Genomic DNA, 121,896 nt, shown 5'->3' on the forward strand with positions numbered 1-121,896 from the left:
TAAATTGGATAAGGCATTGGCTCAATGGAAGAAACCAGAGAGTGGTAGTGGAGGATTGCTTCTCTGAGTGGAGGCCTGTGACGAGTAGTGTGCCACAGGGATCAGTGCTAGGTCCATTGTTATTTGTCATCTATATCAATGATCTGGATGATATTGTGCTAAATTGGATCAGCAAATTTGCTGATGATACAAAGAGTGGAGGTGTAGTAGAGAGTGAGGAAGGTTTTCAAAGTTTGCAGAGGGATTTGGACCAGCTGGAAAAATGGACTGAAAAATGGCAGATGGAGTTTAATACAGACAAATGTGAGGTATTGCACTTTGGAAGAACAAACCAAGATAGAACATACAAGGTAAATGGTAGGGCACTGAGGAGGGCAGTAGAACAGAGGGATCTGGGAATACAGATACAAAATTCCCTAAAAGTGGAGTCACAGGTAGATAGGGTTGTAAAGAGAGCTTTTGGTACATTGGCCTTTATAAATCAAAGTACTGAGTGTAAGAGTTGGAATGTTATGGTGAGGTTGTATAAGGCATTGGTGAGGCCGAATTTGGAGTATTGTGTGCAGTTTTGGTCACCAAATTACAGGAAGGAAATTAATAAGATTGAAAGAGTGCAGAGAAGGTTTACAAGGATGTTGTCAGGACTTGAGAAACTGAGTTACAGAGAAAGGTTGAATAGATTAGGACTTTATTCCCTGGAGCGTAGAAGAATGAGGGGAGATTTGATAGAGGTATATAAAATTGTGATGGGTATTGATAGAGTGAATGCAAGCAGGCTTTTTCACTGAGGCAAGGGGAGAAAAAAACCAGAGGACATGGGTTAAGGGTGAGGGGGGAAAAGTTTAACGGGAACATTGGGGGGGGTGCTTCTTCACACAGAGAGTAGTGGGAGTGTGAAATGAGCTGCCAGGTGAAGTGGTAAATGCAGGCTCACTTTTAACATTTAAGAAAAACTTGGACAGGTACATGAATGAGAGGTGTATGGAGGGATATGATCCAGGTGCAGGTCAGTGGGACTAGGCAGAAAAACAGTTCAGCACAGCCAAGAAGGGCCAAAAGAGCCAGAAGGTCTGTCTGTGTGTTGTAATGTTCTATGGTTCTTTTAGAATCACACTTGTAATCACATTACCCTATATTCATGTAAATTAAATTAAATCATAATATTGAAATGTAATGATTTTATTATACAGAAAAAGAATCTAAACTCACTACCAAGATCAAAGCTGTTTGGTAAAGAAAGAAAAAAGGAAAAAAAATCCTTATCATAAAGTGAAATGTGTTATTAGCCACCATCTGTACTTTAACAGCAAGTCAAAGGTTTTGAAAATAGTTCAAAACTGATCCCCACAATGTTTGAAAGTCTTGGCTAGGTTCAGAAATTGAACAACGGATCTTCTCTAAATTTAAGCATGACGTAACATCATGTAACCATTGAGCGTGAGTAGGCAGAACAACATCCTTCCATTTAAACAAGATCGCCCTCCTAGCGATAAGAGAAGTAAATGCCAAAATGTGCAAATTAGGTGTCTCCAAAATAATATCTTTTCCTCCAACAATACCGAACAGGGCCGTCAAAGGGTTAGGCTTAAAATTTACCTTAAAAAGTACCGAGAAAGTTTGGAATACTTCCTTCCAATATCTTCCAAGACTCGGACATGTCCAAAATATGTGAATTAATGAAGTTTCTCCATTGTTACATCTATCACAAAAGCGAGATATATCGGAATAAAAATGAGATACCTTATCCTTAGTCATATGAACCCTATGGACCACTTTAAATCGTAAGAGGGAGTGGTGGGCACATAACGAAGAAGTGTTAACCAATTTAAAAATTTCATTCCAAGTTTCCTCAGGAACTGAAATCTGTAAATCTTGTTCCCAGAGATTCTTAATTTTGTTTAAAGGAGCATTTCTCATTCCCAACAACATACCATAAATATTGGATATTGAACCATTAAGAAAGGGTTTCAAATTAGAAATTATGTGCAGGTCGTGCATACAGCCTGGTACAGCTGTTCCGATTCTTACTTTCTTCTTCTTATTTTTTAATTTACGTTATTTTTTGTATTTTTTTCCTCACGGTAACATGTCGAAGCTGCACCCTCTCTGACATGCTGGTAGAGAGAGTTTTATTTGGGTTTTCTTTAGCACTGGAAATGGTTACATCCCAACACGCAGGACAGAAGGAAGGTCACATTGTGTATTCCACGGAACAGCAAATACCGGCCGGTTTAGCGAACAGAGCGGTGGACAACCCTGCTGAAATCCGAAGGAAAACACATGGGGGGGATCACAAAGCCGAGGAAAGAGGACCGGGTCGAGATAACAGAGACTTTTGGAGAAGAGGAGTTTGGTGGGTAATACCGTTCTGGCTGACCAGAAGTGTACTGAGAGCGGTAAGCGTAAAGGAGTTGAGTGCTTACTGATCTGGTTAACAACGGATGGTGCAATCCGGGGCATATTACGATCGAGGAACGTGTTTACAGACTGGATATTGAACTTTTTACTGTTGGACTTCGGTCACATTCCACCGTGATACAACACTTGGTGGCACGGGAGGTCGTTCCTGCCTGTGGCCATCGAACGTGCAGCTCCTCCTTTAGAGGGTCAGACACCCTGGCCAATAGTCTGGTCCCGGACTTATTTCTGCCTGGCATAATTTGCATTTTGTTGTTTGATGGTTGGGGGGTTTTGTATTGCTATATTTATGCTCTATTCTTGGTTGGTGCGGCTGTAACAAAACCAAATTTCCCTCGGGATTAATAAAGTATATCTATCTATCTAATAAGTCCTTACCGGGACTATTAGGAAATGTATATAATTCAGAATGCAGAAAGTCTCTAATTTGTAGATGTCAGAAAAAGTGGGTTTTTGGTAAGCTATATTTAGCTGAGAATTGCTCAAACGAAAGGAGACTTCCTCGAACAAACAAATCCTGAAAGCATTTAATACCCAATCTATCCCATTCTGTCCTGACAAAGGGTCTCGGCCTGAAACGTTGACTGCACCTCTTCCTAGAGATGCTGCCTGGCCTGCTGCATTCACCAGCAACTTTTATGTGTGTTGTCATTCTTTAAAAACTGGATCGGTCATAGAGGGTTTAAAAAAATAATTAGAAAAAATAGGACTTGAAAGAGAAAATCCCATTAAACCAAATTATTTTCTAAATTGTACCCAGATCCTTGAAGTATGTTTAACTACCAAATTATCAGTTAATTTACTTAAGGATAAAGGAAGTGAGGATCCAAGAAGAGAAATGATAGAAAATTCATTAACAGAGTTAGCTTCTAAAGAAACCCATATTAGACAGTCCTCACAGTTAATATACTGTAATATGACCAAAACGTAAGATTTTGTGTATTGACTGCCCAATAATAAAACCTAAAATTTCGTAAAGCTAAACCTCCATTCTTTTTAGCTTTTTAAAGATGTACTTTATTTAGTCGAGAATGTTTATTTTTCCATATATAAGAAGATATAATAGAATCAAGAGAGTCAAATAAGGATTTAGGAATAAAAACGGGTAAGGCCTGAAAAAGGTATATAAGTTTAGGTAAAATATTCATCTTAACAGAGTTAATTCGGCCAATCAATGATAATGAAAGGGGTGACCACTTTGATAGTGCCCTTTCTACATAATTCAGAAGGTTAGGAAAATTTTCATTAAGTAGGTGTTTATAATTCTAAGTAATTGTTACACCCAAATAGGTAAATTGATTTCTTACAATTTTAAAAGGAAGGTTAGTATTAATTGATAGCAAACTATTCAAAGAAAAAAGTTCACTCTTATGTAAATTCAGTTTATATCCTGAAAACTGGCTAAAGCAAGAGAGTAAAGAAAGCACAGGAGGTAACCAAGTCTCAACATTAGAAATAAAAAGCAATAGGTCATCAGCAAAAGCAAAACTTCATGGACAGTACCTGTCCTTAAAATACCAATAATATCATTAGATTCTCGAAAAGCAATGGCTAAGGGTGCTAAGGACAGATCAAAGAGCAAAGGGCTCAAGGGACAACCTTGTCTGATTCCATGTTGAAGTTTAAAAGGTTTGGAATTCTGAAAATTAGTAAGAACCCGAGCAGAGGGAGATAAATAAAGTAATTTAAGCCATTGAATAAAATCGGACCCAAAATTAAATTTTTCTAAGGTTTTAAATAAATAATTCCATTCAACCAAATCGAAAGCCTTCTCAGCGTCTAAAGATATTCCGATATCTCCTTAGAAGGAGAATAAATAACATTTAATAAGCGAAGAATATTAAAGTGGGAATATCGATTTTTAATAAATCTAGTCTGATCAACAGAAATGATAGATGGTAAAATATTTTCAATCCTATGGGCCAAAACTTTGGATAGAATTTTAGTATCAACATTAAGTAAGGAAATTGGTCTGTATGAAGAGCATTCAGTTGGATTCTTATTCTTTTAAGGATAAGCGAAAAAGAAGCTTCATAGAAAGATTGTGGCAACCTACCCAACTTAAAGGAATCTGAAACAAACTGAACATAAATGAGGTATAAGCAGTAAGAAAAACGCCTTATAAGATTCTGCAGAAAATCCATCAGGACCCGGAGCCTTCTCTGACTGCAATGAACATACATCCTCGGCAATTTCCTCATAAGAAACAGGTTGATCCAACTGCTTACGGTTATCAATGGAAAGTATAGGAATGTTTAATTGGTCTAAAAATTATTCATGATAGTATTATCTTTGGGGGGGGGTCGGAAGTATAAAGTTTAGAATAGAATTCTCTAAAGATATCATTTATTTCTGAATGGTCAGTTGTCCTATCACCATTAGCTTTACAAATTTCTTTAATTTGCCATTAGCTATAAAGGTTTTTAATTGGTTAGCCAGTAATTTACCTGTTTTGTCTCCATGAATATAAAATTGACTTCTATCTTTTAGGAGTTGAGTTTCAATTGGATAAGTTAAAAGAAGATCCTATTTAGTTTGAATTTCAACACCCCTTTTATATAAAGCAGCAACTGGAGCTATAGTTTTTGGTCTAATTGTTTCAACTGATTAGCTAACTCAATTCTCTCTTTATTAGCTTTTTTCTTGACACTTGCAGTATATGAAATAATTTGTCCTCTAATATAGGCCTTAAAAGCATCCCATATAATAAGACTAGAAGTCTCTTCCGGTGTATTCTCTTCAAAAAAAAAGAATAATTTGTCTCTCCAGAAACTTTAAAAAATCCTTATCAGATAGCAAAGTTAGATTAAAGCACCAAGATTTGTTTGTTTGAGGAAGAGCAGAGAGATTTAAAGATAAAAGCACAGGGGCATGATCTGAGACAGCAATCTCTTTATATTCACAGGATCAAACTAATGGAATCATTTGGCTATCAATAAAAATAATCAATCCTGGAAAACATATGGTGGACATGAGAAAAAAACGAGTACTCCCTGTCCAGTGGATGTAAGAAATGCCATACATCAACAATACCACATTTCATTAGAAAAGATTGAATAAACAAAGCTGATTCATTAAGTGTCGCTGGTTTAAAAGATGACCGATCTAAGGCTGGACATAACCAGCAATTAAAGTCTCCTCCCATCACCAATGAGTAAAGGTTCAATTCTGGCAAAAACGAAAAAAAAAACGCTCGAAGATTCCTGGGTCACCTGTATTTGGGGCTTACTGATTAGCAAATACCATTAATTTATTATCTAATTTTCCTGACACTATGACAAAACGCCCATTAATAAATCTAGTCTGATCAACAGAAATGATAGATGGTAAAATATTTTCAATCCTATGGGCCAAAACTTTGGATAGAATTTTAGTATCTTTACTAAAAGATACTACTTTATGTTGGACAAAGGGAACTTTATTATCTATAAAGAATGAAACACCCCTAGACTTAGCCTGAAAAGAGGAATAGAAATAAACCTCCAACTACTGAAAAGGCGTAAATTGTCACAATTACGTACGTGAGTTTCTTGCAGAAAAATAATTGGAACCTTAAGTTTTTTTAATATATGCAAAAATCTTATTCCATTTCACAGGGTGATTTAAAACTTTCACGTTAAGACTAAGTGAGTTAATAGTTCCATTTTTAGAACGATTTAATAGAAAGGTTAAAGTAATAACCATATAACAATGACAGCATGGAAACAGCCCATCTCGGTCCTTCTAGTCCATGTCAAACTCTTACTCTCACCTAGTCCCACTGACCTGCACTCAGCCTGTAACCCTCCATTCCTTTCCTGTCCATATAGCTATCCAATTTAACTTTAAATGACAACATTGAACCTGCCTCAACCACTTCTGCTGGAAGCTCGTTCCACACAGCTACCACTCTCTGAGTAAAGAAGTTCCCCCTCATGTTACCCCTAAACTTTTACCCTTTAACTCTCAACTGATGTCCTCTTGTTTGAATCTCCCCCACTCTCAATGGAACCACTGGAATGTATATTTGAACCAAACAATAAATCTTGAAATGTGGTAACCAAGCAACAGATTTGCCTAAAAATCCAAAAGAGCTTCCAGAAAAAATATCCATCCCCCCACCCTCCTCCCAAAGTCAGAAAGCCGGCCAAAAGAAAGCCAACAGCTAAACCTAATGATGTCACCCTCCCAAAAAAAACCTACTGGTTTAGCTCCTAATTAGTTTCAAGGTTAACTGCATTTCAACCTAGACAAAACAGCAGACAAAGAAAAAAAACTTAACCCTCACAACAAGAACACATATTAGATTATGAAGACACGTAGTCCCCTTTTATTTTCATTTAGTAATGCATGCATTAAGAAATGATACATTATTTCCTCCGGTGTGATATCACAAAACACAGGACAAACCAAGACTGAAAAAACTGACAAAACCACATAATTATACATATAGTTACAAACAGTGTAACAATACCATAACTTGATGAAGAAAGTCCGTGAGCACAGTAAAGTTCAAAGTTTCTCAAATGTCCCACATCTCACGCAGGCAGGAGAAGGAAGGAAGAAAAACTCTCCCTGCCATGCCGACCACAACCCGACTCTGAGTCATCCGAAAACTTCAAGCTCTGATCAGCTCTCCGAACACCGAGTACTGAGCAGCATCTCTGCCGAACGATTCGACCTCCTTCTTGGTCACCAAAAGCAGGCAAGGCCGGGGATTTTGAGGCCTACCCTCTGAAAGATTCCCAACCACACAGTAATGACAGCAGCGGATGAGCATTTCAGAAATTTCTCCAGACGTTCCTCTGTGCTTTCACGTCCATTCTCCATCAAATCAGAATTGTCCACGGCCTCTATTTAACAGATACAACATCATTTTTCAACGGAGAGCTGCGCACGCGCAGCGCGCTGCCATCTTCATAATATAGATTAATTATTACAGTTTCAAAATGATAAAATGAAAAATACCCAAACTAAGCCTTATTGACAGAAAAAAACTCAAGAAAAATAAGCATAATATAAAATAATTAAAAAACTATCAAAATTCAAAACCAGAGGACATGGGTTAAGGGTGAGGGGGGAAAAGTTTAAAGGGAACATTAGAGAGGGCTTCTTCACACAGAGAGTGGTGGGAGTATGGAATGAGCTGCCAGACGAGGTGGTAAATGTGGGTTCTTTTTTAACATTTAAGAATAAATTGGACAGATACATGGATGGGAGGTGTATGGAGGGATATGGTCCGTGTGCAGGTCAGTGGGACTAGGCAGAAAATGGTTCAGCACAGCCAAGAAGGGCCAAAAGGCCTGTTTCTGTGCTGTAGTTTCTATAGTTTCTATGGTTTCTATATGAACACACAAGATATTAACTCGTTAAAATCTTGTTCTCTAAGTAAAGCATTTAAAGTTTCAAAAGCAGAGTTAGCTACAAAGGTTTACCAAAAGTAAAAGAAGCAATTATTCATGTAGAAAGATACCAAACAGTTAATCTTCTGATTTTAAGAATTTCTGAGCTTCTTCACTCGAATGGAACCATCCATTAGAGCCATCCTTCAGTATAATTCTGAACCGAGCAGGATAACAAAGACAAGGTTTGAAACCTTTGTTATAAAGTTCCGACATAACCTTTTTGAACTTAGCACACTCATTCATAACCTCGGGTGAAAAATCCTCAACGATCCTTCTGACCATTGTAATCAAACATTCCTCTTTGATGGGATTCATGAATTAAATGATCCTTTGTTTGAAATTCATGAAAACAGATTATTACTGATCTGGGTCTCGCTCCTGGAACTGGTCTAGGCACGGGCAATCTATGAGCTCCATCAATCATAGTTAAAGACTTTAAAGTTTTAGGAAATAATTGTGCCAAAAAGCTTGCAAAGAATTCCATAGGCTTATCACCTTCCGTTGACTCTTCAAGGCCCAAAATTCATAGGTTATTTCTTCTGCTTCTATTCTCTAAATTGATCATCTTCTGTCTTAATTTTTCATTAATCTTGGATTGTTTTTCACAAAGCTTTTGCAGGTCATCAATTCTCGCATCCAAAATTGTCAGAGTTGCTTCATTCTCTTCTATTCGTTTATCATGTTCAATTAAGGTTTTTTCGACAGAATCCAATTTTGTATCTTTTTTTAAATTTCAGAGCTGAGTTGCTGGAACTCCTCGGAAGATTCTTTTCCGTGTTTTTGAAGCAATTCCATAATAGATTCCAAAGTTGTGGGCGGCTCTTCTTCTTTTTTAGTACTTTTGGCACCCCTTGTAGCCATAGTAAGACAATATCACATTTAAAAGTAAGGTTGAAAGCAGTAAAGTAAGTAAAATAGGAGCAACGGTAAAAAGCTGCTAATCCATCGACGACCAGTAGGAATCTCCCATACCAAACATCTGAATGGGGAAGAAATGTGTTCTAAGTGACTTTGACTGTGGAAAAATTATTAGTGCCAGATGACGTGGTTTGAGTACCTCGGAAACTGCTGATCTCCTGGGATTTTCACACACAACAGTCTCTAGAGAGATGCAGAAAACAAAAAAAAAACGTCCAGTGAGTGGCAGTTCTGTGGGTGAACACACCCTGTTAATGAGAGGTCAGAGGAGAACAGACAGACTGGTTCAAGCAGACAGGAAGGTGACGGTAACTCAAGTAACCACATGTTACAACCGTGGTTTGCAGAAGAGCATCTCTGAACACACAATACATCAAACCTTGAAGTGGATGAACTACAGCAGCGGAAGACCACAAGTATACCCTCAGTGGCCATTTTAGCAGGTGCAGGAGGTAGCTAATAGAGCAGCGGCTGAGTGTATACAACATCAGTGCGAGCTTTCACTGGATGACTAAACCATTGCATAGGACACTTAAGGCCGACCATATTGATATGGGTCTGAAGTCACATGGGAACCAGCTTGGGTAAGAGCAACATTAGGAGCCAATTGGGGTTTACAACAATTTAGTAGTTTCATGATCACCACTGCTGATACCGCCTTTCAATTCCAGACTTATTTAATTAATGGAACTTAAATTCCCCAACTACTGAAGTGTGAATTGAATTGATATCTCAGTGTCAATTATCTAGCTCCATGAACTACTGGTACAGCAATTCCCAGTATGCTGCCTTCCTCATGGTCGGTAATGTCCAGAATCCTATCCCTTGCTCTTCATTTTGAAGTCTGCTGATGAATCAGAATTAGGTTTATTATCACTGACATAGTTTATGAAATTTGTTATTTTGTGGCAGCAGTGCAGTCTTAAATGTCCTTAATGAATCAGCCTCCATCACTAGCCCCAGCAGTGTGTTCCAGTCACTTATCACTCTCTGTGTTAAAAAAAACTTACCTCGACATCTCCCCTAAACTTTCCTCCATTCCTTTTAAAAGATTAGCTTTATTTCTCACACATACATCAAAACATACAGTGATATTCATTGTTTGAGTCAAGTTAATCACCAAGGATCGTGCTGGGCAGCCTGCAAGGGTCACCATGCTTCCAGAAGCAACATGGCATGCCACAGTTTACCAACTGTAACTGTTCATCTTTGGAATGTGGAAGGAAACCAGGGCACCCAGGGGAAACCTACGCGGTCACAGGGAAACGTAGAAATTCCTCACAGACAGCAGTGGGAATCAAACCCCGATTAGCGATAGTTGGTGCCAACCACTACGCTACAGCGCTGCCCTGAACGTCCTTCACTCCCGGAGTTTGTACATTCTCCCCGTGACTGTGTGGATTTCCTCCAGGTGCTCCAGTTTCTACCCACAATACAAAGATGTACCGGTTAATTAGTTATTGTAAATTGTCCTGTGATTAAATTGGAGGTTGCTGGGCGGTGTGGTTAGAAGGGCTGGAAGTGCCTATTCCTCACTGTAACTCAATAAATAAATAAATGATCTTATATCATATTTCCTTGGTTTATATTTCCATGTCAATAAAATTAAGTTTCTAGGTGCCTTCATTCATTCTACTGTCTATAACTTGAAGTCACCTAAAATCCTACTGCCCATTTCCTCATACATGTCAAGCATTGGTGCCCCATTTCCACACCACTGTTGATCTACATCAGCCCCTGATCAAGCAATCCCTCAGTTTAAAAATTCTCATCCCAGTTTCCTGCATGGATGCAAGTTTTGGATCTGGAGGGGCTGACTGTAAGAAGAATCAGGATAACAGTAGGGGCTTTAATGTAAGACAATTTCCTGCATCTGATCACCACCTCAAAGCCAGAAGGTGCTGGGCAGAGACACTGCTCAGGTACAAGGCTAGGTTGACAGTCCAGTGCAGTGTCAAAGAGGAATCATTAAACAGGGAACCTGCCTGCACCAGTGGATGCAACAGATTCTGTGGAAGACAGGGACAGAACTAATCTCAAACTGATGCATTAATTCTGCTTCTCTTTCCTCAGATGTTAGCTGAGCTGCATTTTGTTTCCATTTCAGATTTTCAGCATCTGCGACTGCTTTGATTTGCGGCTAGTCAAGCTGACATCTCGTAGCTGTAGTAACTCGGGTTCAATCCTGACCTCGGAGTCCCGATGAGGGGTCTCCGCCCGGAACGTCAACAGTTTATCTCCCTTCATTGATGCTGCCTGGCCTGAATTCCTCCAGCTTCTTGTCTGTTTCGCTCAAGTTTCCCAGCATCTGCAGAACCTCTCCTGGACTTTGCACGTTCTCCCTTTGTCTGCCTGGGTTTCCTCCAGGTACTCCAACTTCTTCTCACGTCCCAAAGACATGCAGGTTTATTACAATTTGTTTTGACATGTAGGTGACTGGTAGAATCTGGTGGGATGGGGGGGTAGAAGGTGGGGTTGATGGAAAATGGGGCAGGTGTAGCATTACAGCAAATAGGTGTCAGATGGTGTAGCGGTCAGAGACAGTTGACCAAAGTACTTGTTTCTCTCTCCTTCCTATCCATCTGGCCCCCATCATTATGCCTCTTTCCCCTCTCCCACCTTCTCCCTGCCCATCCCCTCACTGGTTCTCCTCCTTACTTTCCTCCCTTTATTCCATGCCCCACACTATAGTACCAGTGAGGATGATAAGGAACATCTCCAAAATCTCAAGACAGTGTTAAAAAGCTTAGAAAATTATGGAGTCAGAGCACAATGCAACAAGTGTGAATTCTTTAATCCAAGCATCACTTGCTGTGGTCACATGATTGATGCACAAGGATTACACGAGTGTGTTGAGGAAATTCAAAGCACTGTTGGCCCCAAGGACAAAGGACGTGTCACAGTTATGGTCCTTTTTAGGATTTGTCAACTACTTTACAGATTCCTGCCAAACCTGGCTACTGTGCTTCACCCTTTGAACTCACTTCTACGGATTGGGAAGGAATGATAGTGGACAAAGCAGTGTTAGGTGGCTTTCCAGAAGGTAAAGAAAGACACTGACGTCAGACACTGTACTCACACATTATGATCCACAGCATCCAGTGAAGCTTGACAGAGGGGCCTTGAGTCTGGTTTGAGGTGTAAAATGTTTCAACCAGTACTTGTATAGGAGAAAGTTTACCCTCGTTACTGATCATCAACCACTAGTGTCCATTTTCAATCCACGGGAGGGTGTTCCACTAACAGCAGCTGTGTGAAGCAGAGATGGGCTCTGTTTCTTGGAGGATGCAATAACAAAATTGAATCCAAGAGGATGACTAATTATGGAAATGCTGATGGATTATCCCTTTTGTGCTTGGAAAAGGAAGTACAGTACTGTACACATTTACTAAAAAAGACACTCCTCTTGATGTACTCTCCCAAATGCAAACCGGAAGTCTCCCTATTACGGCAGAGATGATCCAAAGGGAAACCAGAAAAAAATCCAAACTGCTTTAAGTCTATATAGACATACAAAATGGTTCGAATATGCAGCAGAATTCCCACTTTCCCCATTTTTATCAGCATTAGCATGAACTTGCCCTTGACGGGGGTCACCTTATGGTGGATTGAGAGTTGTTGTACCATCCAAGCTGAGAGCTAGTGTTGGAGGAGCTATATGCCAGTCACCTAGGTGTGGTTAAAATGAAAGCGTTGGCTTGAAGCTTTGTTTGGTGGCCTGGCTTAGATCAGCAGATCGAGCAGCTTGCCATGTACCATCTGGGATGCTAATATCCACAAGATGCCAAGAGCAGTGTCTGTCCATCCCTGGGAATGGCCTGCATTGCCCTGGCAGAGAATTCATGTGGATTTTGCCAGACCATTCATGGGCACAGATTTCTTGGTAGTAGTGGATGTAGCTGCGATGTGGCCAGAAGTGTTCCCCATAGCCTCCACTGCAGCTTTGCACACTGTCAATCTATTGAGAAGCCTCTTTCAAGGACTGGTGTTCCAGAACACTTAGTTTGTGACAATGGACCACAGTCTGGCGTGGGTGGGGGGACAGTTTCAGTCATTCCTAAAAATGAATGGAGTATGACATATTACATCTGCACTGCACCACCCAGCTACAAATGACTTGGCAGAGAGGTGTGCCCAGAGTCTAAAGAACACACTGCAAGCAATGTCAGCAGAACACGCTACACTGACACTGAATCTGAAGCTCGGCAATTTCCTCTTTGCAGGTCGTAACGCAGCACAATTCACAACCAACAACTCACCAACTATGCTGTTCCTGGATTGTCCCCTGTGCTCACGCTTGGATCTCCTCAAACCCAATCTGAGGAGGATGCAAGACAAACGGCTGAGACAAATTGAAGGCTCCTCAAACAAGTGGGTTCGATGTTTAACTCCTGGACAAACAGTCCTGGCGAGGGACTACAGAGGTCATCAAAAGTGGGTGCTTGGAAAGATTAAGGACGGAACTGGACAACTCTCCTACACAGTGGAGACTGAGTCTGGTATCATCTGGAGATATCGTATCGATCAGTCGAGGAGAGCAGAGTCAATGGAAAGAGAAGAAAGTTGGCTATCGCTATCAGAACCACTTCCTGCAGTCTCAGAGTCATCTCCTACAACCGCCACGGAGGAGGCCCCAGAACCTGAGATTGCTTCACAGCCACAAGTCTCACCGGCCAAGCAGAGTGACCTCTCTTGTCAGGAAAGAAGTTATCCCACAAGAGTAAGGAGTCCTCCACAGCAATTAAATCTTTAAGCCTGAATGGGACAATTTAAAATTTACTATGCTGTAGATGTCTACATAGTTGTTGTATTATATATTATGTATAAAGTGGAGAAGCATTCTATATTGAGTTGGAATTTACAGCTAAGCAGAGAGGAATGTTGTGTATTTAATATTTCAATAATATTTGCATAATCTTGTATAAATATTGTTTGATTAAGCATTCTTGTTCAGTTAAATTAGCAGTTATATTTAAAAATACATAATTACATATATCATCATGCTGCCACGTGATATGTGTACGCCTTGCTTAAAGTAAATTTGAAGTTAAACCTGCATTTCCAGACTAACATGTTTTCTTTGAATTAGTTTAAAGTTTTGAAGTTACAAAACCTAACAGTTGTCGTAGGTTACAATGGGATAGGATATAGAGCTGGGCTGAGAAGTGGCAATATGGAGTTCAACCCAGAAAAGTGTGAAGTGATTCACTATTGAAGGTCAAACTTGCAGACAAAATACAGGGTTAATGGCAGGATTCTTAGCGGTGTGGAGGAACAGAGGGATCTTGGGGTCCACGCCCAAAGTTGCTGCACAGGTGATGAGGTGGTTAAGAAGGTATATGGTGTGTTGGCTTTCATTAGCTGGGGGACTGAGTTCAAGAGCTGCGAGGTAATGTTGCAGCTCTATTAAACTCTGGGTGGACCATACCTGGAGTATTGTGTCCAGTTCTGGAATCCTTATTATAGGAAGGATACGGAAGCTTTAGAGAGGGTGGAGAGGAGATATTAGAGAACATGTCTTATGAGGAAAGGATGAATGAGCTAGGGCTATTCCCTTTGGAGCGAAGGAGGATATGAGGTAACGATAGAAGTGTATAAAATGATAGGAGGCATAAATCAAATGGATAACCAGAGACTTCTCTCTCAGCACAGAGAGTAGAGGGTGTGTGGAACACCCTGCCGGGAGTGGTGGTAGAGGCAGATACAGTAGGGACATTTAAGGCACATAGATGATAAAAAAAAATGGAGGGCTATGTAGGAGGAAAGTGTTAGAATGATGCAGCGGTAGATTATAAGTTTGGCACAACATTATGGGCTGAAGGGTCTGTACTATGCCACACTGTTCGATCCTCTAAGTTCTACTGACAACAGCTCCCATTCCTTTCTCTCGTGTACTCACCGCTCCTAAAAATATCCATACATGCACCAGCAACATCAGAATCAGAATCTGAATCAGGTTTATTCTCACTGACATGTGTATGTCATGGAATTTGTTGTTTTGCGGAGCGATATATAGACAAAACGTATTTATAGACAGATATATGTACATAAATAGATAGATAGCACTCATGGGTTCATGATCCATTCAGAAATCTAATGACAGATGGGAAGAAGCATTAGCTGTTCACAAAACATTGAGGTCCAAGCTCTAGTATTACCTGGACAATGAAGTTCCTCTTGAATTCTTTATTGGATTTGGTAAACTATATTTTACCTACAGCCCCAAGGCCAGGACTCCATTGCAAGTGGGAACAAGTCGAATTATTTGACTCTCTATTATGCGCGTTGTGGAGAATGAAACTTATCTAGTGCGCGTGGCATGGTTATGATATTTGAAAGGCTCTGCTTTTAGCTTTGTGTATCCGAGATAATAGGATCTTGAACATTCGCCTGTAGTTCTGAATGCCCATTACTGCCAGGTGTCACGTAATAGTTTTCTTGATAATGTTAGTCAGTGCAAGCACTTGTACTTGTACAGTGCTTGTCTTCTTCTGAGAATGTATTTCTGAACGTGATTACTTTAACAAAGTGTAAAGGGGAGACGGAGTTCATATTATTTCTTACTAAGCACATTGTAACGACATCACAGCCACTAATCCTTTACTAGAAGGGGCCAGTACGTACGCCGACTGTTGGCCCCAGAATGAAACCCAACCCAAAATAATACATGGTCCCTGATACACACATGACAAAGTCATAAACCCACTGGGAATCTGGAGTATTTATCATAAATAATAAAAGGATGTTATTTAAGATATCTAATGTAATTCTTTAGAGCATAGGGGACTGAATGGTGATCTTAAGGAGGTGTTGAAGGACATGGGGCACAGATAGCATGAATGCACTCAGTCTTTTTTCCCAGGGATGGGGAATCAAAAACCAGAGAAGGGGAGAGGGGAAAGAGTTAATAGGAACTTGAGGTACAACTGTGGTATCTATGTGGAATGAAGGAATAAAGAAAGGTTAGTTTTACTTGCCATAGGTACATACTGTATAGTCAAATGTATCGTTTGCGCCAAATCAAATCAATGAGGATTGTGTGGGCAACCCGGAAGTGTCACCACTCTACAAGCATCAACATGGCATGCCTACAACTCATTAACCCTTTGAATGTGAGAAAAATCCAATGCATATCATGAAACTTACTGTTCTGTGGCAACAGTACAGTGCAAGATATAAAAATTACTATAAGTTAGAAAAGCATATAGAGTACAAGTAGAAATAATGGGGTAGTGTTCATGGATTCGTGGACTGTTCGGAAATCTGAGGGTGGAGGGAAAGAAGCTGGCCCTAAAACATTGAGTGTGGGTCTTCAGGCTCCTGTATCTCCTCCCTGATGGTAGGAATGAAAAGAGGGGACGCCCCAAATGGTGGGGATCCTTCATGATGGATGCCACCCTCTTGAGGCATTGCCTTTTGAAGATGTCCTTGATGGTGGCATTGCAGCTGTAGCCATTTCATCTTCTGCAATTTATGATCTTGAATCCGTCTGTTAATTGACTCTTACACACCTGTGGTTCCATAGAGGTGATCAAGTACTGACTTCATATTGAGTGAAGCCTCTTTCAGAAATCACTGCTCTCAGATCCGGCACCATGTTGTCGGAATTTGTTCCTCCAATTATATGCTGTTGGCTTTGGGAAGGTGGGAGTGTGGTAGGACGGCAATTTTATCACCGTGTGTATAATCTAGAGGGCTTCCTAAGGTTCCAGAATTGTAAACTCAATTCCCGGTAAGCTTAGGCAGCTGGACAGTCTCACTTCAATTCATTAAATTCTACCATAAAATAGTATAGAATCAGAATCAGAATCAGGTTTATTATCACCGGCATGTGACATGAAATTTGTTAACTTAGCAGCAGCAGTTCAATGCAATACGTAATCTAGCAGAGAAAAAATAATAAATAAAATAAAAATAATAATAAATAAACAAGTAAATCAATTATGTATATTGAATAGATTTTTTTTTAAATATACAAAAACAGAAATACTGTATATTTAAAAGAAGTGAGGTAGTGTCCAAAGATTCAAAGTCCATTTAGGAATCAGATGGCAGAGGGGAAGAAGCTGTTCCTGAATCACTGAGTGTGTGCCTTCAGGCTTCTGTACCTCCTACCTGATGGTAACAGTGAGAAAAGGGCATGCCCTGGGTGCTGGAGGTCCTTAATAATGGATGCTGCCTTTCTGAGACACCACTTCTTGCAGTCGTCCTGGGTACTCTGTAGGCTAGTACTCAAGATGGAGCTGACTAGATTTACAACCCTCTGCAGCTTCTTTGGGTCCTGTGCAGTAGCCCCTCCATACCAGACAGTGATGCAGCCTGTCAGAATGCTCTCCACGGTACCACTATAGAAGTTTTTGAGTGTGGCACAAAACCACAGACAGTGATTTTTGAAAGAGCAAAAGGAAAAATACACCTGACTCAGTATTTCATAAGAACATAATAATAGCAATGTTAGGCCACTTAATTGTGCCCCACCGTCTATTATTGTTGTCCATTATGACATGGGTGCCAGGAAGGTTGGTTGTGGTGGTCATTGAGGTAATGGGTTAATGACAGAAGCTATTGAGAGAGAAAATTAACAAAACAATGAATTGAGGTCAGTAACACAAAGTAACATAACTATTCTGAAATGTAGGGTAATCGGAAATGCTCAGCAGGTTAGGGCCCCAGCTGCAACTCCTCTTCCTAGGCTTCCCTAGCCTTCAATTCCCCAATCGATCAAAAGTGTATCTACCTCTTCTTTAAGTAGCTTCAGTGATAAAGCCTCCACAAGCCTCTGGGGTAAACAGTTCCAGAAATTCACTGTTCACTGTGAGAAGTTCCTATGCCTGCCAATTTTAAATATTCCTAACTATTAATCTTATAACATCATCCCATCATTCAAGGTTTTTTCATCAGTGGAAACATCTCAGCATCTACTCTGCCATCTTCTCCGAGGATTGTCACCTTGTCATGGTGGAGAGGCTTGTGAGTTCCTGAGATGCTGAGAGTGATATCGTCTGGAGTTTGGCTTCTAGTAGGGTCACCAATGGTGGGATGTTCAAGGGGGAGGTTCCAGTCAAAGGGCAATCTAACCAAGATATCAACAGTGGTGCTGGCATAAGATAATAGCACATCACAACGTCAGTGAAGGCGGAGGAAGGCTGCAGCGTTGAAGAATCCCCAGTCGTCTTGCATTCCATGCTATGATCTGCCAAGGACCATGTGGTGGATGCCCATGCATTGGCCTCTCCACATTAAACAAAGTCCTGCACAGGCAATCTCCATTAAGGGAACCCACCACAGCTCTGTCATACCCCTCAGAATCTTAAATGCTTCAATAAGATCATCTCTCCAGCTTCTAACCTTGAAACACTCTGTAGATTTAACTTCTTAAGTCTTCTTTTAATAAAAGGAACTATCTGGCCCTGTAAGTTCCAGCTGAGAACCAACATAAACTTGAGGAACAGCAACTGCTTTGGGCAAGTTTGCAGCCTTAATATCAAATTATACAACTTCAACTGCTGGGCATGGCCAACTGCCCTGCATTTCACAACATATATGTTGCTTTCTGTTACTGATCTCATTTCATTTTTCTTGTTAATTTTCCTCCTGAATAACTTCTGCCATTAACCTATTGGCTGAATGACCACCACAACCTATCTCCTTGATTCAGGATTCAAGATTGTTTGTCATTTCCAGTACACATGTGTAAAGGAGATTGAAATAACTGTCTCTCTGGATTTGATGCAGCACAAATAAAACACATTAAGATGAAGAACACAATAAAAGATACAGGAGTGTCTGTACATAAGGTGACTTTTACAGGAAATGATAAAGCAGTGGTGGTAGGAGGTATAGTGGGTGGAGGTGTTGATCAGCCTTACTACTTGGTGAAAGTAACTGTTTGAGTCTGGTGGTCATGACGTGTGGAACAAAAAGGGTGAGGTAGGGTCATCCATGATGTTGCTAGCCTTTTGCAGCACATTTCTATAAATATATTTGGAGCCTGTCCACCTAAACCAGGAGCGAGGTTTGATCCATCTAAGCATTGAGCCAATTTGGAAAGATCGGGTACAGCCGAGATATGGTGGCGGTTCCAGGCCCAGAACATATCCATGCAACAGGGCTCAGGTCCTAGTGCGGGGAACGACCCGGTGTTTGGGCAATTTAAACATCGGACAGGTGGATTGAAAAGGCTGAATATCGGGACTGGAGTCGAGGGTCAGGCCATTTCTGACCCGCTATCCACTGCATTGAGGCTGAGGTTGCGGCCAGCTCCAGAGTTTGTGTCTGTGAGCTCCACCGTGTGAACTGACTCCATGAGGTTGCGGCCAGCTCCAGAGTTTGTGTCTGTGAGCTCCACCGTGTGAACTGACTCCAGACTCTGTGTCTGCGAGCTCCACCGTGTGAACTGACTCCAGACTCTGTGTCTGCGAGCTCCATCGTGTGATGAACGGAGGCTAAGGCTGTGGCCCAGTTCCGGGCGTCGTGTCTTTGGACTCACTTTCATTCTGAATGCTGTTGCTTGCTTTTTTTTTATTGCATGATTTGTATTTTTTTCTCTCTCTCTGCATATTGGGTGTTAGCTGGTTTTTTTTAATGGGTTCTTTTGGGTTTCTTGTTTTGTTGCTGCCTGCGAGGAGATGAATGCCACATACTTTGATAATAAATGTACTTTCGACTTTGATATGTCCTTGATGGCAGGTAGATTGGGTCTCACCCTATCTTAGGTTTCCTGCTGTCCCGTTCACCCCTCCCCAACTTAAAACTAACTTCTTGTTTTTTTTCTCTCTCTCAGCTTATAACAGTCTTCGATCAGAAATGTTAATTTTGTTTCTTTCTCCACAGATGCTGCCTGAGTTGCTGAGCGTTCCTTGCCTTGTCTGTTTTAATTTCAGATATACAGCATCTGCCCATTTTTTATTTTCATCTTCAGCTCTGACTGTTTAGAACACTAATCTAAATCCATCATATGTTTTCCAGGTGACAATACATTCTGATAGATTTGTAGACCAGTCTGTTTAAATCTGAACCGTTGTTACAAGTGCACAGAACCATGTTTTCAGACAGAGCTTGAAGCCCTCCAGTGGACTAAGAAGGAAGTGCAGACAACGCATGCATGGAAAATGTCAAAAATAAGCTTGTCAAGTTCCTGAGGTAATTATATAGATCACAATAGGCTACGTAACCTGCTCTGGCGTTCACTTAGATCATGACTGATATTTACCTCAGTGTCCACATTTTGCATTAACCCCACATTCCTCAGCTCCCCCACTATCTTGTCCTATCCTCATTGCTTAGTTTGAAATGTCTCTCAGAGTCATTTTCATGCAGTTTAATGCCATGTTCTCTTGACATTGATTTTACATTATCACTATCCAACAGGGACATACAATTGCAAGAGAAACATCCAGGAGCAAAGCCCAAGTCTATCTGAGCCTAACACTATAATATCTACACTACTGTCTACACAGCCTCCAGTGATTACAAAATTTGGTATACAAGGTTCAAGTTCAATTACACTGGATAACTAAGATATTGCTTCCTGAATATTTTTGGGTGTATCGTATGGATTTTGTGCCACTGATCATGAAAATTACCATGAAATTTCTCTATTGCAATCCATTGTTTTAAAATCACCCATATTTGTTATTTCAATTCATAATTCAAGTCAGAATAACTGAAGCCAAGATTGAGGAAAGCATTCTTGTTGGTCCACAAATAAAACAGATTTGAAGAACTTCTAGTGGGACTGGAGAAAATTGCATGGAGGCATTCAAGGATGTGGTTGAAATTTTTCTCAACAAACTACATGCAACTGGTTGACAACATGCTTCAAGTATACAACATGTCACAAAAGATTTATTTTCTGCATTCCCATTTAGCCTTCTTCTCTGCAAATCTTGGTGCTGACAGGGATGAGCATGGTGAAAGGTTTTACCAGGACACTGCAGTCATGGAGAAATGGTATCAGGGCAATTGGGATCCATCAATGCTGCCTGATTATTGTTGGACACTTAAGCAAGAAGCCTCAGACACTGAGTACAAATGAAAATCATCAATAAAACATTTTTAGCTTAGTCAAACTTTTCCAAAGCAACAGCACCTTTATGCAATTAAACACATTTTATTCAATAAAACTCAATTTCTTGTTTCTCCAAATTACTATATGATATAAGTAATCTGAAATTATATTGGTGTTCAGCTTCAAGCAGTCTATCATAAATAAAAAAAAATCTCAGGAAGCAATACTTTCAAAAAATTTGTTGTCCAGTGTCATCATTCAACCATACATGAATTTCCATGAATACAGCCAAATGAAACAGCGTTCCTCTGGGGCCAAACTGCAAACCACAATATCAACAGTCATGCACGGTACAAGGCACATATAGTGTTTATAAGATAGCAGTAAAAAAGTCACACTAAAAAGTCCCTGAGTGATACATCCTGTAAGTTGATGGTACAATGGTGTTATCAACAAGAATAAGCAGTTCTTAGCAGTACGCAGACGAACATACACACACACTCTCGCGCAATTCAGCTTGCCATTCCATCAATTGAACACTGGAGGGCAGTACTGACTGGAGGGAACAATCACCAGCATAGCATGGACACCACGCTACACCGCCTCCAGTGTCTCCTCTCCTGCAACAGGCAAGACTGCAGCTTGAAGCCTTGTCCTCGCTACAACCAGGGCTATGCAGCTTTCCCGCCATCTGTCTCACCAATAAACAAGGGAAATGGACTTGCAGCACTTTACATTATCAATGTCCAACAGGGTCATGCAATCACAAGAGAAACATACAAGACAATCACTCAGAGTTAGACTGCACACCACCTTCGCACACTGACTCCGAAACCTTCTTATAGCAGGCAGTAGCACGCTCTGCACCAAGTCCAGCTCCTCCACCAACAAGCAGCTCACTGATGGGGTAGACCTGCAGAATAAGAAGTTCTTAATATCCTGCATTATTCTGTGGTCGTAAAAAAGACATTTTTAAAAAAACATCACCTTTGGTTGGCCTCCAAGAGGTCACTACGTCTGATGCACCCCACCATTTTACCGGAAGACTCATCAAGCTGAGTTTTGAGCTGAATCAACAATTTCCTTCCTCCCGTAGATGCTGCTTGACCTGCTGAGTTCCTCCAATTTGATTGAAGTTCGTCTAATTCTTCTGAATTGACTACATAAGACCAGTGGGCTTCTTGTTGGCTTCTTCGCATTTCATTGAAATCTATTGTACATTTAAAGGCCTATATAGAGTGGATGTGGAGAGGATGTATCCTATCAGTTGGGGAGTCTAAGACCAGAGGGCACAGCTTCAGAATCAAGGGAGGTCCATTTAGAACGGAGAAGAGGAGTAATTTCTTTAGCCAGTGTGGTGAATCTGTGGAATTCGTTGCCATATATGCCACTGGGTATATTTAAAGCCGAGGTTGACAGGTACTGTACTTGATTAGTAGGTGTATCAAAGGTACAGGGGAAAGATAGGAGAATGGCATTGAGGTTAATTAATCAGCCATGATGGAATGGTAGAGCGGACTCTATGGGTCGTAAGGTCCAATTCTGCTCACATGTCTTATGGTCTTATGGACTATGTCAGTTTATCAACTTTCAAGAACAGATGTTCATCACCTAATTCCTCCTTTGACTCTCCAGAATCTTCACTGACTCTCCCAGAATTATTATCAGTGCTTCATAAACTTATCCACTAGTTGCTCTTTAAAATCTGGGCTAAATACCTTTTATCCCTGAATTTGCTGTTTTAAGTCCATTCAGTTTACCTCAGACATACATGTCATTTCAAACCAATGGATTGGTCTTATATTTTGGAATGGCAAGTGGTTCAAGTGATTCTTTGTGAATCTTTGAAGAAACAAGCAAGCACTCAGAATATTTATTATCGGTAGCGTAGCAGTTTGTGCAACTGCTTTACGGTGCCTGTGATCACTGATCAGGGGTTGATACCTGCTGTTGTCTGTAAGAAGTTTGTATGTTCTCCCCGTGACTGTATAGATTTCCTCCAGGTGTTCTGGTTTCCTCCAACACTGCAAAGGCATACGGTTAGAGTTAGGGTTAGTCAGCTGTGGACATGTTATGTTGGCATGGGAAGTATGGTGACACTTGTGGGCTGTCCCCAGCAGATTTGATTTGCAAACAGTGCATTTCAATGTATGTTTTGATGCACACGTGACAAATAAAACTGATCTTTTAAATCTTTATTTTCTGTCCATCAAGTTATTTGCTTAATTTAGGATTATCGCTTCTCCATCACACCTTCTACTAATGTAGTAACAGAAGAAAATCTTTTGGGCAGATTTATCACCCTTTTGTGCATAATGTTATGTCAACCTTGTGAGTCTTGTCTCCCTGCAGGACTGGCAGAGGTCATATATCATTTCTATTTTACTCATAATGTGACTGTTAGTCTATTTCTGGTCAGACTTGTTTGGTCTCAGTTCTTTGCATCTGCTCTATTTCCTGTATTATTCTTAAAAGACATTCCATTTGCCTTTTACTCAAATACTGAGCAACATTCTCTTGCGGTCCATTTGTCTCAAATCCACTACTGCTCAAACGCTGCACTTGCCTGTAGTGCACAGAGCTGGCCTCGTGCCATAATTTGAGCTCGGCTCATTAACGTCTTATTAAACAGCTCTTGGCACACAGCACACCAGGGTCAGCTCATTAATGTTGTAGCACAGAACTGCTGGTACACAGCACACCAGGGTCAGGGCTGCCGGATGACCTTTTGTTACAGTAGTAGGGAAGAAATGATTGGAGCAACTTTCCTACCTTTTTCACAGCTGTGGCTACCGTTCATTGGCATCTCCACTGTGGCCAACAGAGAGCATTTGCCTCATATAATGGCTTGTTAAATCTGGATTCTACTACATTTTAAACACCTCAGGAGCAAAATTCAACTCAGCCTGTTAGTGCTAAACATATGCATGAGTATTGGCTGCTTGCTGTAGCTATATCCCTGTGTTCAGTGCCGGTGACAGAAATGAATCTAATGTGCAGAGCTAAGAACTGATACTCATGCACATTTAGTGCTAGCAACCAAAGATAAACTTCTCCCTGCTTGCCAACAACACAAGTTCTTGCACACTGCATGCAGACAAGGTCACATAATCGCTGGGGGGTGGGATTCGGGCAACGTCATTCTGAGCTTGTTGTTTCAACTTTCAACTGGTAAGCCCTCCAACTGGCACTAATGTGCACTACAGATCATCTGAATTTTGTTCTCAGGAGCTATCAGATCAAGAATGATCCCATGAACGAAAGGCTTTATCTTTGAGGACTGGTTAATGTCTCTGGGTCTATACTCAGTGATGTTCAGAAAGATGAGGGGATGGATCTCCAGATACTGAAAGGCCTGGATAAGCTGAACGTGAGGAAGATGTTTCCATTATAAGGAAAGTCTAGAATCCATGAGCACCACCGCAAAATAAAGGGTTTAAAATGGAGTTGAGAAGGAATTTCTTCATCTAGGGGGTGGTGAATCTGTAGAAGTTGTTGCCACAGAGGGCTGTAGAGACCAAGTCGTAGGGTGTATTTAAGGCAGAGATGGACAGGTTCTTGATTAGTAAGGGCGTCAAAGGTTACAGGGAGAATGAGGTTGGAAGGGAAAACAGCCCTGATTGAATGCTGGAGCAAATTGATGGGTCAAATGACCTAATTCTTTTCCTCTGTCTTATAATTGAAATCATTTTGTAAGCCGAGGGTAGGTGGGACTTCTATTAAAAATCATGGGCTTCATTTTTCCCCCATTCTTTCTTTAAATGCAGTAAACTGACCAACTCCAGTTATACCTGAAAATCTGGAGATTGTGTTAAATATGAGTCCTGTTTATACTTAAGTGAACAACTTACATCTGAAACAGGGCAAGTTACTTGAATCCTGACATGCCCTGCTGAAACCAAAAGCAGTCGAGGGGAATTAGATCCATTTGCACACACTTGGTTAAAATTTTCAGCATTTTTCCCAGATCCTTGTCTGGACACTGTAAACTGAGCACTTTTGTAAGGTCAAACTTTTGACTAGAGAAAGTTTGAGACAAAAAATTGCATCGCCTTGATTTTGTGGTGTCTTTTCTTAAATAAGTACAACAGAAAAAGTTGTGAGGTTTTATTTTTAGGACAATAGGGCAAACCCCTCTTTACTGAGGTTACAAAGATCTGCAATCAAATGAACCAGCAAGAATTCAATATATTAATAAGCAGAAGGCACAGTCATACCAAATGAATAATAAAAACCGGAAGTAGAAGCTATATAGTAACACAAACTCCCTCTTGCAGCATTTGAGTATTGATATATAACACAGTAAATTTGCTGTTTACACTATCTTATCTTTAACTATGTGCATCACAGAATGCCACCGAAGTAACAGTTTTACCTAAAATATCCCAGAAATAATGAAACTTTTAATTTGCCTGCACAAGAACAAATCACATGTCCAAGTGATCAACTTTTGGCAAAACAGAAGCATTTTGGTAAACAAAGTAGAGGAGAAAAAGGAACTAAATTAACAGCCATGGTATAGCAAAAGATATAGTGAAACAACAACTTTACAATAATGCAAATAGAAGGTGATGGTAAATCATGAGCAACAGCAGGTTCTCTATTCTGAAATATAAAGCTTATTTTTAAAACATAAACCATGTGTGTATGCATTTCTGTGTGCAACGTTTTAACTTTACTAGTACTAAAGTTGATCTGGCAGCATTCAATGGGTTGAAAGAAACTGATTCATTGCATTGTGCACAATATTGAGCAGGTGTTGCCCTGTGTGAGCTGTAGACTTTTTGCTGAGGATATTAAACTCTAGCCCCATTTAACTATTTAAACAGATTTAAATGATCCCATAGCACTATTTGCAGAGAAGTAGGTGCCACTATGCTTAATCGTTACTGTCAGAAAAGAGCTTTCCTGTGATTTCTTGAATTACTGTTTGTGGGACCCTGTGCATAAGTTAGCTGTTGTGTTGGAACACTTTGAAGAGAAATTGCTTCATTGTAAATAATTTTCTGACCATTTAAGAAGAAAGACATTCTTCTATTTTTTTTCTCTGTATCTTGGTACCCTCTATTCTGACAGCATGTTCATTGAACAGGTTCAGAAAGGTGACCTACTACCATCTTTTTGTGGCAAATCAGAGTGTCCAACCATGATGAAAATACCCACATTCCAAGCAAGATTTCTTAATGTATTTTCCTTCTATTGCACTTGTATACAATAGTACACATAAATTCTGCACTAGGTATTCATTCCAACTTTGCCAGTTGGAATTTCTACTTGCTTTGCTCTTCAGATGCAGTCATTTCAAACACAATAGGACCATTTACAGTGTGATTAAAAATAAAGCAATAAGCAAAAGGATTACAGCATAAACAGACAGGAAATCACCACACATCATTACTTAAAGATGATCTACTTTATCAACGCCCTTCAATTTACTTAAGATTCATTTACTTGTCGTTAGAATATTTTTAGGGAGACTTCTCTTTCACTTGTGGGAGCTCCAACCACATCTCGATTGGCCTCGACTGCTGAGACCTGCACAAGATCATATTTTGACAAGAAATTAAATTATGGCTTTCACAAAGCATTTCTCCTGAAATCCTACTGGTTTAAACTTGAACCATTGTCACTAGTTTCAGACTCATCTTAGATTTATGCTTCCTGACTTAGTGCTTCCTGGGGCATCTTAGTAAGTGGGTGTATGTTAAACATATATCTTAATCTTAACTGAGCCTGTGAATTTTATGTTGAGGTGCGGCCTGCCTTTGAAGTGGAGCAGAATGGGACTCGAGTGAAACTTGGCACCTACTCAGAACTTGGAAACAATTTTGCATGTTACCTGCAACACCCTGTGTACAAAATCTGTTCTGCACAGATGCTACTGCTGACATGGGAATGCGCAACAATAAATTGTACTTACAACAGCATTCTTAAGCAAGTGAAATGCCCTCAGGCATTTCATATTGGCTATCAAAAGCATCTGGTATCGAGCCACCAAAGGAGAATTTGAACACTTTATCAAACCTGTGGATTCTGTTTCTCAGAAAAAAATGGTGAGGTGGATGGGAAGAGAAATTGAGGGAAGGAATTTCAGGGCTTAGCATCCGGTTAAGGTACGACATACACGAATGCAGTTATAGAAATCATGAAGGTTGGAAGAGGATCCAGAAAAGTTCAGGGAAAGAGATGCCTTTGCTTTAACTTCTTTTTCTCTTGTTAACAATTTTAAATCCACTTCATCCTAATTTGTGTTTCACCATGTAGGGAAATATCTCTTTGATATACAGCATAAGAAATGTATTTCAAAGATGTAGTAATTCTTGGACTTATCTCAATGGAGATCTTCTTAATAAAGTGTTGGAAAGAAAACCTGCGATAGGCAAGGCCCCATGCGTGCCACCGTGTCAAAGTCACCTTGAAATCCTGGTGCCATTAATGTGAAGCATGTTGTAAAATAGTAACTTGGATGGATGTTTCAAGCTCAAATGCCATCACACCAAATATCATTTAATAAACCTAATACAACTTGTGTCTTAGTGCCAGAAAGACATTTAGTTAAGATTGTAAAACCCACAAAGGGAGACCACCATATCTGGTCTATACACGACTCCAGCTCCAAACAATATAGTCATTGCCTAATTTAATCTCTCAGTCATGTTCCAGAAAATAGGCATTCTCACTTTTTTCCCCCAAGAAACAAGGAATGGTCAATTATTGTATTTAGAGAATGGAACTGAATGAATAAAGAGTAGAACCTAAATAAAGAAAGAAAGTACACTCATTCTTGAGCTAAATAGCAAAACCTGGCCACTGAAAATAAGGCCATTTTTACCCAAGATAGCTTTGAAACATTCTGATTCAATCAAGGTGCACTGGTTTACCAACAAATTTAAATTCTGCCCAACCCCAAAACAGAAATCTTGATTTTTGTTCCAAGTGCTGAGTTTTTCAAGTTGAGAATTTTGGGTATGAGAAGACTTTGGAAGAAGTTGCTCGGACCTTTCCTATTATAGGCACTGATTACGAAATTATTTGAAGCATAGAAACATAGAAAACCTACAGCACAATACAGGCCCTTCAGCCCACAATGCTGTGCCAAACATATACTTACTTTAGAAATTACTTAGGGTTACCCATAGCCCTCTATTTTTCTAAGCTCCATGTACCTATCCAGGAGTCTCTTAAAAGGCGTTATCGTATCCTAGGGTCATCGATCAACTGCTTAAGAAAACATTCCATCTTCGTCTTCTCTGAGGACTAAGGAATGGGCAGCAATTGTCAACTACTTCCAGAGAAATGAAGCAGAAATGAATGAATGGAATAAAAATGGAAGTGGGAAAGAATGATGAGGTTAGTATTGTTAGGGCATTTAAGGGTAGATAACAAATACTAATTTCACCAGCAACAAATCTTCAGACATGAGTGTGGTTTGTAGATTGAATTTAAAATGCAGGCCCTGAACAATTGCTTTCCTGGAGCTGTGGACTGGAGTTGATTGCAAACCAAGCAATGCTGATTAACATTCATTTTTGGAGTCTGGGGTGTGGGTGCGAAGAAGGAGCTATGTGAAAACTATATGTAATTCAAAGGAAGCATTGTAGATACACTGTAACTATAGAATTGTCCTGCTCTTACCTTTGATGTTTAGCATATAAAAATGTCATGTAACATTGGGTCAGGAGGCCTCTTCTTCCAAAAGGGTCTCAATATGATGCCTACTGCTTGTTTTTGTTGAATAAAACACTTCTGTAGCCAGTTGCTTCAGCGTCTCTCCTGTGACTTTGTTCACGTTACAAGTATCAAAGGCTAATTCAAAGAGATTCAAAAATGACAAAAATATGCCATTGCTTCCTACTATAGAGGCCTCCCATGTAAAAGACTACATGTTTTCAATGACTGCGTAGTGGCATCTACTAAGCAGGTATAAAGTGTCTCAATAAGTATTATTATAATCTTTGAAGTTAGTACTTCTGTTGTTACTGGTGTTGACCAGCAGAAGGGCACAAATATGGTAGACATCTGAAGAGTAAAAGTAGGCCTGCAGTCTGCAGATGAGACAACCACAGCCTGGTTGTTTCACACTTGCAGAAATAATACCCATCATTGGTGTGATTTCAGCGTGCCACAGTGCTGACATTGCTGAGGAACTTGCCTGGGCTGGGGTTGGAAATGAGCTGCAGGACAGGCCGTCTCCCGGGTTATAGTTGCCCATAATATTATTACATTCCAAAGTCCAACATATTTAGTACATATGTTCATTCCTATGAATGGCAGAATTTTCTCTCTCTCTCTCTCTCCCACACACACACGCACACACTTCCTCCTCTTGGTACTTGTTCTCTCTTATCAGTCTTAAGTGTTTTTGATGCCATTCATTCCAATTCTGTGGAGGTATGGTTAACATATCAAGTGATCTTTATGTATTTCTTGACTTACCACCCAGGTCATGCCTTGTTCTCACTGTTACCATCAGGAAGGAGGTACAGAAGCCTGGAGGCACACACTCAAAAGTGATTCAGGAACAGCTTTTTCCCCTCTGCAATCTGATTTCTAAATGGACATTGAACCCAGGAACACTACCTCACTATTTTTTAATTTCTATTTTTGCACTACTTATTTAATTTAACTACTTAATATATACTCTTACCGTAATTCACATTTTTTCTATTATTATGCATTGCATTGTATTGCTGCTGCAAACACAACAAATTTCACAACATATGCGAGTGATATTAAACCTGATTCTGATTATGTATAAAATGGACTAACGAATGTCTGTGAAAGCGGAACCCATTCATTACCCGGGGCAACCTATATCCCTTGCAGGTTCAATTGGTGTTTCCAATAATACAACATAAATCTAGTTTTCTTATTCTATTTGGTGCACAAGCCTTAGCCAATGATTACACTGAAATATTAAGTAGTCCCTGCATTGCCTGCAGCAATACTAGATGCCAAGGATGAATAAACATTGCGTCTCTAGGTCACTGTGGCTCAAATAAACAGAATTAAATTTAATTATGTTACCTATTATTAGGAAATCTGATAAACAAGGTCTGCCAGTGTGACTTCAAAAGAAAATACTACTCCAAAATCAATGGAATAAATATTGTCATAATTTGACAAGAAGTATATACAACAAAATCTTTACTTCTAAACCAGTTAGTTTTCATCAGGACAATAATAACATAGTATTTGCCACACTGACATTTCCTAGCCAAACAATCCAAAGGACGACAGAAGGGAGACAGTATTTATTCTTGCCAAAAGAACAAATATGAATGCCTGCTTTAAGTATCTATGAATATTGAGTTTGGGAACCTCAGGTTCCACACCAGCAGGTTTTACCCTTCAACCATCAGGCTTCTAAACCAGTGTAGATAACGTCACTCACCACAACACTGAACTGATTCTACAACCTATGGACTTATTTTCAAGAACTCTACAACTCATGTTCTCTTTATTATTTATTTGCTTATTTTTTTATCATCATCATTATTATTTGTTTTTTTTTTGTATTTGCACATTCGTTGTTTGTCAGTCTTTGGGTGCAGTTTTTCATTGATTCTATTGTATTTCTGTGTTCTGTGAATGCCTGCAGAGAAGTGAGTCTCAGCGCAGCATATACTGACATATATGTAGTTTGATAAGACATTTACCTTGAACTTTGAACTTTGCAGAGCCTCTAATGGTGGCCAACAAAATGTACAGGTAGACATTTTGCAGTAAAATACAGCAGGAGGCTAGTTAGACTGTTACTATCTGCCTGGTTATCAGAGAACGTCTGTCACATTGAGAGAAAGCTGCAATGGCACAGAAAAATATTTGCAATTTTAATTGTGCAAACTCCTTTAGGATGCAGTTGCCGTGTCACTGCCAAAGCTTGCAATTAAAACTGGTATGAACTGGCAAAAGAACTGATTCCATTCTGAAAGTAAAATCTAATAACATTAAGATTTCAGCTAATAAAATAATGAAACAAGTAGGGCAGAAAGATTAAAAGATGTGTTGGGTCCCTAGGCAGGATCATTAATGGATTACATATGGCTAATCATTTGATTAACCCAAGACATATACAGTGGTCTACAGTAAGAGGGATAAACTCTAACAGTCCAATCATACAAGACTTTGTTAAAAATTATTTTTTTAACAGTTTGTCTTTCATTAGACAGCTTTAAAGACAATTAAAAGAATGCACAAAGGCCTTTTAAAAACATGTGCTAACCAGTATGTTATCAGAGAATATTAAACACTTAGTTATGAAATTCTGCAGCACGTCACAATATTGAAAGACCTGATGCTGCAATCTTGGCTTAGTATTCGAATATCCATATGTAACTGAGAGAACAGCTGCTTTCAGTTCTGCACCTGTGAATGGGAAATGAATGACACATGCCTGATGGGTACTGTAGAGAGCAACACTTTCTATTGAAATTGGTTTTTGGGTTTTCTGGAGTATCACTCATTAAGTTGCATATATATGATCTTCTGAACTGTCCTTTAAGAGTTAAACAGATGTATAAAGTTACAGCAGAAACATTTTTGTGATGTACTTCCAAACTATTCATTAATTCAATCAGATCATGGATTTACGTATATAGGTTACATACTTTTCCTTTTCCCAAAAGTTTTGCCTGTGATCCTTTCATGAAGGCAGTGATAAGCACTCTCCCTCCTCGTATCTTAATCCCTCTTAGAAGTGAGTATCCCTTATAGGGTTTAAGATCCTGGTGTTAAAAGTTGGTTGAATATGAAGAAATGAACAAACTTGCATTTGTATAGCACCTTCCATAACTTAGGTTATCCCGGAGAACTTCAGATTCTCTGAATAATTTTTAAGTATAGTTACCGTTACATTGTAGAAAATGTGGTGGAAGATGGCATGGTCTCATGATCTGCAATGCAATCGTTTAATGACGTACTGTACATATACCATCCAAAGTCCCGACGACATCTCCAGACTGCAAAATTATGCTGAGGTCTTCCGTGTAAATTGAGAGGCAGACAAACAGCACATCCAAAAAATGGCACTTCTGACAGAATGGCACACCCTCAGCTCTACCTCCGAACTGTGCTAAAATTCACGCTGTAGGACCTGATCCCACATCATGGTGCATCAGAAACAAAATAGAGGACAGAGCCAACATATAAATGCGAGAAATTAATCTATTTACATCTGATTCCCTCTCACCACCATCTCAATCCCAGTGAACAAACAGCTGCCAACAATTAAAAACCTGACTGAATTTTCTATGTAAACATGCTTGGATGGTTTGAACGTTTTAGTGTTCAGCAACTGGAATTTGCTCAGGAAATGGAAGATTGATCTGTGCTAAGAAAAAGAAATTATTTAACCTAATTTCATGTTGTCAGTTACAGGAGGTTTCTTTCCACATAGCACCAATATGGAAAAAATATACTTTCTTAAATCTGCTTATTGAACCACGTTCTCTTCTACCCTTAATACCACATCATGTCATCTCATCAATCGAACAACTTGGAAGAATGTCTATATATGTAATGGAGGGAAAACAAGGAACTATCCATTTGCCCATATGGTTTTCTGAGTTACCTCCAAATCCCATCATGTTGAAACTTGTCTAAATCCAAGCAATACCAAATCTCAGTCCAATCCATAACCCGCCCTTAAAAACAAGGCCTCAGATGTTAAAATAGCATTCAAATCTCTCCAGAACATTTTTTCTCTTTATCCTTGGAACATCCATCAACCTCGCCCTTCCACCCACTGCGCAGCCCCTGTCCTTCTCACCTCTATAACAAATCCTCACTCTATGGAAGCCCTCTGCCAATCCATACCATCATCCTGCTATAATTCATGTTTCCGTTGTTTAACCACACATCTTTACTTGACTAACACGTACAAAGTACTGGAGGACCTCAGCAGGTCAGGCAGCGCTTACAGAGGGGGATAAACAGTCATCATTTCGGGCTGAGACCCTTCTTCAGGACTTTACCCGACTTCCTGCAATGCTTCAAGTGCCTTCCAGGGATGGGAGTGCTGTGTAAGTGCAAATTATTTTTTTCTCCAAGGAGAAAAAGGAATATTATGAAATGAAAAACTACTGCAAAGTGGCTTGCTTGAACCTTAACCAAGACACGTGATTACAAGATTAGAATGGAAATTCTATGACCTGGTGTTACCAGCTGGAGGTACCAGATCACAGAAACAATCCTTAAATGTCACTCCACTATTTTTAGATAGCATAACAAAAACCCCAACAAAAACAGAAAAAAACACTCATGCTCTGTGTTACAGTAAAGTTATATTAATTAATAGGAAAAATAACTATTCTGGTGGAATTCTCTGGTGGATATCAGATATCACCCACTGCACCTTAGAACTAATGCTTCACTTTTGTTGACCGCTTCTTCTTCAACTCTTCCTTGTGTCGTTGCTTCCTTCTCTTCCCTCCTTCTCTTTGGCCTGTGAAACACAACATCATTTCATTAATCTGTCTGTCAAAGACTTTAAAATTATATTACATAGTAGTGCAGTTTACCAGAAAAAGGGCGGCAGACATTCAGAAGTCTCTTCTGCAACTGGGTCACTTGTTAATTTTAAATCAGAGGCCGGTTGTCTTATGTTAAGTGTTATGGGAAACGAAGTTAGGTCACTGATCACCTAAGGTATGACTGAAAAACAGGACAGGCTCGAGCTGCAAAATGGCCTTACTCACGTAACTACAACTACTACGCAACTTGGCCAAATTGTAAGTGACCAATAGAAATGATAAGTTACATAGAGCATTTTGTTCCTTGTTCTTAACCTAAAACCTGAATATATTTTATTTGTGTAGACATTAACAGCCGTTTAACCCAAGGTGGGGAAAAACTCAGGCAACATCAGTGGTGACAAGAACAGAATTACCAGTTCAGGTTATCTTTTCATCAGAATTCAGAAAAGCTAGAGATTTTAAAACACAGTGGATTCCAGTTAATTGGGACACACCAGGATCAGTACATTTTGAACCAATTAAATGGTTGCCCCAATTATCCGAAGTTTCATAGAAATAGTTAAAAAGGTATAAAAAAGACAAACAACCATTTAACTGGGTACCAAATTACAAATACAAAACAAATTAGACTACCACTAATACCACTACAATACTATAAAACTGGGTAGTAGTTCATAATGGCTATTGATGGAGGAATTCAGCGAGTGTTCTTCTGATGGACTGTAAAGGCAAAAATCAGATCAGACACCTAGTGCAGAAAATGAACTGCCTTCATACAATTCTTTCGATGATTGCATCCTCCAAATCTTCATTTTTGTTGCAATATTCAAGATGATTGTAATAATCTTCAAATTCTTTGCAGTTCCAAACTTGCTGAAGTAATGAAATTGTTTACTTTTCACTCCCAGCCATCTCTGATATCTCCAAGCCTCAATGTTTGAAACCGCAGTGCGCAAAACAGTTCTGAATTTGTCTTACTTTGTCTTTATTTGAATTTCCGCCAACTATCAGTGAGAAAAATCGCTGCTTTTTGAGCAGAAACACACGCTACTGACACTATTTAAAAACTGTGGCTCTAAGCACAATGTGCTGTCTAACAGCCCACAAGTGCACGCCACTGAAACTGTTGAACAACTATAACCTGTCCCAATTAAGCAACATAGTGTCCCAAATAAACAAAGGGAATCCCGGCTATTTTCTCAATTAGCTTTTGTTCTGTAGGAGTTGTCCCAAGTAAGCAGCCGCCCTGACTAACTGATGGCCCAATTAACGGGAATCTACTGTACCTTTAAACTGCAGTGAAAATAGGAAGGTTACACAGAACAAAGGGGAAGGTGCATGAGAGCAGAAACCAGGAGAAATGTAATAACATAGGAAGTGAGGGCGCCAGCTGAATTGGCTAGCAAGTAACAAACTGCATTTCTGAGGAAAGTATAAGCAGGATAAAACTGAACTTATCAGAGGACTGCGGTGGGGGGTGGTGGTGGAGGAGGGAGGTGGTAGGAATGGCGGGGAGAGAGAAAAATAGAGATAACAAACCTGAATTAGATAAACAACAGGAATTCTTCAGAAGCTGGAAATTCAAGAAACACACATCAAAGTTGCTGGTGAACGCAGCAGGCCAGGCAGCATCTCTAGGAAGAGGTACAGTCGACGTTTCAGGCCGAGACCCTTCGTCAGGACTAGTCAGGCAGCATCTCTTCCTAGAGATGCTGTCTGGCCTGCTGCGTTCACCAGCGACTTTGATGTGTGTTGCCTGAATTAGATAAAAACTGGACTGAGTTATAAAAATATAAAACCATAAGAATTAAGCCATTCAGCCCAAGGAGACTGTTCCGCCATTTGATCGTGTGTGATGTATTTTGCCTCCCAACCTCATTTCCTCACATGATTTACACAGATTCACCACCCTCTCGCTAAAGAAATTCATCCCCATCTCTGTTCTAAGGGAACATCCTTGTATTCTGAGGCTGTGCGCACTGGTCCTAGACTATCCCACTATAGGAAACTTCCACTCCATGTCGATCTTATGGTGCATCTTTAGAGCTGAACAATTTGAAGCCAGCCTCTACAGTTGTAGAGAGATGGGTTTACAGCTCAAAGACTGGGACTGCCTAATCCTAGTGCAATATCCAGAAGTAAGCTTGACATTGTTCTACAGTACACAGTTAAATTAGCCACATGAAATAGGCATTCAAGGGTATATTCAAACACACATGTGCATGCACTCTTCTCCAAAGGACCCTCCGATGTTTTGTTTTCCTTAGCTAAAGAAAACCTCTGGCCTTCTCTTATTTCACAGATTCACTGGTCCTGTGGGACAACGATAAATTTTAGAATCACAGATTGCATGGGTTTGAATTTCCCACTGAAGCAGGAAGCTAATTTGAAAACTGCAAAGAAAATTGTAAATTTAGAAGTAATCCTCAATCATGATATAAAAATCACCTTTTAATCAGCTTTTTACCTCAATTCTCGGAGCACAGCAAACCTACTTACCAACAGATCTTCCAAAGAGTATCACTTCACATCTTTCCCAATTCAACACCATCTGCCACTAGTCTGCTCAGATTTGCATCCTGTCTATATCCCGCTGTAACCTGCAACAACTTCTACTATCCACAACATCTCCAACTTTTGTATCATCTGCAAACCTACTAACCCACCTTTAGACTTCCTCATTATATAAACAAATCACCAAGAATAGGATTCCTGCAGAACACCACTAGTCACTGACTTCCAGAGAGAATACGTTCCACATGGTCAGCATATCCATCCAACTTCCTTATAGTCAGCATTATGATGACTTTAGAATGGAAACAAGAACCAGGAAAACTACAATTCCAAAGCACAATTAAATAGAATCTTAGGAGAGATTGGCCAAAGGCTCGGCCTAAGAGTCCGGGTCGGATTCGGAAGCCTCAGATCTCGGGGCTCTGGAGATGGGCGGATCGAGGGTCGATGTCACAGCAGGAGACCCGTGTGTTGGGTTATCTACAACTGCGTGGTTGGAGACCCGAGATCTTTGCGATCTTCAGGCACAGAGCTCGAAAAAAGCAACGTAACAGACTTTTAACATCGTAAGCCAGCCAGTTGCTTGTTATGTCTCCCTGTTTGCTGGGAAAATGGAGACACCTCTTCCTCCCTTATCAGGGAGAGAGAGAACCTGTGGTATGTCGAATACCGGGTGAAACGCAAAGTCTTTGGGGTAACTGCAAGTCTGTGTCTTTGCTGTTGCTTTGCTCACACTTGAGTGCTGGGTGGCGGGTGCCGTTCCATTTTTTTTGCCAGTTGGGGGAGGAGGGATTGTTGCTTGCTGCTGCTTATGCATGGGAGGGAGGGGAGCTGGGGGGTGCTTTGGGGTTCTAACATTTAACTGTCGTTCATTCTCTGGGGCACTCCTCTGTTTTTGTGGATGGTTGTGAAGACAAAGCATTTCAGGCTGTACATTGTATACATTTCTCTGACATTAAATTGCACCTTTGAACCTTCGGTATCATTTTTCAGAAATGTGATCATAAATCAAATAAAAATTGTAGAACATAGCACAAAAGACCATTTTCTTTGAACATCTATGCTAACTTTTACATTTCAAAGGCACTTCAGAATCTATACTACAGATTTCTCCAAGCCTAGTGTATTTCTTTCCACACCAGCACTTACCACACCACATTTAGATATTTAAAGGGAAGAGTCTCTTTACTCAGAGTTCAGAAATAATAATCTTTTGAGCTTATATTAGTACTGTTTCTAGAACTGATGGTCTTGTTTGATAATGAGTGCTCTGAGCTTACCAGAAAGAGCAAGGTCAGAACTAAGCTGGCAGAGAAGATGGATAGTGAACAACTGTGGTTGAGTTTGTCTTGAGCACTGCTCTTCCATTTTGGATACAGCCCAATGCTTTTCTCTCTCATCTCTTATCTTGTGTCCTACCTGCTATGTTGGAACTGTCCACTTCACTGGTGGCCATTGTTGCTGAGCCGACATCATCATCGTCTACAATATGATACTGGTAGTCATGTTTTGAGTAGGACATGGAATGCTGGCGTGAAGAGTTGGTGTGAGACAAATGACTCGGTAAGGCCTGCTGTCCTCGCTTTCTGAGCTCCAATGCTAAGGCATGTTGATCTTCAACTCCTAAAAGAGAACGCACAGCACAAATTCATCAATGCAATTTCACCAATGTAGAATTCTCAAGCACTTTCTGAAACAAAAAGTCACATTGCATTTCTCATTTGACTTTACACCTGAGTCAAAATGTTAAGGCACGCATTTGATTCAAAGATGACTATAAAATCGAGGTTGATAGTTCAGTGCAATACCATGGCAGGAGCAAAGTTTCAGATGAGAAATTAAATTTAAGTGGCTTTCTCATGTGGACCCAAAAGGTCCTGTGGCATTATTCCAGGAAGAGAAATTCTTGCAGGGTCCTGCAATATTTATTTCACAACCAACATCACAAATAATGAAATCTTTTGGATATTATCTCATTGGATCTTGCTGTATACAAACTGAATATTACATTTTCCACAGTACAACGAAATTCATAGATTATCATTGACTGCAAAGTTTATTTGAAATATCCTGGTATCATTAAAGGAGGTACATACTGTAATGTCTCCTTGATATTGGTGCTGCATTTGTTTGATATAATTTCCAGCCTGGTCAGCACAGTGCATTAAATCTTCCATCAATTGCTTATTTTATAATTCAGTTTAAAGAGGAGACAGACACTGTACTAATTCCACTTTGTATTTCCACAATGAGTGCAATATACTGCATATATTAATCAAAGTTCACAGTAAGTTTATGTATGTCACAATATACTACTCTGAGATTCATTTTCTTACAGGCATTCACAACAGACCCCAGTAGAACGAGGGAGAACAGAGGGAGAGGGAGAAGCTTAAGTCCCATATATCAGTATCGCAATGGAATAAAGGGAACTACAAAGGCATGAGAGAGGAGCTTGCCCAGGTGCATTGGAGATGATGGCAGAGCAGAAGCAGCTGATGTCTCTGGGAATAGTTCACAAGGCGCAGGATAGATATGACCCACAGAGGAAAAAGTTCTCAAATAGCAGGGGTAGGAAACTATGGCTGTCAAGGGAAGTCAAGGACTCCAAAAAAGCTAAGGAAAGGGCATATAAGGTAGCAAAAGGTGAGTGAGAAGTTGAATGATTGGGAAGTTTTCAAAATCCAACAAAAGACAACTAAAAAAGCTACATGAAGGGAAAAGATGAAACATGAGGATAAACTAGCCAATAATGTAAAGCAGAATACGAAAAGTTTTTCAGTTACATAAAGAATAAAAGGGAGGTGAGAGTTAATATTGGACCATTGGAAAATGATGCTGATGAGGCATTAATGAGGGACAAAGAAATGGCAGATGAACTTAATGGGTACTTTGCATCAGTTTTCACTGTGGAAGACGCTAGCAGTGTGCCAGAGATCCATGAGTGTCAGGGAACAGGAGTCAGCGCCATTGCTACTACAAAGGAAAAAGTGTTCGGCAAACTGAAAGGTCTTAAGATGGATAGATCATCTGGACCACATGGACTACATCCCAGAGTCCTGAGAGAGATTGCTGAAGAAATAACAGATGCACTGGTCATAATCTTTCAAGAATCACTTGATTCTGGAATAGTCCCAGAGGACTGGAAGAGTCACTCCACTCTTTAAGAAAGGAGGAAGGCAAAAGAAAGGAAATTGCAGGGCAGTTAGCCTAACCTCAATGGTTGGGAAAGTGTTGGACTCTATTATTAAAAATGAGGTACTTGGAGACTAATAATACAATAAGTCAAAGACATCATGGTTTCTGTAAAGGGAAATTTTGCCTGACAAATCTGTTGGAGTTCTTCAAGGAAGTAACAAGCAGGGTGGACAAAGGAAAGGCAGTGGATGTCATTTACTTGGATTTTCAGAAGACATTTGATAAGGTATCACAGATGAGGCTGCTTAACAAGATAAAATCCTATGGCGTTACAGGAAAGATACTGGCATGGATAGAGGAATGGCTGACAGGAAGGAGGCAGTGAGTGGAAATAAAGGGGGCCTTTTCTGGTTGGCTGCCAATGACTAATGGTTTTCCTCAGGAGTCAGTATTGGGACCGCTGCTTTTCACATTGTTTGTCAATGATTTGGATAATGGAATTGATGGCTTTGTGGCAAAGTTTGTGGATGATATGAAGCTAGGTGTAGGGGTAGGTAGTGTTGAGGAAGTAATGTGATTGCAGCAGGACTTAGACAAGTTGGAAGAATGGGCAAAAAAAGTGGCAGATGGAGTACAGTGCTGGGAAATGTATGATAATGCAATTTGGTAAAAGGAACCATAGTGTGGACTATTATCTAAATGGGGAGAAGGTTCAAACATCAGAGGTGCAGAGGGACTTAGGAGTCCTCGTGTGAGACTCTCAGAAGGTTAATAACATAGACTGAGTCTGTGGTAAAGAAGGCAAATGCAATGTTGGCATTTATTTCAAGGGGAATGGAACATGAAAGCAAGGAGATAATGCTGAGGCTTTATAAGGCACTAGTCAAACCACACTTGGGAGTATTGTCAACAGTTGTAGGCCCCATATCTTTGAAAGTATGTGTTGTCATTGGAGAGAGTCCAGAGGAGGTTCACGAGGATGATTCTGGGAATGAAGCGGTAACATATGAGGAGCATTTGCCAGCTTTGGGCCTGTATTGCTGGAATTTAGAAGGATCTCATTGAAACCTACTGAATGTTGAAAGGACTAGATAAGGTGGATATGGAGAGGATGTTTCCTATGATGGGGGTATCCAGAACTGGAGGGCACAGCCTCAAAACTGAGGTGTGATCTTTTAGAACAAAGGTAAGGAGGAATTTTTTTAGCCAGTGAGTGCTGAATCTGTGGGATGCTCTGCCACAGACTGCAGTGGAGGCCAAGTCTGTGGGTATATTTAAAGCGGAAGCTGATAGTTTCCTGATTGGTCAGGGCATCAAAGGCAGGTGTATGGGATTGAGTGGGATCCAGGATCAGCCATGATGGAATGGTGGAGCAGACTCGATGGGCCAAATGGCCTAATTCTGCTCCAATATCTTATGGTCTAACAACTAAACACAAAGACGAACAGCTAATGTGCAAAGACAAACTGCAAATACAGTCAGATACGAGGAAATCTGCAGATGCTGGAAGTTCAAGCAACACACACAAAAAGTGCTGGTGAACGCAGCGGGCCAGGCAGTATCTATAGGAAGAGGTACAGTCGACATTTCGGGCCAAGACCCTTCGTCAGGACTAACTGAAAGAAGAGATAGTACAGTCGGATAGACAAGTAGATAACTACATAAACAGACAAATAAAGAAGTAAAATGACATGAGTTGTGGAGTGCTTGAAAGTGAGTCCACGGGTTGTGGAATCAGTTCAGTTTATATCACTAATTGTCCTGATATACTTTCTGAACTTCATTTTAATTATTGAGGAACGTGAAGCATAGCCATAAGTTAATGTACATTCAGCAAAATAAACAAATAAATAAATAAATACACACACTACCTAAGACTTACTCTTTGTATTTTTCGGAAATCATAGGTGCTACTTGATATTAATCAAACGGAAATCTTAAATGATTTGGATCTTAGAATCACAAGCACAATGGCTAAAGTCACAGATAGTAGAAAACTAAAAAATGTGATAACTTTCTGTTCTCACTTCTCCTCCCCTTTTCTCTGTATCAAATACTAGAAGGTGAGACTGGCAAGGTTTAAAGGGGACGTGGGGCATTTATTTTTGGTAAAACAGAGTTGTGGATGTCTCGAGCACCCTGATGGGGATGGCAGTGGAACAAATACAAAAGTGGCATTGAAGAGGTTTTTTGATAGGCACGAAGTTCAAAGTACATTTGCTATCAAAGTACGTATACATTATACAACCTTGAGATCCGTCTCCTTGTAGGCTGCCACAAAACAAAGAAACCCAAGAGAACCCATTAAAAAAAGACCATCAAACACCTAATGCGCTGAAACCATGAAGTAAGCAAAAAGCAAGCAAGTAGCTTTCAGAACTGAAGTTCACAAAAGAAGGCAGAGGGTCATGGTGGAGGGAGTACATTCAGATTGGAGGGTTGTTACTAGTGGTGTCCCACAAGGATTGGTTCTGGGACCTCTACTTTTTGTGATTTTTATTAACGACCTGGACGTGGGGGTAGAAGGGTGGGTTGGCAAGTTTGCAGATGACACAAAGGTTGGTGGTGTTGTAGATAGTGTAGAGGATTGTCAAAGATTGCAGAGAGACATTGATAGGATGCAGAAGTGGGCTGAGAAGTGGCAGATGGAGTTCAACCCGGAGAAGTGTGAGGTGGTACACTTTGGAAGGACAAACTCCAAGGCAGAGTACAAAGTAAATGGCAGGATACTTGGTAGTGTGGAGGAGCAGAGGGATCTGGGGGTACATGTCCACAGATCCCTGAAAGTTGCCTCACAGGTAGATAGAGTAGCTAAGAAAGCTTATGGGGGTTAGCTTTCATAAGTCGAAGGATATTGTTTAAGAGTCGCGAAGTAATGATGCAGTTCTATAAAACTCTGGTTAGGCCACACTTGGAGTACTGTGTCCAGCTCTAGTTGCCTCACTATAAGAAGGATGTGGAAGCATTGGAAAGGGTACAGAGGAGATTTACCAGGATGCTGCCTGGTTTAGAGGGTATGGATTATGATCAGAAATTAAGGGAGCTAGGGCTTTATGCTTTGGAGAGAAGGAGGATGAGACATGATAGAAGTATACAAGATATTGAGAGGAATAGATAGAGTGGATAGCTAGCGCCTCTTCCCCAGGGCACCACTGCTCAGTACAGGAGGACATAGCTTTAAGGTAAGGGGTGGGAAGTTTAAGGGGGATATTAGAGGAAGGTTTTTTACTCAGAGAGTGGTGGGTGCATGGAATGCACTGCCTGAGTCAGTGGTGGAGGCAGATACACCTAGTAAAATTTAAGAGACTACTAGACAGGGGTATGGAGGAATTTAAGGTGGGAGGTTATATGGGAGGCAGGGTTTGATGGTCAGCACAACATTGTGGGCCGAAGGGCCTGTACTGTGCTGTACCATTCTATGTTCTATGCTCTATGTTCTAACGTCCACAGACACAAAGCCACAGACCTTCAGTTCTGCGCTGAGCTGAGTAAACGTCATAGAGCAGCCAGCTAAACCAGCTATTCCTCGCCTCGGCCCCTGACATCCTGACCTTTTCAATCTGACCTAGCATTAACTCACTGTCCAAACATTGTGCTCTGTCACTTCGGTAAGCTCTGAGGCCTGGTCTCCACCACCTCAATCTGGCCTGCGCCCAATCTTTCCAATTTGGCCCCGTGGCTTAAATCAATCAAACCTTGGGTCTTTCCCATTGCCTCACCTCGCCACGGTCCTGCCACATCGAATCACCTCCAAGTCCAAAGGGAGGTTACAGGCTATTGTTTGCAGTAATTATTTAACAGAAAAAGTATGATTAATAAAGCATTTAGTTGTTTTCTTTGTTTCACTGGCCACCTGCAAATAGTTGCTGAGATTCAGCAGCGTAATCTTAAACCATTAGTTTTTATACAGGCAATGGAGAGTTATGGATCATGTGCAGGTAGAAGGGATCACTTTGATTTGTCACCATGCTTGGCACAGACATTGGGTGCTGTGCTTTTCTATGTTTTATCTCACAACTTGTTTTAGCCAATCAGTTGTGATGCAAATTCATTGACCTATTTCATATTGGCCCAATGAGTATTTTCAGGATGCTCTGTTTTATTACATGAGATCATGCCTTGCCTTGTACAGTATGTAACCTTGAATAACATTGCCCATGGAAAATCTATCAATAGCAGTTTTGAAAGTTGCAGTCTCAGGCTTAGCTTTTTTTTCTAGGAAAGAGTTCCAGAACTGGGCACAAAAATCCTCACAAAAACAGGACTAATATTTCAGATTATATCTCTGGTGACCTGAACAAAGGCCACTGACCTGAATGTCAGCTGTTTCTCTGTCCCCAGATAGTGCCCGGCTTGCAGAGCATTCCAATATATTTTTGTTTTTCTTTTACATAATATTTCCAACTTTACTGATAACACAAAACTGAGTGAGAATGTGAGTCAGAGTCAAATGGGAAAAGTTGTAGGAGAAATAAATTGTACTTGGGAATAATGCAGGTAGGTGGCAGAAGAAATTCAATGAAGAGAAATTAAACACGATGCACATAGGGATGAAAAATCCAGGTATATGTAAGATGCAAGCAAATGCACACAGAGGATGAAAAATCTGGAAAGTTTGATTGCTTTTGGGAAATTAAAGTGAGAAGATAAAATAATGAAACCGGTTTATTTTGTCAGAGCTAAAAAAAGGTAGCTGTACTTGAAACTAAGAAATTAAAAATTATTTCAATGAGCAAGTGTTATATTTATAAAACACTCTAAGACCAGGGCATAGAAACCAATTATGCTAATTCATTTAAATGTAAATTAGACAGCACTTTTCAAAAGGATTTATTCTTGGATCCAGCTTATGATGTATCATGCTTGCGAGGTACAAATTATTTTGGACTCAAGATCCAAAAGGTTATGCACTTGGAGTTTTTCTTGTTTTGTGCATGTGTCTGTTGTAAACTAATTGATAAAACTTGATTCCTTTCAAAAATCAATATAGTCAATGTTATTTCTACCTGTATGATTGACTCCTCCATCACCTCTAAAACCCACTCTTCTCACGCCACTAGGCAATACCTGTCCTTTAACCTCCTCCCCTCTGACCACTAATTCACTAAGGCAAACCAATTCACTTGCACGCCTGTCAAAGTAGTGTACTGTGTCCATTGCTCAGAATGAGTATCCTCTACTTTGGAGAAAGCAATTATAGATTGGGTGACCATTTTGAAGAACACCTTCATTCTGACTGCAGGAGAACCCAGAGATCATAGCTACCTATCTCACTAATTCTGTAACCTACTCCTCCTCCAAACTTCTCAGTCTTTAGCTGGTTATACTGTTCCAGTGAAACCCAACATTGGCTCCAACACAAGCAATGCATCTTATGGCTTGGCAAACAACAGCCCACGTGACAATAATAAAGTCAGCAAATTCAGATAACTTGCCTTCTCAGTTAGTATCATATTTGGCCAGTTCTTTTTCAGGTTATCAATCAACAGTATTAACGCTCTTTATCTCCGCACAGTTATTTCCTAACCTGTTGACTATGTGCGGCATTTTCTGTATGTTTCTGATTTTGAGTAGCTACACTGCTTGATTTCTCCTGTACATCTTTTTAACTCAGCACTTACTTTCTTTCTCTTCCTTTGTTTTCATTTGTTTCCTTTGATTACATCTCCACCAAGCAGTTCAACTGCATGTAACAAGGCATCACCACGTGTACAATTAATTCTCTCTTGGTCTCTACTCTATATTTTTCCGCTGCATCAGATCCACAGTAACAATCATTTTGTTCTTCTTGACACTTGCGTACTGAATAATGACGATAAACAATCTTGAACCTTGAAACTATAACAGTCATTCCTTCTGTCAAAGAATTGCCCCATCTTTGAAGTCCTTAGCTATCAACAACCTAGACCTCAAAAATTTCCTTCCCAATGACTCCCTATCCTTTTTTATATTGTTTTGCTCATCTAGTCCAGAATCTCTGTGTGTGGTTTATCCTTACCCATGAAGGAGCTACATAAACATTATTTGGTACATGGTAGTGTTTTTCTAGAATGTCTGCTTCCTTTATGTACACTGTTTGTTAGACAACTATCACTAGACACTTGCTAGATTCTAGCAACTAGTTACAAGAAGAAAATGCACAGCAAATAAAAACTGGTTTTTTGATGGAAGATCTATGTATTTATTAATTTAGCAGTAACAGCATGGAGTAGGCCCTTCTGGCCTTTCGAGCCCTACTGCCTCAGCAACCCCTGACAACGCTAATTAACCTTAACCTAATCTTGGGGCAATTTAGATTATGGGGTCACTCAGTCCTCGTTTATTGTCATTTAGAAATGCATGCATTAAAAAATGATACAATGTTCCTCCAGTATGATATCACAGAAACACATGACAGACGAAGACTAAAACTGACAAAAACCACATAATTATAACATATAGTTACAACAGTGCAAAGCAATACCGTAATTTGATAAAAGCAGACCATGGGCACAGTAAAAAAAAAGTCTCAAGGACCCGATAGCCCCAACATCTCACGCAGATGGTAGAAGGGAGAAACTCTCCCTGCCATGAGCTTCCGGCGCCGCAAACTTGCCGATGCAGCACCCTGGAAGCACCCGACCACAGTCCGACTCTGAGTCCGTCCGAAAACTTCGAGCCTCTGACTAGCCCTCCGACACCAAGCACCGAGCACCATCTCTGCCGAGCGCTTCGACCCCGCCCCGGCTGCCGAGCAACAAGCAAAGCCGAGGATTCGGGGCCTTCCCCTCTGGAGATTTTGGATCACACAGTAGCGGCGGCAGCGAAACAGGCATTTCAGAAGTTTCACCAGAGGCTCCTCCGTGCTCTCACATCTGCCTCCATCAAATCAGAATTGTGCACGGCATCCTACTTGACAGATGACAGATATTCATCACTGGAGAGGCCGTGCGCGCTGCGTCGCGCCGCCATCCTCTCCTCCTCCTCAATGATCAATTAACCTACCTAGTACAGTCTTTGGACTGTGGGAGGAAACTGGAGCACCCAGAAAAAGCTCTTGCATTCCACGGCGAGGACACACAGAGACATCTTACAGACAGTGCCAGAATTGAATTCTGAACTCCGACACCCCAAGCTGTAATAGCGTCACACAACTGTGGCGCCCACATGACAATTTACAGAATGAAATTCACACCATCCCTCGCCTCTATTGCAACATTTTTCTTTCACTTATTACTGATGCGAAAATCTTCTTGACGGAAATATAGTTCTGCTGCATGGACTTTTTAGGACTTCACATTATTAACAGAAGTAATACCACTGAAGAACTAAATCAGTGGGCTAATTAGATTATTAAAAGTAATCTATGTGGTTTCCTAATACATCGAGCAGGTAAGGTGAACAATATACATCACAGAACATAGAACAGTTCAGCACAGTACAGCCTTTTGGCCCATAATGTTGTGCAGAACTTTTGACCTACTCTAAGTTAAATCTAATCCTTCTCTCCCCTATGACTCTCTATTTTTCTTTCATCCATGTGCCTATTTAAGAGTGCCCCAAATGCCTGTATATATATGATCAGGAAGGTTCAATCCTTGTACCTGGATAACTGATCAGTTCAGAACACTATTATCAGCCATGATAAACAAAGAAAATAAAGGCTGCAATGCTTGCAGCAAGTCAGACAGCTTCTGTGAGAAATAAAAATGAGTTAACATTTCATGTCAATGACCCTACATCAAAACAAACTATTATTGACCTCAGGTTGGAAACAAAGGATTACCAGTAGCTCATTTTGTTACTTAAATCAATGCCGTCTTTCACTTAGATTGTGGCTCGCCTAGTATTTAAAATTATTTATCCACCTACTTTAACTCTGTAAACCACAATACCCTTGCCACACTAAGTCAATTAATCTTAATGAGCGAGAAGAACAACTGTTCCTGATCCGACTCCAGCAATCCACATTAGAAATATTTGTTATGCAGACGAGCACAGAGAACGTTAATGATGGTTGAGGTAGGGGACAAGGATGAAGACAAGGTCAGGGTCAATTGGGATGCCCATTACACAAGGCTGTGGGTCAAGCATAACCTAATGACCATCTGCGGAAGTTAAAAGGTGGTCTCTACATCCACATACTGCAGAAATTCAGCCTCTTTAAGAGGGAAGGAAAATAATTTGTTTGAAGGTTTTAGAACACAATAAAATGGAAATCCAAAACTATCGAACCTACTGGAAGAGTTGTTCCTATTAACTTGCTATCTTACCTATCAATATAACAAGGATGCAGAAAAGCTTTTAAAACCAAGCATCTGCACTGAGAAACAACAATTAAATCCTAATTCTACACTTTAGGGAAACTGATGCTTATTTTAAGAAATCATCAGGCTGAACTTTGCTCTCATTAAATACAGAAAGATAATTTCTAAGTGTTTCAAGTACTTTGTAACTGATGCATTGGATGAATATTACACATGATAATGAATACATGTTGCTCTGGTGTCTAGAAAATATATGCAAATAAGATATGAAATTGTCAGATATACTATTAAATAGGATTGACTAGATTATGAATAAAATCCCACACAACCTTTGCATAGCAATGTACTACTAATTAACCTTAGAGGCATAGCTTTAACTTGAAAGGCAGCATACTAATGAGATACAATTTCATATTGCTCAAAATTTTCAAGACAAGTAATAATTCAGTTGTCTATTAAAATTGCACTTGCATTCTTAGCAAAACAATAGCAACTTATCTTATGTCATATGACATTTAAATTAAAATATAGAGCACACAGAGATTATAACGGCAATTTTGCATTTTCTGAAAGGTGAGGGAGGACTATTATAAACACAAATAATTATTTTGGAGCTGTTCCAATCAAGTTTCCAATGAAACACAGGGAAGGCACATTCATACATTTCAGATTTAATCTATAATGGAACCTAGCAATTAGAACTTAATTACTTTGATGAGCTTTGTTGTAATTCATGTCATTTATTCATAGGCCCTTTTTGCATCCAGACACTGCATATTTTACATGTACTAATATATCACATTAAGCTAGCTGCTGCGAATTTTGTAGATTTTTATTGATTGAAAAATTTTCTATATTTTTTTCAAAAGAACCCTTTTCTCTCCTGGAGGCAATGGTTCCTGTTTGGAAACTAGCCCATGGGTGACAGGAACCATCAATATTATCCCATTTTACAAGGGTAAGCCCATGAAGTTGGTTACCTACCACTTGGCCATAGAAAAGGTGACAAATGTAGGTATTTTATTAATCTTAATCCCTCTTTGGCCTTTGATAGGTTTACCCATACAATCATTCTCCTGGCCACTAATGTTGTCTCTGTGTGGTCAATCAATATTTTGAAGTTTTTAAAACTAGATTAGGTGGACGTTCTCTGTCGATACAATAAGCTGGATTCATAGCATCAGCCAATGATATTTGTAAAGGCTAAATTTGTTAAATATTTAGGGTTTCCATTTTGCCTGTAAATGTAATGGAGTACAATGTTAATAAATCACAGTTAAGTGCTGACAACATTTTCTCCCTAAGTGGTCTATGAAAGGGTGCTCGGTATTTACAGCTACAGTTACTCCAGCATGTACTGCAGCGAATGCCACACAGAGCAAACATTTCCTTAGCAACCGCCCAGCCACCAATTGAAATGAGATCAAAATTAACCAGTTAAAATAGTTCCTGCAGTTGCTGTCATGATAAGGCCACAGGAAATGATTAATTTACTAATATGATACCACTGCCGGTCTTTCCCAGGTTACACCAGGATTTCTCCATTTTTCTTCTTCTGCTTGGTACTGCGCAAGCACTGCCAGACGGCTGTTATAACGCGCAGCCGGTGAGAACGGCGTGGGAGTTAAATTGCAAAGTAGGCTTTTTTGACTAGATCCCCTAAATCGATTTGATTGAGTCTATCTTTAAAAATATTAATGTCAGAAATACTGCGCAGCAGAAGATTCCACTCTCTTGTTGATCTTGGGCAGAGGGAGTACTGGTAGCAAATCTTATTGAATGAAGGAGTTTCCAATATGTGAGGTCCAGTTTCAGAACTGCTCAAAACCTAAACAGTTTAGCAAGCTGGAAATGCAGCCAATCAGCAATATGGTTAAATAAAACACAAGCCGACCAAGGGTTACATGCAGTTGAACTGGGGTGTTTAACTCAACTATTCAGATATAGCTGCTAACTGAGCTCTCACATGGCAGAAGATGACAGCAGCCCCGCAATCATTGGTACACCCATCCTGTCGGTGTCCCAAATGCATAATAGGCCATTCATAACCTGGAGACAATTTGTTCCTGTCATATCATCTTAAGCAGAGGTATTTGCCGTTCAGTTTTGTTTTATTTTTAAATCTTCTTCATGTTCCTCATGATAATTCATTCATTATTGCGTTATGTGCCATGTCATATGACATAGGCAATCATGGCCTTTCCATGACCATGATTGTCTTTGGCAAATTTTTCCACAAAAGTGGTTTGCCATTGCCTTCTTCTGGGCAGTGCCCTTACAAGATGTGTGACCCCGGACATTATCAATACTCTTCCGAGATCGTCTGCGTGGTGTTAAGTGGCTGAATAACCAGGATTTGTTACATGCACCAGTTGCTCATACAAACATCCACCACCTGCTTCCATGGTTTCACGTGACTCTGATCGGGAGGCTAAGCGGAGGGAAGTAGCACCTCCTTTGGTAGAGCTGTTTCTCTACCCCGCCACCCAAACATATTTACATATGTAAAAGAAAGATGCTTTGGAATTGAAACTATTAACAGTTTTAGTGAATAAAAACACGGTACTTATTTTGGCCTCAGATTCAGGAGAAGGAATCGGACATCAGGTATGATAAATATTCAGTAGATTGATCCAAGTCAAAGCACGGAGGTAACTTAAATGGAAAGCACTTTTTGTTTTGGTTTGCTTGGTGCTCAAGTAATGTAGAAAATTTTCTATATCAACCAGATATTTTCACTGAGCAGATCTTGTGTCTGTTATAACTGGCAATTTGAAACGTCCTATCGAGGAGGGTAAGCGATTGGCAATCGATTCACTTCACCTTCTCATGGCTATTTCAATTGTCTAATAGTCTCTTAAATGCAGGTCATAGCTAATTAAGAGGATTAGTGCTTCTTGCTTCCAAATGGCTGCCTCTTTTATGGATGATTATTCTTAAATGGTAGATTGAAAGCTGCAAAACAGAGTGAAAACATAGAACGGTATGTCACAGGGACTTCGGCCCACAATGTCTGTGTTGACCATGATGCCAATCCAAACTAATCCCATCTGCCTGTACATGATCTATGTTCCTGCCTGTTCATGTGCTCAAAAAATGCTCCTTAAAGGTTGCCATCACAACTGCATCCACCATCTTTCCTGGCAGCATGTTCCAGGCATCCACCACTCTGTGTGTAAAAAAAGTTGCCTCATTAACTTCCCCGCCTCATCTTAAATCTATGACTGACATATACACTGGCATTTATACCTTGGAAAAAGACTTTGACAATACCTTTGACTTGGGACCCCTTCTTTAAAAAGAGGATTATGTATGGAAGACAAGCCAGCCTTTTGACGCAACCCGTTCAAACTAGTGTGTATGCACCAATCTTGGGCAACTGTCTCCTTCCAAAACATCTTTCTTTCTTTTCCACCATTGGGCTATTCAGCCTCTTCTTAAGTGCATCTACTTTCACCATTTCCACTGGTAGCCAATCCCATATTCTCACCACTTTTTGGATGACGATTTCTGAATTCATTATTGGATCCCATAAGACCATAAGACATAGGAGCAGAATTAGGCTATTTGGCCCATCGAGCCTGCTTCAATTTCCCACTCAACCCCATTCTCCTGCCTTCTCCCTGTGACCTTTCATGCCCTGACTAATCAAGAACCTATCAACTTCCACCTTAAATACACCCAAGGATCTGCCCTCCACAGCTGCCTGTGGCAATGAATTCCACAGATTCACCACCTTCTGGCTAAAGAAATTTCCCCTCACCTTCTTTCTAAATGGACGTCCCTCAATTCTGAGGCTGTGCTCTCTGGTCCTAGATTCCCCACCATAGGAAACTTACTCTCCAAATCCACTCGACCTAGACCTTTCAACATTTGATACGTTTCAGTGAGATCCCCCTTCATTCTTCTAAATTCCAGCGAGTAAAAGCCATCTATCACTCCTCATACGACAAGCCTTTCATTCCGGGAATCATTCTCGAGAACGTCCTCTGAACCCTCTCCAATGTCAGCACATCCTTTCTTAAATAAGGGGCCCAATACTGCTCGCAATACTCCAAGGTTCATTAATAATCATCCTGTCGATGGCCTTTAGTTATGTTCTTTCTCCCAAGAAGAAACATTTGCTCCATCAAAACCTAGTATAATTTTAAAGGCCTCGGTTAAGTATCCCTCAGCTTTTGGTTTGGTTCTCAAGAGGAAAGGATCCCACTCTGTACACCCTTACCACGTTTTTAAATTCTATCCCTACAGAGAGAAAAAAAACAAGTGTTTGTTTAGCTTTTTGTGCACCTGTTAACGTATACTCTATCCTTTAGTAATTAGTACACTCAGTGTCCACTTCATTCAGGAGGTACCTAATAAAGTGGCTACAGAGTCCAAGTTCATGGTTGTGCTATAACCCCATTCACTTCAAGTTTCAACGTACTGTATTGTGTGTTCAGAAATACTTTTCTACACACCACTGTTGTAATGTGTGGTTATTTGCATTACTGTCAGCTTGAACCAGTCTGGCCATTCTCCTCTCTCATTAACAAGGCATCTTTGCCCACAGTGCTGCCACTCAGTGGATTTTCGTTTTTGTTTTTTTCATTTTTTTTGTACAAACTCTAAACCATTGTGTGTGTGAAATTCCCAGGAGATTAACAGTTTCTGAGATGCTCAAACCATCCCATCTGGCACTAACAATCATTCCATGGTCAAAGTCACTTAGGTCACAGTTCTTCCGCATCCTGGTGTTTGATCTGAACAACAACTTAGCTTCTTGACCACGTCTGCATGCATTTGTCCATTGAGTTGCTGCCACTTGATATTTGCATTAGCAAGCAGGTGTACAGAGATGAGCTGAAGTTTATTGTCATTTAACCGTATATAAGCTGTCAAACGAGACAACATTTCTCCGGACCAGTGTGTAAAGCGTAGCATTTCACATTACACACATATAACAAACAATAACTTAGGAAAGTAAGAATTAAATTTACACATAGATAAACAAAGTAAAGTGCATAAATTACATATTGTAGGGTACAATACAAATTACCCAGTGATACTTCGAATATGATGCGGCAGGGAATTCAGAAGGCTAATGGCCTGAGGGAAGAAGCTAACAGCAATAATCAGTCAGGTTATTTTGCATACTGGTTTGGCCAAACTCTAAAGATTCAGGTTCAGCTCCATTTATTTACTACATGGATATTGAAACACTGGGGGAAATGCATCATTTGTGTTAACGACCAACAAAACCTAAGGATGTTCTGGGGGCAAGCCCTTAAGTGTTGGCACACATTCTGCAGCCAACATGTTTGCAGAAAACACAAGCACCAACAGCAGAAGAGCAACAAAACAACAGCAGCAAAACAAGCCCCTTACCTCCCTCAGACAGTTGTCCATCCCCAGGACAGACTATCCCCGGGTCTCCAGCCTCCAGGAGACTTACAAACTTGCAGACATTGGGCCTTCAATTTTCCCTGTGGACACACAGATTGCAGATCCAGAGATTGGATCAATGGTCCTTGATTTCCAAGCAACCTTTGAACTTCAGTCTTCACCATTGAGCTCACGACCCGCCAATGACAATGAATGAGGATCCTGGAAGAGGATCTCAAACTCCAGACTTGCCGATGATGGGACCCCGAACACTAGGCTTCAAACTCTGGACTCACATACCAAGGGGGTCACTGAGCCTTATGCCTTCTCCCCTCATGGAACTCCAATCTCAGAACCCACCGACGACTTGCTGACCTGGTGGGGGAGTGGGATGGATATCCACCAGCTCTTGTCCTCGCTGGTCTGCCACCCAAAGTTACAACCACAGATACCCTTCGCTACATCCTTGCATAGCACAGGCCTTCAAACGCGGAGTGTGGATCAGAGGCCTAGACCCTGGACCGACCATTAATTCTTTACATCCCTGTATCTAAACCTTAACCTGATCCCTAACTCCTCGCTCTGTCCCCAGAACCATCCCTACAAATGTACAGACCAGTGAGGAACAAGCTTGTAAAACATGCCTGATGTCCTTCATGCTTCCAGTATTTTCTGATTACATTGGAATGGTAGCTGACTTAACAAATGCACTGGAGATTATGGCTCGTGCATTTATACCGTGGTCATGTGCACAACTCTTAAAATAGAGCGAGATTACTAACTCATGAATACTGAAAATATATTCATTTAAGCAACACATTCACAAATTGTTTCTGAGTAACAGCAGTAAAACAAGAGAAGTTTATAAGCTCCAATAAAACAATCACCCAAGTGCTAATGGAAATGTAATAGCTCATGGATAAAAGACGACATCGTGAATACATAACCAAAGGCCCACTTATGCACTATGGTTGGTACTGATATATCAATGTGACACACTTCACACATATTTGGGACTCACAGGCTAAAAACCTTACTTGTCTAATTTTGATTCCTTGATGAGGTTTGTTCAGAAACACAATATCGGACAGACATAAAATTCTAATCATAAACTCAGAGGTTTCATATAATTCCTGCAGCCAGATACTTTTTACAAATGCCTTTTCATTACTGGAAATGAGATTGTCAGAAAAGCTTCAGTTATAACAAGGATGTAATTAACAAGGTCGAAACCTTGCAATTTCTAAACCAACAACTGCATTATATATGTTTGCCTGATTCCAACGCAGTTGCTGTGGTTGCCCTGAGAAAAGGCTTCTGTCGGTGTAAGTATGTAATTTTGCAGTCATCTGTGTTATTTGCTTTCTGAAGTTGCTTGAGCTCAAAGCTGTCTCAAATTAACCTTTCCATAGCAACATGAAACAAAATGCTATTGGGATGGGAGAAGTGCCAAGGTGAAGCAGGGAGGGGGGAGGTGGAATGGTTTCAGAGGAGGGAAAAAGAGGTGGAAATTATCCATTTCCAAGGAACAAGAGAGTGAAAGTTTGTGGTAATAAGAAATATAAGCTAATAATTTGCAGATGACATGAGGATTAGTGGTGTGGGGGATAGTGTAGAAGGTTGTTGTAGTTTGCAACGGAACATTGATAGGATGCAGAGCTGGACTGAGATGTGGTAGGTGGCGTTCACTCCAGAAAAGCGTGAAGTGATACACCTTGAATGGTCAAACTTGAAGGCAGAGTACAGGGTTAGTGTCCGGATTCTGAACAGTGTGGAGAAACAGAGGAATCTTGGGGTCCGTATCCATAGATCCCTCAAAGTTGCCACACAAGTTGATAGCGCGGTTAGTTGATATGGTGTGTTGGCTTTCATTAGCTAGGTGTACCAAGGTCAAGAGCCGAAGGGTAATGAAACAGTTCTATAAGAGCTCTAGTTAGACCACACTTGGGAGTATTGTGTTCGGTTGTGGTAGCCTCATTATAGGAAGGTGCAGAGAGGGTGCAGATGAGACTTATGAGGATGCTGCCTGGATTATGAGGATAGAGCTTTTCTCTTTGGAGTGAAGGAGAAAGAGGGGAGACTTGATAAAAGTGTATAAGATGTGAGGTTTTGATGAAGTGGACAGTCAGCAACTTTTTTCCAGGGAGGAAATGGCTAATACAAACGGGCATAATTTCAAGGTGATTGGAGGAAAAAAAGCATAGGGTGGATGTCAGAGGTAGGGTTATAGCACAGAGTGGTAGATGTGTGGAATGCACTACTAGGGTGGTGGTATAGGCATATATAAATTAGAGACATTTAAGAGACACTTGGGTAGGCATACGGATGAAAGAAAAATGGAGGACTATGTGGGAGGGGAGCATTAGATTCATAAGATAGGACCATAAGACAAAGGAGCAGAAGTTGGCCATTTGGCCCCTCGAGTCTGTTCCGCCATTTTATCATGAGCTGATTCACTCTCCCATTTAGTCCCACTCCCCTGCCTTCTCACCATAACCCTTGATGCCCTGGCTACTCAGATACCTATCAATCTCTGCCGTATATATCTTTTACGTATATTTAAGGCAGAGGTTGACTGGTCAGGGCATGAAGAAGTATGGGGAGAAGGCAAGAGATTGAGGCTGAGAGGAAAAATGGATCAGCCACGATGAAATGGTGGAGCAGACTTGATGGGCCAAATGGTGTAAATCTGCTCCTATATCTTATGATCTTATGGAGATTAATGTTCAAATCCAGAAAACTTCCCAACAATCAGGAGGAATTGGCAATCCAAGAACAAAAGCATGTTGAGAAGAATACAGGGGGACTCTGGGTTTCGGAAGACTGCGTTATGGAAATCCAACTTTTACACATGTATTTCCATAAACTTCTGAAGAATGTTTTGAGATAGGAAAGTTAGTTGCAGAAATTCAAACATCATCTGGAGTTATGTAATGAGATAACAACTAGATAATTCAAAAGACAGCTGTTTATATATAACATCCCCACAGTACTCAGACACAATTGTCTTGAGGAACAAGACTGCCCTTTTTTTGCAGGAACCACTTAAGAAATTTACTTTGGAAACTGACAAAGCAATCTCCTTTATTGACACTTGGGACATGAATGAGCAGGAAAAGAGACAGATGGACATTATGTAGGTGGAAAGATTAATTTAATTAGTCATTCCATTATTAGTTTAATTGGCTCAGCACAGCGTGGGCTGAAAGGTCTGTTCCTGTACTATACTGTTCTATGTTCTGTGACACTTGTACATTGAAAAATATAACGTCCAATGATACCTTCATAGGGCCATTGAAACTAGCCACTGAATGTGGAACATTATGATTCTTTCAGAGGAAAATACAATAAGTAAATGTTCACATTCTCAACCCTCATTGTTTACAGGAAGAGAACCTTATGTAACCCCTGGGGATTGTGTGTATGTCAATCTTCAGGTTTGCCCAACTACCTTCCTTTCTAAAAAAAATTACCAACTCAGCCACAGACATTTCAAACTAGTAATAATGGTGGTCACTTTAAAATACACCCAAGATATCAAAAACGGTCAATGATATCCACTAAAGAAGACTGCTTGAAAGAACAAGCTTAGCAATTAAAGAATGGAGCTATTAGTTAAATGGGTTTCTGTAAAGTTTATAACTAATGTTGCAATTAGATTTCCTCTTACATGTTCTTACAGTCTAGCTACTTTCACCTAAAAAGCAATTTTAGAATAATTATATTTTGGCAATTTCCATATATCTCAATTCTGAAGACTCAAACTTCATCTAATATAAAATATTTTGGAATTACTGAGTAGCTAGTCTAAATGATCCAAGACCAGAATAGATCTTGTCTTGGCCCAAACTTTATTTTTACTTTTAATGTGCTAACTGCACATACGATCTGTTTCAACTGTATCATAACATGTTGTTATCTCAGCCAGCTCCACCATGGGCACTAGCATCCTTACCACTGAGGACATCTTGCATAGGCAATCCCTCAAAAAGGTGGCATCATCATTGAGGACTGTAACCACCCAGGACACGATCTATTCATGTTACAAATATCAGAGAGGGGGTTCGGGAGCCTGAAGGCACATACTCAGAATTTTAGGAACAGCTTCTTCCTTTCTGCCATCAGATTTCTGAACAGGCAATGAGCCCACGAAAACTACCTCATTATTTTTGCTCTCATTTTATGCTATTTACAGTATTTAATTTTTCCAATATATTTCTTATTGCATTTTATAGTATACTTTAAATACTGCTGCACAAAACAACAAAGTTCACGACATATATTGTATCAGTGATAATAAACCCGATTCTAATCTAATTCATATGTCAGCTGTAGCTCAATTAGCAGCCCCCACAGTTCTAACTCAAACACCTGTGTCTTCAAGTACCATTAAAACTTTGGCCACGTCCACACTACGCCGGATAATTTTGAAAACGCCGGTTTTGAGTAAAAACGACAGGCGTCCACATGAAGCATTTTTCAAAATATCTCTGTCCACATTAGAACTGATACTTGGGCGAATCTCCTCCTACTGGGCATGCGCAGGACACGTAGAAAATAAGCGAAGAGGAAATGGTATACTTGGTGCGTGTTTGTCCAGTTACAGAGTAGAAAAACTTAAAAGGAATTGCTCTTGGCTCTTGCGCAGGAGGACTTAAAACTGAAAAAAAAAACAAATATTGGAGCGTATGGAGGCAACCCACAGGGAGTTCACGGACAGTATGACTCGGCTAATGACGAACATTGAAAAACTGACTAACTCTGTTGCATTAATAAAGCACCTTGTTAAATGTATAAAACATGATTGCGTCAGTGTTATCTTGTATTTCCATACAATGTTACATTAGGTTGTTACCCATCTATCGTCAGAGAAGTACTTGCATAAATAGGTAAACTACCTTCATACAAGCAAGGACAGAAAACAAGGCAAAGTGAGTATACTTATTTATTCAGTAAGCTATGGGTCAAAGTATTTGGTGAGTACATTTCTAACTCTTCTGGCTTCAGTCTCATTGCCATCTGTTCTGAAATTGTTAGGTTCTGCGAAGCACAGAATCAGATAGTGCTGTGATGATTGTACACTCTAGTATCAATTGTTTGGCAACAATAAAGTAATAATAATAAGAATAAAACAATGAAATGTCGCGCTGCCACCATCTGTTCCGGCACGTCATGACAACGGTTTTAAAAAGCTCCGGTTACCCCGTCCACACTGCAACGGATATTCGGCGTTTTCAGATTTATTCACTCTGGAGACTGTTTTTGAAAATCTCCGTTTTCAGGGGATGAAAACGCCATTTTAGTGTGGACGGAGGGTCAAAACAAAGAGAAAAGGCTTCGTTTTCAAAATTATCTGGCGTAGCGTGGATGTAGCCTTAGATTGCCACCTCTGGGGCAGCCTTATATTTTCAGAGGTGGTATGTTTCAGATGAGATGTTAAAGCTAAGCTCTGCTTGTCCTTATAACTGGATGTAAATATAACACATTGTTTCAAAGAGCAGCAGTGGGGACTGTCACACTTTTGCTTTAAATTAGACCATAAGGCCATAAGATATAGATATAGGAGCAGAATAAGGCCATTTGGCCCATCGAGTCTTCATGGCTGATCCAATTTTCCTCTCAGCCCCAATCTCCTGGGATGTGGATGAAAATGCAGATGAGTGGGTTGGTAAGTTTGCAGATGATATGATGATTGGTGGCATTATGGGCAACAATGAAGACTGGCAAAGCATACAGTGGTATGTAAATCAGTTGGAGAAATGGGTGGAGAAATGGCAGATGGAGATTAATCTGTCTAAGTGTGAAGTGTTTCACTTTGGGAGATCAAATGCAAAGTGACAGTGCACGGTTAATGGCAAGACCAATAACAGTGTTAGTGAACAGAGGGATCTTGGGGTCCAAGCTCATGGTTCCCTGAAAGTGAGGTAGAGGAGGCATATGGCATACTTGCCTCTATTAGTCAAGGAATTTGACTTCAGGAGTGGGGAAGATGTGTTGCTTTATAGAACTCTAGTTAAGCTGTTTCTAGGGAAATTCATTCTGTTCTGGTCACCCCACTATAGGGAGGATATGGAGGAACTGGTGAGGGTATAGAAGAAGTTTACCAGGATGCTGCCTGTGTTACAGGGATCAGACAAATTTAGGTTATTTTCTCTGAAGCAACAGAGGTTGAGAGGAGATCGGATAGAGGTTTCAGAGATTATGAGAGGCATAAGGTAGACAGCCAGTATCTTTTTCCTAGGATTAAAATATCTAAAAAATACAAAGACATAAAATTACTGTGAATAGCAAATTATTCTAAGTTAAAATGCTCATATGTGGGTAGTGGGAAAATTATCCCTCTTGTGTTTTATCAATCTCATTACTGTGAGGTTCAGTGTCAATGGACCTGCCACTTTGCAATGGCTCACACCTTCATTAACCCGTTCCAAATCCACTTGCCTTTTTTGGAATCTATCTTTATTAATCATTTATCTTATTAAGAGTAGGAGGGGGTGCCAGGTATTGTCCTATATGTGGGTGTGTAGGGTGGGGGGAGGGGAATAGGCAAAATGCTTGTTTAGAATTGTATTTGTGTGGCAGTGTGTCCGGGGTGGGAGTGGAGCAACTAAGGAATTGGAAGTTAGAGATTAAGTTTATTAACCACTGGGTAAATAAGCCATTATTTTATGAAGTTGTAAGTGTGAAAAAAACAACTGGACTCCTTCGGAATGACTAATAAAGTGACAGGCCAGGATAATTAGTAGGAATGCATGATTAATTATTGATGAGTTTATTAAAATAATGCAATGTAGCCTGACCTTGTGGATGGGATTTGTAAAGAATCATAAACCACAGAAAGGCCAATTATTCTATGAACAAGTAATGCCCCCCAAGCAAGTTGGCTGCATGATGACACACTTACTTGAAAATCTTGATCTGATAATTAATGCAGAATACTCATCCTGCAATTAAAACTTAGATCATTCCAGAAGAGAGAATATCATGTGGAATTTTGGATTATCTTGAGTTTGCCTACGCCCAAAATAGTCTGCTTTCACTTACAAAACGATCAAATTTCAAGAGTTCATAGTGTGTGAAGAACCTTTGGATGGGTCTGAGCGTTGATACTGTATTGCAGAAATAAAGTTCATTATAAGGACAATGAAACCAGTGGCAAAGTCTTGAGAGCTATAAGCTTTAAAACTAGTACTATGTATTGGATTCACATAATTTAACCCTGTGCTTACCTTGGTCTGTAATGACATAAAAATAAAAAACATCAACTAAACAATGTTTTACTCTTCACAACTGTAATGAAGGAATAAAGTCTGAATTTAAATGGAACTTTTAATGTCCATAAAACATACGAATTCTGAAAAAAAAGCTTAATAATGCAAATTTCAGGAAAACTGAAATTAAACTCAGAAAATGCATGAACTACTCTTTAGATCAGACGGACTGTGTAGTGAGAAATAAAAATGTTTCAGGGGAAATAGCCTTTCAATGTTCCAGGGGCACAGGTATACAGCGTTAACTGTTCTCAGTTCATAGTGCTATCTGAAATGGGTGTGTACAGCATCTTATTAAATAATACTTCAGTATAGTCTCGGGGGGTGGGGGGTGAAGGCAAAAATATTTATTTGGTATACGATAGATGTCCACCCATGACCCAACAGAAAAATTAAGTATTTTTGAACAATTGCCACCATTGTTTTGATAAACACTTTGCTCCTCTTAAATATACAATCTTTTATACAAATTTGAGGGCAGGTCTAATATGCAACATGGGTCTTACAAAAGTGAAAATTGTCATCAGTACTTCATTTGAGTATAACCTTAATCTTCTGCACGAGTTCTGGAAATTGGACCTGAATCTAGTAAAATCTGATTTAGAAGTCAAGCTGCTACCAGCCAACCACTGCAAACGCAAGTGACAATTTCTGCATGATAGGAGCCACCTGATATCTTATTATACACCATCTATATTTGCTATCGATTATTTGTTTCGAGAAACTAGAGGTCAAGTCTGAGCACAGGACATTATTATGGTTGAAGAGAGTCAAAGAGCACATGGTAAATCCATGTTGTTTATTTAAAGATACAGTGTGGAACAGGCCCTTCTGGCCTAACAAACTGCACTGCCCAGCAATCGACTATTTAACACTAGCCTACTCAAAATCCTACTAACTGGTACGACTTTGGACAGTGGAAGGAAACCGGAGCACATGGAGAAAACCCATGTGGTTCATGAGGAGAATGTACAAATTCCACACAGATGGAATTGTACTCTGAACTCCAGAATGCGCCGAGCTGTAATAGCGTCGCACTAACCACGACGTTACCATGGTGTGAGCTCTCAGTGGCTCAAAAATCAATTATTTTAGGAATAAATTATTTCTGCTCTCTTTTCTCAAATGTACCAGTTTTACAATGGCCAGAGTGTTAGCATCTCCTGAAATTCATCCAGTAGGAAAGAACTGTGAATAGTTTAATTTGGGGTGAAGCATTTACAACAGTAGGTAGCATAACTATAAGTTGGTACAGATAGTTGGAGTAACACTTATTATTGCAAACAATATATTGTAAGTTAATCACTTTCTTACAAAGTAGAAGTTCTTAACTGCTGTAACATTAACACAGATGTAATATATTGCTTCCAATAAAAAGATATTCAAATCCTTAACTAAACAAATACTATTGCAATCCAAGCACATGACTGGTAATATTTATAAGAAAGATCTGTCCGTGATTAGTACTGTTTAAAGTAAACTAATAGTATAACAAAGCTATTTAAAGTAAACATGATTTTTATTGGTACACTTGCTGAAAGATTCACACTAAAATAGATTCAGTATGCTGCTGTTTAGAAGATGCTGCTGATCATAAACTGGCTGGTGTTAGTACCACAATAACAATAGTCACATCACTTCAGAATAATTAGCTGTATGAAAGCTCATTAAGACATGCCTGTGCAAGCTTTCTGATTACAAGAAGAACACTATTGATTTCTTTCTGCAAATGTTATTGTCTATTGTAAGACCCTGCCTAGCTTAGAGGAGAATTTTTCATACCTTTCCACCAAAGTGGCCAAAAAAATGTTCAATATCAATATGTGAACTAGTAATAAATCTATCTGCAATATTAAGGGTCTCCAAGTCATAGTCATCCACCATAGAAATAGTCCATGAGAACTACACCAATCCCACATTAACTCCTATCAATTTTTACTCTCCCCACATTTCCATCCACGTCACCCAGATCCTCATCTACACATTACACTGATATAAAGCAGCAATTTATTTATTTACTGAGATACAGCGCAGAATAGGCCCTTCCAGCCCTTTGAGCCGTCCCGCCCAGCAATCCCCAATTTAACCCTAGCCTAATCACGGGACAGTCTACAATGAGCAATTAACCTACCAACTGCTGTGTCTTTGAACTGTGGGTGGAAACCGGAGCACCCAGTGGAACTTACAAATTTCTTACAGGCAGCAGCAGGAATTGAAATTGAGTCACTGGTACTGTCAAGCATTGTGCTAACTAGCGCAGTACCGTGCCAATCCTTTTAACCTACTGACCTGCATGTCTTTGGGACGTGCAAGGAAACCCGAACACTTAGAGGAAACCGATGTAGTCACGAGTAAATTCTGTGAATTCCACACTGCATCAGGTCGGAAATGAACCCAGACTGCTGGAGCTATGGCATTTGCAGCTTTACCGGAAGTTTTTTTTATTTGAACAGTTTGTCTTTTTTTTGCACATTTCATTGACTGTTTATTAATCTTTGTCTGTATAAGCATAGGTTTTCATAAATCCGATTGCACTTCTTTCTTTCCTATAAATGCCTGCAAGAAAATGAATCTCAAGGTAGTATATGGTAACATATAGTTGCTTTGATAACAAATTTACTTTGAACTTTGAAGACTGTTCCACCTCAGCCAGGTAAAAAGAGGAACAATGGTGAAGCAAGGGTAAGTGCCACAGACATTTAGGAAGCTTTTGTCCAAAATGCCAACATGGAGCTCAAGGCCTCTGTTCTCGCCACAGCTAAAGTGCATGACCATGACTGAATGTGTCAGTTTCAGCAAGAAGTTGCTGACATCAGTAAGAGCCCTGTTTTTATTAAATATTAGGTCCTTGTAGTCAATTGGATTATTTCTACTATAATAAATGTCTGCATTTTTAACTGTAACTACCATGTAAATGTAATCCTTATTCATTGTAAATCATCACAACACACACAAAAAATGCTGGTGAATGTAGCAGGCCAGGCAGCATCATTTTTTTGTGTATGTTGCTTGAATTTCCAGCATCTGCAGATTTCCTCATGTTTGCATTTTTAAATTCATTCTAAATCATACTGGGCCATCCCAAGAAGGGGTAAGTTTTTAAAAATCTGTCCTGACGAAGGGTCTCAGCATAGAAGCGGCCTGACCTGCGAGTTCCTCCAGTATTTTGTGTATATTGGCTTGGATTTCCAGCATCTGCAGATTTTCTCCTGTTTGTGTAGATTTTTAATTGTCTGACCACTGAGTCTGATAGTGCTGGAGTCTGAATGTTGCTAAGGGAATCCAAATTTCATGCCATAATCTCCTAAGGAAATTAAATGTTAACCAGGACAATCAAAGAAAGCACAGATGGAAGTCCCACATTCACTGGTGAACAACATGTACACACTGCTGGAAAAAAAGCCCAATTTATTGCACTCTGAACAATGATCACTTTGGTAGTTTGCTGAAACTCTGAGCATGTGCTTAATGGTGCCCCTGCCAATGCACAAGGTAGTGTGTAACCTCCATGTGACTGTTTTCAAGTCAGGATGGTACGCAACTTGAAAGGGAAACCTGCAGGTGATGTCCTTGCATGTCTGCTAGCTTTCTTCACCTCTCGGTAAAAGTTATAGATTATCAGATTGACCTGCTGAGTAACTGCAGTGGACCTTGTCGACCCTAAAATGGAGGGAGAAAATTAATGTTGCCCAGGTGCTAATCAAGACGTTTGGTTTGCTCTTTGCTGCACCTCTTATTGGCAGGGAGTTGACAGATTGCTCACAAGTCACTGAATGAAAACAGCTACCTCTGTAGACCTTGATTGTTTCAACATTGATCTTCTTGCTGCAATGCAGCTGATGCCAATCCTTGGGGGCCATGTTGATAGAGGTAATGGGGCAGATTAGGCAGCAGTCACCATTACCTGCCATTGCGATGAGGTGGGCAGCATTGCTTGGATGATGCTGTAATCTAACAAGTGCCGGTCATCAGAGTGACCAGCACAAGACATCCTTTGTCAAGGAAAGGATATTGTTGGGAGGATAGTGATCTTGTGCCAGTGCCCTCTGTATGTCAATATCTCTAGTTTTGAAGCTCCAACATCACTCCGTTAACCACACTGGTAGGGCCATGTCACTCCCATGCACAACATAATTGTAAGAAAGACACTATTATGAGGCAAAACAGGCTTTCCCTGCTTTTTGGGGGCAACAGGATGTACCTGGAATATTTTCCATGTTGTCAGGTGGACACCAGAAATGTACTGAAACAGCTTGGCTAAAAGTGCAGCCAACACAGGTCTTCAGTAATACAACTACATTGTTTGTTTCAGTAGCCATTGCTCATTAGAGGACTCTCTGCTCTTTCTTGCTATCATAATGTGCAGAATAAGGCTATTCAGCCCATTGAGTCTGCTGTCATTCAATCATTGCTGATCTTTCTTCCTTCAGTCCCATCCTTGCACCTTCTCCGTGTAACCCTCTAGCAATCGTGAACCTACCAATCTCTGCCTTAAGCACACCTAAAGATTCTGCTTCCATTATCCTCCGTGGTAACAAATTCCACAGACTTACCATCCCTTGGCTGAAGAAATTACGCTTCATCAGTTTTAAAGGGACCTATAGGATCTGAAGCTGCAACCTCAGATCCCAGACTCTCCTACAAATGGAAGCATCATCTGTGTCTACACAATCAAAGCCTTTTGGCACCCAATAGATTTTAACAATTGAGGTGATAGCACAAGAAAACCAAACTGGACCATTCAATCAGAAGTTCTGGCTGCACATAGTTATGAACGTCCAAGCTTAGTCTTAGAACTTGCTATCACCATCAATGAGGATGCTTCTCTTCTCAGGTGTTCAGTTTACAACTATCATTCTTGACAATCAGAATCAGATTTATTGCCACTGACATGTCATGCAGCAGTGCAGTGTAATGCATTCAAAATTACTATAATTTACATTAAGGTATATAAAAAAGTTAAAAAAAAAAGTAGAGGTAGTGTTCATGGGCCATTTGAAAAATCTGATGGTGCAGGGGAAGAAGCTATTCCTAAAGTGATGAATGCACATCTTCAGGCTCTGGTACCTCCTTCGTTATGGTGGGAATGAGAAGAGGGCATATTCTGGATGGTGAGGATCCTTAATGATGGATGCTGACTTCTTGAGTCATTGCCTTTTGAAGATATCTTTGATGGCAGGGAGGCTAGTGCCCATGATGGTTAAGTCTACAACACTCTTCAGCTTTTTTTGACCCTGTGCACCAGTGCCTCCATACCAGACTGTGATACACCAGTCAGATTGCTCTCCAAAGTATATTGGTAGAAATTTTCTGGTTTTTGGTGACATACCAGATCCCCTCAAACTCCTAATGAAATATAGTACAGCTTAGATCTAAATTAATGGTCGTGAGAGTGCATGGTTTGCCTCCTTTCCCAGTCCTCCACTTTTTACTTATTTTTCAAATTCATTATAACTCATTGCTAGGTGCACACGGTGTTAGTCCAGAACATCTGAGAAAAAAAATGGCAACTTTATTTTTGATCTCTGGAAGGTGCATAATCTTTGGAAGTCTATTAATTTTGATATTGCTAGTGTATAATGTACATGTTTTTGTTTAATTAAAAAAGAAACAAACTCTGAAAATAAACAGAGTGCACCAAAATGGCCTAAATTTAGAAGCAGTGCATCCCCTGGTGGTGGACCCATGTTACAGCGTACATCTTTCTGTAAACAATTTTCTTCATCAGAGACAAATCTATTAAAATCAGGCACAAGGTCAACTCCATAAGCCAATTTCAACATTTTCTCCTCATAGTTATCACAAGTCAGGGCTTATGTTAATATTTAAGTTGTATATAGTCTTTTGTCTATTGTCAGCAGCATCACCTGTCATCAAAATAAGATTAAAGCTATAATAAGGAACCTAACGTCTGACTGTGTAATAAAGCCACATCAGGTTAATTGAAAAGATGGTAAGAAATGCCACTCACATTTAGCAAGAATATTGATAAAGTAGTATTGGGTAAAACTCAGAAAAATTTTGAACACTAAACAGAAACAAAGGCCTGGAGTTATTCTCTGACAAAGTTCAGGAGCATGTACAAAAATACACAGAAACAGACATCAGAAGTGGAAAACCGAAGGTCATTCAGTCATTTACACAGTAGCACGATTTCCGCCACTGTCTGTTAGGAGTTTGTACATTCTCTCTGTGAGTGTGCGGGTTTCCTCCAGATGCTCCGGTTTCCATACACCATCCAAAAATGTACCGGATAGTAGGTTAAATGGTCATTGTAAATTGTTCTGTGATTAGGTTAGTGTTAAATAGGTTGGCTGTTGGGTGGTGTGGCTCGTTGGGTCAGGCAGGCATGTCCCGCACTTTATCTTTAAAATAATATATATTGAAAGTGGAGGCTGATAAGGTTTTTGATTAGTAAGGGCATTAAAGGTCAAGAGAAGAAGATAGAAGAATGGGGTTGAGAAGGATAATAAAATCAGCCATGATAGAATGGTGGAGAAGGCTCGATAGGCCAAATGGTCTAATTCTGCTCTTATGTCTTGTGATCTTAGCACCAGTCCTAATTTAACCAATTTCCCCCGGGATCAATGAAGTATGACTACTACTACTACTACTACTAATTGAGGAATCAGCAGTGGGAAGGTGAGCAGGTTCAAATTGTAGGTGTCAACATCTCTGAAGATCTATCCTAGGCCCAAAATATTGATGCAATCAAAAAAGCTAAGCCAGCAGCTACAAGGAAGTAGGAAGGTAGAAGTAAATCTTAGGCCAATTAGTCTGACTTCAGTGATTGGGAAGATTATGAAGTCCGTTATTAAAGATGAGGCTTTGGGATTCTTGAAGATGCGTACTAAAGTAGGCCAAAGTCAGCACAGTTTCTTTAAGGGGAAATCTATCCTGACAAATCAGTTGGAATTCTTTGAGGAAATAACAGGCAGGATAGACTATGGAGAGTCAGTGGATGTGTGTACTTTGATTATCAGAAGGCCTTTGACAAGATGCCACACATGAGGCTGCTTAACAAGAGCCATGGTATTACAGGAAAGATACCAGCATGGATAGAAGATTGGCTGACTGGTAGGAGGCAGAGTCAAAATAAAGGGGGCCTATTCTGGCTGGCTGCTGGTGACTAGTGATGTTCCACACAGGTCAATTTTCGGACTGCTTCTTTTCATGTTATATGTCAACAATTTAAATGATGATATTGACAACATTGTGGCCAAAATTGCAGATGATACAAAGAAAGGTGGAGGGGCAGGTAATGCTGAGAAAACAGGGAATCTGCAGGGCTTTGACAGATTGGGAGATTGGGTAAAGTAGCAGCAGATGGAATGTAGTCTCGGGAAGTGTGTGGTCATGCAGAAGGCATAAAGACATAGACTATTTTCTAAACAGGGAGAAAATTCAAAAAATAGAGGTGCAAGGGGACCTGGGTGTCCTCATGCAGGGTTTTCTAAAAGTTAACTTGCAGGTTGAGTCAGTGGTGAGGAAAGCAAATGCAATGTTAACATGCATTTCGAGAGGACTAGAACGTAAGAAAAAAGAATGTTATGCTGAGGCTTTATAAGGCATTGATCAGACTATGCTTGGAGTATTGTCAGCAGTATGGGGCCCCTTATCTAAGATGTGATGGCAATTGAGAGGGTCCAGAGAAAGTTAAGGAGAATGTTTCTGGGAAAGAAAGGGTTACCATATGAGAAGCATTTGATGAAAAGAGAACAGTCAACATTTCGGGCAGAGACCCTTCATATACTCCCCCCCCCCCCACTCCCCATAGATGCTGCCTGATCTGCTGAGTTCCTCCAGCACTTTGTATGTGTTGCTTGGATTTCCAGCATCTGCAGATTTTCTCGTTTCTGATTGGATCAGTACACTGAAGCCCCTTCCAGGGATGCCTACCCTGAAGTTATTGAAATCTTCCCTTCAATGGGAGTTCAGTGAACCCTCTCTCATTGCTCCCCCTGCAGTGATCTCTGCTGCATCCAACTGAAGGGTCTCGGCCTGAAATGACGACTGTACTCTTTTCCATAGTTACTGCCTGGCCTGTTGAGTTCCTCCAGCATCTTGTGTGTGTTGATTGGATTTCCAGCATCTGCAGATTTTCTTGATTGCAAAATAGTGAGGCAGTGTTCATGAGGCCGAGTTCGTCTAGCATTTTGTGTTTCACTATTTTCCTCTCTTTTTGCACGACTGATTTTTTTAATTGTAACCTTATAGTAAGTTTTATGTATTGCACTGTACTGTTGCCACAAAGTAACAAATTTCATGCCAGTGATAATAAACCTGATTCAAATTTAACATTACCTTATGGTTGAGAAACCAGCAGACAATCAAGAAATGGATTTAAATTTAGTAGGTGTTAACTATTGAGCTTATTGTCCAAACACGTTTCATATCAAGTTTGTTAATAACACAAACATTTTTTAAATATTCACTTTGTTTTTGTGCACATGTGCTGGTTGCACATGCAGCCTGTTACAGTTGCTCCGTAGTTCCTTACTTTTAAACTTAGGTTATATGTTGTATTTTTTTTCTCTCACGGTAACACGTTGAAGCTTTTTCTTTTTATTTAACCAATTTCCCCCGGGATCAATAAAGTATGACTATGACTATGTTAGCTGTGCTGACAGGATTGAAAACTCTCACAAGGTTTTGGGCTTCATATTCACGTCATAAGAAAATAAGAAATGGGGACCACAAGCTTGCTTCTCTATTCAAAGTATCATAGCTGTTCCAATCTGAACCTCAGCACCACCCCTCCCTTCCACAAAAAGGGATCATTTGAATAGAAAAAGGAACCAAATCTCTAGTGCATGTGGATTTCAAAAGCTGTTCTGTAATCTGAAACCCTCCAGAAAAAGGAAATTGTCCCAACTTGGATAGAAAATTAACAAACAAAACAAAATGGATGTAGTGCTGTGCAGAATTAAGGACGAACAAGATAAATCAAATGCACTAGAGATTGCTCATGAACTATGGCTCCTGCTATATTAGGGCTTTTGCTTTTTATTAAAAGGGATTTGGATTTGGATGATGGACTACGAGCTCAATGGTTATGAATTCAAATCCCGCATGACAAAGTATAGGCACAAAATGCTAGAGGGAACTCAGTAAGCCAGACAGCATCTATGGAGAAGAGTGCAGTCGATGTTTCGGGCCAAGACCCTTCGCCAAGAACGGTCTCGGCCCAGAAGTTCGACTGCACCCTTTTCCATAGTCTGCTGCCTGGCCTGCTGAATCCCCTCCAGCATTGTGTGCGTGGTGCTTGGATTTCCAGCATCTGCATATTTTCTCTTGTTTGTGACAAAGTATAGAACTGAAAATACTCTGGGGAAAAAATAGGTATATAAATACAATTTTGTGTTTTTAAAAAAGAAACTACTGATGCAGCATAATAATTTCACTGAAGCTGTGTGAAAAATAGAGGGCTATGGGTAAGCCTAGTAATTTCTAAGGTAGGGACATGTTCGGCACAACTTTGTGGGCCGAAGGGCCTGCATTGTGCTGTAGGTTTTCTATGTTTCTATGAAAAGAAAATAAAGTTGAAATGGTAAAAATGAAAATTCATTTCTTTTGGTTGCAAGTCAGCAAAGTTAAATATCTGAGACACAATCCATGAAATGAGAACTGGATTTCAAAAACTGTTCAGTGATCTGATATCCTCTAGAGAAAAAAAAAAGTATCTAGTATAAAAGGAAAATGTCCCAACTTGGACAGAAATTTGATTAGCAGCGTAACAAAGTGGGTGTTGGTGCTGTGCAGAATGGAAGGCGGAGGGATAAATCAAATGCACTAGAGATTGCTTGCAAAATGATAATTCTTAAATGTTATTGCATTCATCAAAAGTTCATGACCTTTGGCACAAAACTACAACAAAAAGAGGTACCTTTCTTTTGAAAATGTTGATTCACTGTGCAGCTGAATGCACTGTGCTTGTACAAAAGTTTAGTTAGAATACTACGGATAATTCTCGTAACACACACAAAATGCTAGAGGAACTCAGCAGACCAGACAACTCTTGTTGCTTTACATCAAGTTCCATAAACTGAAAGAAGTTGTAGGAGTAGGAAAAGTACTAATTTGGGAAATCAAATAATATGCTACAAGTGGCAGTCAAGAAGCAAAGTACTATAACATCTTGAAATCTGAAATAAAAACAAAAATACCGGAAATATTCAGGTCAGGCAACATTTCTAGAGGGAGATGCAAGATTAGTGATTCAGATAGACAAGCATTCACCAGAACTGTAAAAAGTTCAGATGCTACCTGACCTGCTGATAATTGCCAATATTTGTTTTTTTAGGTTTTCAGCATTTGGAATCTTAGTTTCCCCCCTCTTGAATAATAACCAGAAAGACAAAAACAGGAGCAAGGCCATTCAGCCCTTCAAATATCCCCTCCATTCACAACCATCACAGATAATCATCCAAATTCAATACCCCAATCCAGCTTTTTCCTAATGTACCTTAATCCCTCTGGCCCCTAAAAAGTTCAAATACACAAACAATCTGAAAAAATCTTCATAAACTTTTGAAAAATCTAGAACTTACAAATAAGAGCCAAATTCCAAGTTAATAGCTCTGATACACTGCTGAATCTTGGTGAAAAATTTGGGGAGTTGGCCTAGTTTTGAGCCAACCATCTCACAAATCTGACCACTTTTTTGGTAAGATATCTAAAAAAAAACTGATGAAGCTAGAACAGGAAATGTAGTACATATGGATTTTAGCAGGCTTTTGACAAAATTCTACATGGTAGATTGATCCAGGAGGTTAAAGAATAAAGTACGCAGGCAATCTAGACCCAAAATTAGCTCAGTGATAGAGGATAACTATGGCTATTTTAACTGGAAATCAAGTTAGAGGTGTTAAATAGGGATTGGTGGTAGGAGCTTTGTAGTCTGTGATATATAAAATGGCAATGAGGCTCTTGGTGCTGATAACACAAAATTAGGAGCCATAGATTGTGAAAATCGTTGTCGAACCTGCTGAACAGAGCCTACCCTCATTTGGATAAACAGGGCCATGTGAGGGTCATTTTTTTTTAAATGTACTTCTCAAGTGCCTTCAATACCATACAGCCCTCATTGCTGAAGGAAAAGCTCCATTCAATGCAGACTGGGATTTCCATTGTATCCTGGATAATGGATTACCTGACGGGCAGGCCACAGTCTGTGTGGCTTCAGAGCTATGTGTCAGACATGGCTATACCCAGCACTGGGGCCTCACAGGGGACCAAATTAGCTCCTTTCCTGTTTACCCTGCATACCTGGGACTCCAGATACAGAGTCACGTCATCTGCTGAAATTCTCCGATGATTCAGCAATAGTTGGGTGTATAAAGGGAGGTCAGAAGGATGAATACAGGGCCCTTGTGGAGGACTTTGTCAAATGGTACAAGCTGAATAATCTGCAGCTCAACATCTGTAAGACAAAGGAAATGGTGATGGACTTTAGGAAGACTAAGCCTGCATTACTCTGTTACTATTGATGGTGAGGACCTACAACTACCTGGGAATGCACCTGAATAACAAACTCGAATGAAGCAGCAACACAGGGGCTGTGTACAAGGGCCAGAGTCACCTCTACCTCCTGAGGAGACTGAGGTCCTTTGGAGTATGCAAGCCTCTCATTCACATGTTCTACCAGTCTGTCGTCGTCAGTACAAACTTCTATGCGGTGATGAGCTAGGGCAATGGCATTAACACAGTTGATGCCAACAGGCTCAATAAACTGATTAGAAAGGCTGGCTTTGTTATAGTGGTCAAACTTGAACAAAGGACCCTGCAAAAAATCCTGGCAATTCTGGACACTGTTTCTCACCCTCTGCATGCCATCTTGGCTGAACAGAAGCACTTTTAGTAATTGACTAAGACCAACTGCATTGCTCCAGAGAGCACTATACAGGACATTCTTACCTTCCTCAGCTGTTAGGGTCAACCTATAGCTGGAGAAGTGATGACTCCCTTCTGCAAGACTGTTTGCAGAAATTAATTTTTATTCTTTTTACCTCTCATCTAATATTTATATCTATGCACTTGTAATGCTACTGTGACACTAATTTCCTTTGGGATCAATAAAGTATCTATCTAAGAATACAGAGGCGCACATATCAGCTAGAAAGTTGAGCAGAGTAGTGGCAGAAAGAATTTAAGTGAAGTAATACATAGTGGGATGTCAAATGGTGGCAGGACATACATTACAAATTATTGCAAATGGCAGCAACCTTAGAAGTACAGAGTGACACTGAAGTGCAAGTTCATAAATTCCTTGAAAACTCCAATTGAGATGTTTAGGGTAGTGAAGACAGCCTTTTGAATGCTTGTCTCCATAGGTTAAAGCACTGAGTATGAGATAGATTGAAATGATCTGTAGGGATGGCACACAAAACAATGATATTTTTTTTAATCTGTACTTTGGTAGGTGATAAACCAGTTTATCAATGTTGCAGGTATACAAATTTTTGACTAGGCTCTACTTAAAAAAGTTGTGTACAGTTCTAGATGTCACATTAAAAATGTGGTAGCATTAGAAAGAGTGCAGAAGAGATTAACTAGGGTGTTGCGTGGAATGGACAGCTATAGCTACAAGAAAAGATTGTTCTCTCAAGAATGGCAGAGAGTCAACGGTAGACTTCAAGGTTTTTAAGAATGAGAGGCATAAGAGTGACAGATAATCAGTCCCCCCACCCCCCCCCCAGGATATTCGAATCCAAAATTTGAGTGCATGTTTACAGTGAAAGGGGAGAAGGGTTTAGGAACACTGAAAAGCAAGTTTTTTTTTCTATTGGGTGGTGGTAAAGACAAATAAATCTTAAAAATGTATTTAGACATGTACTTGGATAGGAAAGGAAGCTGAGGGATAGAGCCAAAATGCAATCAAAAGGGATTAGTGTAGATGGGCATTATAGTCCGCATAGACAAGTTAGTCCAAAGGGCACTTTGCTGTGCTATACAGCTCTACGACTCTGACACTGCTACTTTCGGATATGGAATCAGCCAGCCCTTTTTTAATTTAAAGTATTTTAACTAATAATCAGGTCATGTTGAAATAGCTTGCAAATATATGGAAGTACAAATTACTAGGCACCCAATTACTTTAGGTATCAGTAAAGTCTTCTGAAAAGAGTACCGATGTTAAGAAAAAATACTGTGCACTCATGCAGTAAGCATGTTTAAATTCATTCTGCTTTGTAGCTTCATTACTGAACATTATAGATTAGATGCACTAGCTGGTCTTTTCCACTCAATTGATTTCATACATTTATAGTTCTCCAATAAGAGGTCACCATTTTAGAGCAGCTACTTGTGAGAGAGAAGGAGCTAAGGGAAATCATGGCGCATGAAACACTATCAGAATCATTACCATATTTTGTTTTTAAATGCCAGGTAACAGAAACAGTCAAAAACCACACCAAGCTGTACAGTTGTGGGTTGGAGATTTGGATTGCTGAAACAAAGGCTCAAAAGATAATGAGTGGAATGATTTTGTACAGTACTAACTTTTAATGTGCTGTCTCTACAGTGACCTAATCTAAATGCTATATTCCTGCCAAATAAAAAGAACCAAAAAAGCACTTAAGTGGCATTTCACATTAAACTGCAAGATATTCTTTGAAGCTCTATGGTTTGTGCTGTGCTGCAAAAAAAAAAGAGCGCTAAAATTTGCAGGTACACAAACTGCTGCTTGATATCCATGTGGAAAGACATTCAATTTAAACTGTTTATGTAACAGGCAGATGTATTTACAATATTTCAGAAACATTAAATTCACAGTCAACTCATAATGCTGTTTAATTAGTAGATAGGTTGAGAACCTCAGTATTCTTCCATAAAGGTTATTTCAGAAACATTTAAATTCTGAGGCAAATCCAATACTATAATGAAGGAAAATTGGAATCTATCTATTAATACCACCAGATGAAATGGATAGGGGTCAGATACACCAAAATATCAACTACATCCATAAGTAGCTTCAGAATATACTTGCCAGTGAATGAATGATACTGGATTCCTTTGTTGTTAGTCACAAGGATTTGAAATAGAATGTAGGTGACATGATAAACAAGCCTCAACGGCAACAAAACTGGTGATACAGTGGTCAGCGAAGAGGTTTTCTAAGCTTTCAGCAGGATCTAGATCAACTGGGAAATATCAATTGAATTTAACTCGCAAGTACAAAGTGAGGCAATTTGGCAACTTAATGCAGACCAGGACATATAGAATGGCAGGGCCATGGGGAGTGTTATTAAACATGACAAGTAATGGTCCCTTTAAAGTGGCAACAGAAGGACACAGTGCAGGCAACTCAAGGTATGCTTGCCTTCATATGCCAAAACATTGAGGACTTAGATGTCATGCTGTGGATGTACACATTGTCACCTGGGCCACAGTTGTGCATTGTGTGCCATACTAGATAAAACTAGTGTGCGCAGAAAAGAATGTTGCTTAGAGGGCTTTGATTACAAGGAGACTACATGAACTAATACCATCTTCCTTGCAGCAGAGGCTGAGGGGTGATAAAGAGATTTATAAAATTATGAAAGTCATTGATAGGATAGTCACAATATTTTTCCCAGCATAGGGGAGTCAAAAATTAGAGGGCATGGGTTTAAAGTGAGCATGGAAATATTTAAGGGGGATCTGAGTGGGGAAAAATTTAGAAGGGACCTGAGAGTCAAGCTTCCAACAGGGAACGGTGGATACTTAGGTGAGCTGCCAGAGGTGTTAGAAGTATATTTAAGACAGTTGGACAGATACAATGTCAGAAAGGTTACTTTCATGGGCCATATAGGTTGAAGGAGCATTGGGCATGTCGATGGGCAATGGGCATGTTCAATGGGCATCTCGATCGGCATGGACAAGTTGGGCCACAGTTGGTACACTTTTTGTTTGAACTCCATGAATCTCTAAACTAGGTTGAAACTATCTGCTCTATTATCAAAGTATTTTATTTGGTATTCATATAAGATTCTTTCACCGGTTATTTTAAAGCTCTTTTCTCTTAGAATCACATTAATTCTAAAACCCGACATGCTTCCCAATATTGCTTCCATACTTCCTGTGTCTGATTCTACCACATCAGTTTGTATGCAGGTTTAAGATGAAAGATTGACAAGTAACTGCTTCATCCCATTAATGCACCTTGACCTTCTGAGAATTGCTGCATTTACTGCAGCTTTTGCTTATTTTTAAATGTTCAGCAAACCCATAAATAGAAGCATTTCTGAATGAACCTGAATAATACAGAACCTTTTTTTAAAAAAAAACAGGTGAAGATCAGGGAAGGCAACGTATTGTTTTTCTGGGTATTGGTGGTGGAGTAATGAAATTGCATGTGCAGTATGGAATCAAGCTTGGCACAAAACAGCTCAGAATCTGTGACTACTGCATAAAGAATGCAAATCAACGAATCTCCCATGGAATAGACACCAAGGCCCAGATAATTACAGGGCTGGCTTGAGTGTACACAAGTCTGAACAAGTTCAATCCTCATTTTTGTCAGGCAACTTCTTAAGATGCAGCAAATTAAAATTTTGCTCGAGTTGTGTTCAATGCAGCTTATGTTAGCATTTCTTTGCAGCATTTATTTTACAATGATACAGTAGCAAATTCTAGTAATCGTTGGCTACATGCTTAAGAGTGCCTGTCAGAAACAAACAGCAATGTGTGCGTAGAGATTAATTATAATGATCTTAATTACGAGCAAAGCATCACATGAAGCTACATTAAAGTAGTGTCAATAGCATTTTATAATAGGCACAAGATCTAATCTCCTAGCGCAGGGGTCCCAACCTTTTCTGCACCGCTGACCGGCTGACCGGGGGGGGGGGGGGAAAGAGCGGGGGAGAGGAAGAGCGGGGGAGAGGTGTTCAAGTAGGGTTGCCAACTTTCTCACTCCCAAATAAGGGACAAAAGTTGCAGTCAAATACGGGACATTTGTGTTTACCCCGAGGAAGAACTACCATGACCACAAAGCCTTGCGCGGGCACCTTTGTGCGCATGCGTATACGTGCTGATTTTTTTTTCCACAAATCGGTTTTGGCTTAATCTTCCCGATTCTGTTATTTCTACTTTATATAGGCTGTGTATTTATCATATCATTCCTGCTTTTGCCATATGTTAATGTTATTTTAGGTTTTGTGTTATTTGGTATGATTTGGTAGGTTATTTTTTTGGGTCTGGGAACGCTCAAAAATTTTTCCCATATAAATTAATGGTAATTGCTTCTTCGCTTTACGCCATTTCGGCTTACGAACGGTTTCATAGGAACGCTCTACCTTAGTGGGGGAAATACAGGACAAAGGCGGTCCCATATGGGACAAACCAATTTAGCCCAATATATGGGATGTCCCGGCTAATACGGGACAGTTGGCAACCCTATGTTCAAGTTCAACAGTGCGTGACAGGGAATGAGGAAAGGTGACTCCCATCTTTTCATATCACCAAATCATATTGTTTCCTCGCAGCCCAGTAGCACATGCTTTGCGGCCCGGTGGTTGGGGACCACTGTCCGAGCACATAAAAATGGACTCAAACTGTACAATGAAGCAAGGAGGGCAAGTTGAGTGACAGGGTCACTTAATGAAGTTTAAATAGTTTTGAGTAACATTAAACAGCTTCATAGTTAACTCATGATCAAAGATAAAACTTTTCAAATGATGTGCAAACACACTACCAAAGTGATCTAATTTAATTGATTCACAAAAAGTTGGATTTCATAGGACTGAAGTTACCAAAAATTCAACAATCTTGGACAAATGGATAAATCCAATGACATTAAAATAATGCTATGGAATAAGAAATAAAATTTCAAAATTATCCAAATGCAAAATTTTCTCAATTTCAAAAACAGTACTGTTAAATCAAGCTAACCACAGTGAACAAGAAGGATTTTTTATTAACATGCTCTGCTACATGACAAGTGCTCAAGTCCTCCGAATAGCCAAAAGATCAGTATAAAGAATAGTCTGTATCTGAATTTTGGCCCATAATAACAAACTAAGTTATATTAGTGAGGATCATAAGGACTGCATCAAGGATCTATAGGATCATCCTGATGGCACTTCAATATTCAAAAAGCAAAGCACTATTGTAGGCTTATTAATCTAACGTCAGTGGGAAGAAAGTTTGAAGGATATCAGGGATACTCTTTACCAATTCTCGACATCGACAGAGGTCACCAAAAATAAATAAATAAAACAAAACACAACTTTGCTTAAAAAAAAATGCAGTTTTGTATTACGGATCTGGTGAGACCTTACCCTCCTTATCCAACATGCCAAATCCACTTATCATGTTCACAGATAACATCACAATTAGACACTGCATTTAAACTTCAACATGATGAAGTACCTCAAAATCAGCTGTGGATTGGTGGAAAGATTAGTTGAAGCTGGAATAGTGGCAAGTGAAATCCCGAAATGTTTGGATCATTATCCTTCACATGATTAGACAAGGACAATGTTAATATTGTTTACCATTTGCAGATGGATCAAAATCTGTCAAGGCTCCACCACCTTAAAAATTGTAACCTTGTTCAGATAAAAGGTTGCACCCCAACACAGTCAACATTGAACATACACATCACACTATTTATAAATGTTAAATTGATGAAAGAAAATGTGTGCAATAACAGTGCATCGAACTCCACAACCAGTGCTGTTAGGCCACAACAAAAGCAAATAGTTTATTAGGATACATAGATAGGCTGAAGCAATACAAAACAGAGCATAACAGTAAACAATATTCTGGTTAAAATACATTAAGAACAATGGACGATAGAGGCCTGTAAAAGGTTTAGGTGTGGTGGCAATCATTAAATTTATACCCATCTTAAAATCCCTGAGCTATCACAATGGATTCAGAGATTTGGGTCTTTCGTTAAAAAGATTAAATCATAATTAACAGGTTATCCTTGAATACACTTGTATTTCCTTATAAAAGATTAAGGAGTAATATTGAGAATATAATTAAAGGAATAAAAAGGTTAAGAGAGAAATTGTGAAAGGGAAGTCAATAAAAGGAAACATTAAAATTAGAACCTAATCAGAAACACTGATGTCTCCAAGAACTCCTTTACACCAATAGCCATGGAAACATGAAAGGTTTCCCAGCATTTACACAAGTGTTTAGGTAGTATTTTGATTATTACTGATATTTGGAATGGGTCATTGCCAACTAGCCAAATGAAAGTAACTTGTTTGTCATCTTTAATTGCCAACACAATTCAAGAAAACTAACTTAATTAGCTCACATTCATTTTGTGCAGAAAGTGGCACTTGCTGAACATGTTGTCAAGGAAGCTGTAAGGAACAGAGCTTAAGGCCTACTTGTCATTTATGTTCAGGTTTTTGTCTTGTAGCACTGAATTAACATTGGCCCCTGCTACTGAAAATAATGTACATTCAGTACAAGTACAGCAAGCATTTGAAACCAGTCTGAAACTGGCATCTAAGCAACAGATATTTTGTTATGCAGGAGACCAATGCTGGCTAAACAAAGAAATACCTCTAATAATGTTAAAAGCATATTATTTAATGCTTTTCTTCCAAGATTGCACTAGAAAGCCATTAATTATTTGTTTACTAATGAAATTAAATGCAATACGACTATTTATCAGATGTTTATACTTCTGTTCAAATTTTATTTTATTTTTATTCAATTCTTCAAACTTTAAATTCTCTCCAGACAATGGATTTTAACTGATGGTCATCTTGCCATGCCTAATAATTCAGTAGGAATTATTCCACAAGGCAATTAAGACTTTTAAGCCATATTGTGATTGTAAGAAAGCACTGCACACTAAAACAGCTACAAATAAAATGTGCAAATTTGCAAATAAACTAAATCACCACATAGACGCATTATATTTTTCCATGCCCTTTTAATGGTTGTGCCACAAACATTTTCATGTCATTTGTTAACAAATATCAAGATTTCATTCTGCCAGCATCAACATATTAAATTGTCAATGTGATCAGATATTAACAGCATAAACACTAATAGGTCCCAAAACGTAATTAATGTGGCATACATGCAAACTAAAACCACAAAAAGACAATTTAAAGCAAAATTGCAAACTATGTCATTAAATATTTTTAATTATAATTACTGGCAAGTACAAAAGAGCGTTAGAAAATTTTAACAGGTTCAGCAAGTTCGACACTAAACTGCATTCATTTAACTGGAGAAATTTGGAGTGGACAAGTTTTCTTAGATTCACAAGGTAAATATGCTCAATGGAAACTGTTAATACAGGAAAGTGCATCAATAATTTGTAACAGTTCAAAAAAAAAATACTACATGGTCCTATTTTGTGGTCCCGTCAAAGTAAACTCCAAGTATGGCATAAACATCATCGAATTATTGGTGCCACGAGCAGCAGAACTAACTTGAACTAAACATAACAAATAATGTAAAGTTCCTTTAGGATTTTCCCAAAAATCTTTTCCCCATGAATGCTCTCCATTTTCATATGTTAAATATGAGGAACATTTACTTGTTATCCAACCGAAGTAGCTGCTCCTTACCATTTATCGTTAAAGATTTTAATTGGCCATCTTCCTCTACTTCCACCCTTTCTTGGCCGTTTTCTACAATCCTGAAAATTTAAAAGCCAGGCATCAACTCCAAAGATAGATTTGGAAAACTAACATACGGGAGTGACTGATCTGAAAACAAAGTAACAATTTCAAAAATAGGGAATGAATAGATAGAGGAAATACTTGCAAAACCCCGCCATAGTTCAATTGACCAGACATCAGGCTCTATTAGATTCTGCTCTGTATGATAGGACAGGGTTAATCAGCACTCTTGTAAAGCCAAGGAAATTCTAACATGGAACAAGTGCCAAGTGCCTCAAACATCACTAATGAAGACATCTAAATACTTGCCTGGAGAACAAAAAAAAATTCCAAATAGAGAAAGGACCAAGCAGCATAATATTCAGGAAGTTAAATATTAGTGATATGAGAGAGGCTAAAGGCACCAAAAGCTTTGAAGCTCCTGTACTTCGAACACTCAATATAGTTAGCATTAGTGATGGTCTAACAAAATTTCAGATTAAAAAAAAAATGGCCCCAATTCTTTGGAAAAGTTTAAAACTAATGGTCAAGGAGAGGGAAAACAGTACAGATCAGTTGGCCTGAAATCAATAATACAGAGGATTTTGAAATCAATTTAAGAGTTTGAGCATGTAATAAGGAACCAGTGAATATAATTTCTTTACATTTACAAAAGGAATTCACAGCACAAAAATATTTTTATATGTACTCTAATGAGCACACTAAAGGAAGGGTATGGAATTTGTACAATTAAATGGATCTGACGTAGAAGCAATGATCTCATTAAATAGAGAAACAGATTTGAGGGGTGTATCGTCTATGCCTTTATGTGCTAATAAAGTCTACTTGTGTACAAATGCAAGTCCATGATAAAATAACATGCCAAAGGAACAGGATTGATAGATCAATTGCCCCAACTGAATTTCTACCAAATTAAATAAAGCAACTTTAGAAGAGGAAATGTAGGGTTTGTTAGAAGAATAAGTTCAGTAAATCTTAACAGAAAATTTAAACTTAGATATTTTATCATGAATAACAAAACTTAGAATACCTCTTAGTGATGATCTTCCTGCCATTAATAAATTTTGTGGATGTTGATACTGATCGGAAGTTACCCATTCCACTACCGCCAAATGAAGAGGAGGAAAATGATGCTGTTCCAAGATTTCCAAATGAACTGAATGAAGTAAAACCTATAGAAAGAATTCAACAAATATAATAATTTTTTTTAAAAAATTCACTTAAAATTAAATTTTCTTTGCAAGTTGATGCAACATTAAGTGCAACCTACATTCGGATCATGGAACAAAAGGTTTCGAATTATTCTGCCTCTTTTCAGTCAGACAGAAATAATTATAAAACTGAATAGATTGTGTGCAATTTCTACTAGCAGTATTATGTACAACTTCAAGCCTTCAGGAGAAATATGCCTTCTATAGAGCAAGCACTTCTAAGGTTCACCATCCTGGGATGCAGACATATAGAGACTGGATGAATGAGGCTTCTAGTTAGAGCTTAGAAGCTCTCAAACCAATATAATTCCAACAGGACTGGAAGTCTAAATGTAGGGACAGTGAGAGAATCCCAGAGCAGATTAACACAAAAATCCTTTTGAGACTGTAGTGTATGTATGGAATTTACCAAAGAAAACAGCTAAAGCCAAATCATTAGATATATTCAACAAGTTGAATATAGTTCTTCAGGCTAAAGAGATGTGGGAGAGAAAAAGCAGGAAAGAGGCATCATCAAATGAATGACAATCAGATTTGAGGTGTCAAATATCCAACTCCAACTCTCAACTACTTTGTTTCTAAATTGATAAGGACTTGAAAAGAAAGGTTGCTTATGCAGTTAACAGATGAAAGTCTAATGGCATTACTTCACTATTAAAAAAGAATACAAATCTGAATTTATCATTTTAGGTCCACTTTCCCGCAATACATTTATGTTAACAAACATTGATCACAATATATTAGCTCACAACCAAATGTATTAAGTTAAAAGTCTAACAGCCCTCGAACGCAAGAATCATTTCCAACTCATTTCTGTATTAGACAATGAAGAAACATCTTCATAATTTTGTTCATTTTTGCAAACTTGAAACATACTGCACATCAGAAATAAATTCACGTCAAATTCAAAAACTTTTATACCCAAAATAGACAGAATTTGCATTCCATTTAAAACCTGTTACAATATCCTCACTTGCCCTTCAATATGCTCCACTGATTAGTTTAACAGCCAAGAACCCGATTAAGAGGATTTAATGATATATAGTCACTGGTCCAGTAGTGTTTTAGTCCCCATATACTTAGTCAGCTAGATTTGCCCTGCAGTTAACAATTCCTTCAAGTCAAATCTCCATTCCTGAGCAAAACAAAAAGTTCGATTTTCCAAAGTAGATATCAGGAGTGTACAGCATCAATTTCAAAACAATGAGAACCTCGTCAAAAGTAGCCAGCCAATTGCTAGTGAAGTCAGCATTTGTTTTTACATACAGATACTTGTGTTTAAAATATAACATGGTTTTAACTATAAATTTGTAAGTTTTGAAGCATTACATATCGATAATCGTTTCAAGATTCATAACCCATGAGCAACAGTTATACAATCAAAAACTCGACATTTTATATTTACCAGTATCAAAAGCAGGAAATCCACCAAAGGGAGAGAAGAAAGGCCCTCCTCCACCCCTGCTTCTCTCAGGACCCCTTCGACGTCGTTGTCCAAAAAAACTTTCAAAGGGATCATCCACTGTTAAACAAGACAGCAACAAAATGAAACAATTGTGCTCTTTATAGTCATAATTACAGTTCTGGAATTTGATTCTTTACTACATATTCAGTTATAAAGCATTAATTTTCCTGAAAGCATGGTGTGAACAATTCCAGCAAATCTTAATTTCTTTTCCAAGAACAAAAAACGTTCTGCATCAGTGCTCAACATATTAAGTTAAATTTTTTACTTGAATTTTTCGGGATGTGGGCAAAATCATTTATTGCCCTGCCATAAGTGCTCTTCAAAAGGAATCTTGAAATGTCAGGTCCTTCAGTCAAAGTTACTCCCATAATGCAGTTGGATACGGAAATCCAGGAATTACGTCACTTTGCACAAAAAGAGACAATGACCAGAACATTCTTTTAAATTTCAGGATGTTGTATAACTTGGTAGGTAGAGGGGATACTCACCAACGTAAAGATTCAAAGACAGATTATTGAATGCTATTACAGACTCAGGAGTATTCATTTATTCAAGTGAAATAGTGCAGAGTCGACCCTTCCAGCCTTTTGAGCCACGCTGTCCCAACAGCCCCAAACAACCCCAATTAACCCTAATCTAATCACAGGACAATTTACAATGACCAACTAACCTACCCAGTGTCTCTATAGACTGTGGGTGGAAACTGGAGCACCCAGAGAAAACCCACACATACCAAAAGGAAGATGTACAGAGACTCCTTACAAATGGCATCAGAATTGAACTCAGAATTCAGATGCCCTCAATCAGTAATAGTGTCGTTCTAACTGCTTTGCTACCATGGTTCCCCACCACCTTTTAATATTTCAATGTTTCAGATAAGGAAGACAAAAGCATCACCCCTGAATAATATTATAAATTAGCTTTGTACTCCAGCCACACAAGATAAACTTGATCAAACTGTCAAATGGAGTTACAAGCTCTCTATTAAAATTAGAGAAGTTTCCAACACATTTGGACTTGAACAAAATGATTGGAATTTATTATGCATTGGTGAAATATTCCACCAGTCAAAACAAATCCATGCATAAGACCTGGTACAAGAATTTTCTTCAATTAACAGTTACTTGATTGTAATACAAAAGCCTCAACATACAGCTCCAAAGTCTAAAAGCTAACACTGCCTAAGAGTTACAATTTCTTTTAATTTTTGAAAACAAAAAGCTTGTTTTCTTAAAAAGTTTGACTCAACTACCCACTGAAGTAGTTAAGCTCCCCACAGGACTTTAATTTCCCAGGGAAATTCTACCCTTCATGTGCAAAGTATTGTGTAAAATATAATACTGGCATCCCAATGATTCAAGGTGGAAAATAACTTACTGAAGAAATCTGCAAATGGATCTCTTCCTCCGAAGAATTCCCTGAAAACATCTTCAGGATTGCGGAATGTGAAACCGAAGTCAAAGCCTTCACCATGATGACCACCTGCATTATTTTTAAAATAGAGAATAGAGAAAATAAAAAAAAGTTATCAGAAATTACACACAAAAACTTCATGGTACTATCTAAGAAAAAGAGTAAACAGTCCACGTTTTGGGCTGAAACATCGACTGTTTACTCTTTCCCACAGATGCTGCTTGGCCTGCTAAGTTCCTCCAGCATTTTGTGTGTCGTTTGGATCTCCAGCAGCTGCAGATTTTCTCTCGTTGTGATTCATGGTATAATACGTTAATCACTAATTATTTTTATTTCAAGTTTCTTCAAGCAATTAAATAGTTTAAATTGCAGTAAGACTTCATAGATTTTTGTGTAGTGCACAGGTGGTTGTTGTATACAATTTGGCCTAGACTTCTCATGCATTACAAAAAGAACATGCTTGCCATCGTCTTTCTTTACCTCACTTCCAAATAAAAGAAAAAAGGTTGACCTCATTGCTCAAAAAACAGCATTCACTTCTGCATCACCATTAGCGCAAATCCACATTTGAAAGCAATACCAGTGTTTAATTCTCACTAAACCACAGAATGTATTATATTCAGTTGCATTTTTATAGCATAACTCTCAACTGCTATCAACTGAAAATGTCCTTGCACAAAATGGAAATCTCATTCCTTCATATCTAAATTTCTATTAAGAGTATTTTTAAATCCAATTTTTCCCCAATCATCTTTCACTCGCACTTTCAATTTCTGAAAAGAATTTTGAAGTAATAACTCCCCAATTTAGATTTCAGTAATTCAGTAAAGCATTTCCAATTCACAGATTCACATGGGCCTGGAGTTTGCCTGTTTGTCTACACCTAACTTCCAATACCCCAGCAAGGTCCAGAGCAGCACATAGTACTCTCCTGACAAAAATGACTGCTGAAGCTACAAGAAAGTCTGTGACAACAGTCAACAGTCCTGAATGAATGACTGAATGTCAACAATTTTGATATTCAAATATTTATCATCATTGCAGACTTGTCAACAATAAAACAAAACCAAAACATTTCAACAAAGCACCGGAGGAATTCAGGTCAGGTGGCATCTACAAAGGAAATGGCCATTTCCCTCCATGAACCTGGTGACTCCCTCCAGCATTGTGTTGTTGCCTCTTGTGTCCATAAAGCCGGTCACTTAACCTCTTCCCTAACGGAATCTACACAACTGCTCTCAACTAATGCTTAGTTTTCAACAGATAATTCACAGGCTATAGGTGGCAAATCTTCAGATGTTTGCACCAACTCATTTCAAACAGGCAGCACAGAAGTCCCACTAAGTAGAATGCTGCACCACAGTCTCTGCTCTAAAATCGGGCAGTCCTGTGCCCATCTGCCAATATGTCCACACTCCCTGAAGATTCACCTCATTTTGTTGGCCCTGTTGATGCAGAGTAATATAATGCGTCTGTAATGTTTCTGACTGACTGAACTATCAAGTGCAAGTCCCTACTTGGGCTGTAAGGAATAAACAAGCATTGCACCTTCACCTAGAATGTAAAATTGCAGTCAAATATAAAGCTATTCCAAAGAAAAATAAAGTCCTCATGAGCGATAATGACATCTGTAACCACGTTAAATATCTGGCAACAATGAGCAAAATGCTGGAGGGACGGAGCAGGTCAGGCAGCAACTTTGGGAGGAAATGGATCATCAACGTCTTGGGTTGAGAATCTGTATTTGGACTGGAAATAGTAATTTGTTATTATATTTTTTTTTTAAAAAGTTTTAAAACTTACCTCCACCAGCATTAGTCAAACCTTCTTTGCCATATCGATCATAGATGTCACGCTTTGAAGCTGTGTTAAGAAAAAATAATTTTAATATCAAAAGTATTAATTTGACTTTGAACCAAAATATTTTTATACAAATGACATTTTTTTTAAAGCAGCCACAAATTGTTTTGATAATACTTTAATACTGGTGTTTATTTTTTTTAAATCAGGCTGAGGTCTGCTGTCTGTAGACAATGGTTCCATAAGGAACCATTGTTTAGGTATTCAAATGTCTACCAGATTTACATATATATGCAGAGTTTAATTGAGGTTTTCCGTTTGCATGCCTAAATATCAGACTTTTAAAAACTCTAAATCCATATAATTGGATGTGTTGGACGAGATACAAAATATAGTTCTAGCTGGGTTCTGACAAAATGTCTTATCATAGAAATATGCTAAGACCATGAGGAACAGGTTATTCTATCCCTCAAGCTTTCTCCACTATTGAATATGATCATTGTTAATCCAACAATCCTCAAGGTCACTTTCCTGCCTTTTCCCCATTACATTCCATTCCTTATTAGAAGCCTTAATTGTTTGGATTAATATTGTCCAATTATACTGTTACTACTTCCTCAATAATTGTTAACATTTTTTCAAAAGTCAGTAATCAGCTAATACCCACTTTTGCATCCCTTGCTTTCTGAATAGTTCTGAATACCCCAGCAACTGATCAGAATCTTGAGATTCAGCCCTGGAATGAGCTATCTTTTCACCAATGGCTAAGTGTTATTTTATGTCTAGATCAATAAAAGCATTCCCTTTTACAATGTTTTTCAAAAATCTTGGACAGTTAGAACATAGTTTGACTCAATAGAAGTTAGAAGGAAACACTAATCAAACTGCAAATCAAATGCACATAGCTCTATCAGGGTTAGTTAAAGGGCAAAGTAAATATCTACTTCTCTGAAAAATAATGCCTGCAGATGTAGGAAAATAAGCAAAGATTGCTGTAATTAACTTGCTACTAATAACGGTAAAAGCTAAGTAGAATATTTTGGGACACTGGACTTCACTCATCACTGAACTGATCCAAATATCTACGCACTCACTTTCAAGGATTCTTCATCTCATGTTCTCAATATTTACTTATTTATTACTTTGTATTGGCAGTTAGTTCACTTTTGTACAATCATTGTTTTGTCTTGTTGGGTGTGGTCTTTCATTGATTCTATTGTTTCTTTGTACTTACTATGAATGGCTGCAAAAAAATGAATTTCAGGGTTGTACATAGTGACATGTATGTACTTTGACAATTTACCTTAAACTTTGAAATCACATGAAACACCACTGCTGATAAATTATACCAAATGGAAAACTTCAGACTGTAAATTAATTTTGAAACAAAGAGGTACTATTCTGCTAATTAAAGTGCACATTTAAAAAAAGCCAAGGGAAAAAAAAGACTTTTACAAATAACACTGAAGTCTGTATTTCCATACAATGCAGCAACATAACATTTTCCAAGTCTATGCAATCTTATTCTCCCACTAATCTCCCATAAAACCTATTCTCCTCACATTCCTATCAACTCCCTCCAGGTTCTACTATTCACTAACAGTCAAGGGGCAATTTATAGTAGCCAATCAATCCACCAACTAGTACAGCTTTGACTTTGTGCAAGAAAACCAGAACAGCCAGGAAACACATGCAATTCTCACTTCAGCAGAAGGTGTCTGGATTGAACCCAGGTCACCAGTGCAACTTGTAGAGCTGCCTCAATTCTAGCATACTGCAGACACACACAGTACTCCCCTGATGTACAAGCAGCTTACCTCAGTACATTAAATCTTAGCAAGACTTTGCAAAGGTAGTCCAATCAGTAGGATGATGGTGGTAGAGCAGTAGATACAGTGTATATGGATTTCAGCAAAGCATTTGACAAGGTACCCCACGCAAGGCTTATTGAGAAAGTAAGGAGGCATGGGATCCAAGGGGAAATTGCTTTGTGGATCCAGAATTGGCTTGCCCACAGAAGGCAAAGAGTGGTTGGAGACGGGTCATATTCTGCATGGGGTCGGTCACCAGTGGTGTGCCTCAGGGATCTGTTCTAGGACCCCTACTCTTCCTGATTTTTATAAATGACCTGGATGAAGAAGTGGAGGGATGGGTTAGTAAATTTACTGATGACACAAAGGTTGCAGGTGTTGTGGATAGTGTGGAGGGCTGTCAGAGGTTTAGCAGGACATTGATAGGATGCAAAAATGGGCTGAGAAGTGGCAGATGGAGTTCAACCCAGATAAGTGTGAGGTGGTTCATTTTGGTAGGTCAAATATGATGACAGAATATAGTATTAATGGCAAGACTCTTGGCAGTGTGGAGGATCAGAGGGATCTTGGGGTCCGAGTCCATAGGACACTCAAGGCTGCTGTGCAGGTTGACCCTGTGGTTAAGAAAGCATACGGTGCATTGGCCTTCATCAATCGTGGGATTGACTTTAGGAGCTGTGAGTTAATGTTGTAGCCATATAGGACCCTGGTCAGACCCCACTTGGGAGTACTGTGCTCAGTTCTGGTTGCCTCACTACAGGAAGGACATAGAAACCATAGAAAGGGTGCAGAGAAAATTTACAAGGATGTTGCCTGAATTGGGGAGCATGCCTTATGAGAATAGGTTGAGTGAACTTGGCCTTTTTTCCTTGGAGCGATGGAGGATGAGAGGTGACCTGATAGAGGTGTATAAGATGATGACAGGCATTGATTATGTGGATAGTCAGAGGCCTTTTCCCAGGGCTGAAATGACTAGCATTAGAGGGCAGAGTTTTAAGGTGCTTGGAAGTAGGTACAGAGGAGATGTCAGGGGAAAGTTGTTTTTTTTTTAAGCATGAAAATTTGGACCTTTTTCTTCCTGCATGCTCATAACGCACATTTTCAAATATACATTCAGATGAAAAGTAGCCTTCATCATTACTTTCAATTGATACATCAGTTATATTATCACTTCCAGGCAAGAGTTCAGTGAAGAAACGTAACCTAAGCCATTTTGAGTAAGGCTACTTTCTCATTTACTGTTAAATAATACTTGTAAATTCATAAGTTACTTCAAGTCAAGAGACAAACAAAGCAGCTGGATGCCAGTTTGAGTGAAGAAATAGCCACAGAGCCAAATTTCAAGAATATGACTACACAAAATAGCTAAAAGAACATGTACTCACAAGCAACAGTCTATCAAAGATGATAAATGTTACTGGTGAATGCTTCACAGCATTCTGAAAAGGCATAAAGGTATTTGCACAGTGATCTAACATATATATAGGCATCCGTTAGTCTCGTGAGACCACGGATTTGCACCTTGGAAGATTTCCAGGGCACAGGCCTGGGCGAGGTTGTATGGAAGACTGGCAGTTGCCCATGCTGCAAGTCTCCCCTCTCCACACCACCGATGTTGTCCAAGGGAAGGGCACTAGGGTTGATAACCACTTGCCCATTAAGGCATTGGTCTAGTGATCTGAAGGTCGCTAGTTTGAGCCTCAGCCAAGGCAGCATGTTGTGTCCTTGAGCAAGGCACTTAACCACACATTGCTCTGTGACAACACCAGTACCAAGCTGTATGGGTCCTAATGCCCTTCCCTTGGACAACATCGGTGGTGTGGAGAGGGGAGACTTGCAGCATGGGAAACTGCCGGTCTTCCATATAACCTTGCCTAGGCCTGCACCCTGGAAACCTTCCAAGGCGCAAATCCATCATCTCAAGAGACTAACAGATGCCTATATATAGTGATCTAATAGAGTGTTAGAAATACAAATCAGAGACAACAGTGACATTGTTTGCAAATCAATTGGTAGAAGCTACAATATCTAGAAGTGTACCGGTCTTGACTCGAATCTATTTTTTTTTTAATTTTGGGACAGCAGATAAGCTTCCTTGATCACTGCAGAATGCTACAAAATAACACCCTAGAAATCAGAAATCATGAGCATTAAAACTAGTCATTAAAAAATGTAATATTTCCAAAATATTTTTGGTATGAAATTTGAATTTTTCGAAAGCTTTCATAAATGTTAGTTTCATTCCAGATGAGAACATTTAAAGCTACATTTCAAGAATAATCGACATCCTTCCGTACTGACCTTAAATTGCTTTAATAACAGCTCAAACAACATTATTTCAGATGAAGTATTCCATCCTTAATAAAACTTACAATCAGAAAGAACTTCATAGGCTTCTGAAAGTTGCTTAAATTTTGATTCTGCTTCTTCCTTATTGTCAGGATTCTTATCAGGGTGCCATTTCAGTGCCAGTTTGCGGTATCTATCCAAAAATGTAGCACTCAATTAAGTATAAAGAATATGCAGAAAACTCCTTGTAAGCCAACATACTGGTAGATAAATAAAATATAATACATGCAATAATAGGATCATTTCATTAAAATTGTACACACTGAATCTGACTTCCATTTTTACAGAATTTTCAGTTGGAAATGGGAAAATGTCTAACTTAACAACCAAAGTAATTAGTTGCAGTGAATAATTTATTGAAGTATAATTTAACTCAGTGACTCAATAATGTATCATACGTCACAATTTTATTGTTGAAGTGGCCTTTCGGACAGCAGTTTGCCAGAAATCCCATGAATTTAGCCATCCCCATTACCATTTTGATTGCACTTTATTCAACAATGCTGCTACAACAGATATTTTGTTACTGCATTATCCAATTTATTTGCAGTTGGGTGCATACATTTAGCACTACTCACTGCAACACAGTGTGTTATCTACACATATGATCCAACCTTATGTACTTTGAATACCAAATCTTATCATATTTGCTGCAGTATAAAGCTGAAAGAATTACAATGATGGGCAATAGAGCCAATGCTAGTAAGTTTAATTCAGCTAAATACCATTTCTTTTATCCTATGATTATGGTTTGTACAACATGGCAGAGGTCTGGCCAACTGCCACACACAAGATTGGACATGCCTTTCAAGTAGACTGGAAGCCAAAGTCATTAAAAAGACAAAATTGGAATTCAGTATGCAAAGAATTAAAGTAAAAAAAAATACAACTGCATTTCCAGTGGCAACACCCAGCTTTTATATTTCCATGTAATTTATCAGCAATTCTGAAAAACCCCGATCAAAATTACGATAGCAATACAATGAGACCAATTACCCAAAGACCAATTCTAAGGAGAGGGAAATAGAGAGTTCCCAGTTTGTTCTCAAGAACTTTGATGCTCCCTGGCAAAGGAAATTATCAAAGGACATGCTTCTGGCAACTAGAATAAATGGAATGATACTGTGGGAGACCTCAACAATGTGAGCTTCCTACTATTAGAGAGACAGGTGCAAAAAAAGGGCCCGAAGGATCATTGGGGACCCGAGTCACCCCAAGCATAAATTGTTCCGTAAAGTTAACAAATTTCACAACATATGCCAGTGATATTAAACCTGATTCTGATTATCATCTAGTTAACTATAGCCTCTACACAGTTTATTTTAAAAATAAATGAACCACAATACTGTGCAAAAGTTGTAAATATGCACATATACACACATTTTGAGTGCCTAAGACTCTTGCACAATACAGTATATTATGTCTTTCCAGTTACCACATGACAGTGAACACTCCAACTAGTTTATCAGCACTGGTTTTCAGTTCTCGGCCAGTTTCCACACTTGAGCTGGATGCTTTCTAAGGGTTCACATCAGCCTCAGAGACTGAAATCAGAGGGCTGTAGGAGTTTGCAATGATGTCTCCATATTTCAAAAGTCAAAGCAAGCTAAAAGGCATTGACCTCATCTGGGAGCAAAACCTTGGTGACACCAATGTCGTTTGGTTTCACTTTGTAGGTGGTGATAGATAGCATTCAAACCCTGCCACAGTTGTCGGGCATCCTTCAGACATTCATGTTTAGTCTGGAATTACCACTTTGCATGCAAAATGCCTTTCTGGAGATGAAAGCTGGACCTCTTGTATTTTACTTGGTACCTGAATACCACTGATATGGCCCTCAAGCAGATTGTGGATCTCTTTGTTGAGCCAGGGCCTCTGGATGGAGAACCCTCAATGATTTTGTGGGGACATACTTGTTTATAACTGTTTTTAAAGTCTGTGACAACCATGGCAGATCTATTCAGATCTTCTGACGAGTCCTTGAACATAGTCCATCCCATAGCTGCTCCTCTGCCTTCCACAATCACCTCTTTGTTGTCCCCATCTGAGTCTTGCCCTTTAGACTGCCTGTACGTAGGCAGGAAGACAACCAATGGTCAGATTTCCCAAAATGCAGTCATTTTCCCAATGGAACAAGAGGCATTCTTAATCGTGATAAACAACGGTTGAGTGTGTTTGGAACCCTTATGCTGCAGGTGACATGTTGATGATAATTGGGCAGAACTTTCTTCCATCAAGCCTGATTGAAGTCTTCAACAATGATTTGGAAGGCTTTGGGATAGATTTTTTCTTGTTTGCTAATTGCTACACTCAATACCTTGAGCCTTTGGCTGTAGGTAAACTGTGGTCAGAATCAATGCAATGCATAATGGAGAAAAAACCTGAATTACAGCATTTTAAGCGGATAAGTATTGCAAAAGGAAAGGAATGAAATAAGTAGTAAGGTGGTGTTCATGGGTTCAATGTCCATTCAGAAATTGCTTGGCAGCGGGAAGAAGCTGTTCCTAACTGAATTGACTTTATTTCTTGCATCCTTCACATATGTGAGCAGTAAAAATCTTTGTTACGTCTCCATCTGAATGTGCAGATTATAGTAATTTGTAATAAATAGTATGTGCAGTAAGATGTACAACAGAACAGTCAATATAGGATAGAAATGCAATTGTATCAGTGTGAATCAATCAGTCTGATGGCCTGGTGGAAGAAGCTGTCCCAGAGTATGTTGGTCCTGGCTTTAATGCTGTGGTACCGGTTCCCAGATTGATCATAAGATATTTCAGGTCAGGGGAACAGGAATGGAACGAGACTGCAAGTTCCGAACACCACAAAGATTTTAACATGAAACACAGAGCCCCATCCCCCACCTTTCACACTTTTCAAATCAGCAGTCCAGTCTATAGTGTATTGTGAAGCCCTCAGCACTTACTGACATATCCAGAGCAAACCATGGCTCCAGGAAACACAATACAGCAAATCCTTATTTTCCTCCGATGCTGCAATCTTGTTCTCCAGTGACTGAAATTTTGCTAACAAGACACTAGATAGAGGAAGTTTTACCAGACTGCTGTTTTAGTCTTTCTTGGAGTCCTCCCCTCCTCCCTCTTTTCTGGCCACGACAATATATCTTGACCACTTAAAGGTGCCAGACCTGCACTCCTGAGAGTTAAGTCCACTGAGTCCTTCAGAAGATAGTGAAATCATTAGTTTATTAAGATGGTTTGAAAGTACATTACTTATAGGGAAATTACAGGCTCCAGATTGCAATGAAAGTAGTTCATAAGTTTATTCAGACGTTTCATCAGCTGCCTGCAAAACATTGCCGTGTTTCACCAATGCCATACTGAATGACAGGTATACAAAAATCACCACCCAACCTAAATCCCTTGTCATTACCTACAAGCCACAACTCAGGATTATGGTGGAATACTCTCAATTTGTCTGCATGAGTGCCACTCGAATAACTCAAGCTTAACACGATCTACAACCAAGAGGCTCACTTTAGTTGGAGATTGTTCAGGTGCTTCAGTACTCTGCCGTCTCCAAGAGGATTAGGAGGCAGAGGCAACATGCACGAACCTCATGATGTGCAGGCTGCGAGCCGATGTTTGACTTCATTTCACCAATTACTGGTCGATTAAGGCAACGGAGGGAAATTGAAACATCAAGGCGAAAGTAGTAGCCGCACACCAGCTGCCTGCCTTTTGATCGCTGAGGATCACCCTGCTATGCTACCGAAGCAGGGAGAGCCTGCAGCTGTGCCAGAGGATATTACTCAGGTTTTCTGCATTTTGAATATGGACTTGGACTACAGACATTTTTTTCCAGTCTTATAATTTCTTTATATTGTGTTTTTCGCTTGAACTATCATTTTTCTGTGCAGGGAAGGGGGATTTTGGGGTTTTTCTTTCTTGGTTTCATGGCAACCTGAAGAAGAATTTCAGCATTGTATACTTTGATAATAAATGAACCTTTGAACTTTATTAACACTGACATTGGAGTCTACTAATCCATGAGGGGAACCTAATTAGTGGTTCTGTTCTGAACTGCCAGAAAATGCAAATAAATTTTAGCCAATAAAATTCATGGAGTTTATTGCAGGATTGGAAAGGTGATTCTACAGCAAAATACGAGGAAAAATCCCAGCAAGACTGCTTCATTGTTTGCCCTGAAGGGAAATAAATTGGCAGAAATGACGTTTCTGAATCTGTCTTATTTGACAGAATAAGTGCTGAAGTCAATTATTTAGCACACCTTAAATATCTATTCACCAACAGTCTGAACACAAGACCTGACCATCTTACCTCAAAGATAAACCACTCAAATCAACTGCAAACTTCCTACCTCTGCACTAAACACTGCACCCATTTTCAATTTTTCTGTTCTACCTAGAGTCAGACACAATTTGCATTTTATAAAACAATGTACCTTCACCGTTAATTCGGACTTCTCCATGATTATACCTCACTAAAGCTTAAATTTATCTTTTTTCCCCCTACCTATGACTTGCCAGAGTTTTCATTCTCCATATAATTTGACTGCATGCTCATTCTTGGTAAAAATGAGATAAAGTAAAAGGGGACTAAGAGACCCCTTATTTGTTTCTTTTGTGTGGTTGGAGGGATTTGAGGGCCAAGGTGCCTGATCTGTTTTTGTGTAGGGGGAGGGATTTGGGGCCTGATGTGCTTGTTCTGTATTTATTCTTTTCTTTTTGCAGGGTGGTAGGATTTAGGGGTTGATGATCATGTTGCCTTTCTTTCTTGGTTTCATGGCTACCCAGAAATTTGCAGAATTTCAGTGTTGAATACTTTGATAATAAAATGAACCTTTCAACCCAAGAGACAAAATATTTCTTTAGTATTCCACTCCATTCCTACTGCCACTATGCATAGATCTAAACTAGTCCCTCAGGACTGAGCATGACTTGCTGCCTCAAATTTTGTAAGTTCTGAGGTCGCTGATGAGGTTAATGTAGAAACCACAAACTCTTTACACAGATGAAGCTAGAGGTACCAAATGGGACAAACAGTCTGAGATGTTACACTCCTTCCTGTTTACATAGGGTGCTCGCAACTCAGATTGCAGGCTCACAATACCAATGTCTTTTCTCCACTAAGAATTCAGAGGTCAGACACTCCCAAGAATTCATAGGTCAGACACTCCCAAGAATCAGTAATTAGCAAGGAGGTTTCCAGCGCATCCTTGAAAATTCTCTATTCACATGACAACTTCCAGCAACAGAGTTTGGAATACATTTCAAGAGTGGCGTCAGGCATGCGTAAGACATGGTCTGCCCAACAGAGAATCCAAGGTCTTAATGTTGGAGATTTTAGCCTGGGAAAGGCTGAGAGGTTCATTTCTTGACTCCCATTTTGAAATTAGAGTGTTTTCACAGAGAGAGCATTGCTCTGTGTTGGTTCTTCAACACCATCAGGGCCATCCACCCAAACACCCTAAATGCTATCCAGTGAGAGCAAGCAGAAATAAACTTAACAAGGACAGAAAGAAAGGCAGCAGCTACTGGATAGAACACTGCAAAGGCCCCCTTAACCGTGATATATTGTGATGCTACTCTCTAGCCCAATCAGCTATTGAGACCAAACTTGCTGCTGCTGTTAATTGTCAAAATGTTTAAAAAGCCATGTCCTTAGGAAAAGATGACTGAAGTTCTAAAACACAAATCCACATCCATGGAAAGGAATGAGATATCAGGACATCTCATTCAAGAGGAGGCAAAGCTCACTGTGGCAATTTACTACTTTGACCTAGTTTTTAGTCACCTTGGGTATTTCTTACTGCATTACCACTTGTAGGTAAGCAGGGTTTGGCTGGATGGATTACTACCCTGTAGGAGGCTTTCAAATGAGGAAGAGGAGGTAGTCTTAATGTTTCAGGTTTACCTTTAGCTAGTTCATGAATCAAGTCAACAGGAGTTGTCTACTGTTCAAGTAATTCATTTTTGATTACAGTGCCAGAAACATGACACTTTATTAATGATGAAACATCAAAATATTTCAGCGAATACTACAAATATGGCAGGTAGAGTTGAGGAAACAGGAAGGCTGCAGAAGGACTTAGATTAGGAAAATGGGCAAGAAAGTGGCAAATGAAATACATTGTTGGAAAATTATGATTATGAAGATACTTAGTCCTCTTATTGTCATTTAGTAATGCATGCATTAAGAAATGATACATTATTTCCTCCGGTGTGATATCACAAAACATAGGACAGACCAAGACTGAAAAAAACTGACAAAACCACATAATTATAACATATAGTTACAACAGTGCACAATACCATAATTTGATGAAGAAGTCCATGAGCACAGTAAAGTTCAAAGTTTCTCAAATGTCCTACATCTCACGCAGATGGGAGAAGGAAGAAAAACTCTCCCTGCCATGCCGACCACAATCCGACTGAGTCATCCGAAAACTTCCAGCTCTGATCAGCTCTCTGACACCGAGTACTGAAAATGCATTGTCGTGCACTTTGGTAGAAGAAATAAAGGTGCAGACTATTTTCTAAACGAGGAGAAAATCCAAAAACCTGAGATGTAAGTGTCCTTGGGAGTCCTTGTGCAGAACATACTAAAGGTTAACTTCCCCACCAGAGTCGGTGGTGAGGAAGGCAAATGCAATGTTAGCATTCACTTCAAGAGATCTCGAACACAAGAGCACAGATGTGATGCTGAGACTTTATAAGGCAGAGGTGAAGCCTCACCTTGAGTATTGTGAACAGTTTTGGGCTCCTTTTCTAAGAAAACATGTGCTGGCATTGGAGAGGTTCAGAGGAGGTTCACAAGAGTGATACTGGGAACGAAACGGTTAGCATACGAGGAACATTTAGTGACTCTGGGCCTGTACTCACTGGAATTTCGAAGGATGGTGGGGGTGGGGGGATCTCACTGAGACTTTCAATGTTGAAAAGCCTAGACACTGTAAATATGAAAAGGACATTTCCCATGGTGGCAGGATCTAGGACAAGAGGGCACAGCCTCAGGATAGAGGGGCATCCATTTAAAACAGATGCAGAGTAATTTTTTTTAGCTAGCAGGTGGCTTACCACAGGCAGCCATGGAGGACAGGTCTTTGGGTGTATTTAAGGTGGAGATTGATAGTTCTTGCTTGAGACATGGTATTGTTACAGGGAGAAGACTGGGTAGTAGGGCTGTGGAGGGAGGAAAAAAAGCATCAGCCATGATTGGATGGCGGAGCAGATTTGACGGGCCAAATTCGGCTCCTATGTCTTATGGTCTACGGTCTTTATACTACCTTCCTTGGTAAAATTTAATCTCACGTCACAAAAAGTGACATCTTTAGCAACCCAAATTCACTTCCAGTCTTCAGTGCTGATGAGCAGAGTTTAGATGCTTTCCCAGTGACTGTGGAATTCCTTCAGGTGCTCCAGTTTCCATAACTCAAAAATTGAAGTCTCATAGGTTTACAGCTGCACTAATATAGGTGCTTAGTGGATGGCACGGGCTTGGTGGGCTGAAGGCCTCTTTCCATGCTGCATGCCTCTGTAGCCAAATCCTAACATTTTGTAAGTTGTAATACCAGTTTCCAGCCAACAGATGTCACTGCAGCATTTAACATTAACTGCTGCAGTAAAACACCATTTAGGTCAGTCTTGACCCAAATACTTTGTTTAAATTCTTTCATAGCAAGCTGCAGAAAAGTGGCAACACGATCAAATGAAAAAGGTCACCCTAGCACAAAGTTATGGGGAAAGAAATAGATTAAACATTGTATTGGAATTGGTTTATTATTGTCACATGTACCAAGATACAGTGAAAAGCTTGTCTTGCAGACTGTTCATACAGATCAGATCATTACACCGTGTACTGAGGTGGTACAAGGTAAAATAATAACGAAACAGAATAAAGCACATATCTACAGAGGAAATGCAGTGCAGGTAGACAATAAGCTGGAAAGTCATAGCAAGATAGATTCTAAGGTCAGAGTCTGTCACAACATACTAGGGAACAATTCAATTGTCTTGTAACACCGCAGGGTAGAAGCTGTCCTTCAGCCTGGTGGCACATACTTTCAGGCTTCTGTATCTTCTGCCCACAGAGGTGTTTGGGGCTTGTGGGGGGGGGGGGGGAAGAAAGAAGAGAAAATGTTTGGGATTGGTGGGTCTTCAATTACACTGTCTGCTCTGAGGCAGTGAGAAATACAGACAGAGGCCATGGAAGCAAGGCTGGTTCCTATTATATGCTGAGCTGCGTTATTAGGAAGCAAAAATCTGTTACCAAGGGTATACCACAAACATCAATCCTGGGAGCCTAGATAGTTGTGATATTAATGAGTTAGATTTGAATGCAATACGCTCAAAATGGTGGAGGAAGTCAGCAGGCCAGGCAGCATCCATGGAAAAGAGTAAAGTGTCGACATATCGGGCTGAGACCCTTCATCAGAGTCTCTTCTTGACTCTTCATGAAGGGTCTTGGCCCGAAACAACGACTACTTACTCTTCTCCATAGATGCTGCCTGGATTGCCAAGTTCCTCCAGCATTTTGTGTGCACTGCTTTGATTTCCAGCATCTGCAGATTTTCTTACATGTGAATGCAGTCAGTATGATTAGTAAGTTTGCAAATGTAGTAGTATTCTGGTCTCCTGAAGCAAAGAAATTTGATTACAAAGGAGTACTACAAAGATTCACTAGGACATTCCTGAGAAACAGTTTCTTAATTCTCATTCAAACTCTTAAAAAGGCTTGAGGAAACAAAGGTATTTCCGAAGACTGGAGTCCAGATGTCAAGTCTCCAGGGTAGGATTTGGCCAATTAGAAATGAGGAATGGGTTCTTTACTCAGTGAAAATGCCTGGAATTCTCAGATCCAGAATTCTCTCATTCTGTGAAGGGAAACTTCCAAGACAGGAATAGATTTTTTTATATATACAAAAAGGACATTTGGTAAATTCACAGTCACAGCACTCAAACTCCAAAATAACAAAGGAGGTTCAGATAAACACATACTAAATGTTTCTGAAGTCCACATTAATATGGGAAAATTCTGCTCTGAAATAGATGCACAAAAAATAGGAAATTGGATTAAAGAAATAAATAATATCTACATTACAGCATCAGATGAGGAACCATTTTCTGCTTTCTAGATCCTTACTTAGAATAAATCTCAGTTGTGATCATTACCAAGTTATTAATTAGCATTCATACAATTTAGACTTACGCTTTTTTAATTTCTTCTTGAGAAGCATGTTTTTGTACTCCTAATACCTGGTAGTAGTCCACCATCGTTAACGACTCAGTTCTTTAAAACCCTACAATGATAAAACGTAAAGAAATCAGATTTATAATGTATTTTTAATTAACAAAAAGTGATGACAAGTTTTCAGCTTCTCTTTCCAGATCATGCATTTCAAAGCAAAAGCAACACCTAAGAAACCTATACAACCATCCTGTTCAATTATTTTGAACCTTTTGGCCATAAGTTTCTATTACTATTCAAGTTCACTAATGCCATGTTTCCAAAATCAGACTGAATTGCAATGAATTGTTGTTGTTTGTCCATTGTCGTCGATAAAGACCTCGACACCATTAATGATGATGATGATGGTGTCGACACTAGTGCTTGATTTGAATTTACATGAGGGAGAGTTGAGCAGCGTCAGCCTCAATCCCTCTTCCCAATTCCCATCTGGATCCAGTAGCAAGACAAGAGTCGAGACGGCTGGAGATGGGTCTAGGCATAGTGGATGACCAGGACATCCTCTCTGTCTTGTCGTGCTCTACACGTTCCACAACGCTTGCAGAGACTACCTTCTTGACTGTTGGACCTTCCATTGGTCTCGTTTACTCAATCCGCCGGAGTCTGTCTTCACATGCTGGGATAGACAACTCCCTATCTCACCAAGGGTTTGAGACCCATCGGCTACCCTCACCTGGTTTAGCCAGCTTGCAATGATTAAGGCATCTACTGAACAATGATTAACAATTTGAAATTGCATTGCTACAATCATTTGCAAGTGTATTGAAAAATATTTAAGTACACTGAGTTTAAATCAGCAGTTACCTAACTGTTATACAGTACTTACTTTCAAATACCCAACCATCATCTGCAACCAGACATGGTTTAGAATATGGTTAAAAAAAAAATTCCAGTTCAAGAAATAATGCAGAAAAGCCACAATGTGATGTCTAATGAAATTAAAAAACTCCCAGATTTCTCCTACTTAGAAAGGAATAAAGGAAGAAGCACAATAAACCTGAAGCTTAATTTCCAGTTGACCTTGACTGCAAGACAAAGGCTAGCACTTCTGAGACACAGCACAGGAAGTTTATGCCCTAATCAATTAAACAGCACTTGAACGCAATCAAATTAAACCCGAGCATTAAAAACTAACCACTCAAATCACCCTCTAGCTTAACAACACCACAAGGAGGCCAAAATTGATGACTCAAAGCAATCATCCTGTGGAATTTATTGAATTAGTTTGCTAACAATTGGTTCATCAACTCACTACTTTTTTCAAAGTTATCTTGAACTGTGACTACCAATTGATCAATTGCTAACAAAGGGAAAAAAATATTTATATGCAATACCTCAAAATTTACTCCCCACAATTGAAGGTATCAAATCTCTTGTAAAAGTTGCCTTATTGCTATTATTTGCACCTTAAAGTTAACTTCAGAACAAGTCACAGGCTAAAACACCAAAACAAAACTGATTTGCTGAGTTCCAATTGTAGAAAGGTCAGGCAGAATGATACAAGTGAAAAATATTAGATTAAAAGGAACAATGTGACACACATCAAGTTAGCCAGAACAAGTTTTCCCAAGAGTCCCAAAAATAATGAAACTCAATAAAGAATTTCTAATAAGGATATTGTGCTAAGAATTAAATACAAATTTGATGACTGTATGGAGAGAATAATTAGCTCATTATCTTCTAGACAAGACTTCTTGAAAAACTGGACTATAGTTAATTGAAGATCAATGGGATATTTCTAGCACTGCTCAGAGGTATTCTAAATAGTCAAAGGTTTATGTGCGAGTCCCTTTGATGTTTCATGAGCTCAGATGCATTTAACACTTGGTGGCCACTTTATTAGGTACCTCCTGCATCTAATAAATTAGCCAGTGTACGTTTGTTGTGTCTGCTGCCCTTGCAGTTCACGGTTCAACATGCGCATTCATAGATGCTCTTCTGCACATCACTATAGCAACACATTGTTAGTGTCTGGCCATTCCCCTCTCTCATTAACAAGCCATTTTTGCTCACAGAACTGCCACCGTTGGATTTTTTAAAAAAATTTCACCATTCTCTGTAAATTCTGGAGACTCTTGTGCACGAAAATTCCAGGAGAGCAGCAGTTTCTGAGATACTCAACCACCCCATCTGGCACCAACATGGTCAAAGTTACTGAGATTACATTTCTTCCCCTTTCTGATGTTTGGGCTGAACAACAACCTCTTGACTAAACTGCACACTTTTACGCATTGAGTTATTGCCACATGACTGGATGATATTTACATTAATGAGGTGTACAGGTGAACCTAATGAAGTGAAAAGTGTATGTGGAAAAGCACAACTGAGTTTTTCTGTAAATAAGTGTTGAAAAACTAAGCAAGAGTTTTCACAGAGAAAGGAATATTCAAAATCCTCACGTTATATTCTTTACTTTATTGTCGCCAAACAATTGATACTAGAACGTACAATCATCACAGTGATATTTGATTCTGCGCTTCGTGCTCCCTAGAGTACAAATCGATAGTAAATAGTAAAAATTTAAATTATAAGTCATAAATAGAAAATAGAAAAGGGAAAGTAAAGTAGTGCAAAAAAAACAGAGGGGTAGGTCCGGATATTTGGAAGGTACGGCCCAGATCCTGGTCAGGATCTGTTCGGCAGTCTTATCACAGTTGGAAAGAAGCTGTTCCCAAATCTGGCCGTACGAGTCTTCAAGCTCCTGAGTCTTCTCCCAGAGGGAAGAGGAACAAGAAGTGTGTTGGCTGGATGGGTCGTGTCCTTGATTATCCTGGCAGCACTGCTCCGACAGCGTGCAGTGTAAAGTCAGTCCAAGGACGGAAGATTAGTTTGTGAGGTGTGCTGGGCTGTGTTCATGATCTTTTGTAGCTTCTTCCAGTCTTGGACAGGACAACTTCCATACCAGGTTGTGATGCACCTTAGAAGAATGCTTTCTACGGTGCATCTATCAAAATTAGTGAGGGTTTTAGAGGACAGGCCAAATTTCTTTAGCTTTCTCAGGAAGTAAAGGCACTGGTGGGCCTTCTTGGCAGTGGACTCTGCTTGGTTGGACCAAGTCAGGTCATTTGTGATATTAACCCCGAGGAACTTAAAGCTTTTGACCTGTTCCACTTGCGCACCACTGATGTAAATGGGGTCGTGCAGTCTGCTACTCCTTCTGTAGTCAACAACCAATTCCTTCATCTTGCTGACGTAGAGGGATATGTTATTGTCTTCGCACCATGCCACCAGGTTCTTAATTTCCTTTCTGTACTCAAACTCATCATTACCCAAGATAAGGCCTACAATTGTGGCATCATCAGTAAACTTATATATTGAGTTCGATGGAAACTTGGCTACACAATTATGGGTGTACAGTGAGCACAGCATTTCTTACAACACACATCAAAGTTGCTGGTGAACACAGCAGGCCAGGCAGCATCTCTAGGAAGAGGTACAGTTGATGTTTCAGGCCGAGATCCTTCGTCCTTCTCCTTCCAATCCTCCCCCACCTTCTTTATAGGGCCTCTGCCCCTTCCCTCTTCAGTCCTGACGAAGGGTTCTGGCCAGAAACGTCAACTCATCGTTTCCATGGATGCTGCCCGACCTGCTGAGTTCCTCCAGTGTGTTGTGAGAATTAGAGATCACAGGTTAAGGGTGAAAGGTGAAATATCTAAAGGGACACGAGGGTAAACACCTCTGCTCAGTGGAGAGTATGGAATGAGCTGCCAGAGGAAATAATGAGATGGGTTCAAGAGCAATATTTTAAAATAAGCTTGGATAAGTACATGAAAGGGAGGTGTACTGGGGCTGTAGTCCAGGTGCAGGTTAATGGGAGTAGACAGAACAGTTCCTCATTGACTACATGGACCGAAGAGTCTGTTTCTACGCTGTAGTGTTCTATGACTGGCTATTGCACAAATTCATAACTGAATTTGGAATATGTGCCATTACAATGACTTAAGTAATTTTTCAAAACTGATGCAAAAATTCAATAAACTGCCCACAAAATTGGCAAAACTAGTAGTTATTTGTTGAACGATAACAAGAACAACACTACCAATGTTGCTATGTCTGCTTGTATAAACTAGGCCAACTGGCTGTGAAGCATTCATCATGACCTTATGTCTATTTATAAATGATAGCTATGAATGAGATATTTAGTCATAGGAGCATGGAAGACCAAGAGCCAAGGATGAATTTAGAACTGCAAGACATATTGTTCTATTTATAAAGGGTTTGCAAGAATTCAAGCATGCCAGATAACATTTTGGAAGTAAATGCACTAGAGTTTGATGCAAATAGAACATTGCTTATGGTACATATGTTACTGTCGAAGTTAACTTTGTGAAGATATCAATATTTGGTGCAAATGGTGCAGTCTTCCAGTTGTTCAGACATTCAATAGGAATAGCTGAAATGCTCGCCAAAGTGTTTTCCCACCATTACCAAAAATGACACAAGGACAACCTCATTTTTACCAACCTAATAGTGATGGTCAAGAATGGACTGCCAAAATAGTTGTGATGGCAGGTTCAATTATTTTGTTCTGAAAATAGCTATAAGTTTCTGAAAGGATGTGGTGATAAGGCAGAAGCATGGAATAATTAGATGGCACTACAGACTTGGGCTGAATGGCCTTTTTCTAAATTATAACCATTCTATGATTCTGTATACTACCTAAACTGTGCTAAATGCATGCCACTATTGAGAGAAACCAACTTATGCCTGACCATGAGCCATATTTGTTCAATTCCTAAAACGATACAAAGCTGAAAATCCAAGCAACACACACACAGACACAATGCTGGAGGAACTCAGCAGGCCAGGACAGCATCTACGGGAAAGAGTACAGTTGACATTTCAGGCTGAGACCCTTCATCAGGACTGAAGGGGTTAAAAAAAAGATGTCAGTATGAAGGAGGGGGGAGGAGAGGAAGAAACACGAGGCCATACTGAGGTTGGAGGAGCAACACCTTATATTCCATCTGGGTAGCCGCCAACCTCACTGTATGAACATTGATTTCTCAGACTTCCCAGTGATGCCCCCCACCTTCACCATTCCCATTTCCATCTCTCACCTCATCTCCTTACCTGCCCATCACCTCCCTCTGGTGCTCCTCCCCCTTTTCTTTTTTCCATGGCCTTCTGTCCTCCATCAGATTTCCCTCTTCTCTAGACTTGCATCTCTTTCACCAACTTCCCAGCTCTTCACTTCACCCCTCCCCCTTCTGAGTTTCACCTAACACTTTCCTCTCCTCCCCTCCCCTCTGCCCACCACCTGATTCATCTTTTTCTTCCCTCCGGTCCTAATGAACGATCTTGGTCTGATACATCGACTGTACTCTTTTCCATAGATGCTGGCCTGCTGAGTTCCTTTAGTATTGTGTGTTGCTTACTTCAATTCTGACTATTTTCCATTTTATCTTTTTATGTAACTATTCAAGGCTTTAATGGTCTTGGAAAAATTCATACAGGAAATGATATAATCAATCACCAACATACATCAAAGTTGCTGGTGAACGCAGCAGGCCAAGCAGCATCTATAGGAAGAGGTACAGTCGACGTTTCAGGCCGAGACCCTTCGTCAGGACTAACTGAAGGAAGAGTGAGTAAGGGATTTGAAAGCTGGAGGGGGAGGGGGAGATGCAAAATGATAGGAGAAGACAGGGGGGGAGGGATGGAGCCGAGAGCTGGACAGGTGATAGGCAGAAGGGGATACGAGAGGATCATGGGACAGGAGGTCCGGGAAGAAAGACGGGGGGGGGGGGTGTGACCCAGAGGATGGGCAAGAGGTATATTCAGAGGGACAGAGGGAGAAAAAGGAGAGCGAGAGAAAGAATGTGTGCATTAAAAAGAGTAACAGATGGGGTACGAGGGGGAGGTGGGGCCTAGCGGAAGTTAGAGAAGTCAATGTTCATGCCATCAGGTTGGAGGCTACCCAGACGGAATATAAGGTGTTGTTCCTCCAACCTGAGTGTGGCTTCATCTTTACAGTAGAGGAGGCCGTGGATAGACATGTCAGAATGGGAATGGGATGTGGAATTAAAATGTGTGGCCACTGGGAGATCCTGCTTTCTCTGGCGGACAGAGCGTAGATGTTCAGCAAAGCGGTCTCCCAGTCTGCGTCGGGTCTCACCAATATATAAAAGGCCACATCGGGAGCACCGGACGCAGTATATCACCCCAGTCGACTCACAGGTGAAGTGATGCCTCACCTGGAAAGACTGTTTGGGGCCCTGAATGGTGGTAAGGGAGGAAGTGTAAGGGCATGTGTAGCACTTGTTCCGCTTACACGGATAAGTGCCAGCAGGGAGATCAGTGGGGAGGGATGGGGGGGACGAATGGACAAGGGAGTTGTGTAGGGAGCGATCCCTGCGGAATGCAGAGAGAGGCGGGGAGGGAAAGATATGCTTAGTGGTGGGATCCCGTTGGAGGTGGCGGAAGTTACGGAGAATAATATGTTGGACCCGGAGGCTGGTGGGGTGGTAGGTGAGGACCAGGGGAACCCTATTCCTAGTGGGGTGGTGGGAGGATGGAGTGAGAGCAGATGTACGTGAAATGGGGGAGATGCGTTTAAGAGCAGAGTTGATAGTGGAGGAAGGGAAGCCCCTTTCTTTAAAAAATGAAGACATCTCCCTCGTCCTAGAATGAAAAGCCTCATCCTGAGAGCAGATGCGGCGGAGACGGAGGAATTGCGAGAAGGGGATGGCGTTTTTGCAAGAGACAGGGTGAGAAGAGGAATAGTTTTTTCAGCTATTTCATAGGAATTAAGAAAGTGGCTTTTCAAAACCACCATTCTCATTCCCTTCTAACTTATTCCCTTCTATAACTGCAATATTGTCACATCTCCCTTCCCATTCCTTTGGCTATCAATCTGACCTCATTCACAAACTATAAACACCTTCTGCCCCAATCAGCAGCCAGTGTAGGCTATTAATCTAGCACCATCCTTCTCATCCACACACCCTTTACCTTCTGAGCATCTTGTCACCCTATCCTCTGCTTCCCATTGTTTTCTTCAAGTTGCACTTCAATTAATACCCTAGTTCAATTATGCATATTAATTCCAAAAGTAGGTAAGTAATCTGTATAGGCTTCATCTGCCCCAACATGATCATTCAACCCAAAACTACTTTCTTCTGGCTGTTCCACCTTTCACCGACCTCCACTACTTAACCTCAAATATGATTTCATAAAATGTTAAGGCCTGTTAAGGATACAGGAGTTATGCAATCATATGAATTATACCAGCATTAATTCAAGTACAAATCATTCTTCAGGATTTGTAAATTACAAACACTAATCCATTTGAAATTAAAAGGTCAGCTTTGTAAACAAACAGTATCATCTACAGATCACTGGCCCACAGCTGGAGGCTAGCTGCTCCAGAAATGTGGTTTGCAAAGTGATAAAACTATGAGGCCTTCTCACATGCATCAGCCAAACAAAACAATGAGGGATGTTTCCTTGACAACATCAAAGCAGAAAATGCTGAGTTTTTCCCATCATTGTAACTGAGAACATAGAAGCTTCCAGATCAGACTGATAGTCATTAAGAACAGAAAATACAATCACAGGTGCATTTGCTCTTTTAATAATTGGAATACTTCTGTATTCAGTCAGCCCACACATTAGTTTTGGATAGCACACACAAAATGCGGAAGGAACTCAGCAGGCTAGGCAATATCTATGGAAAAGAGTAAACAATCAATGTTTCCGACTGAGATGTCGATTGCTTACTCTTTTCCATAGATGCTGCCCGGCCTGCTGAGTTCCTCCAGCATCTTGTGTGTGTTGTTTGGATTTCCAGCATCTGCAGATTTTCTCATATTAGTTCTTTCTGGATGCCCGAGATCTGTTTTAGGAAGCTTTTGGAACATCCATGTGAATTATTCTGTCCCAAAATAGAGGCGCGTCTTCAGTTATAGTGAACTCTTACTGTAAATGCATAACTCAATAGAATAATATGTCAAACTGAAAATACTGAAACAAATATTGTAGCTGTTGAAAATGTATTGAATCATCTGAGTTAACTTTGTACGAGTACAAAGTACAAATGATGCTCAGGTAGCCACCATTACTGGCATAGACATTAGAAAGAAGTGCCAATTATTGTACTGCATAAATTTAATTGGGTCAGATCAGTTATTTTAATAACAGGACTTTGCCACTTCAATTTCACCCCATTTCGGAGTGATATCTGGTGAAAGAATAACTTACACAGCATAACAGTTTTCATCATTTAATCAGCAACTATCCTGCCTTTCTATATCATTTGTTTTTGAAGCATCAATCCCATGTATTATTTGGATTTAATCTAAATCTGGAAATAGAAAAGGGAAATATTAATTTTACTTCAGTAGGGAGTGTGTCAACCCTGATTTCTAATATTTTCAGGTCTATGCATGCAATTTTTGCAGAGAACTTGCTCCACATTAGATATTAGTTATACAGGCATGGAAACAAGTTCTTCAACCCAAATCACCTGAGCTATTTTTGCTCCAAATAGTCCATACCCTAAACCTTTCTTAACTATGTAGCTGTCTAAAATATCTCTTAAACAATATAATTGCACCTACCTCAACAGCATCCCCTGGTAGCTCAACCCGACACTCTGTGGAAAAAGTTGCCCTCTCAGGTCTCTTAAATCTTTATCCTCATTTTAAACCTAAGCCCTCGAACTTTAGTCTCTCCTATCTGGGAAAAAGATCATTAGCATTCATCCTATCTAAGCCCCTAATGATTTTATATACTTCTACAAGGTCACTCTTCAGCCTCGTAACCTCCAAAGGAAGAATCCTAGCCTACCTAGCATCACACACAAAATGCCGGAGGAACTCAGCAGGCCAGGCAGCACCTATGGAAAAAAAAGAGTACAGTTGACATGTCGGGCTAAAACTCTTTAGCAGGACTGGAGAAAAAAAGATGAGTAGATTTAAGAGGTGAGAGAAGGGGACAGAGAAACACAAGGTGATGGGTGAAACTGGGAGGAGGAAGGGTGAAGTGAAGACCTCGGAAGCAAATTGGTGAAAGAGATACAGGACTGGAGCACCAGAGGGAGGTGATGGGCAGGCAATGAGATAAGGTGAGAGGGAAAACCAAAGGAGAATGGAGAGAGGAGGGTGGCATTAGCGGAAGTTCAAGAAATTGATATTCATGCCATCAGGTTGGAGGTTACCCAGACAGAATACAAGGCCACACAGGGAACTATGGACACAGTACATGACCCAGAGAGACTCTTAAGTGCTGCCTCACTTGGAAGATCTGTCTGGAACCCAGAATGGTAGAGAGAGAGAGAGGTGGTGTAGGGGCAGGTGTAGCACTTTTTCTGCTTGCAAGGATAAGTGCCAGGAGGGAGATCAGAGGGGATGGACGAATAGACAAGGGAGTCGTGTAGGGAGCGATCCCTGTGGGAAGCCGGGGGGGGGGGGGGAGTGAAATGTGCTTGGTGGTGGGATCCCGTTGGAGATGGCAGAAGGCGGAAGTTGCGGAGAATTATGTGCTGGACGCAGAGGCTAGTGGAGTGGTAAATGAAGACAAAAGGAACCCTCTCCCTGGTAGGGTGGCAGTAGGATGGGCAAGAACAGATGTGTGTGAAATGGAAGAGATGCGCAGTTGAAGGTTGAGGAAGGGAAGCCCCTTTCTTTGAAAAAGGAGGACATCTCCTAAGAGCAGAAGCGGCAGAGACTGAGGAATTGAGAGAGGGGGATGGTGTTTTTACAAATAACAGGGTGGAAAGAGCTATAGTCCAGATAGCTGTGAGAGTCCGTGGATTTATAATGCAGTGATAAGCTGTCTCCAGAGGTGGAGACAGAGAAATCAAGAAAGGAGAGGGAGGTGTTGGGAATGGACCACATAATTTGAGGGTAGGGTGGAAGTTGGAGGCAAAGTGGATAAAGTTGACGAGCTCCAAATGGGTGCAGGAAGCAGCACCAATGCAGTCGATGTAGCGTAGGAAAGGTTGGAAATGGACACCGGTGTAGGCCTGGAACACAGACTGTTCCACGTGGCTGACAAAAAGGCAGGCATAGCTGGGACCCATGCGAGTGCACATGACCACCTTTGTTTGAAGTGGAAGGAGCCAAAGAAGGAATTATGAAGAGTGAGGACAAGTTCTGCTAGACAGAGGAGAGTGATAGTGGAGAAGAGTGATGGTGGAGGAGAACTAGTCAGGTCTTGTGTCCAGAAAGAAACAGAGCTTAGAGGGTTTCCTCCTACGGGATGGAGGTGTATAGGGACTGGACATCAATAAAAACCAAGATGGGGGCCAAGGAAAAGATCCAGAGTGTGTGAAATGTCATGATATACGTAGGAAGGGACTGAACTCCGGGGGGTGAAATAAAACAGGGTCGAGGTATGCAGGTACGAGTTCAGTGGGGCAGGAACAAGCTGAAACAATGTGTCTTCCTGGACAAGCAGGTTTGTGGATCTTGGGCAGTAGGTAGAAATGGAAGGTGCAGAGCATGGGAACTATGAGGTTGGTGGCAGTGGATGGGAGACCCCCAGAGCTAATAAGGTCAACAATGGTGTGGGAGACAATGACCTGGTGCTCCTTAGCGGGGTCCTGTTCAAATGGCAAGTAAGAGGAGATGTCTGAGTTATCACTGGGCCTCAGCAAGGTAGAGGTCACTATGCCAGACTACTACAGCATCCTCCTTATCTGCAGGTTTGATGGAGAGGTTAAGATTAGTACAGAGTGAGTGGAGAGCAGAGTGTTCAAAAGCAGTGAGGTAGGAATTGGAGAAAGGAGTGTTTAAGTCAAGACAGTTGATGTCCCATTTGCAGTTGGCAATAAAAGATCCAGAGCAGGGTGTCCAGGAAGAGGAGGGTTGAAAATGGGAGAAGGGGTATTCAGTGTAGGTAAAGAGTTCTCGCCAAAGAGGTAGGCTCAGAGACGGAGGCGGTGAAAACAAAAGCTCAGTCATGACAGGCACATGCTGCCTGGCTTGCTGAGTTCCTTCAGCATTTTGTGGGTGTTGCTTGTATTTCCAGCATCTACAGATTTTCTCTTGTTTGTGAGTGGATTACTACCCAGCATCTTCTGATTACTGAAGCCCTCCAGTTCCAGTATGATCCTTCTGAATTTTTGCTGTCCTTTTCCACCTTAAATTATACCCTTCCAAACTAAGTGATAAGAACTGCACACAACATTTCCATGAACTCAATCAGGTTTGAAAGGCATGACTAGCTAATCATATTCAATCACCTGTACCCATTACCCTCCCGCTCCCAATTCTTCCACCACTCATACTCATTAGGAGTAGTTTATAGCAGGCAAATAGCCAAACAGCCAACGTATCAAGCTAGTCTGCTATCAATTAAATATCAGAATATTTAGTATCACCAGCAAAAGCTGTAAAATTTGTTTATTTTTACAGCAAAAGTACAATGGAATACATATACAATTAAGTAGAGAATAAATTGAGTTACATTAAGAATATATGTTTATTAAAAAGTTAAAGTCAGTAGTGCAAAAAACCTCTATAGTTGTACCGTGGAGAGCATTCTGACAGGCTGCATCACTGTCTGGTATGGTGGGGCTACTGCACAGGACCGAGAGAAGCTGCAGAAGGTTGTAAATCTAGTTGGCTCCATTTTGGGTACTAGCCTACGAAGGACCCAGGACATCTTTAGGGAGCGGTGTCTCAGAAAGGCAGCGCCCATTATTAAAGATTTCCAGCACCCAGGGCATACCGTTTTCTCACTGTTACCATCAGGTAGGAGATATAGAAGCCTGAAGACACACACGCAGCGATTCAGGAACAGCTTCTTCCCCTCTGCCATCCAATTCCTAAATGGATAGTGAAGCTTTTGACACTACCTTACTTTGTTTTAAATATACAGTATTTGTTTTTGCATATTTTAATAATCTATTCAATATATGTAATCAATTTACTTGTTTATTTATTACATTTTATTTTAATTATTATTTTTTTCCTCTCTCTGCTAGATTACGTATTGCATTGAACTGCTGCTGCTAAGCTAACAAATTTCACATCACATGCTGGTGATCATAAACCTGATTCTGAAAATAAAGTAGTGAGGTAGTGTTTATGGGTTCAATGTCCATTTAGAAATCGGATGGCAGAGGAGAAGCTGTTCCTGAGCAAATAATAGCAAATTATAGTCCCTTTCCTCAGACACCTTGGAGTCTTTCACAAGAGTAAACAAAAGCAGAATATTGTTTTGGTGCCTGCACTCTTAGGCAACCAAGTCATATTTACCCTTCACTTTTAGCCTGCAAAATTCTTTCGTGGGTTATTCGAATTACAAGCACAAATCAAACAGTGCTCCACAATGCAGTACCTTATTACTAAGACACTGAAGGACATTAATTTTGTGATTTCTGAAAGCTAATTGATATTGTAGCTTTTTAAAGTCTATTCAAATCCTGCCAAATAAGGCTCCAATTACCACAATGAGAAAGTCTTCCAATTATACAACATTTTATTGCCCATTCACAATAACTTCCAGGTAGTTTGCTAGCATTTTGCTGTGGACCATTGCATTAGATTTCAGGAGACAAATCCAAACTGGGCGAAGCTGGAGTTCAAGAATATTCATACACCTGCCTGACACAAGGAAATAGAGCTGGTTATGAGAATTTGGAGGAGCATCGTCTGATTAGGAACAGTCAGTTGAGAGCCCCAGCTCATGCCTCACGAGCCTGACTGAATTCTTCTACAACAGACAATTGATAGGATGCAGGACTGGGCTGAAAAGCTGGCAGAAAAGTGCAGTAATGCAACATAAAAGGTCAAAATTAGATGGCGGAGTACAGGATTAAACAACAGTCAAAATGCTAGAGAAACTCAGCAGGGCAGGTAGCATCTATGGAAATCAATAAACAGCCAAAGTTTCAGGCTGAGACCCTTCATCAGGACTGGAAAGGAATGGGGAAGACGCTAGAATGAGGTGAAGGAGAGTAAGCAGTACAAACTAGAAAGTGATAGGTGAAGCCAGGTGGGTGGGAGCACGGATAAAATAAGAAGCTGAGAGCTGATAGTTAGAAAAGGTAAGGGCTAAAGGAATCTGATGGGAAAGTAAACTATGAGAGAAAGGGAAGTATTAGACAGGTGAGAAGAGGTAAGAGGGAGGGCCAGAGTTGGCAATTGAAGAGGGAGAGGGGAAAAGTATCAGAAGTTAAAGAAATCTATATTCATACCATCAGGTTGGAGGCTACCTGAACGGCATGTCAGAATGGGGACTGGAATGGAAATAGCTGGCCACCAGGAATTCCTGCTTTTTTCTGATGGACCAAAGGTGCTTGACAAAGCAGTCCCACAATCTACATCAGGTCTCACCAGTTTAGGGGAGGCCACATCAGGAGCAACACTGAGTATTGCATTCTGCTCCTGTCCCCTCATTATAGGAAGAATATGGAAGCTTTAAAGAGGGTGCGGAGGAGATTTTCCAGGATGCTGCCTGCTTTAGAGAGCATGTTTTATCAGGAAAGGTCGAGAGCTAGGGCTTTCCTCTTTGGAGTGAAGGAGGAAGAGAGGTGACTTGACAAAGGTGTACAAGACAAGAGGCATTGATAAAGACAGCCAATGCCCTTTTCTAGGGTGGAATGTATAATATATGAGGGTATAATTTTATGGAGATTGAAAGTATGGGGGAAATCAGAGGTAGGTTTTATTACACAGAATGGTGGGTGCACAGAACACACTGCTGAAGACTGTGGTAGAAGCAGATACATTAAGTACATTTAAGAGTCTCTCAGACAGGCACATGGAGGGAAGAAAAATAGAGCAATGCAGGAGGAAAGGGCTAGATTGATTTTGGAGTAGGTTAAAAGGTTAGCACAACATTGTGGGCTGCAGTGCCAGTACTGTGCTATACTGTTCTATGTTCACAACAACGCAGTATTGTTATTATTGATTTGGTCCATTTATTCCTGATTTAATTACTTTAATTCCAGAAGGGAAAAAAGGACCACTATGAAAATAATTCTAAATTCTGCTCAAGAATTCTAAACAGTCTAATCAGATAGTGAGTCACGTTATCAAATATCACCACATCCCACTCATTTTTTTAAAACCACATCCCAACCTTTCTTTTAACATATGGCACAAATAAGGTGACAATGGATGAAATCACATTGATTCTAATAATTAAAGCAAATTATCAGAGCAACATTAAGCAAATAAGAAAAATAGAAAAGATTCTCATTTAATATTTTCCTCAAGATTCTCAACCCTCATTCTTTTGCCTCATCCATCTTAAACTTCCCTCAAATTCTAGATTCTACTACAGGAGGAAACATCCTCTCCCCAACCAATTACAATCTATGCAAAATATTTTTGATTCATGATAAGAAGATTCTCACTAGCTACATCAAATACAAGCCAAGCTTGTCCAAATTTTCCTTCATGGCTCTTGCAATAGCAATCTAGCAAACTTTCACTGAGCTCCTTCCAACATAATTACTTTCGTTCATTATGTGCCGTGTCATTTGACATGGGTGATCATTGTCCTTCCATGACCGTGATTATTCTTGGCAATGTTTTCCAAAGAAATGGTTTTCCATTGCCTTCTTCTGGGTAGAATGTTTACACGATGGGTGACCCTGGCTATTATCAATACTCCTCAGAAATTGTCTGGCTGGCATCAGTGGTCGTGTAATCAGGATTCGTAATATGCATCAGCTGCTCATACAACTGTCCACTACCTGTTTCCATGGCTTCACGAGACCCTGATCCGGAAGGTGCTACACCTTCCCCACAGGTGACCTGCAGGCTACTACAGGGAAGGAGTGCCTTACATCTATCTCCCTTGGAAGAAATATCTCCACTCTGCCCATCAAAACGTATTTACATTCTTCCTTAAATAAGGAGACAAAGTACTTCACATAATATCACCGATGAACTATACAACTAAGCATAACCTTCATTACATTTCCTTGACAAAAAGCAACAACTTTCTATTACTTCTCTCATTTTTCATTACAAAATACCATTGAGAAAGCTGGCTCTCAAACCAATAGCAAGGGAATGCTAATCCCTCACCCACTTCATTCCCCACAGGCTATGCAATCATAAATGCCCATTATCTTCCCCCTTACAATTCTCCAACCACTCACATTGGAGGTAGTTTATAGTAGGTAAATAGCCCAACAGCCAAAATATGTCTCAGATGTGGCGGGAACAGAAGCACCAAAACAAAACCCACACATTCCCAGGGAAAACATGCAAGCTTCACACAAACAGTACCAGAAGTGAGGATTTAACTTGGTCTACTGGATATGAGACACACTTGCACTACCTGCACTGCAATTATACACAGCAGCTAATACTAACCATGTGATTCATGCAATTGGATATCCAAGGCTCTCTGCATCTCAAGAGTTCTGCAGTCTGTCACCATTTTCATATCTTCCCTGCCAGAAGGGCAGTTTCAAATTTTACTCCAAATGCGAGATCTTTATGTACACTAACAATATTCCACTAACCTCCTTATATCCTCTTCACAAACTGACTTTCTGTCCTACCTTTGTGTCACTACCAAGTTTAAGAAACATAATTGCCTGTCTCCAACAAATTCACTGCACAGACTGATCACTAATGGTGGCAAGGGTGATACTTCACCTCCTGCAGGATGAATTGGCCCAAGCCAGCTTACAAATCATGTGAAGCAATCCAAAAGATAATCAGTTGACATCAGACCGGTGACTGAAGATGTTACCAAGGGTTGCTAGGACTGAACTTGCGGTTTCGAAGTAAGCCACAGGCTTTGGACAGCATTATCCCTTGGACCAATAGGGGGATGGTAATTAGGAAGGAGCCTCAGAGAGCATGCCTCAGAAGTCGGCTTCACTCTTGAGGAACAATAAAAGATGGTGGAAATCACAGAAAAGGTCTGAAAGGGAAGAATGTGATTGAAGGTCAGAATCAGGTTTAATATCACTGGCATATGTTATGAAATGTGGTGTCTCTGTGGCAGCAGTACAGTGCAATACATAACCAAAAAAACATTAAGTATATAAATATAAAAGGTTACATCAACAAATCAAGAATATCACTGGTAAAAAGCTCCTCTGTTCTTCAGGTGGATGTTTGAAAGCAAAGGATGGTACCATTATCATGGAAAAAGATGAGATTATGAACAGATGGACTGAGTATATTCAGGAATTGTTTGAAGATGATCGAGGCGAAAAACCAGAAATTATGAAGAGCCTTGAAGGTCCAAGTATTTTAAAATCCGAAGTTCGTAATAAAATAAACAAGATGAAGAAAGGAAAGGCAGCAGGTCCTGATGAATTAGTAATAGAACAAATTATCACCCTTGAAGATCATAGAATTGAAAAACTTACTGATTTAATCACTGACATTTATGAAACTGGAATAATACCAGAAGAGATGAAAAAATCAGTATTTATCACTCCTCCTGAGAAACCTGGAGCAACAGAATGTGAATTAAATATGACCATAAGTTTAATGAGTCATATCACTAAGATACTTCTAAGAACTTTGATGACAAGAGCTAGAAGTAAGATACAAGCTGAGATAGGTAAAGAACAATGTGGTTTTGTGAAAGACAAAGGTACAAGAAACGCGATATTGATGTTAAGGATACTATCAGGATGAGGTATTCAAGTGCAAAAAGATTTGTTTGTTTTATCGACTACACAAAAGCATTTGATAAAGTGAAGCACAATAAGTTATTCAAAATATTACAGGAAACTCTAGATCTAGATTCGAAAGACCTCCGCCTAATCAGAAATCTGTACTGGGAACAAACTGCCGCTGTAAGAATGGATGGAGAAGTGGGTCAGTTTACGAAAATCAAGTGAGGTGTTAGAGAAGGGTGTGTTTTCTCTCCTGATTTGTTTAATGTGTACAATGAAACAATATTACAAAAAATAAGAGACATCTTGGGAATCAAAGTTGGTGGTGAAAACATCAATAGTCTTAGATATGCGGATGACACTGTGTTAATTGCAAGTACGGAGCAAGAACTACAAAACTTAATTGATACAGTTGTTGAAGAAAGTGCAAAAATGGGTCTACCTATCACTTGCAAAAAGACAGAATGTATGGTGATATCCAAAAAGAAGAATCCTATCTGCAGGCTGAGAATAAACAAGGAAGACATAAAACAAGTACAGAACTTTTGCTACTTAGGAAGCTGGGTGACATCAGGTGGCAGGTGCGACATGGACATCAAAAGAAGAATAGGGATGGCAAAATACACCTTTACGAGAATGAAGACTATACTGACCAACACTAAACTAGGCATGACAACCCGCCTCAGAGCACTGAAATGTTACGTTTATCCAGTTATGTTATATGGCTCAGAATGTTGGACATGAGGAAATGAAATGAAGCAGCAGAGATGTAGTTTTTGAGGAGGATACAAAGAATATCATGGATGAAACAAATATCTAATGAAGATGTCATGAACAGAGCAAGCACAAAAAGAGAAATAATGTATAAGATCATGAAAAGGCAACGTAACTTCATTGGACATGTGATTAGGAAAGAGGAACTAGAATGCACGGTAATTATGGGAAAGATTGAAGGGAAGAAAGCAAGAGGAAGGCAAAGACAAATGCTGATGGAGACAGCAGCCAGAGAACTGGAAATGAATACCAATGAATTGATCCACCTGACCCGAAACAGGAGTGTGTAGGCCACGGCAGTCACCCCAAGCTCAAACTGGGCATGGCACCTGATGATGATGATGATGAATATATATTAAATAGTTACATTAAATTAGCAAAAAAATAATAAGTAATGTATCCTCCACAATCACCACCAGCACAGCTGCACCACAAGGCTGTATGCTTAGCTGCCTGCTGTACTTGCTTTATACTGTGACTATGACTGTGTAGCTAAGTGCAAATCCAATGTCATATTTAAGTTTACTCTAAATGCCTACAAGGAAATGAATCTCAAGGTGACTGATGCATACTTTGTTAATAAATTTACTTTGAACATGAAAATATTTCACCAACTCCCATCAGATTCAAAGTAAATTTATTATCGATGTATTTAAGACACCATATTCTATCTTTTGAATCTCTGTGAAGAACATAATTTCATCTTAAAGTCTCCCCAAAAGACACTTTTGCAATAGGTGTGATGCTCACATCAACAATCTGTTGATGCAGATTAGTGCTCAAATATCTAAAGGAGCAATTCAATCCACATTTCCCTGATTCACTTCAGTAATTCCAAATGAGACACACAGTATCGCTCTAGATAAAATAGCAAGGAGTAGCTAGATAAATATAACTGCATAATTAATAGCTTTACCTTTTAGTGTCAAAGCTCTGAAATTTCCCCCTATACCTCAAATTTTCTCAATGCCTTTAAGACGTACATCCTTCCCTGAGTCTCCTTATGTCATCTGGGTGTTAGCTTTGGTAATGCCTGCAAATTTTGTTTGGATGTTTTTCCCAGGTTAAATAGAAGTAGTTGTAAGCTAGGAAGGGCCAGGGTCAAATTTCAACATTTATAAGCCATAACAGGGAGGAGGCTCATTTCCCAGATAAATCTTGACCATGAAACACATTGTGAAGTCCATATGCAAATGCTGACTTGCAAAATTCCTTGAAGCAGGAGTTGACCCTGTGGTTGAAACAAAGATCATTGTACAGAAAGGTAGTTACAAGCATGACATTAACCAGGATCATTGCTATCTCCTGAACTATTACTTCAAAGTGAGATTTCTCCATTCCAAAGCTGGTCTAAATTTCAAAAGCTTTTATTTCTGAATAAGACCATTTGGCCCATCTAGTCTGAACCAGCATTCCATTCTGGTTGATTTATTACCCCTCAACACCACTCTCCATTTTCTCACATGTACTCTACTAGGCAACAGTCTTAAGCACATACATATAGCTACGGTGGAGTGGCGAGTGAGTTTGTAAATCTGGTGGGAGCAAAGGATATTGGGAATAGCGAGGGTCAAGGAGGGACAGCTGGCAGAGAAGTGCCAGGGGCAGGGAGGGAGGTGCAGGTGCAGACACACCCAGCCCTGAGACAACAGGCAAGGTCATTTGATTCCAAATAATTGGTTTATTGATCATTACAGAACATCTCTCTGGCATTTCCTGCTCCCCCCTCCTCTTTTTCCAGCCATGATTCCCCACTCTGTGCCCCCTTCCAACTCTCAGTCCACAAAAGAGACCCATATCAGAATCAGGTTTATCACTCACATGTCATGAAATCTGTTTTGTGGCAGCTGTACATAAAATTACTACAGTACTGTGCAAAGGTTTTGGGCGCCGTAGTGCTCTACATACACATGTAGACCTTAGCACAGTACTCTGCCTTATAAATCTACAAATAAAGCTATGTGTGTTTTATTAGTTCTGTTCTAACAGTCACAGCTTCAACCAGTTATAATTTTCTGGCCCTGCTCTGCACTTTTCAATCACAAGTGGTGACAAAAAGTTGGATACGTTTCAAAACAGAAAAAAAAACATTTTCTATTAAGTAAAAATAACCTTTTCCAAAAACAGCTAGAATATACCCAAGCACTTTTAACCCAAAATAGTGATTCTGACATTTTCCATCTTCAAGCATAGCAATCTAAGAAATGCAACAATCAATTATATCAAACAGCTTTAGGATCTTCCATCTGTTTCAAAGATGCTTGATGAGGATTAATTATTAGCCACAACCACCAGGAAGAAGCCCCTATGCAGAAATTAACTGAACAGTGTGGGGAAGGCAGCACATGGCACAGTTGCTTTGATGGGAAGGGGCATGAAGTACAACAGTTGGAGATGTCAGGCTGATCTGTAGAACACATTTGTGAGCCCTCACCTGGGAGTACATGCACAGTTCTAGTCACTATGTTATAGAAAACATGAGATTAAACTATAGAAAATGCAAACAAAAAAACGGCAAGGATTTTGCCATGACTGGTGGACTTGAGTTACCAAGAGACAGAATAGGCTGAGAATTAATTCCCCAGACAGGGTACCTTACAGGATTTTATAATTGTAAGGGAAATCATAAGGGACATAGATAATATGAATGGTCAGCTTTTCCCCAAGTGTTTAAGGTGAGAAAAAAAGATTCAAAGGGGACATTGGACATAGGAGCAAAATTAGGCAATTTGGATCATTGTGTCTGCTCCACCATTCTATCATGGCTGATTTATTTTCCCCTTGACCCCATCCCCCTGCTTTCTTCCCTGTAATCTTTGACACCCTTACTAATGAAGAACCTATCAACTTGTTTTAAATATACATGACTTGGCTTTCACAGCCGTCTGAATTCCACAGATTCACCACCCTCTTTGGCTCAAGGAATTCCTCCTCATCTCTGTTACTAAAGGGACGTTCTTGTACTTCAAGGCATTCAAGACTCCCAACTACAGGAAACATCCTAGCCATGACCACTCTAACGACATCTTTCAATATTCAACAGGCTTCAGTGAGAACTCCCCAACCCCCATTCTTCTAAGCTCCAGTAAGTACAGGCCCAAACCCATCAATGACTCCAAGACACAAGAGGCCAATTTTCCCCACACAGAATGGTGGTGACATGCAAAAGCAACCTGAGGAAATGGTAGAGACGAGTGCAATTATTATATTTGAGAGACAATTGAATAAGTAATGGATTTAAAAGGCTTAGAGATGTTGGTCAAACACAAGGCCACAACCTGTGGCCAAACTAACTTGCATTGGGACAGTGGCTGGCATAGACGAGTTGGGCAGAAGGGTCTGATTCCCTGTCATGTCAGGCACTGAAAGCTGTTCAGCTCACAATGCCAGTGCCAAATACGGTGCCAAATTAAACTAAATGTCTCAAGCCCGCACAAAATCCATCTCTCCATTCCTTGCATTCACACGAGTCTATCAAAAAGCCTCAAACACCTCCATTAGATCTACCTCCACCACCACCTCTGGCAGCCTATTTTAGGCACCTGCCACTCAAAACCAACCTTCCCCTTTTTACCTTAAATGCACGTCTTCTGATACTTAAGATTTCTACTCTGGGAGAACAAACCTCTGCGTAACTGTCACTCGGTTCCTTGAAAGCATAAGTTTTGAATCTCACTGAAGAGCAACAATTGTGTCTCATCTAAGACACTCTGCTTATAGGTATGTTGATCCAGATTAGTGCTCGAATACCTAAAGGAGCAATTCAATCCACAGTTCTCAAAATTTCTTTCAAAATGATTCTAAATGAGTCACACGGCTTCTCCCCATGTAACCAAGTACAATAGCAGGCAATTCCAATCAGAAAATAAAAGTCACTTCCTTGTTTTTGTCCTTAGCTTTCAAGCCTTCTTTAAAAACTACAGATTTAGAGGATTTTTTTTAAATCTCAAAAAGTATTTCTGTACTTTTGAGATTCTTTCCTCCCTCGAGCCCTTGAAGATTTCACAAGGTAAAAAATATATTGGTGCGTTAGCTAAAGTTACCACCTGAAACACACAATTTATTAGAACTAAACCATTATTCACTTACAAATCAACGAATCATATCACATTACTATCAAGGTTTTAAAAATTCAGATGGTTGTGGCCCTGAATCTTTTAACAGTCGTCGGAACACTCTGTACCAACTTTCCATATAACTACTACATTGCTAAACTAATGAATCAGTAAGAAACAAATGTGGAATGCTGACTTCTGGACAACTAACAAATCCGGTTCTAAACCATTATGCAATAGTAACGCGTTGACTAGGCAACCGCTGGTGAAATACACCAATTGTATCTAAAACCAGATTAAAACTGTAGTGGTGAGAGCAAACACAGGAAATTATCAGCACGATCTGTGTTCCTGCCTGCCTGTACGAGATGGAAGCAGAATGGAGAGGACTGGTGGGGATCAGCGGTGACAAGTTTATCACAAGTCATGATATCGTTGCAAAAAGCATTATGACAGGGATCGACGGTTGGAGGCCAAGGCCAAACCCTGAAATCTCAGTGCCCGGTGGAAGGGTAGGTTACAGTTCGATTGGCACATGAGCCCACCGCCGCTTGGAAGCCGAGGGACGGCGCACACGGAGCGGCGGGATTACATAGAGGCCGCGCTGCCCGCGATCCTCCCCACCCACCGACTTCTCTCGGATGCCTGCCCCCCCCCAACCTCCTAGGTGGACGGGGAGGGTGAAGAAGCGCTCGGCGGCCTCGGCTTCCCAGTGCTCCCGCTTCCCCCATTTTGTTCTCCCAGGCCGCTGTTTCGCTTTGGTTTATCAGCCGCGCAGTCCGCCATGGCGGTGCCGGAGCCCGGGCCCCGGTCATTCGCTCACCTCCTGAGCCCGTGCCCTCCTGTCCACACTCGGCCGCTTCAACCTCCGCTCGTTGCCACCAGCGAGCCGATCTAAAACATCCGCCGACCAGCAACCAGAGAGGAGGAGGGGAAAACACGTAACCTCTGCGCTCACTTCCGCCTCTGTTATTACGTCAGTTCGTCGTCACCCGGGCCGCTGCCGTTCCGTGACGTCGTCAGCGAAACTTCTAGAAAATGCCAGAAAAGCGCTTGTTCATTTGTCACTTCCCATTCGCCATAAGTTTGTATTAGTGTCCCGGCGTTATTCATGTGCTCGTCAGAGTGACCCATCCCCTTCCCTTTCTGTCTTGGGTCGCTCTGAGGGAAAGTTCGAGATCCACTACAACACATAACAACATTTTTAAGTGTCCTACAGTACTTTGGACTGCAGGGGGAAAACATACCTGGCTTCCAGGGCAACAAACGCAAAAATGTTGGAGGAGCACAGCAGGTCAGGCAGCATCAATGGAAAAGAATGACCATTCCACCTGAGTAGCCTCCAACCTAACGGCATGAACATTGATTTCACTAACTTCCAGTAAGTTTTCCCACCTCTCCCTTCTTTCTTTTACAATTCCCATTCTAGCTCCCCTTCTACCCCTTCTCCTCACCTGCCATTGCCTTGTTCTGGTGCCCCTCCTTCACATTCTCCCATGGTCCACTCTCCTCTCCTACCAGATTCCCTCTACATTCCTTTACCTTTTCCACCTTCCGGCTTCTTACTTCACCCCCCTCCTCCTCCTCCACTCACCTGCCACCCTTACCCCCCCCCCACCTGATTGTTCTGGCTTCTGCCCTCTTCCTTTCCAGTCCCGATGAAGGGTCTTGGCCTGAAACATCAGCTGTATATGCCCCTCTGCGAATGCTGCCTGATTTGCTGAGTTCCTCCAGCATTTTGTGTTTGTTGCTCTGGATTTCCAATACCTGCAGAATCTCTTGTGTTTATATCTAGGTGCTACCGGCCGCTGAAGGCTGGTGTTGATGATGAAGTTGCACGCGGCAGCCCAGCCAATGGTCAATTAGAGAAATTAAGGATGTTTGAAGATCCAAACCTCAGTTCTGCACCAAACC

At 40.0% G+C, this 121,896-nt stretch overlaps 1 protein-coding gene across 1 annotated transcript; it reads right to left on the minus strand.

Moving 5' to 3' along the window:
* Positions 1–24,804: 24,804 nt before the first annotated feature.
* On the minus strand, positions 24,805–120,940 carry dnajb6b (DnaJ heat shock protein family (Hsp40) member B6b). The gene is made up of 11 exons (XM_063044418.1): positions 120,806–120,940; positions 98,566–98,656; positions 89,398–89,507; positions 85,218–85,277; positions 83,379–83,483; positions 81,939–82,055; positions 80,353–80,494; positions 79,269–79,339; positions 37,140–37,343; positions 33,086–33,175; positions 24,805–26,265 (listed from the first exon to the last, which is right to left on the minus strand). Exons 2-10 carry the CDS (start codon positions 98,628–98,630, stop codon positions 33,093–33,095), a joined length of 957 nt encoding a protein of 318 aa, XP_062900488.1. The 5' UTR covers positions 98,631–98,656; positions 120,806–120,940; the 3' UTR covers positions 24,805–26,265; positions 33,086–33,092.
* Positions 120,941–121,896: the final 956 nt, after the last annotated feature.

The sequence above is a fragment of the Mobula hypostoma genome, chromosome 3 (genome assembly GCF_963921235.1).
Source record: "Mobula hypostoma chromosome 3, sMobHyp1.1, whole genome shotgun sequence".
NCBI classification, from domain to species: Eukaryota; Metazoa; Chordata; class Chondrichthyes; order Myliobatiformes; family Myliobatidae; genus Mobula; species Mobula hypostoma.

Bases quoted from the DNA above. Each gene is read 5' to 3' on its own strand.
- dnajb6b (XM_063044418.1), bottom strand. From the start codon at position 98,630: ATGGTGGACTACTACCAGGTATTAGGAGTACAAAAACATGCTTCTCAA. The intron at 80,495-81,938 runs GTAAATATAAAA...TTCTTTCTATAG, and splicing joins ATTTCCTGCTTTTGATACTG to GTTTTACTTCATTCAGTTCA. The intron at 33,176-37,139 runs GTAGGACACAAG...TGTGTTTCACAG, and splicing joins GGACAGTTCCAACATAGCAG to GCCAAAGAGAAGGAGGGAAG.